Source organism: Ornithodoros turicata, chromosome 3 (genome assembly GCF_037126465.1).
Source record: "Ornithodoros turicata isolate Travis chromosome 3, ASM3712646v1, whole genome shotgun sequence".
Classification (NCBI taxonomy): domain Eukaryota; kingdom Metazoa; phylum Arthropoda; class Arachnida; order Ixodida; family Argasidae; genus Ornithodoros; species Ornithodoros turicata.
Window position 1 is genome coordinate 25,181,067 of NC_088203.1, and position 143,203 is coordinate 25,324,269.

General features: G+C 47.1%; 7 protein-coding genes across 11 annotated transcripts; 3 read left to right on the forward strand and 4 right to left on the reverse strand.

Moving 5' to 3' along the window:
• Positions 1–18,475: 18,475 nt before the first annotated feature.
• Positions 18,476–59,680, reverse strand: LOC135388309 (uncharacterized). Of its 5 annotated transcripts, none has more exons than XM_064617776.1 (15): positions 59,586–59,680; positions 26,965–27,000; positions 26,860–26,904; positions 26,222–26,310; positions 26,096–26,128; positions 25,401–25,671; positions 25,137–25,307; positions 23,442–23,734; positions 22,791–23,007; positions 21,533–21,668; positions 21,371–21,477; positions 20,951–21,074; positions 20,657–20,830; positions 20,494–20,613; positions 18,476–20,441 (listed from the first exon to the last, which is right to left on the reverse strand). In XM_064617776.1, the coding sequence occupies exons 6-15, from the start codon at positions 25,607–25,609 to the stop codon at positions 20,277–20,279; spliced, it is 1,716 nt and encodes a 571-aa protein (XP_064473846.1). In that variant the 5' UTR covers positions 25,610–25,671; positions 26,096–26,128; positions 26,222–26,310; positions 26,860–26,904; positions 26,965–27,000; positions 59,586–59,680; the 3' UTR covers positions 18,476–20,276. The 5 variants fall into 5 exon arrangements, 3 of the variants coding, with proteins under 3 accessions (XP_064473846.1, XP_064473845.1, XP_064473847.1); XM_064617775.1 differs by lacking the exon at positions 59,586–59,680 and adding an exon at positions 28,261–28,295; XR_010421325.1 differs by lacking the exons at positions 18,476–20,441; positions 59,586–59,680 and adding an exon at positions 28,261–28,295 and having other exon boundaries at positions 20,525–20,613; positions 20,896–21,074.
• On the forward strand, positions 28,396–31,642 carry LOC135388311 (uncharacterized). Its single transcript, XM_064617778.1, has 9 exons — positions 28,396–28,598; positions 28,664–28,732; positions 28,827–28,845; positions 28,913–29,040; positions 29,094–29,135; positions 29,429–29,507; positions 29,562–29,615; positions 31,010–31,425; positions 31,500–31,642. The coding sequence occupies exons 2-9, from the start codon at positions 28,687–28,689 to the stop codon at positions 31,586–31,588; spliced, it is 873 nt and encodes a 290-aa protein (XP_064473848.1). The 5' UTR covers positions 28,396–28,598; positions 28,664–28,686; the 3' UTR covers positions 31,589–31,642.
• Positions 49,883–54,687, reverse strand: LOC135388312 (indolethylamine N-methyltransferase-like). Its single transcript, XM_064617779.1, has 3 exons — positions 54,460–54,687; positions 51,027–51,237; positions 49,883–50,407 (listed from the first exon to the last, which is right to left on the reverse strand). Exons 1-3 carry the CDS (start codon positions 54,587–54,589, stop codon positions 49,975–49,977), a joined length of 774 nt encoding a protein of 257 aa, XP_064473849.1. The 5' UTR covers positions 54,590–54,687; the 3' UTR covers positions 49,883–49,974.
• A 149-nt stretch (positions 59,681–59,829) lies between the features above and the next one.
• On the forward strand, positions 59,830–63,040 carry LOC135390069 (nicotinamide N-methyltransferase-like). Its single transcript, XM_064620079.1, has 3 exons — positions 59,830–60,045; positions 61,464–61,674; positions 62,507–63,040. The coding sequence occupies exons 1-3, from the start codon at positions 59,916–59,918 to the stop codon at positions 62,937–62,939; spliced, it is 774 nt and encodes a 257-aa protein (XP_064476149.1). The 5' UTR covers positions 59,830–59,915; the 3' UTR covers positions 62,940–63,040.
• An 8,708-nt stretch (positions 63,041–71,748) lies between these two features.
• On the forward strand, positions 71,749–74,976 carry LOC135390070 (nicotinamide N-methyltransferase-like). Its single transcript, XM_064620080.1, has 3 exons — positions 71,749–71,992; positions 74,020–74,230; positions 74,393–74,976. The coding sequence occupies exons 1-3, from the start codon at positions 71,863–71,865 to the stop codon at positions 74,823–74,825; spliced, it is 774 nt and encodes a 257-aa protein (XP_064476150.1). The 5' UTR covers positions 71,749–71,862; the 3' UTR covers positions 74,826–74,976.
• A 3,701-nt stretch (positions 74,977–78,677) lies between these two features.
• On the reverse strand, positions 78,678–86,869 carry LOC135390071 (nicotinamide N-methyltransferase-like). The gene is made up of 3 exons (XM_064620081.1): positions 86,516–86,869; positions 80,028–80,235; positions 78,678–79,222 (listed from the first exon to the last, which is right to left on the reverse strand). Exons 1-3 carry the CDS (start codon positions 86,643–86,645, stop codon positions 78,793–78,795), a joined length of 768 nt encoding a protein of 255 aa, XP_064476151.1. The 5' UTR covers positions 86,646–86,869; the 3' UTR covers positions 78,678–78,792.
• A 38,019-nt stretch (positions 86,870–124,888) lies between these two features.
• Positions 124,889–126,226, reverse strand: LOC135389224 (uncharacterized). The gene has a single exon (XM_064619290.1). It carries the CDS (start codon positions 126,224–126,226, stop codon positions 124,889–124,891), a length of 1,338 nt encoding a protein of 445 aa, XP_064475360.1.
• Between the last annotated feature and the right edge of the window lie 16,977 nt (positions 126,227–143,203).

Below are 143,203 nucleotides of genomic sequence, written 5' to 3' on the forward strand. Positions count from 1 at the left end.
TTTCGGCTGAAAAGAACGAAGGACTCCTCCTTAAACCAATACTTTAGAAGTTAGCCAATTAGTTTTAATTAACTCATTTTGCATAACGAAACAAATACTGGCGACTGCGGTACATAGCCGCTAATAACGTTCACTTAGTTTGATTCACGTGGAAAGCTTCATATTTTTTTGAAGGGGCACTAAAGTGCAATAATTCCTCCTCGCTGAATCAAATATACCGTTACCTTGACACCAACACAAAAGGAACGGGATTCATCCGTTGCATCGTTCGTGATTTATGACCGAAAGATACCCCAGTTTCCCTCCTTTCCCTCCTCCTTCTCATTCTCAACGATGCGGAGAGGTCTCGGATTGGCCACCTCAAATGATCTCCCGCGATGATTTGCCAAATAGTTTTAGGACACCTAATAGGAGGCTGCTCTGCATTTTCTTGAGAAGAAAATGAAGAGGATTGCGTTTTTATTTCTATTTTTTCTATCGAGGGTACATTTTTGCACTTCAGTGTGCCTTTAAATACCTGATTAAATACCACACACAGTGAACCCTCGTTAATATAACCACCGCCGTCCTCGTTGATTTTGGTCATAAAGCGAATTGTCATACTAACGGGAACTGCACCCTCCGGCCATGCCGCTACGCTGAAGATAATAATCATAATAACGAGAGGATAATACATGTGTTTCACCCTACGCATGACAGAAATATCGGTAATTGTCGGATAAGCTAATTGTCATACTAACGAGGTGGATTTACATGGCGGCGAAACGGTTCCCAAGAAAAACAGCCATAAAGCGAGCGTGGCAGATTACCGGGGGTCATATTAACGAGGGTTCAGTGCGATGTCCATGTTAGTTAGAACTCCCTTCATACTGGTCGTATAGTATCGTATCGTATCGTATGAATATTGGTTTATGAATTTTTATGAAGCTTTTATGAAGTTACTTATGAAGTTTATGGATATAATTGTCCTTTGCAGAAAGGAACTGTGAGCCTCACTAGATACAACACAACGGGCGGTAAGCGCATCCATCTTGACTTTTTCTTTCCGATTCGTGCTTCGCGATGGTGCGCTTGCTTAGCTGTTACTTGTCGCGTTTTCTTCCTTCCTTTTTGTCACATATTTAATCACGTAAGGTCGCCTCAGGTTGGCTTAGGTTAGGTTAGGTAATGTTGGATTAGGTTTCACTCAGAAAGTATTTGCGTCGTCTCCCCTTGTTTCCGTGTCTCTCGGTTTTCTTCGAATGGTAGTAAATCCAGTGAACCGGTACGGGGATGTTAAGGGGAGTGCTTCGAGACGACTTTCTTCTTCGAAAAGCTTGTTTTTTTTTTTTTTTTTTGCTTCTTTGTTGCAACGACTCCTCCTTTTTTGCTTGTTTTTACAATTGCTACGTTGAGTAGACCTGCATTCCGGCTGTCTACATGAAAGGTTATTGAATTGTTTTTTTTTTCTTTTTTGTCCCGTGCAGGAAGTGCGGTACACTCACTACCGTGGTTCCAAACCCCAAAACAAACTTGTCGCACATTACTCTCATGCGTGGCAGGATAACCACCTCTATACAGTGTGTCCCATCTAAATGCGAACATATCTTTTAAAAATGTATATATCATTGATTGATTGATTATTTAAAAGAAGGAGGACGATGAGCAGAGCGGAGCCACGTCAGTCTGGAGCTCGGAGCTGGTGCGAGCGGATGTGCTATCATTATAAAATGTTATTGTGATTGCCGACTGGGTCCTTGAATCTTGACTGGCGCGGTCGACAGGATCCATCATCCCGTGACTGATCGCATCGGACCTTGGTGACTGATACCTCTCCTGGTCGCTACCGGTACCCGCAGCTGCTCCACACCAATCACAGTGCCGCCTCGTGCGTCGAAGATGAGCTTTAAATTGCGAAAACAAAACAAGAACAAATGTATCGGGTGACTCTATCGGATGCCCTTATCTTGGGTCGCATTTTCTGTCTTCTTTTAATCTTTTTCGGACGCAAGAGCCGATAGTGTGCTCTTTCACCCTCTCACATTGGGGGTGAAGTAGGTAAATACGCGTCTCCGAAGATGCGCAATGAACAAAGTAACGAAAAGGATGATGTTCCTTCACGAATTTTTTGCGGACGATCTATGCAACGGATTTTTGTTCTGACAACGGCCCCCGTACCAGGTGACCAAAGGGACCAGATGTTCTCGTTGGGACAACTTCGTAGCTTTTATAATTAAAAAGTTAATTAAGACATTGCCTTAGGAGTTCGCTAATGCCCTCCTAAGGAGTGCCCTTGAGCCTATTCTATAATGCAATTGATTTCATCTCGGAAGAAGTTACATATATATTTTTAAAGAAATATGTTCGCATTTAGCTCGGACATCCTGTATAGTCATGCCGCATTGTACTCACATATTTCCACTTTACCCTGAACGGCCTCCATCCATACCATTCCTGGCTGAGCTGTTCTCGGTGGCCCAGCAAACAAGAATGATCAACTAACGATCTTTCCCTGCACGAGGGATGGAAAGTGCTTCGCCGACAGGATTAACCTCAGATAGATGCAGGGACGTCTACGAACGTTAGGCAGTAGGAAACACATACTCCCAGATGACTGTGGGAAAATGTTCATTACTTCCAGGTGTGTCAGCTTTTTGCAGGAACGCATTTTGACGTCCTTACCGAACAAGTACATCTACAGATAACACGAACAGTCGAGTACATCCAGCACTACCTAGATAGAGAAAGCCTGCTTACTCGTCGACGTGACGTAACAACTAATAGTCGGCCAATCAGAATCGTGCTTTTAACGGCGGTAGCCAATTACGAACGAGCTTTCAGCGGTCGTAGCCATGTAGAAGAACCACCGTCGTCTGCGAGCAGTGATTGAACGTCTCCGCGTACTAAACGAGAAAGCTTTAAAGTAAAGCTCAAAATGGTTCCATATCTTCATCAAGACTGATTTTCTGGAAGGCGCGTTGCAGTTTTGGTCTGCAGATTCAAGTCTGCAGGTTCTAGGTTGGGTGCAATCATTTCCGTGTTCTTGAATTTGCGGAACGGCGAATCGCAGTAGCAGACGAATTCTGACTATATATGTCCACGTAGTGAGGGAGGGAGCCGAAGCAATAAGCAGGCCTTCTTATCTAAGTGGCGTTGGTACATCTTACAGCTCTTTCCTTCTTTTGTGTACATTCTAAAAATAGAACCTCCCCTCACCCAGCATTCCCGATGTGTGTATCCATACGAGCGACATCCTCGCGAAATATTGTAGTGGAAGAAAAAGCGAAAACACTGCTCGCGGAGCCGAAGTTCTGCCCCATGTTATGTTGAGCATTGACACGGTGACGGAATATCGGGAGTGGCGTACGGTGCATTTAGCAGACGACACTTAGCAGACGACACCGTCAGCATCTTTTCCTGTCGTCTACTGCAGAATATATCTTGCGGCTGTGTCGCAGGATATTCCCCGCTGTTAGCAGTGTACGTGAAGACACGACGTTGAGCTCTCGCGAGTTATGACGTCTTTTTTTTTTGTTTTTGTTTTTTCTCGCATCTCCGCTGGCGTATTCCGGGGTATGTCACTCGTGCGAATACACGCTATCCTACACTCTGAGAAAGGAACGTCACCACATCAAACTGTAAAGGCCACTCATTGCGCAGAATGATACGATATTATCACTCCCGGTTTGTGGAAAGCGTGCGGCGCACGCGTTTTTGTGACAATTAACGTATTGCGTAAATGTCACAAAAGGGCGTAATTCGGGACTGTGGTTGGCTATGAGAGCGTCGCGTAGTGGCCAACAACGGCAAGCCTATTTCGACATTACCCCCCACCCCCACTCTGTTTTAAGAGTGCAGATCTAAGGCTTACATGTGCGAAGCTGTACGCTTCAATATTTTGCGTTGAACGACTAGTAAAATAAAAGCTCTAAGTAACAAAAATGAAAAGAAAGCAACGCATTACACTTCGTCGCCATTTTCTTTGCAAAGAACTGCTACAAAAATCCTCCAAAACTGGTTTGATTGCTATACAGCGAATGAAAATAAATAAGGTTTGCACGCCGTAATGGCTCAAGCACGGAACGGCACTCTGGCAGAGAAGAGAGGCGTCTCGTGCTCGCTGCACACGCGCGAACAGCATTACTCCATTTGGAGCCTAAGTTGTTCGAAGTACAATTTCTCACACGTGTTCATGTTTTCCTGGTAGGTTGCTGTGCACCTACAACGCAGGTAACGGAAACATCGCCCAAAAGTGAAGCGTTCGTTCCCTCTAGCACAGCGGAGCCGGGAACACCATATACCACTTAGCGTACGCTTTGGTTTCGAGAGCGCCATTACCGACAAAGCAATGCCGGCATCAGGGAGAGCACCATGTAAAAAAACAAGAAAAGGAAAACAAATACCTAGGCGCCGTGACCCCGTAGTTAACGATGGCGGATCATCTGCAATGTCAGCACTTGTTGTCCTTGGGCCACAAGTGGGGGATATGTTTAACAGAAAGAAAAGAGGAAATGTTAGCCAGGCCGATGCCGGCTTGCTATTCCATATTGGTATGTCGGGTGTCTACCGGGGTAAGATATGTATTATAATAAAGACTATACATCTTTCTTTATTCCATAAATGCGTCCTAAGTATCTGACTAAACGATTCGATCGCTATGTAGTAGGATAACAAATGCGCACAATATCGATAAAACAAAAAAAAATTAACAAAATAATAAAAATGGCTGCGTCCCTTGCCAATCTGCGAAACACTTTTAAATGCGGCTAGCCTACCCGCATTATCTACCGCTCTAAAAAAAATTCATTGGCTCAGGAACAGCACTTATATGCTTGTATGTTTCGACAACGGAGAGAGGGCGCAGACAAGCTGGTTCATGATGACAAGGATGCAGCCCGAGACAGGGAAATAAACAACAGACAACAATTTTCTCAGAAATTTCTGAGAAAATTGTTGTCTGTTGTTTATTTCCCTATCTCGGGTTGCATCCTTGTCATCTTGTATGTTTATTGAAACTTGAGAGGGACAGCTATAAGGCAGGAAAGCTAGGCCCCGTAACGAAGGAAGGATTGGGCAAATGTACCTATATACACAGTTTTTCCCTCCTAAAACATACACACATTCTGTAGCGCTTTGCCTACGTGTAAAGAGCCACGGCTGATGAGCACCTTTCCGTTAGAACGATAACATCGTTTTCTTGAGGGTGGCGGGTCGCACACCTTTTTGTGACAGTTATACGCTCTCCAGAAACGTTTTTTTTTTAATGTTAGCGCCGCGAAGCAACTGTGGCTTAGAGCGGCGTACAGGCGTGGACCGATGGTTAGAGGACAGTATGAGGGAGTGGAGTACAGGGGGGTTAGTACGGGTCTCGGACCGACTTCAGGCGTAACTATGCGGCACACGTCTGGAAAGTCCGCCGGAGAACGGGGAGAAAAACTCAGACAGTACAGCCTGTGCAGGGATTCGAAGCCACGTCATCTCCCAGTCTCGACATGGAAAGCGATCATCCTGACCACTATCCCACGGGAGCTGAACAAATCAAGAGTGAGGACGGTATAATTCTATTCCGCACGTTATGTGGTGAAATTTTCTTTTTAGAGTGCGAGATATCTCTGCACTACTGATATGTATCTGTTTCTACAAACAAGTTATTTGATGAAAGATGGAAGTCACTGAAAATGTTAGTCAGCTGTAGGACTCGAACCCACATCTTCTGGATTAGCGGTCCAGGGCTCTACCAACTGATTTAAGCTGACACACCTCCCCAGCGACTTCCAAGGGCGCGTCATCTGAAGGGACAAACCAACCACTCTCTCACTGACCCCTCTTTCACTAAGACATTTTTCTCACTCATACACACATTCATACGACGGGATCGACGCAAGCGGCATCTGTTGAACATGAGAAATTGATATTCCGAGGCTTGTATGCGTTCCAGCCTCAGAACATCAATTTGTCATCTCAGGTTCTGTGAAACTTCATCTCAGGCAGCACGCCAACACTATCCCAATATATGGCCAATGGGGGCTGCCAGGCTCGCCAATATCGGCCCTATATGGGCAGCGAATATTGGTCCCACATGAAACGTGCAACCAGGCTGGCCATTGGCCCAATATGGGCTGCCTATATTGGCAAGCCCATTTTGCTCGTATTGTGCCAATTCTTCCGTGATAATGCCTATGATGAGTCCGTGTAATAATAGTGCATTATACGGTATAAAATCCCCCACTAAAAGTGATGGTAATCTCTTTTAAGAATCGGCGTTTAAATTAGTCTCTGCGGTGTTTCACAAACAGCACTTCATGGACAGCCAATGGGGCGCAGTTATCCTCAGTGTAAATGCGTAGCAAGAATTACCTGGGTTCCCTACGGTGTTCCAAATGTTCATGCCTAAGCAAAAATCATAGGCAGGAAAATGCAGAGATCGCTGCCGTCATCCGCCAGAGATTTGAGATGGGCTTCAGCATCGCGACTTGTTTATCTAACCACGGCCATCTGAATGCTGCTTGGGTACTGCTTGGGTGCTGTCAATATCCCCAAAGAGTTGTACGTAGGGGGTTAGTTTTTCTGGTAACCAGTTAATTTAGTTAATTAATAACTAGTTAATTAACTAAATAACTTAGTTAATTTGCAAAAGTGTAGTAACGTATTTTGTTACAAAAAATTGATAACTCTAACCCCAAGTTACTCGTTCCTTGATGTTTTTTTTTTTTTTTTGTCCATTCCCTTTTAATATGGACGACATTGTGAAGTCTGTTTACATTCCATGTGCCTGTAACCGGTAGTGACCTGACCCGGATGTCGAGTCCGCGGGATCCTGACATCTCCAGTCGCGTCCTTGTCCACGTAGGCCCTGCCGAATATGTCTCCGAACATAATCATACGTCATGAATACATACATAAACAAAGGTGGCGACATTCAAGTCCATCTCTCGCGCAGTTCTCGCAACATTCACTTCGATTCCATCGCCACCTCGCTGTCGCTGCATTCTGCGGAGCAGCTTGCAAAAGAACACCAGGGTTTTTCCTTACTGTCTCCCTGCTGCTGCGCTTTAAGTAACTTCTGCGGTCCTAACACGATATCGCGACATATGCCGACATTCCATGTGGCGGCCCACTTTCTCACGAGAAAACACACCGAGATAAGTGATACTCATACGCTAAACATTACTTAAAGGCAAATCAACGTAAAATACTATTCAAAACAGAGCACATGATCATTTTACCCTTTCACTCAATGGAATACAAGTGTAACGTAAGAGGAACTAGTTACTTACGGGTAACGGGAACTTCTTTCCCTTCATTTTTTAGTAACGATTAACGTGTTTAGTTATTCTGTTTCGGTGACGTATACGAGTCTGAGCCTCACACACATAAGGCCTAGACAATCCCATACTTGTGCACAGTTTGCAGTACCAGAGTCTTCGTGCATGGTGCCCTGTCCTGATGCGAGGTACTGGGGACCAGGACACACGAACGATGGTCCCTTCCCATAATTTGCTCTTCCTGCTGCTAGGTATTGCTCTGTTCACGTAGTCAGATTTCATGTATCTTCCCATCGTGTTTCAGAATCTCAAGCCTCGGTAGGTGTGAACCAGCGGCATGGCCGAGAGAGTTAAGGCGTCCCGCTCGTTGGTTGTAGCCAAGGTCGTGCTGAAGACTGAGAGGTGGTGGGTTCGAATCCTACCACCGGCTGTGCTGCCTGGGGTTTTCCCTGGGTTTTCCGAAGACTTTCCAGACGAATGTCGCTGCAGGTCCCCATGAAGTCAGCCCAGGACGCATACTAACCCCATGTTCCCCACTCCTTCCTGGTGTCCTCTTTCCATCTGTCCCCATCTGTACGCCGCTCATAGTCACAGTTGCTTCCCGGCGCTAACACGGGATAAACGAAATAGGTATGTGGAATATGGCCGGCTTCGGCATAAACACAGGAGCCAACTGGGCAACCCTTGAAGTGTTGCGCAAGAACGTGCAAGATAATCTATTCCGAAACTTTACACTGCACTGTCTCTCCTATACCTTCGACTCATGTAGTCACGTGTTTGTTCTCGGCTGTAATAAACGGCTTTGTGTGTCCTAACTCCTTAATGTGTGATTAGGCATTTCCACGGCGACAACTCGGCTACATTTCAGAAGTGGGATTGGACTGGTGACCTACCAGTCTACCACTCGCGGTGAGCAGTCTTTACACCCAGCGCTGAATAGTGACCGCAATGCAAAGACACAAAGGACGAAATGACACGTCGAGCCCTGTGGGAGACTGTGGCGCTAGCCAATCTACCAGCGACGGGACCTCGAACACACCAGATACAACACCAGAAAGACGCACAGTAAGCTCCGAACTACAACCTTTCGATTTCGCCGTGATTATGAAGGCCGCTGTAGAGACAGCCGTGGGAGAAGCCATGACGCTTCAGGCTTCCCACACGATGCAACCCGATCCTCGTGCTCCTCACATATCAACGAAGAGCGGAAAACTTGTACCTGCGTTCAACCCCACCGACAACGCCCTGATGTCCGCGACGGAGTGGATAACAAGAATAGATGATTTGGCATCTGCTTACGGGTGGAATGACAAGCAGACTTGTTGCTACGCGTTATTAAAACTGAATGCAGTGGCGAAAACGTGATATGAGGGTGTTTCCACCTCGTACAGAATTTGGATCGAATGGAAAGGAGCTCTGCTAAAGGCTTTTCCCGACACAGTGAGCAGTCATCGCCGATTGCGCGATATGGAATGCAGAAGAAATCAGAAGAACGAATCAATTGAGCAGTATTACTATGATAAGCTAACGAAGTGTAGACGTTGCAAGCTGGAAGATACCGTTGCTGTGGAGTACATCATCGCTGGCATTGGCGATGCAGATTATGCTCGAGCATTGGGCTCGGCTGTGTTCACGTCCACTGAGGTCTTATTGTGCGCGTTGAAACGCACTGATGACCGCATTTCATCAACACAACATACCGCAGCTCGACAGTCTGCAGGGCCTCAGGTGGCAAGAAGTGACAAGAAAGATGACACTTCGAAGAAGGACTGTGGAAATAAGGGACCATGATGCTACAACTGCAATGAGTTTGGTCATATTTCCTCAGATTGTCCACAACCACAGAAACGACTACGATGCACCAACTGTAAGGTCATCAACTGTCTGGTCATGCGGCGTCAGACTGTCCCAACCGTACTCAAGCTAAAAAGTCAGATGCTGTGTGCCTTCTGCAAGAAACAGATCCTGAAATAAATAACATCAAGTATTTTATGGATGCGGAGGTAAATGGTAACGTAATTCAAGCGTACTTGGATTTGGGCAGTCAGTGCGTTACACTCCGACAGTCGGATGCAACATCGATTCAACTGGCGTACCAAAAGCCACGGAAACCATTTTCCATCTGTGGATATGGGTCGGGCAAAGTAGTTCCAGTGGGTCAAGCCAGAGCGACTATCAAGATAGACCAAGCTACTGCGACGTCAAATTGTACATTGCACCAGATGACGCTCAAAAGATTCCGCTTCTTGTGGGACAACCGTTTACTTAGCAAAAGCGCATAACACTGGTGCGCCGGAGAAATACTGTCCGATTGTTCGAGGACCCGATCACGGACGATGATGAGTCGGATGCTTCACTTCTGGACATGAAGGTACCTGAATTACCTCAACGACGAGTGAGCATGTGGGCTTCCAAGGCTACTGTTATTCCTCGAGGCTACGTAGGATTCGTATCTCTTTTGGTACCAGAAGACACCCCACCAGGCAATTTATTCATTGAAGCGCAATTCAGACCGCAACTGGGCCGTGAGCACTGCATTTCCCGATGCGTAGTGAGAGTGGAAGATGATGGCTCAAGATGCATACTCGTTGTAAACGTCTCCTCTCATGACATCAGTTTTCAAGCTGAGGAATGCGTTGTTCGAGGATGTTCTTGCATTGAAGAAGACTCCATCATGTTGTTACATGCGGCGGCCGAAGAAAGAGAAAGCACGTCTATCAACCCATCGTTTCGGAAGAAGATCGAGAGAACCTCCTCAAACTTCTCGACGAGTACAGCGACTTCTTCGCCACTACACTAACCAAACTGGGCTGCACAAAGCCCGCAGAAATGCATATAGATCTAACTACCGATGTTCCAGTGACTTTTCGGCCGTACCGCATGTCATATTCGGAATGAGAAAAGGTCAGGAACTTAGTGGATGATGTCACGTGGTTTGATGAGCCAGGGATTTCCCAACGCGACGACGCAACTGGGGAGAGCTGTGTTGTCACCGACCAATGAGCAGACCAAGTCACAAAATCGTTTTTGGAAACACATTTATAAGCAATTAACCAAGAAACAATCAGCTATAGACAGTTACTTGAACCACTAGTTGAACACGAAAGAGAAGTTTGCCTGACAGTTACAGTTACGCATTACAGAAGGGAAACATACAAAGAATAAGAACAAAGCAAACTTGCGGTCAAAGACTGTCCAATAGCCGGTGAGTGAGGTCCCTCGTAGAGACGAGATGCGCAGTGGAGAAGATGATCTCGAAGAAAAGTCTGATTGTACTTGAGGAGGATGGAGATGGAGCTTGAAGGAGAGAACTCTATTGCACAGATTGATTGAAGAATACACTAGCCCAATACTGGTGGCACAACATCGAGACGCCCGATACGCCACGTGAAAGTGTGCGACTTCTTCGTGAGCTAGCCCGATACCAACTACTTACAACTCATTATTCTGTCCCGCTCCGGGACTGGAACCCCCCTCCATAAATCTGTCGTCAGTGTCAAACACTAGCGAGCGCACAACATTCCCGAGTATCACTGAGTGTCCAGTTACTGAGGCCCGAAGTGTGGACCAGACACCATATAGGGGAATAGTTCTTGGAATCACACGTGTGCGAATGGCTGCTAACAGAGCGCAGGCCATTCGCGCAGTTTCTCTACCGTTTTGTTGTGCCGGACAGATGTTTTTTTTTTTTTTAAGCAACCGGGGAAACAGAACTGCAATATACTCGTGTGGGGTGCTGCCTTTGTTCGAGGACTGTGACAGATGATCTGAAGAATGCTGGAATTGTTGTAGATTCTAACTCTGCCTACTCCAGTCCTGTTTTACTCGTGCGAAAGAAAACTGGAGAATCAAGATTGTGCATTGACTTTCGAGCACTGAACCGTGTAACGAAACCTGACCGTTATCCATTACCACTAATGGATGACCAGCTGGACAGATTGAGAGGTCACTGTTACTTCACTAGTCTTGACTTAGCATCCGGGTACTACCAAATACCGATAGCTAAGGACTCTCAATACAAAACAGCGTTCGTTACTCCTGACGGTCAATACGAATTTGTCCGGATGCCATTCGGGCTCACCAATGCCCCTGCAGTCTTCCAGAGACTGATCAATACCGTCTTGGGTCCACTACGTTACTCAATAGCGATGGCCTACATGGATGACATTCTTACCCCGTCGGTAACAGTCACTGAGGGTCTTGAGTCTCTTGACAAAGTGCTTCGTGCTGTGAAAGACGCTGGGCTGACGCTTCGCCTGTACAGTTGTTACTTCTTTCAAGACCAGGTTGATTATTTGGGCTACGAGGTGTCCGCGCAGGGCATAAGACCTGGCCGTCTAAAGACCAAAAGCATGCGTAACTACCCACGGCTCACCGACGTACATTGTGTACGACAGTTTTTGGGACTTACCGGACTTAAGGAGATTCGTAAAAGGATACGCGAATATCGCGTTGCCTCTGATCAGATTAACAGAAAGAATACTGCTTGGGAGTGCATGAAGTCGCTTTCACTACTCTGAAGGAAAGGCTGGTTGAACGTCCAGTATTTGCTCACTATTCACAGACTGCCGAAACACAGGTTCACACTGACGCAAGCCAAGACGGCCTTGCTGCTATTTTGATGCAAGAAAACATGGGCAAGTTTCATCCCGTCGCCTACGCGAGCCGTAGAACGACCGACGCCGAACGCAAGTACCACCCACATGAGCTAGAAACCCTGGCGATTGTATGGGCACTAGAGAAATTCCGAGCGTGTGTTCTGGGACGTCACTTCACCGTGGTGACTGACTGCGACGCCGTGCGATGTACACAAACGACATTTGCTCCCACGAATCGCACGCTGATGGCTCCGACTGCAGGAGTTCACCTTTGACGTTGAACATAAACTAGGAATTCATATGCCTCACGTCGATGCTTTCAGTAGATCTCCGGTGGGAAACCCAGAAGACACTGAGACAGCAAACAGCTTAGGGCTGTCGACAGGACTCACGGATGATGATTGACTCGCTGCAGCACAAGCGAGAGACTCCGAAATTCGTGACTTCGAGATGCGACTGCAGAAGACGCAAAACTTGTCCAGCGATGATCTTGATGTCAAGAAGAACTACACCATGAGGGGAAACCGTGTGTATAAGAAGGTTTCTGGTGACGACAGCCACATACGCTGGGTAGTTCTGGATTCTGCTCGCTGGAGAGTGATCTCCCTGTGCCATAACCATTTAGGACATTTTGGGCTCGAGAAGACGATGAAGAAACTAGAGGAGACATATTGGGGGTTTCCCCGTATGAGAAGATACGTACGGCGGCACTTAGCGTCCTGCATGGGGTGCCTTTACAATAAGACACCGTCCGGCAGAAGACAAGGTTACCTGCATTCCATTGACAAAGTAGGGGTGCCTTTCCATACCCTCCACCTTGACCACCTTGGACCGTTCCCTCGAAGCAAAAAGGGAAATACCTTCCTCGTAGTGGCAGTCGACGGTTCTACTAAATACGTCATTCTGCGGGCTGTGCGTAGCGCTGCCGCTGGACCCGCCGTGCAGTTCCTTGACGACTTAGTCGCCATCTTCGGTAGTCATTACCGTGTTATCACAGACAGAGGGACCTCCTACACGGCGAAAGCATTTGAGCAGTTTTTCAAGGAGCATAACATTGACCACGTGAAGACTTTTACTGCAACTCCTCGTACTAACGGACAAGTTGAACGTGTCAACCGTATCATCACTCCTGCTCTTGCAAGTTTGTCGTCAGATCCACACGGTAGGGACTGGGACAAGCAACTACTACAAGTGCAGTACGCAATCAACAGCACTGTACACAGAGCAACTAAGAGAACTTCGTTTGGGTTGCTGTTCAACTTTAACCACAGACGTTTTGATGGGAACCGGTTGGATGATGCCCTACGGGAGGACTTCGATGAAGCCTTGATACAGAAGCGCCAAGGGGCAATCTCGTGTATCGAACGCGACCAAAGGAACCAAAGGGAAACGTATAACAAAAGACGTTGGGAGGCCGAACGTTTCGAACCCGGAGATCTCGTGGTCGTCGAGAGAGATCCCTTACCGCACGACCAGCCGACCAAGCTCTCGAAGCGATACAAAGGGTCATACGTCGTGACGGAAGCGTTGCCCTGTGACAGATACAGGATTGAAGACCTACCAGAACAGCAGCGCACCAGACGTTTCTACTCTGGCTGTGCTCCAATTGACAAGCTGAAACGTTGGTTTGTCTATGACCTTGACCCTGGTTCTGACACCGATCATGACGACCGGGACGATCATCACTGAAGGATGGCCGAATGTGGAATATGGCCGGCTTCGGCATAAACACGGGAGCCAACTGGGCAACCCTGGAAGTATTGCGCAAGAACGTGCAAGATATTCTATTCCGAAACTTTACACTGCACTGTCTCTCGTGCCTTCGACTCATGTAGTCACGTGTTTGTTCTGGGTTGTAATAAAGCGCTTTGTGTGTCCTTACTCCTTAATGTGTGATTAGGCATTTCCACGGCGACAACTCGGCTACAGGTACATGTGAATCATATACGTCTAAGAGGTGCCCCTCCGAAATTAAGCATTTGGCTGCTATTCATACTTCGGATATTTCTACAACATGTAGCAACGCTTCATGTGGATGTGAGATATGATGGCGGGTAATTACATCTCCGGTGTAGCCTATACATCCGAGCTATTGTACAAAAAAATCATAGTCCAGCAATTTTAAGCACTCAAATGAAACGGTTGGTAGAACGATGAATTTTGTTTAATCAATTACCTAACATGTATTTGTTAACTGAGAAATAATGGAGAGACAGGGAAACGTCGCGTAAAGTGTTGTTGGAACGCGACTGAACGTCGTGATGTTCCTACCGAAGCTGCCATCGATGAAGGAGAAAAAAAAAACGATGCGGCTTAGACGACATCTGCACGTTTAAAAAAATAACCCAAAGAAAAAGACAAAAACGAGAAAAAGCGAAGGAAAAGAAATGAAGGAAAAAGAAACGTTAGAGGTGGACTTGAAACCTCTCGGGTCTCAAGTCATGCTGGAGCATTTCCTCGAAATCTCATACCGCGGCAGAGCAACACCCTCCCCCGCTTTCTTGTACCGTCCTCTTGCACGCACAGAGAGAACCAAGAACGTGTCCCAAGATTCTCTTCCTCTTCTTAAGACGAAAAGAAAAGAGAAAGAGAGAGAAAAAGTCTGAAACTTCTTACGCTGTCTCTTTTTCTTCCTCTCGAAACAAACAAACAAAAAGGTCAACCGAAAGCCCATCTCTGTGCCCCGGGTCTTTTCCTCTCATCCCCTGTCTCCTCCCCCTTCTCACCCATCCGATAAAGTTTAGAACCTACCAATTCAATCCACGCCCTCGCTTTCCTTCTTCGTTTTCTACGCGCGTGTCGTCTGCCTTTCTTCTTTCTTCTCCTGATCGGTATTTTTGTTGACGCCCGCCGTGTTTGTTGCCGTTGCTGTTCTCGAGCGGCGAACTCGCCAGAGTCTACTTTTCTCGCGTGTGTTTAAGTCTCCTCCATCTATTTTGACGGCGCAAGTTTTGCTTCTCCCGTTATCAATCAAGCCTATGGCTCAAGAGAGTCAGTGAAGTTCAGACCAGCGTGAAGGTGTTGGGATTGTTGTCAGAGGCGTAATGCGATTTTTCAGCCCACTTCACTGGCTCTCTCTCACTCGTTTACTCTCGTGAACAGCTCTGACATCTAGAGCATTGCGTGAAGAGCTTCGTGAAGTGCACAGGGAGTTTAAAGCGGGTGTGGTGGAATTTAATGAAATACGTAATTCCGTTTTTATTTTCATTTTACGTGAGTCTGTTGTTTGCGCAAGGAAGCCCACATAGAGAAGAGTGGTACACTATAGTCAGTGACAACTTAAGTCCTACAATTGGGACCGCCCACTCATCCGCGGAAGGCTCCTCCGTATGGCTACCAGCCTTTGCACGACGTCCCCGCTTCGCGATGTAGTGCCGGCTCTTTCTCTCCCCCAGTCCCCGCTTGGCCGGGCCGCACTACATTCGCGCGCGCGGAGCGATTCTTGTGTGGGGGCGGGGTCCAGTGTATGACTTATGTTGTCACTGGCTATAGAATGGCTGCACTCGAGCCATCGTTAAGGTCGTTATGGAGAGTGCGCTGAACCAGCGTGTGCATAGGAGAGGATAATTTCGTGTGTAGGAGGGTGGGTTGCTGTTGGTCTCGGCGCATTCGTCGCCGTGTACTTATCGTGAATTATTACGAATTTCGTCGACTCAAGGTCGATGATGAAAACAGCAGGCTTATAGACGATGTGGAGCGGAAATACAAACTTCGTTACAACTACTGCTTGCTACAAAGGCCCTTTATTGAAGATTACGTTCGGTCAAACCGTAACAAGCAGACGACAGGCACCACAACGCTGAACCCATCTTCTGTAGAGTTGGAACCGCTGACATAATTATGTGGCGTGTCACAATAAAGGTAATTGCAAATCATTTCTAAGGATTAGATCCTATTTATTAGCTCGAAGTCTGCAATTTTATCTTTCTTTCCTCTCCATTTTTTTTTTTTTCGTTTTCCAGTGTTCGCCGTATATCAGAAGGCCTAGCATTGTGCTACCACATTATTGAAAGGAAGCAGCAGAGTTTTCTCATTTCCAGAGCGCCCATTTGTTACGATAAAGCCCAGTTCGCGAGCTAAAATACATATGCGGCTACAATATTGCTCATACAGCGCACAAAAGCCCGCAAGCCCAGGGAACCATATGAGATCCGCCGCATAGCACACATTAATCCTCGTGCGCTCCGAAAACGCACGCAATATCAAGCAGGTCGACATTAGTGTACAGTGAAGGCAGCGGAAGAAGTCATTTTCTGCGATAAACAAACAGAGAGACCCGTTCCGTCCGTTTCACTTTAAGCTACACAATTTCCAAAGAAACATCACGCGCAAGCAGACGCAAACTATGTTGCTTCAAACAGATGCTCGCGAGCCGGAAAGCCTCGGGGCCCTCTATTTCCACGCGGCTTCTTTCTGGATTCGAGATTATAATGATGTGCAGCTCGTTCTGAAATGCATTAGGAACAAGATCTGCGTTGTAGACAGTACTGCTCCACACGGCTCTTGAACAAAGTTGCTTTGTGTTCCTCGAAGAGTAAAGGACGTAAGCGTCGAGGACCATAGAAATCTTAAGGAGTATGCTAGAAGGAAATCTCCGAAACTCGGGCGTACGCGCGAGCGTAGCGCCATATTGAATCAGCTACCGTTGCACCGGTACATGCAAAAAAATAATAATGTAAGCATACACCAAACATAACGCAAAAAAAAAAAGGTTTTTGGAGCAGTAACACACATCCCTAATCCACGAAACCCTAAGATAAAAAAAAAAAACAGATACGAAGAAACAGACATGACATGGACGCCACATGGGGACGCGGTCTCCGCCGCTACCCCGCTGCCTCGACCAGCCTTGGCTACAAGCCTGAATATGGGCAGACGGTGACAAAATCCGTAGCCAACGGAAGCAGCGGAGCAAGCATTGCCAACTGTTTTCGGAATTGCGCCTCCTTTTACGGGCTAAAAATACTCGACCTTTCCTCGGCTGATTCAATATGGCTACCTCCGAGCGCATACATTGAGAGAGGGAAGAGGCCCGTTCAAGTTATTTGCTCTCCTACGATCCTCCTCCCCGCTTTTCCTTCTAGTCTCCGTAAGATTTCTATGTCGAGGGCGGATCAGGACTGTCACGTTCACATGTCCTCCATGCTTCATTGAAGATGTCACATCTTAGCAACTGTACTTCACCGCACAGTACGCTCAGAATCAGTCAGCACTCGAAAGATATCTCATTCTTCCTCACTCTCCTGATTTGTTGAGGACGGGGAGCGTACGACAACTTTACGCCAAGTATTTCTCAGTAGAACCTGCCAATGTGTAAAACAAATGCAATCCGTCACAAACAACGCAGGGGAAGCAGCTCAGCAGAGTTTACGAAGGACAGCACTTTCACCCTGTTCGAGGAACGCGACGAGAATTTCAACGGAGTTACACGTAGGATAATTTTATTTCCAAGACTTCTTCCCAGCTTTGCCTGCGTTGCATCCTTATTACCAGCGTGGACGGGACGAGCACGCGAGATAATCCCCGAGACGCCCAACTCGCGAAATCGGATTAAACGACTGACATGTCGCTTCAAATCCAGACTGATTAGCTGTCACGCACAGAGAATCTTTGCGCGCGTGACTCGGAAAGGGGTTTCCTCGGATTGAAACGTTCGAGGCGTAGAGTAAGACCTCAAAGGGGCAATGAAATGTCGTTTAGGATTGCTCGAAATCCTGCTTAATTAATCAAGCAGTTTATCGGGAGCGGCCATGCAAAACATTTTCGCTGAAAGTTGTCACGCGTAATTCAATTTAAAAATATGGCCTGAAAATCAGCCTTGTGCGCGTCGTCGTCAAATTAGAGTTTGTTTGAGTGACTTTTTTTTTAAATTCCGTGCTAGCGCCGTGGAGCAACTGTGGCTATGAGCCGCGTACAGATGTGGACAGATGGAGAGGACAGCAGGAAGAAGTGGGGCACAGGGAGGATTTGAGTAACGTATGCAGTAAGGCGGTATGACGTAGGAAATGCGTAACAAGCGACCGTGAGAGAGCCATCCCATCGGCACTCCAATCAGGATCCCCGGCATAATGTGAGTTCAGCGTTATTATTTCTTTCCTGAGATCTCTGAATGAGTTGAGGGGGTTTCTAGAGGGTTCGCGGATCAAAAACCACTCACGCGCTCTGCAGGTCACGTACGTACAAGAACGCTTGCACGTGTCTCCTAAAACCCCGCCACAGCAGGGGGCGTTAAGTAGAGCTCTTGCAACGCGCTCGGTGCCTCGTACTCCGGTGCGTCTACTGAACGGTGTTTCCGAGCCACGAGCGCGATACGCACCCAGGAGATGCTGAGAAGGCCGCTCATTGGTTTTGCGACCTCCCCTTCCTACGTCATGGAACAGGAGCAGCCCTTACGTTTTCGAAACTTTTATCGAGGGGTTGTTCAGTGCTTCCGTAAACGTTTCACATGAAATTTCGGCTTGCACGCTGTGTTGCCACGCACTTGCTAAATGAACATCGTTCAAGGTTCGGTCAAAGAACAAACTAGAAGTGTGTAAACGAGCTGGTGTAGACTAGATAAAGGCGACAGCATTTCCTTGAGCATGAGGAACACACAAACAGCGGACGGCACAAAGCGGATGACACAAGACTCAAACCAGCTTTATTACAAGATCCGCGAAGAATACAAGAACAAGAGTGAGGCGACAGAATAAGATGGAGAGTAACCGTTAAGGTACACTAAGATCGTAAACGAGTGAATTATTCATTCGATTAATTCAATCGTTCAAGAAAGAACAACACCGATCGCCTCGACAGAATTGGATATAAAATCTAAGGGAGATTAACCCTAAAAAGAAGGAAACGGGAATGCCAGAGTTTGTTTGGAATATTTGAAAATATCTTTTTCAAATATACTCCTGTTAATATAATTGTGGAATGCAAGAGAAATACAGGTGCAGTGAGAAAAAATGCAAGGTTTCCGGATAATAACTGGAAGTGCTATCGGTCTTTTACTACATGTTTAACGGAAAAAGTTGTCTAACTTGATGGACGGAATTTGGCTGGTAGTCGATGGCTTGAATTCGCCCTGAGGAGATCGCATTTTTGTTTCGCGAACCAAATACCCGTGTCACACGGCAAATTGAATGGCATTCCCAGCGAAGAACATCCGCGCTGAATGACATTCGTTCCGTGTCACGATGCAATCAAGTGGCAATACATGCGAATGGCATTCGCCCAGCGAATAAATTCGAGGAACTCATTCGCTTTTCCCTCTCGCTCCGACTGGGTACTCTCCTCAGGAGAGAGGTAGCAATTAACGACGACGATAATCCGTTAGGAGAAACACGAATTCACTAATGAAAAGTTGCACTCCAATATTTTATCGCGAATTTATAACTTTTGATATCAAGCGAGGAACAGTGTTTTTCAGAGAACTACCCTCGTTCGCAGTTGCCATGTTGTCAAATACGGTCCAGAAAGGCTTCTTACTTCTCTTCGCTTGTGATACTTAGCAAACCTCCACACCAAACGCTCACCACCACTTGTCACCTCTGTGTCCTGCCACTCTGTCTTAGGTGACTTGCGGGATTCTGGGACCCAACAATTACGGAAAGTTAAGTCTACATGGCATGTTCCTCCCCTTCTGTTAGTAGAACCCGCATTGTGGAAAGAAAAAAAAAGAGGTTTGCGGTTCTTTCCGATTTAGCCTACTTTGGACTGTCGTGCAATTAGTTTGCACGAATCCAAGACACCTTTCGATTGTCATGACATTCCTGCTGTGTTCTACTGGATGTCCTGTACAAGATACGATTTTGACTGTAGTGAATTGCGCAAAAATGAGATCCATTCGGGCCATGCTATCCCTATGAACATCAGCACTATCAGAGCAATGAACGCACCCCTACTGGAAAAAGGGATATGGGTTAGTATGGGTCCTTCTAGGATCCTATACATCGCATTTACATATGTGTGTAGGACTGATGTGTGACCCCATATGTCCTATATCACACCATAAGCGATTGGTATAGGAGCCCATGCATCCCATATGGCATGGTATGGTCCCATGTGCCTTATCTCCCCATAAGAGCATAGGTCTGTTGTCGGTACATTTCGTTACATTGATCGCCAAAGTTCATAAACCTGTGCAGACTACAGTAGTGGATTGTCGTGGCATCCACACAAAGCCATGTCCATTAGATACTGAAAGAATTACTAGGAAGCAAGCGCACTGGTGAGTAGAATAGGCAATGCAAAAAAAAACGTGCATAGGGAGTCGATGAAAAACGGTCACACAAATACGATGGATCAAGGCTTCGTCTGCGTGTGTCCTCTTTTCGTTGTCCCATAGTCTCGGAGTTTTTCATCATGTCCATTATTTTTCACAGTGTATTCACCCCTGTGTATGACATCCGGAGGTATGTATTGCCAACTGCATTTGGCTCAATGAATGCTTTTACTGGGAGAACCAGACAGAATGATGCAGGAATTGACCGACGGCGCGAGTTCTATAAAAGCCAGTGGCACTGTCATTGCAAGCGTTGCTATAGTCATCACCATCAACGTTGAACAGGGCCCAGCCAAGGTTTCGTCTTCGGTACAGTAGCATCGTGTAGTTCATCTGTCAAAACAGAGACGTCACCACCTGGTATCGTCAATCATGTGTACACCACCTTTAGCAGCATCGTGTCCTTGGTGTCATATATGAGTTGATACCGTCCGCTTTTGCTTCCTCGAACCCAAAATAGTTGCTTTGGTTGAAGGCGACCGATGCTCACGTCTGCTGCACATGTCTGCGACACTGTCAGCAGCAACAAAAAGTTGGATCAAACTTACCGTGCTGTAGTCAACCTCACTGTAGGCCAATGGCTTCCAGCGTCCGAAAGTCACAGATTGCGTCCTATTCCAACCAACAGGCATCGCAAATCGAGACACAGCCATTGTGAAGGAAAACATCACAGTGATGTTTCGCGGCACAGCAGCTGCATTCACCAGTGGTATCGTTGAACTCTGCACGAACGAAAGGTTCGTTACAAAGGACAGTCCTGTCGGCCAAGGAGGAGCAGTGTACCCACTTAAGTACACTCCTACAAAACGTGGTAATTCAGCCCCTTTGGAAAGCGACTGTACCAGAGAGGGTTCCCCGATGTCATTGATATTGCGCCACATGGTGGCACCGGAGGTGGAATAATCTTCAGCAGTGTTCCAGGAACTCTGGTGCACCAACACCACCAGAATGTCAATGGGGAGAACACTGTCACAGAAAGGAAAACAGGGCAGTCACTTTGACGTCATCACGTCCATCGAGCCACAGAGAAAAAAAAAACAGACGAGAAAAAAAAACAGACGAAAAAAAGAAAAACAGGTGTGATATCTTCTGTCAAACACACATTTATGCCCATCGGTTGGAGCACTGATTTAGCAGCCGCTTTCCACACGTTATCGACATTCAGTTCCGGTTGGAGTATCCATGAACTGTATTTTATGTATTTATACGACCCAGTAGACTTTTTGGACGCCATATACGCAGCATACTCAAAATGACACCACCTTGTCATTTTCATGAGCGTGGCAGGTCCTTGTTTCTCATTTTTCAATTTGATCCCCAACACGAGAAGGGGGGCTGGGCTCATCTTCATCTGGAAGGTCCTGAGTGCCTTCAATGAGAAAAGAAGAAGAGTCCACATGTGACATGTCTTGCCTTCAACGTACCTTCAACAGTCCCTCAAAGTCGTCAGAGCCGGCAGCATTGAGAATTCCATGGTGCCGAATATTGTCTTTCCATAACGACTGCAAGATTCTCTGTCCAGTCGGTGTCATCAGCTCCTTGTGGGCACTAACTGCGGACCTGTCACAACAACCATTCCGTCAGAAACGCGATTCCCCTCATGCTTCTTTGATAAATTCATCAGATACGATTTATACCCTATGGGCAAGGCATTGGTGTCTGGAAAAAGCGGCGTCAAAAAGTAACAGCTGCGCCGGACGAACGTCACTTCTATAGACCTACTAATTAAAAGTGGTCCCTAGACCTCTGATTCGTTGTCGCCGACGAACTGCACGTCACCGCACAGAATGCTGCGCTCTTCGCTCTGCTCACCAACGTAAATGCCGCAAGTTCACAGAAGAGTTATCTCGGTGATTACATCTTAAGCCATCTTCAAACCTAAAACTAAGGCACCGTGAGAGCTGTTGCGGTATGCGTCCAATTACGAGGAGATATTGTAAAAACAGACGCTGTTGCCTCATTCAGCCCGCAGTATGACATCTGTGACGCACCCCCATGTTTTCCCCGTGTCACGTGGCTAAAAGGCGATCAAAGGTTGCGGGCGATGTCATTTGCACGAGCCTCATTGATGCACAGGACGTTGAGTTGTCCGATGACGATTTCAAGGCGAGGTGCCGACGACGATATTTATTCTAAAGAGTTGTGGCGCCCTCATCGTCATCGACGCTCCTGGTTGCGTCCCCGCGCTCTTCATGCGCCTCACCCATTGCGCGTAATAAACATTCTTGCCGTTCCTCTCGACAATGAAGGTTCTCGCCTCAGTTCCTTCATCTTGGTGACCCGAACTTTCGAACCGGCTTTCGGACCGGCCCGAGCTTTCGAACAGCTCGTCCCTTCCTGCCCATGGCTTCGGACTCTGCACACAGCGCTTCGCCTCCTTCGCAAGCAGCCAGCCAAACTATTCACACGGTCTCTGTCAGGATACCACCTTTTTGGCCTGCCGAACCCACGTTATGGTTCGCGAACATTGAAGCGCGATTCTCCCTCCGTGGTATGCACAACTCACCAAATTCTACCGAACGAGGCGACCAAGCTTCATAGTCGAGGGGAACGACAAGAATGTTTATTACGCGCGCCGGGTGAGCCGTATGTAGAGCGCGGTTGCGCAGTCAGGAGCGTCGATGACGACAAGGCCGCCACAAAGTCTTCAAAATCCATAAATGAGGTAAGGGATGCTCTTACGTGACATTCACTGAAACGCCGTAGCGCGTCCGGTTGGCCTGCCGTGCCTCCTGTTGGAATGTAGTCCAAGTTTCCGACGTCGCTGGAGCGAGGCGACCGTCGGCGATCGAGACGTGCGTGTAGAAGAGGATATCACACGTGCCATCCGGTGGAAACATTTGCGAAGAGTTACCATAACGGCCAACAGTGCACAGCAACAGCTTCTTCCCTCCGTCATCTGCACAAAGGCGTTCTCGCTCCTGAAGCCTCTGCGGGTGTCCAAGCAACGAGTGAAGAAGCTCCGAGAGGGATTATACGAGTATTCAGGAAACTCCTCCAGTACTGGCAGTATATCTATTTATGTCATAGGGCAAGATAAAAAAAAAATCGGATATCACTGGTCCACGCGACTGAATTCATGTAACACCCGACATGGCGCTCTTGACACTACTGCATCTTGAGGTGCCTTTATAAATACGACCGGGAAGGTCAATGCCTTTGAGGTCATGTAGAGGTTGAGTGCAATGTCTACAATGATTGTTGCAAAATATAGGACATTTTTCTCCTACAAAGCGCATGCCAATCCCAATTACATCCCATCCCAATTACACAGGGGCATCAAGAACATCAGGAGCTTTGGTTCCAAACGGGTTTCTCTGCTACTATAGATACCTGTTATAGGCGGTGTGACTCGGGCAGGTGATATTCCAGTCAGCACTCTGGATTTAGTTGACATTTGCGAAGACTGTGATAGCGACATATTTGACCCTGTAAGCGCCGACGATGACGACATTGTGTGAGTTTGGAGTGTCGCTGTCGGTCGTGACGTCGACTTGGTGAACGTCGACGTGCGGCCGGGAACAGTTCCACTTGGACGTCCTGACATTGATATCGACGTCGAGGACTTTAGTGACACTTTCATGGACGATGAGTGTGTGGACGACAAGGAGGTCTGCGGAACTGCACTGCCGAGAAAAGTATTTCATAATTTCTGTGAACACAAAGAAACTGCTTAGATGGGTCAATTATTATTATTGTTTATCAGGGAAGTTCATTTATTTACATTGTTTGTAATCAATATTATTGTATATTATATTGTTTATACGGAAGTAACTCGATAGATAAAACGCGTTACAAGTTACTGGGTGAAAGATGGAAGCGAGTTTAAAACGAAGTTAGAAATTGTGAAAGTTACTTCAGAAAAGTAAAGGGTTACTTTTAAGTCACTCGCCGCGTAATATTCACTATTTAGTTCTCCACCTTTGTATAATTAATTCAGATATTGGGTGATGCAAGACGTTCGAGAATCAAAATTACACCCATCTGGTGAAAGAAGCCGTACCTATCTGTGTTTCTTTGGGTTCGCGTTTGACAAATTCGATGTCAAAATAGACTTCTTCAACGGAGCACAGCGCAAGCATCGTAATTTTAAGTTGGTCGAGTTGCCATCCTCCGCGCATATTTCGAAAGACGGCGACCAGTTTGGCATTTTATCTATCTCCGCAGCATCCTCCGCCATTACAAATCTGCTCGCCGGTATGATGAACGCTTTGTCATCTAGGTTCACGAATACACGGCCAAAAACAGAACTCGTAGTGTTCACCGAACGAAAACGAGGGAGCGGAGACCATAGAACTCTCATAACAGCTAGAAACCAGGTCAGGAAAGAGCAGCCTCTCGACAATTGAGTCGCCATGATAGCTACGGTGTGCCTAACATGTTACGAACGGTGTCTTCTACCAGCTCCGTGCACCCTTTTCTCATGTTGCAGCACAAGGTTTAAACAGTTATATGTACGTTCCTTACGGCATAGGAAGCAATCCAAGATCACACAATGATGCCAGACCAAACAAAGCTCTTCGCACACGAAGCCCAGTGCAAGAAACACGGCTTCGATTGGATGGAATATACAAGGGAGGCTGAAGCGGACTGGAGTTCACGCATTGAAAGACCATGGCCGCATCCACAGTCTCGATCATGGCGGCTGCAAGACTTCGACGCTGGGAGGAAGTATTACTCTGTCTGCCAGCTTTTGTTCTAGCCTCTCTTATTTCTATGGCAGAGACGGATGAGAAGGCGTCATGCACATGCAATCGGTGCGCACGTGGCTCTTACCTCATGAGAGACGAAGAAAAGAGCTCGTCGCCCTCGTTATATGCGGACCAGATCTGAACAAAAGGAACTTCGAACTTGCCTTAACAAAGTTCATTTTAAAAAGGAACGAATTCCTCAAGAAGTTTCTGGAACTCAAAAGCAAGCTAAGCTACAAGAAAGACCAAAGACAAAGAGTAGGAAGAATTACGAAATAAAGTACCTTAGTTTGAGCAATGATGTTTCCAATATGATGTTCATGCACGAACCGCTCACGTTTTCGTTCTGTTCGGAGTTTGTGTCGTCGATTCCCTTGGCAGAGTCCTGTTCTCAGTCGTCACTCTAGGGAGCTCTTCGATCTCCTCTTCTGTGGTGTGTGCCGTGGAAGCTATGGTGGTAGTCGTTTTCGGTACGTCCGTGGATGACGCGGGTGTCTGTGAAGCTCCACTGCAAGGAAAAGTATTTAATTCTTTCTGTGAATATACGACGTTAACGTAAGGTGAGTCAACAGCTATCAATGTGAATGCACGAAAAGCTCACGACTTCGTGCGCTCTGGAGTTTGTGTAGTCGCTTCTGTTGTCAGAGTCGAGTCTGGAGTCAGCGAAGTCGCCTCTCTGGAGAGTTCTTCGGTTTCTTCTTCTGTCGTTTGTGCCGTGGAAGTCACGGTACTCGCCGCTTTCCTCGTGGTGGTAGTTTTCATCGACGCACTCTTTCGTGGCGACATATCGTCGTTCGGAACGAGCACCATGGTCTCGAACTCATTTTCTGAAGAGTCTTCGTAACTTTGCTCAGGATTGTCTTCGCCGATATCTGAGTACAAACGACTTCACTTCATGAGGAGCAACGGATACCCTCCAGTGAGAAAAAAAGACCACCCGGGATTTGCCTGATTCCGATATGGCGCCCTTCTAGGTCTGAGCTGCTCCAAAAGGCACAACAGTCTACAGCCATGTTGTACAACACGTGATTGATTGCCAACAAATCCTACTACGGAACTGTAAACAAAATATTTTCGTGCTTTACGGAAAGCTTCTTGTTACAATACCTCACTGTATGTACCACCCAATTTAATGGATAATTTGTTACGTGGGCAGACCACACCATAGCAATAGTGTTTATGGGTGGCTCTTTTTATCGTATCACGTATCATCGTATCATGTCACCTAGACCATAAGAAAGCTCTTGTGCGCCAACCTCAACTTGAGTGGGACTTTTCAAGATGATGTCACCGTACCTGTAGCTGAGACGTCGTGGCCCCGACGTGTCGCTGGAAAGGGATTCAATTTAATTATTCCCTGACGGTAGCTGTCATAAGCAGACATAAAGCGCTCTCTATGCATCAATTTCTGTGAGATCTTACCCTGGACGAGTCCTGCCACACCGACCACCAGGACTAGCACTACAGCACCCACAGCCACAATGTCAGAACTCCTGGTCTGGGCCTTCTTCCTGAGAGAACGTCAAAAAGATACGTGCTTCTCAAACCCCTTCATAATTCCCATCTGTATAGCGTCTGGAAATGAAGGAAACATCGTTGTGCGGTGGCATAAGAAGCCCTCGAATATCAACAAAAGCAAGAACTCTGGATGAGACCCAGCAGAAGAAACCAGCTGTCACTGCATAAGATGGGGAGGGTAGATAGATTGTTATCCCAGCATGGGCCATACACGGGCTGATTTGTCTCAGGAAATGTCCGCTATGTGACAGCATGCTATACATGCCATGCCTCAGATCAATTGATCAAGAAATCGGTCACCACGGAACTTAAGGTGATGGGCAGTATGTCCTGCCCATCGCCTCAATTTCTGTCGCCCCCCCCCCCAGGATATGTTTCTGGCATGAAGACGTGCGCCCTCGAACCACGAACCAGGTAATTCATTTATATATTGAGTGATTAATCCTATCTGCTTACTTTCCAGCTGCTTGAAATACAAAAGCAAGTTGTTAAACTCGAATATTCAGTGGCGAAATCGAGAAAAAGAGAGGTGAGGAACAGACCTGTGGGACTATCTTCAGACGTTATCCCGGAAGTGTCCGTTGAGGCTGTGAAACAGTCAGTTGTTGGCTGGTATTCCTCGAAAGAATATGGTTTTGAAGACTTACTGTGTGATGCAAAAGTGCTCTCCGACGTGTTGTCCCCTGCAAGCACGAAAACGGACTCAAGACAATGTTTCTTTGGGAAGCACGGAGAAAGCTTCCTTCCTCCATGCTTGGAAGGCTTTCTTCAGGCCAAAATGAGGATGCGAGGAAGCTCGTACATGATTTGCACGGTGATGCAACGCAGTAAAAAGAACGCGAACTAAAGAAGGCGTTGCGTGTTATTATTCCAGCCCGCGTTCCTAACATGAACTGAACTAACTAACGTAGGCTAACGTAACACAATATAGTACAATTAGGGTCGACGTTTCTGGTAAAAGTCACAATTAAGGTCTTAGACTCGATTCCCAGCCATAATTCCTTCCCGAATCAGTTGCGGGTTAAAACAGATTTCTCCAAGGATTCTAATCACATATATAATGTTTTATCACGTGCACTGTTTACTAGTAATTTATACGAATGTGTGATATAGATGTTATTTGAATTCAACAATAAGTATGCGATGTACATTTGATGTCACATGTCGTGCTCTCCCTTATAAATGGCGAGGTATGTATGTTTGACCAATATATGCACTTTAATCGGGTGCCGCTTGCTGGACAGAAAGCAAAACATAATAATCAGATAATAGCCGAATGTATTGGTAGCACCCGATTTCACCCCGAATTATAGATTTAAAAATCGCACATGATTTTTCCTTCCTGAATCCGCTAAACGTATATAACCCGAAAGAGTCGAAATATAATCCAAAGATTAGCTGCCTTACACAAGGTGGCGACCTCCAAATCCTTTTAGGCTTAGCAATGCTGCGTGTGTGCAGCAGCAGTGTTCTTCCGATGGTGTTGCTCAAATGCATGTAAAACGGACTCTATAGACCACACAGTTTTATAATTCCTGTGTTTTTCGATTCAGTATGTGACCCTCTCTCACTTGTATGCAACATTTACCATTTAAACGCTTTCACTGATTTGTAAAACAATGTTCCCCCGATACAGAACTACACCTCGAGAATCTGCCGGGATCTGCCACGGTATAATCATAGCCGGAGGTTTACTGCAGGTTCTCTGACGTGCACAGGACGTGTAGAAATACACGATAATGAATAAAGACCCAAAACGCGTGTCATTTTGTTTTGTGTTTTGTCATGTGTGGATCACTGGCGTTCTAACACATAATGTCGCTGCAGTTGGTCCGGCACACCAACTACATTTCCACGGGAGCATTCTCAAAGTGTGCATTTCACGTTAAGCTTAAGATAGAACGGCTTCAGCATTATTTAAGCTCCAGCTACGGAAGACATACCCATGCTGCCGGCCCGGTGATTTGCCCACTTCGTCTTTCTCTGCTCGTGTTATTAATGGGGCAAATACGGGCAAAAACTGAGGGAGGAAGAAAACAAGGAGATGAAGAGGCGAACAACAAGATAACCTTCCATAACCTTGCTTATTTCATATCATCCGTTTCTCCAATCGTCTCCTAAATATAATCTACTCAACCCTTTTCATGGTCTGCTAAATTCTTGTGAATAACAGTGTTCCGTGGCATTTGACTATTAGCTATGCACCGTTTTTTTTTTTTTTTATGAAGAAGAAGGAGGAGAAACTCAGACGAGATTCTAAAGTCGCATGATCATAGTCTCGGTAAGGACGTCGTTTTTTCTCTCTTTTGAATTGAAATAAGGTAACAGTTACTTGTTCTGTTGCAGACGACAAAGAACATCATTGAACCATGCCAAAAGAAAACTGGTACGAATATTACATCCGCAACAGGACCTGTAAGTCTAAACCACAGTGCTGGGCGGGTTAGCTGTGCGCATAATGTTGCAGTAGAGAAGCTCGGGATAGCCGATAATATTCTTTCCTATACAGCCAGGTCAGAGAAGCTGCGGTAAGTATGCGCTGCAACCTACATATAAATCTCAGTGACCTCGAAGAAATGACTCGTTGTAAAACAGGCGCCGCGAGGAGAAGTTGGAAGGGAAACACAGCACGTTGAAGATGATGATGTTCGCTGTGCCCATCGTTCTTCTAGTGGCTGTCCCAGTCTTCACCCACTATGCCCTCACCACAGATGCCAGATCAAGTAATACTAGAACGATACCCTGGAGAATGAAAATAGAGGATGTCGTGTTGCAGATAGACCCAAGAACCGAGATGTTGAAACCACGCTGACCGTAGGTGAGTTGGACATTTATTGTGCATGGAAACCGAGCTACCGAAGCACATATTTTCGCTCGCCGCCATTATTTACCTCTATATTAAGAGGCACAATAAGCTGTGCCCGAAAATTCCCTCCGAACGGCTTTGGTGCGCTGCTGTTACGGGCAACCCCGTTGGGTGGTCACCCTTCATGGTGTCTTAGGAGGGGGATACTATGAAGTGTGTCTACAGGTGCGTTACAATGGCGACTTTAAGAAGAGAACCAGATCCGAGGAAAGTGTCTGATAACATCCTTCGGTTTTTACCCCAAGATACTGTTACATCAGCAACGGCCAAAGACAATGACACAGAGTACGATCCAGTTACCAGGCCTTTCAACAGCAGCAGGAGGTAGACGCCGAAGCAATTATTTCTCACCCTTTATATCCATCCCTTTACTCCCAGTGGACGGAACTTGCGTATGAAGAAGACGGCGGTCCAGCAGCAACTGAGAATGAGGTTGTGCCTTATCGGTTTCATTCCGATGATCACACGATTAATGTAGGCGCGCATGTATAACGCAGGGGCGGGGAAGATTTCCTCCCCAAAACGCGTCAGAACAAACAACAACTTTATTTTGTAATGATGATTGGGGAGTTTCATCGGCAGGGGCGATGCCCTACCCCAGTGGTACCCAAACAACGCTGCTCTGCGGCCTATAATAATATAGGCGAATCCCCCCGGTACGCTGTGGCCTTCAGTGGGAGTGGATGGACCTCATGACATAGGCTTTCGTGTACAAATCAAACCAGATACCAAACATGATGAACAAACCAAATATGATGTATCCAAAGCGTCGTGTACCCCGCAAGCGCATTTATGAGAAACATCCAGGTCTGCCGCCACGGTTTTCCTGGTAACGCAGAGTAGCGAGCACGGTGTGGCTTTTTTTTTTTTTAGTTTGTGGACTGCTTCGCGACCCCCCTCGGAACCTGTCGTGCCCCCCCTGGTGGTCGGTTTGGGAACCACTGCTCCATTGCTGGTGGTGATGTGGGAAATGAAATAAAGAGTCGACTCAGAGCGAGGATAGTAGGCCCCTCTGGAACTGCAACGACCGTAAGGTAAACATGGCTGCTAAAGTGTTTGCAAAATTTTCAAGGAGCGGGGACGTGACTTTTAACCTGGCTCAAGACCCTGCTTCACTCGTCAAGCTGCCCATCGGGATACCCCAGACAAAATACATTTTCTATGCGGTGTATTGTCACTGCGCTATGAAATGTAAAAAAAAAAAACCTCTGAGAAGGCATCTTCAGACGGCCGGCTCGATGTCCTCGCGTGACGTCAGCGGCCTGTCGTGCCTGCCTTCTTCTTTGTTTCATCCTTTCACTGAGCCAGACTACGTAATGAGTCACGTGGCCCCCATGTCATGTGGGAATTGCCCATATCACGAGGTACACTTCTTCATCCCTTGTTCATTTACAAGATATTTCAAGGATTACAGGATTTTCTAAAGGCCAGCAGAACAGGCCATGCGTGCAATCTGCAGGTCACGTGTCGTAGTACATTTTTCTTTTCAGGAGCTAACATTATTTATTGCAGAACACGCGAGAAATAGTACACGGGAGAGCATCCCACGGGTTCCCCTAAAGGTTTCCCATGTAACTGGAGTGTCCACCGTCTCCGGACACTCCTGGCTTGTACGCAAAAGAAAGTCAATTAAGTCAAGTGCTGGAAGTTCCAGTTGGACACCACTGGTTACTGATAACGAAGAACTAGGAGGGGGGGGGGGGGGTCCCAATGCATGAAAAATCCCTTACGTGCCGATGGTACCCTGCATTAGCCTACATACCGTACCCTCCGTACCGTATAAAGGTGATATCCTGAACATGTAAGAATGGAATTTGATATCGCAGGGACCCGTTGTGCACACCGGATTTTCCAATGAACCAGACAGACAACGCTTCGTTGAGAACGCGGCCCCGAATAGCCAGGCGTCGTTTGTATCCCATCACGGACGGTGCTACCTCTGTAGAAGACGCGAAAGAGAAAACTGGCACTGAGTATACCACGTGGCGTCCGGTTACGAGACGCCGAAATAAAGAGGACGTCCCAGAATCCACAGCAGAGACAGATGAGGTACAATCCACGGCGACAGAGTCTTCCGAATTCGTTACACTCGAGGAGGAATCTACAGTAGTCACAACGACGGAGCTTCCGCAAACGAAGGACAATTTCACAGGAACACGCGACCGGAGACAAGGAACTTCTTCGGATGAATTTGAGGACGAAGAATTCGTCAGAAGAAAACCACAACGTCGCACAACTCGGAGTAAGTACCTGCAAGGATATGTTATTTCAGATATGGAGCACGTCATAAAGGGGAAAATGACATCTTTCTCACAGGAAAAAGGGCTACAACTCCAACTACGGAGGCGAATGTCCATTTTTACGGAGAAGACGACGTCAAACACGACCATTTTCACCACTGGTAGCGACACGAGTACACTGAATGATAAAGGCTGTTAATTAAAGTGCTTTCCAACTAATTGCACACGTGGCCCTGATCAGCAGCAAAATGAGTGCTCCGGTATTCAGCATGCACAAGGCCATCGTGGCTATGTTAAAACATGACGACGGTGCATCTAACCAGTTGGGGTCTCGTACAGACGGGATAAAGTGATTATATTTTTGTCACTTCAACTTGTCAATGTCACTTCACCCATGAATTCCTTCATGAGTTGCACGCGCGTGTTAGCACACCAAGTCGTTAGACGTCTAAGAAATACCTGACGAAATCGGCAGAAGAAAGATCTGCTTTATTAGAGCTTGCAGTGATTATCCTTTTTATGCAGCACATCCCGCAACACCATACGAACCATACTGCTCCGTCGTTACTCCATTTTGTCAGATAGCCTCGTTCCCAATGGTAGCCGAACCGGCCGAACCGCTGAAGCGTTGTTTTCCTAGTGTTCATGCGCGTAGTTATTTCCGCCTATAACTTAATTAACATAATGAATAATTGAGAGATGCATGCTGAATACCACACAGAATCACTATTCTGGAGTGTGACCCTCTTAAATACCGATTTTCTCACCTAAAACCATGCTTAACACTGGACTGCATAGACCCATTCTGATTTATTTTGACAGCGTGAATTTCAAAGGGTTGGATTTTGAAGGGTGGATTTCTTAGCGTGGATTTCAGAAGTTTTATTATTAAGAGTGGGAAACAGGGTACACAAGATCACGAGATCGCCACAGATCGAACACAGAGCGTTGCTTTCCTGTTCCGTGTATGCGGGGCGTGGCTCACTGGGAGGCACCCGAAACAGGACGCTCCCAAAGACACATTTTAGCGCCAGCCTGTAGCAGCCTTGGCTTAGCAGTGCGGCATGTTGGTTAGTTAGTTGGGAGCTTGCAATGTTATTACTGGGTTAGTCACAGTTTGCCGTTGGCAGTTTCCCGCGCGCGACTGTGCATTTTATGGTCAGATCAAGTTTACGCTAGTCATGTGTTGTTTCAGTGCATGGTGATATGTCGGCGGACGCAAACTTAACCGGCGTTGTCGGTCACTATATGATGACAAAACAAAAGGCGCAGAGCACGAATGAACTTGCGTGTCTGCGTCGTCCACGTTTGTAGTCTGCGTCGGTTAATTCTCGTCTAGCTCGATGAGTTGTGGTGGTTTTATGACACTGATTGGATATGAAAGATTAAAGTCACTGAAAAGGTTAGCCAGCTGTAGGACTCGAACCCGCATCTGGTCCCACGGCTGGTTTGTCCCTTCAGATGACGCACCCTGGAAGTCGCTGAGAAGGCGTGTTAGCTTAGCTCAATTGGTAGAGCCCTGGACCGGCAATCTAGAAGATGTGGGTTCGAGTTCTACAGCTGGCTAACCTTTTCAGTGACTTCATAGGCAAATTGAGGCTTTGTATGTATTTGTCCCTTCTATGTTGTTCCAGCCTCAGAACACCAGTTCTTTCATGTTCAGCAGTTCCCGCCTGCGTCGATCCCTTCGTATGAATGTGTGTGTGAGTGAGCAAAAATGTAAGAGTGAAAGGAGGATGAGTGAGAGAGAGCGGCTGGTTTGTCCCTTCAGATGACTCACCCTGGAAGTCGCTGAGGAAGAGTGTTAGCTTAGCTCAATTGGTAGAGCCCTGGACCGGCAATCCAGAAGATGTGGGTTCGAGTCCGACAGCTGGCTAACCTTTCAGTGACTTTCATCTTTCATCGTTAATTTCTTAGGCAAATTGACGCTTTGTATGTATTTGTCCCTTCTATGTTGTTTCAGCCTCATAACATCAGTTCTTTCATGTTCAACTGATTGGCTATATTGGTGTGTAACTCAGCCAATGAACGTTCAACGCCTGAAGATTTTCAAAATCGAATTCTGCGATATGTGTGCACCTGTTGATAGAATTACTTCTATGGTGCGTTTTAATAAGCATGCGAACCGCTTGGTTTTAAAAAATGGTGGTGATTAAAGTGCCTTCCGATCTCCTTGAAGCTGTAACGACGTAACTAGAATAATGATGCCCCTCCCAATTTTTTCCAACACCCCTCGGTGCTAGGGATTCTGGATAAACCACTGCTGATAATAAAAGGAGTAGTGACACTTGTGATTGCGACAGTAGCCGTACACATTTCTGTGTAAGAAATTTGTCATTTTCTCAAGCAAACACGCTATTAGCCGCAATTACAGTGCAAACTAAATGTGGCTGCACAATGGTGGCTGCTGGCTTGCAGAAGATGAATACTTGTTGTCACGCTTGATATGGAGTGCGCAATGAGGAGACTTCTTTGAAGGTAATAGCTAAACCTAAAGAAAGTAGGTGCTTGCTTTCATATGCGTCTAGTGTCCGAACTTTTTGATATCACGGTACTTTCCAGAACAACAGCCGTTCTACCGCCCTTCCTACCGCGAGCTTCCTTCTGACATCTATATATACATCATTTGTGCGCTTTCCTTGCCAGGTGTTAGAGGGGAAGCACGGGTCTTCCATCACAAAGGGCATGTAGAACGAGAATAAATCTGGTGACGTGGTGAGAACTCAAGAACGGAGCACATTTTGGGTCAAGTTTACGATCAATTTCTAGCAAATTAGCATTCTTGATGGAGCCCCAGATTATTTATGCTTGTAAACTGCTGCATGGGGATTAGCTTCATATAAAAATCATCAAGCTAATCTATATTCATTGTTTAACCAAGCGTTTGAGAATATCAAGCACTTGCAAAAAATTACTGTTTTTCAGATAGTATATTCACATATAGGTCGTCTAAAAGAGATCTTCCCTTATTTGTATAACCAGTCCTCTCCTATAGCATATTGAAAATATACAGGCTTATTTTTCTTTAAAAAAACCAAAAATATTGTCACCATAATGTGCTGCAGCTTGTTCGTCACTTGAGGTCATCGACACTCTACTTTTCCATTTTGAGAACCTACAGGTGTATTTGTTCTTACGCAAGAAAAATGTTACGTCAGCTGATTCATATCCCATCTGTATGACGGTACAGCACACTTTGAACAAATTTAGCATTCTCCTGTTCTGCCCAGTTCTACAGATTAGTTGCAGTCGCTGCTTCATAACAGCTTTGTCAACATTTATGATTGTTTTCACATACCTGACGTCATCTGAAAAGTTTAGAAATCTCATCATTTCAAGGACAGACCCTCTCCTATAGCATGTTCAGAATCTGCTGGCATGTGTTTTCTGTAGATCTTATTGCATCAGCTGACCATATTAGCTCAGATCATGCCAGAGTGCGACATAACATCTTTTGGAAACAATTTATTATGATCTCGTGTGCCCTTGAACCACAACAGAAAAAAAGCCCACAGTCTTTCTTTCAGTGGAAATAGGTGTTTTTGCTGCATTAACAGAAGGTGGCTCAAAGTAATAGTACCTCCTTGTGGCCTGGGTGGAGCATGCCTTCGCTGTACTTTATGTCCAGTAATTTCTTCTCCAACCGTATGGACTTGGCAGTGAGCCACAACGTATGCAGTCTTCAAGCTTTCTTTCACCCGGAAGAACAGCTTACAGCTATGTAGGCATCAGAATATCTGCACGCAATAGGGGGCTGTAATCTAGCCCTATAGATGCCAACGTTTTAAACGGTACTGCAAACACAGTCATAGTACCGTTTATCACGGCACAAAGCATTTATGTCAAAGTCATGCTTGTGGAGGCAAAGCCATCCCTTATGAAAATGGCTTATGGAAATTTTATAGAATTCTATTCAAATCAGCTATAGTTTGTATTTGTATACACCTTGGTGTATAGACTTATGCATTTCTTATAGCTATTTTGGACTAATTGTATACACACTCACCCTTATACAAATGTACACACAGTTCTCTATACAAAGTGTATTGAACTCTGACGTTAAGATCTATTGATAGTACATGTCTCTTTTTCTGTCTTCGTGCGTATGTGTATCCAATTTCTGATTCAGATAAGCTGTGACCGTAGAGTTCCCCCACAGGCAGTCGCGTTACAAAAAACAAAATAATAATAATGATGATAACATAAAATAAAGAAAATGCACCACGACCATCGAACACGTAACACTAAATTTTATTGGCGTGCACATACCTTTAATCTGTTCTCTAATCCAGTACATCATTATTTGCTGAATAGAAATCATACACGTTTCACTTAACGCCAACGCACAGATATGGAACATATGGAACACGTTGCACGGACACACAACTCATCCAATGTGCACCAGACAGTCTCTAAAACTTCAAAGAGGCGGTCACCGCAAAGCTCCATCAAGACCATCCTTAGCCGGCGTTCACACGGGGCAACCTTTCCCAGCAACTCGAAGCAACTCAAACCAACGTCTTTCCAGTAATTTCGAGTCCGCGTTCACACGCAGCAACTCGGTAGCTCCACCCACAAGCAACCTTGGTGACCGGAGAATGTGGGTGCGAATCGAACTGGTGGAATCTTTTCTCTAGCTGCTGTTTATCAAATTTCAGTCAGTTTTATTGCCCCAATAGATCATTATTACCTTCCAGAAATGAAAACCGATATGTTTCCGTGAAGTTCGTAAAAAACGAAAAAGTTATTTCTCAGCTGCACCTGCAGGATTTGAACCCATGAATGCACGGACGAAATCCACAACGCCATCGGGAGTCACGTGTCAATGCTCCCCTCGCTGATTGGCCGGAGCACGAGCAACTTCTGAAGTTTTCGGTCGGCGAGCAATTCGCAGCAACTCTGAGCAACTCGAGTTGCTGGAGGTAGCCGGCTGACAGCAACTCCAAAGTTGCTGATAGTTGCTGGAAAAAGTTGCCCCGTGTGAACGCTGCCTTAGTGACGAACACGACAATTCCTCAGACGAAATGGACGTCGAACGATCGTCCAAAGATGTGGCACCAGACACGCTTCGATGTAAGAAGCAGTTGCAATTTTGCACACATGAGTGACCGTTGAGACGGAGGACTATCTGCAAAAAAACGAAGTTAATACCAGCTCGCAGCCGTCTCACATTGTACAAAGCTTGTATCACACAAAGCTTGTTACGGTACACCATTTTGAAACTTACGTCCTTGCAACTGATACAGTCCCACAGTCATCTGGAATGAAAGGATACAACTAGCCTCACTTGTTATGTACGCCGTCCCTTCACCCATGTAACCGATCCTCGCTGCCGCCATTTGCAATGCGCCCACGGATGTCTGCAAATGAACGTACTTCATGCTCAAATACTAGTAAAACGTCGGTGTCGTACGATGTATCACAGCTAGGTTGACCTAACTTTCTTGTATTTAATCAAACATTAAACCCAGTGAAAAGCACGGTTGTCATGCTTGTCAACGACGAGGTGCAACGCAGACAACGGGCGTGAAAGCAAGGAGAGCTCTGCGGAAGAATACGCGGTGCCATGTCACTCCTCACCGGTGGGGCAATGTAGTGCGCTCCAACAAAGGGACACATATTCAGCGGGCACACACACTGCTGAACAAGCACACGAGTACATATTTTATGAGACACACAGATTATTCAAAAGGCACGTGAGGACGACATTGTCAAACTACAGACAGTTTTGTGTATTGTTTTAGTTGCCGTAGTGTTCCTTGCCCATGCGAGAATGTTGTGCTTGTGACAGAGTAGAGCATTCTACCAATATTGAAAATGTATTGTTCAGACGTGAACACATGGGAAGTGTGAGAAAGACACGTCTCCATGTAATCTTATGCCTATATCTTACCTTATCTTATGCATTCTATATACAACTTTGTATTCAACATATATATAGATTTCTGTACGCAATTTTTATACATTTTAGCCGTGTATGTGTATAGACTTCTGTATACAATTTTTATACACTTTTAGCCGTGCTTTTCTATATACAACTTTGTATTCAACACGTGTATAAACTTCTGTATACAGTTTTTATACATTTTTGGCCACAGGCATAGCAAGCATAATGAATGATATAGGAATATATAGGTGCTATGTACTCAGTTTATAGGTTATTTTCATAAGGGATGCTTGCCAAAGCCAAAGAGGCAAAGTGATGCTTATGGAGGGTTTTATTATGCCCTACTGCTCAGTGTATGGCTTCTGCTTTTAGCTGGAACAAACCAATAAAAAAAATTGCGAGGAAAGAAATATGCCACCTTCGGTCGCCATCGACCAAGCAAGATAAGTCAATAAAGGTGGTTGTGTTCATGTTAACTTGTTAAGTCAACTGTTTGGATCTGATAGTACCAGCTAGCTTCCTTGTAGTGTAACATGTATGAGACCGCCTGGAGGACAAAGAGGAGGAATTAGCTTGTCTGGGGTAGGAGCTCTCACACTGGCATAGTTGGTCAAAAAGAAAATGTGGGTCATACATCACATAAAACACAAATACCAGTACATTTTTAGTAACCACTGGATAATTTTTAGTAGGTGCGGTGCATATAGCGTGTCCATGGACTGATATTTTTATTCTTGGAGATATCATATTTTTGCAGTTATAAGGGATGACAACATGTTCTGCATCCGAAGTGGATGTACTAATTACGTCTCGTTTAATTATTGGAAATAGAAGGTCGGTGCAAATGCAACGTCGGTTTCCCTATGTGCCGCTATAGTTTTCAAAAGCACGCTCGTGACCATTTGGTATGAGGACATGTTTCCGAAATAATGGTTGTGTGAGAGTAAGTCTCAGAGCGTTCTTTTTGCCTTTGCACTTGAACGTGAGGGAGAAACAACGCTGCAGAACTGCAAGCAGCACATTTAATGTAGTGTCGCGCAGGATGCAAGTTTTATAGCGATTTCATATTTCAGCCCAATGTTTATACGCTGTAAAAATAAGTGCAAGGGTACCATTGCATACAATGAAGTAGCTGGTACCGTAAATTTTAGACCTCTTCTTGGCGTGGGTGCTCAGCATAAAGAGTGACCTGTTAATAAACGTACTTGGGGATTTCTGAATGCGAATATCATAGGAGAGAAAGGAAGGCAAACAAATACAACAGAGGGTGCCATTCATTTCTCACACTTCTGATTTCAGTTATTTATTGTTCTTGGTTTTCTTCAGCTCCGACATCTGATAACTAGAATTTACACTGTATATCCACGCAAATAAAAAAAGATGCAAAAATTTCTGTGAGAAAATTTCATGGTTTTTAAGACCTTGAAAATGGCATTCTTAGGTTCCAGGGTATTCCAAGACCAGTGAAAACAAGGTACTTGAAGTATTATGTCTAGATACATCTCTTGCAGCTTTTGCATGGCAAATCGTTGTCTAGGAATGTGCGCCAATGAATGTGGATGTTCATGAAATTAGAATCTTATTTCGTTACACCTTGAGATTACCGTATGCTGGTTACAAAAATTAAGGCACCTCCGCTGACTCAAGTTATTCATGCGAGAGTTTTACATAGTTTGTCTATAGTTTTTACTTTCAAACAAACAAACAGTTTCTTCACATTTATATGCAGCTGTGGGAAACCTAAGCTAAATAATCCCAAAACGGTAGCGGAGAAGGCTGTTTATTGTGTGGCCGTCAGAGCCAGCCTGAATAGTCTCATGGCGGCCAAAACCGTCGAAGAATTTTAAAGCTCGCGTCTTGCGATGCGCTGCTAGTGGCGCATCAACTTCGTCTTCTGCTTCATCTTCTGCTGTGCGTCGCTACACAGCTTATTTCCAGAAATGCATTTCGAGGGTCTATCCAGTACCTGTTCCCTGCACATGCCCAGCAATTCGGGACAAAACGTAAAGCAGGCTGATACTGCCTCCATAGAAGCCATGTATTAGGAATAGAAAAGCGCGTGCAGCACATACCGTTCTTACCGCTTTGCATTCGTTCTCTAGAGAGACGTTGTCTGTGTCATAGCGAAATATCATGCAAGTTTCGTTAACGAATATTGGGGTCTTCGATGTTCCATTTTGGTTGCAAATTTCTGACCTGTAAGGTAGGCTTCACGAGATGCACTGAAGCGCTGGTTGAAGCCCTCTACCTGGTGAGTTAGCGCAAATACACCATGTACTTTCGAAGAAACGCCTGGGGAGTTGAATGCTCTGTACGGCATCTCAAACATGCTACAAGACAGATGACTTCGCATTATTTGTTGCGCATGCAAACAAGCAAAAAAATATCTTGCTGTCACAAGGCTCTTGCTTCAATGCACGGAGCTTGTGAGGAGGTCAGGGCCCGCTTGCACGAAACGAACTTAGTGTAAAACTTAACGAGTTCCCCACTTAGTGTAGTGCCGGAGCCGTAAGTGGCTTGCACGAAACTTTTACAACACTAAAGTGGTGGCGCTCGCTCCGCGCAATTTAGGACGCTGGCCAAGGGTCCTAGGAGCACTACCGCACTGAAGCTTAGGACTAACATGTCAGCCGCTATGAACCGTGTATCGAAGATTTATCGTCGGCCCCAACTGTATCTCGCAATACAGTACGCATTTTCATCGCAATACTAACAACGTCTCATTTTTCTTTGCTGTGGGTGCCGTACGTTTTGTGCTTTTCGTTAACAACATCTCTCAAAATGATCGCCGCACGCGAAGTGCCTCTCACCGGCACTGCCGTTGGCGATAAGTTCCCAATCAACGAGCAATTCGAGACATACTTTGGGCCACAGGCTTTATTTTATTTAACAAAAGTACGCAACAAATGACCTAACTCGTTCTTGCAGCTACAATGATAGTACAATACCTTATTTTGGTTCTACAAACTGTTTACGTGCGACGGCACAAGCAGACGACTTCCCAGAATCCAAACATGCTGTGACGCACGACTTCCTGGGATGAACTCCGGAAGTCCTCTTTCTACCAATGAGAGCCTCCGAAAACTGCTACTGCTCGTAGCCACGATCCACTTTAGAATACTCGACTTAGGGCGGTCGTCGAAGTGTTCGTGCAAGCCCCTTCACCGCAACCCTAAACTCAGTGCACTAACGCGTTAGTGCAACACTTGCCAAGTGTTACACTTAGGATTGTTTCGTGCAAGCGGGCCCTGAGGTCAGTGGCGCGCAGGGAATGAATATCGTGGTATGAGCGGTGGTAAACAAGAACAGATGCCGCGTGATGCGCGTATTGAAAATCAAAGAGCGCGTGTAGTACGTTGTTTTTCTTATAGTGAGGCTCGTAAATGCATATTTGCGGGTGAATATTGTCGGGTTCCTTTGGGGTCTCTTCTGCGTCGACTCCTCCTCAATGTGGCTTTCACCCCACAATTCCAGTGCATGATCACAATCCTCTGCTCAACGTGCGGTGTCGTTGTGAACTCTGAGCACATTCTTATGGAACGTGCACTCTACTGCCCGCAAAGGCGGTTTCTGTGTGATGAGCTTGCCCCTATGAGCAAGACACCACTCAATTTAGCTGCACTTATTGTCCCCATGAAGATCCAGTGCTCCATCGTCGGGTTCTTCACCTGTTCATGGACTTCCTGTCGTCCACTGGATTGCTCCAGAGGCTCTAATTCTTTCTCGTATTTTCATTCATCCTCATCATATAATGTTTCACATGCAAAGTGGTAGGGTACCGCACCGCCGCGGTGAAACACCCCTCTCATCGTCATCATTTATTCTTCTTGTTGTCTCTTGAGGTTCCAAACTTTCCAGTTCGGCTTGTTGAGGGAGCCTCACTTGGGAGCCCCATGCAATGTGGGTGTTTCCTCTGCACAATTCCGCATGGACTTCGCGTGCTGAAAATACCGCTAATAATGTTAATGCGCAAATAATGCAAGATATTCAAACGGTAATGGTAACATCCCGGTTACGTACATCGGATTCGAAAGTCTCGAAAGTACAGAATCTGCCATCTTTCTTGTTTATGATTCGTCCTTGAAACAGCTGATTTATGCAGCCATATGTGCGTATAGATAATTTTTTTTGTTTGCGCTACTTGACTACGCGCGTTGCGGATCGTTTTTCCTTTTTCTCTCTTTGGTTGGTAACATGTAGGGTAAGGTGGGGCAAGATGAGATACGGGCCAAGACGCGACATTCTTTACTCGACGCCGCCTGTCTCAGAGACGCGCTGCTGCATGCTCTTGAAACTTTACTCATGGGCGGCTCTACATGTCCGGTTCATTGTACGTGAGAATTGTACGTATTGGTGTATGCGTTTAGGGGAAAAATATAGGTTACATCTGACTGGAATGGAAAGACCCGACAAAAAGGCGCGATTTCCTGTAGTCCGTTTTGTTGCAATCAGCGCAGCAGCGTTTCGCAGGCTTTTCTGTCAATGTAAGTTCACATCCCGTTTTTTCGTTCATTCTTCTACATATACGCAATATATGGGCACTCTTGGTTATTCCCTGTTGAACAGAAAAAATAATGCGTCCGATGACATGCACGAGGCAAGACGCGACAATTTAATGTAAGTTTAATTTAATGCAATTTAAATTTAATGTGATTTAAAAACTGATAGGTCAACTATTAGGTGGCTTTATGCTCGTTCCTCATAGATTTCTTTTTTGCATATTGTGTAGTATTTTCTAGCAAATTTTCCTGTTTCCTAGGATATTTCCAGGAAAGCAGAAGCGCACACAAAAGCGAGTGACCAGCGACACGTCAGATGGGCCGTGCCGTGTTTGTAAAGGACGGTGGAACAAAATAGCACCGGGTTGGGTGCGGTTTTATTGGACATTATATGTGGTTATGGTGGGCTCAGTGGGTTGTGTAGGGGGCTACGGGCTTCAGTTTTTCTGCTTGGATTGCAAAAACTAATTTGTGTAGTTGATTACAACGGCGTGTCTCATCTTGTCCCACGCGATGCCTCGTCTTGCCCAGAGGGTTGGGGCAAGATGAGACAATCTGCTTTTTTAAATTTCTTGTTCTGTAATTATATTAGACTGGCTACATTCGTTCTGCATTTACAGGTCAGAAGTTGTAGAACCCCGAGAATGTGTATATGGCTAGTTTTCTTCAAAAACACGAAAAATAAAAATTTCACGTTCAATTCCAAATTTCTGTCTCATCTTTCCCCACCTTATCATATTACCCAATATATATTTCTGTGCTAGCTACCGCGGCATAGTGGTTAGAATTACTCATTTCAACGCAGAGACTGGGAGGTGACGCGAGTTCGAGTCCTGGCACCGGCTGTGTTGTCTGAGGTTCTTCCTTGCTTTTCGGGCAGACTTTCGAGACGAATGTCATAGTTCTCGCTGAAATCTGCCGAGGACGCATACTAACCCCCCTGTCTTTCCTGCTTCCCTCTCTCCATCTGTCCACGTCTGTACGCCGCTCATAGCTACATTTGCTTCGCGGCATTAACACTGAACTTAAAAAAAAGCAATTGTTTGTGTGTCCTTTGTCGTCCAGTGTTTATCATCGCGTCTCACTTTGTACAAGGCGGGAATTATCCTGCTACCCGCAAAAGAAAAGAAAGAAGCAAAGCATTTCGTACGTAGAATATGCGCAATAGACTACACGCTGTTCGCGAACAGTCTACGTCACACTGCCAAATGTCGCGACCCGTCGTTGGCAAAATACAGCGACGTGGGTTGGCAGCTGCCGACCACATGAGTTGTTTCCGATGGTGGATGCCATTGCACGAAGGAGATACCAAGGAAAACTTCATGTGCGAGGCAGAACTACCCTGACCTCATCTCACCAAAACGCGAAAACCACGACGTTAAACGACGGCGACAGCCACGTGTGCTTGTTTTGCCAAAGATCCACTCTTTCCCAGTTTCGTGATATCTTGATATGACGTGCCGCTATTGGTACAGCTTGGGATAAACGTTTACGGAACACAGCGCTGACGTACTTCTTCATCGGAGCGGCCCTCTGCTAACTATCAGGAAGAGATCGAATAAGAAACGGGTGACCAGCTATTCTCTGAGTGTGTGGGGTGTGTGTGGGGGGTGTGTGTGGGGTGTGTGTGGGGGGTGTGTGTGGGGTGTGTGCGCTAGTGTGTGTGTGTGTGCGCGTGTGTGTGTGTGTGCGCGTGTGTGTGTGTGTGCGTCCGCTCTGGTTTGTTGCTGGGCTGTCGCTCCAGTGGAGAAATGCAACACCACGGTGTACCGTGAACTTGTGCCCCAGGCTGCACATCAAGCGGAAAACCAACTGTCAAGCAGCGGAGCATGATTCGTAAAAATGAACCTCAATTCCCTTTGCTGAGTATACGGTCATCGCACTGCAGCGCACAGTTCCAGCAATTTTCGTTTAAATATTTCCGCAAATAAAGGTAACATCATGACGCTTTTATAGCATCCTGCTGTATGCGATAAAGAAACTCCACGAGTGAATACAACGGGTTGTGATCGAACCACGTCATCTTTACTTCACCAGTAAAATATCGATCAGAAAACATGCAACGCCCTGGTAGAGGTATCGCGTATCGCTACTTCAGAGACACCTAAGAGGGAAGTGACGCTGCCTCTGACGCCCAAAAATCGCACAATATCGTTTTTCTTTTTTTATCTTCAAGTTGATGGAACCACATGACCACATATCCGTATAGGTTCAATGACGCACGCTGAACTGCGCGCGGAGATCGACGCAAATCAGGCGAGGTGTCATAGTGACACCTCGAAGGACATAAGGAAGCTCAGGCAAATGTTGCGATGTGCGTTGAGCAACAGCCCTTGAGCCGTCGCTGCGTTGCTTGTTGAAACTTTTTGTACTTTTCTGTCTTAGTGGCCTTCTGCATACTGAAATTTCTGTGTTTTCCTACCTAATCAAACCAAAGTGCAAACTGAGGAGTCTCAATAATGCAGTGCTAACTGCTTCAGATCACTCGCACGTAAAAAAAGAAACAAAAGCGAAAAGCCATGATCGTACTCTACATCACGCTTCGGCAGGTAAATTGCTGTTCGTGTTATGTGGAAGACATATTTCTTCAGCTGTTTGTGATCGAATTAGCCAACTTCTCCGGGTGTCAAAAGCAGTACTGTATGCTCTTTTTTTCCTTTTGCTGACTTTACTTTTCGTTATTGTTCATTCAAGCGTCAATGTAAAAAGCACCAGGGTCCCCAACAGTGAGTTTTAGTGCAAAGGGATAGCGTGGTGGTTATGCGCACTGCGCGAAGCTCACTTTATTAATGAGTTCATGCTAGTGCATATTCGCTGTAGAAGATACGCAGCTAGAGACTAGGGACGACAGACTTCACGCAAGAAGTGCTTACTAACAGAATTTAATGCAACAGAAAACGAGCGAAACCGAAGTGACAAGAAAAACTGTCTTCTTAGTCATTATCTTCCTCTTCGGTGGTCAATTGACTTATCGCCACAAGAGATTAGCTACCTGTACGACAGGCGCCGTTATACCACCGAAGAGGAAGATAGTGACTAACAAGCCAGTTTTTCCTATCACTTCCGCTTGTGTTTTCCTGGTTTTTTGTTGCATTAAATTATGTTGTTAGGAAGCATGCAGTTGTTGCGGGTCTGTCGTCCCTTGGCTCTGGCTGCGTATCTCCTGTAGCTCGCTTTATGTTTTACGCGTGCACAGAACCAACAACGCTATCACTTCCATACGCAAAGACGATAGGGTACGATGCACTAAAACTATCTGATACTGAGCTTTAGTGCATCGTACGGTATCTCCTTTGCGCACGTAACGAATAGCGTTGTTGGTTCTGCGCACGAGGAAAACAGTGAGATTCGCGCATGGCGCAGGTCCACCACGCTATCCCTTACGTATGCAAAGGCGATAGCGTACGTGTGTTTTAGTACACCGGAAGAATTCTCGCTAAACCTCGCTAATAGCGAGTTTTAGTACATCGGAAGAACTCTACGAAAACGATACGATAAAGGAAGATATCATATCCAAGCTTAGCAGTTTGATGCCACCCGCTTCAAAGAACAGGGCGATTGGCTTATCATGCAATACGCTCGGAAGTTCGAGCCGCTCTTCGTACAGAGCTTAAAGGAGTACAGAGGGCCATCCAAAAAAAATTTCAGATTAAGACATCTGATGAAAGTGTGTGTGTCACTATACCGAATAGCGCGAAAGGTTTTGATATGTGCAAATTTTTTCCCAGAAAAAAAACTCGCATAAACATAGCTCCGCGCCTTCACCCTTAACTCCCCACTCCAGCTATAACGAGGATGAGGAGGTATGATGGCACGTCACCGATGACGGCATAAGGAGACTCGTTCTCGTTTGCCGGTCAGTGGGGGTCAGCGCCTTGTCTCTTTGCCGCCGTAAACCTGTTTTGCCAGTTTCCCCGGAGAATTGGGGATAGAAGGAGCGGCCGAAGCATTACCGAGCGAGGAGAAAGGCTTTATCAGAACCCCGAACAGCCGAGTAGCAGACGACAGCGGAGTAGCAGACAACATTTGTCTAGGCCAATCAGCGAGCGTTCTCCTTATAGCGTCAACGCGAGGTTCCAGGCAGATCACAGGCTGGTACTGCTTTTCACCGCCGTTGCCCACGGTCGCTTTTTGCGGTGTATTTTAAATTCAATTTCTGCGATAATTATGACTCTGTGGCGTAAATTACTTCGCATGGTGCATTTTACTGGCCTACTTAACAGTGTTATAGGAAGAAAACTGGGTGTTAAAAATGACTTCTGTGCTACTTTAAAATAAACCTTTACATGGTATTATCACGATGCTGATAAACAGACCGCAGGCGTTGTACAACAGGTGCTCACATAGCTTCCGTTGCTTGATACCCGTGTGCTTTAACTGTGGTTCGATCAATCTGAAGATAAAAAGAGAAGATATTGTGCGCTTTGGGGGTCCCAGAGGCAGCGTTCCCAAGCAGCACAATCTACTGAAAGTCGAGTGCAATGTGGGTGGACGGGTAGGTGGAAGGCCTTGAACAGACTCATGAAGTTAAAGAGCGCTGATAAAACACATACCGAACACGCCTATTGCACTCGACTTTCAGTGCATTGTGCTGCGTGGGTTGTTTCCCTCTTATACAGGGTGTCCCAGAAAACGGGTCATTGAATTATAATAAAAAAACTGCACCACCTAGAATCATGCGGTCAAAAGCATTTGTTCTTATTAGGTTTTTGCCACCTTCTAATGTGAATGTCATGTACTCCAAGTTTAATTATGGAAATATTTGCGAACTGAACTCGGAAATTTGCCAAGTAAAGGTCACTTTTTTACCCCACCAATATGAAGAGCGTGCCGAATTCACTCAAATTCATGATAATTCACTGTGATATTCACGAGCTATCCAATCGGAAAAAATAGCCGAATATCATGCTTTTCGGAGCACCGGACCATAGCGCGCGATGACCTTTTTAAGCGCAATCGCTCTCAGTCCGACGAAAGGAGGTTCCGAAGGCAGCCCACAGATTGATACTAGAAAAAGTAACAGTTCCTAAAATTGGGAGAGGGAAAGCATTATCCCAGCGAAAGTCGGACGTGATAAGCCGTGCCTGTTTTATCGCTTTCTGCCATGTCGGGGAGGGCTGGGTTTCCAACCTCCTTTCGTCGGACTGACAAAGATTGCGCTGAAAAATTCATCGTGCGCTATTCTGTGCGACCTCCGTAGAGCATGATGTTTGGCTATTTTTTCCGATGGGATAGCTCCTGAATATCCCTGTCAATTATCATTAATTTGACTAAATTAGACACGCTCTTCACATTGGTGGGGTAGAAAAGTGACTTTTACTAGGCAAATTTCCGACTTAAGCTCGCAAAAATTTACATAATTAAACTTACGTTACACGACATTCACATGAGGAGGTAGCAAAAACCCAGTAAGAACAAATGCCACTGACCGCATGACCCTAGGTGGAGTATTTTTTTTTTTTTATTATAATTCAATGACACGTTTTCTGTGACACCCTGTAGACCATAGAAATCTTACGGAGAGAGGCTAGAAGGAAAGCTGGGGAGGAGGATCGGAGGAGAGCAAAGCACTTGAACGGGGCTTTTCCCTCTGTCAATGTATGCGCTCGGAGGCAGCCATATTGAATCAGCCGAGGAAACGTCGTGTATTTCCAGCCCGTGAAAGCAGCCACAGTTCCAAAATCTGTTGCAACACTTGCTCGGTTGCGCCTCTGCTTCCGTCGGCTACATATTTTGTTAGTGTCCGCCCCTGTCCAGGCTTGTAGTCAAGGCTGGTTGAGGCAGCGGCAGTGGCGGAGACGGCGTCCCCTTGTGGCGTCCGTGTCGTGTCTGTTTCTTCGTGTGTGTCTGTGTGCGTGTATGCGTTTGTGTGTGTGTGTTTTCATATATCTTACGGTTTCATGGGTTCTGGCGGTGTGTTACTGTTCCAAAAACATTTTTGGCGTTATGTTTGCTGTGTGCTTACTGGATTCTTTTGTTTGCATGCGCCGCGGCAACAGTAGCTGATTCAATATGGCGCTCCCCTCGCCCGTACGTCCCAGTTTCGGAGGTTTCCTTCTAGCATACTCCTTAAGATTTCTCTCGAGACTCGCAAAAACTGACATAATTAAACTTACGTTACACGACATTCACATGAGGTGGCAAAAACCCAGTAAGAACAAATTCCATTGACCGCATGACTCTAGGTGGTGTAGTTTTTTTTATTATAATTCAATGACACGTTTTCTGTGACACCCTGTAGACCATAGAAATCTTACGGAGAGAGGCTAGAAGGAAAGCTGGGGAGGAGGATCGGAGGAGAGCAAAGCACTTGAACGGGGCTTTTCCCTCTGTCAATGTATGCGCTCGGAGGCAGCCATATTGAATCAGCCGAGGAAACGTCGTGTATTTCCAGCCCGTGAAAGCAGCCACAGTTCCAAAATCTGTTGCAACACTTGCTCGGTTGCGCCTCTGCTTCCGTCGGCTACATATTTTGTTAGTGTCCGCCCCTGTCCAGGCTTGTAGTCAAGGCTGGTTGAGGCAGCGGCAGTGGCGGAGACGGCGTCCCCTTGTGGCGTCCGTGTCGTGTCTGTTTCTTCGTGTGTGTCTGTGTGCGTGTATGCGTTTGTGTGTGTGTGTTTTCATATATCTTACGGTTTCATGGGTTCTGGCGGTGTGTTACTGTTCCAAAAACATTTTTGGCGTTATGTTTGCTGTGTGCTTACTGGATTCTTTTGTTTGCATGCGCCGCGGCAACAGTAGCTGATTCAATATGGCGCTCCCCTCGCCCGTACGTCCCAGTTTCGGAGGTTTCCTTCTAGCATACTCCTTAAGATTTCTCTCGAGACTCGCAAAAACTGACATAATTAAACTTACGTTACACGACATTCACATGAGGTGGCAAAAACCCAGTAAGAACAAATTCCATTGACCGCATGACTCTAGGTGGTGTAGTTTTTTTTATTATAATTCAATGACACGTTTTCTGGGACACCCTGTATGTCTCTGAAGCACCGATAAGCGATAACTGAACGAGGGCGTTGTATGTTTTCTCATTGATATTTTACTGGTGAACTAAAGCTGACACGTTTCTATCGCAACACGTTGTATACGCTCTTGGAGTTCCTTGATCACACACAGCAGGGTGCTGTAAAAGCCTGATGCCTGATGTCTCACCTCTATGTAGATAAATGTTTCGACGAATTGCTAGAAGTGTTTGGAATTGCTTGAACTGTGCGCTGCACTACGATGGCCGCATACTCAACAAAGGGAATTGTGCTTCACTTTTACGGATTCTGATCCGGTGCTGGACAGCTGGTCTTCCGCTTGTACCAATTCCGCTTGCGCATACTATGTCTGCAAAGCTTTGCTTCTTTTTCGTGCAGCAGCAGAATGTCAGATTACTACTAACTGTACTTGCGATTTAGAGAGATTGAAGTTTCTCGTGACGGTTGTAGCGGTTCTTTCCTCGTTGCCAAATCTAGGCATCGACAAAAATAAAAAACAGCATACATGTTCGGTGGTTTCATAGGGCCCTTTTCCGATGTTGCTCTCCGGGGGTGGACGTCATCGAGGAAGCGGATCACGAAAAAATAAAATAAAAACCCTCGTGGAAGTGAAACAAGTTAATTTTTTTTATACAATTGAAGAATGTGACAAAGTTATGTTGTTTGTTGAGCACCAGTGATATTCGTAAGGAAACGGGCAGGGCACTAGAGAGTTTGTGCAGTTACGTTTCTTGGGTTAAGTAGAAACGCAAACCAGTTGAAACCTTCGTACCTGTGGATACCTGTAAAGCAAGTAAGTCTAAGGTGTTCCCTATCCGAACGTTGACATTACGACAGAATTGCGCAGACACAGGCAAGCCGATGGATGAACTATGTCTGTGTTTTTGCCCCGCTCAGGTTTGCCGCTATGACGTTAAGTATGACGCTTTTGTAATAATGGTTTGTGTTGAGTTTAACAAACTCATCCCCTAGTGACCACGCCATTTCCAGTAACGTACTGAAGGCTTCATTGCGACCATCGTTGTAATTACACCAGCTATAGCCCGCGTACCGTGACTATACTCTATGAAGAATCATGCTGCCGAAGAAGGAGACATAAGCGGTTTACTTATATTGTGTTACATCAAGCACATCATAGCAGCTATATACCAAACTTCAATAAAAAAGATACCAAATAGACTATGCCTTCGTAGCCATAACTACAAAAGCGCCCTCGTACTTGTAATCATAACCTTGCACAGTTCTCGGTTCGTCGACCTGCCAACGATTGATTTCGAATCCAACGGTTTTGAGGGCAGTTTTCACAATATCCTCTGTCAGACGCATAGCATCGAACACTGTTTTCCCGACAGTGTAACCATTACAACCAAGGACTCCACACTGAACTATGTCACCTCCTGGTTTGATCAACTCAGCGACATTGGAAACGACCTTGTTGTAACCGTCCAAGTCAACCGCCGCTGATTCGAAGCAAAGACAAGTAAATAAGACGTCATACGGCACTCTGTGTTCTTCGGGCATAGCGCTCATGTCAAATGCGTCGCATGGGATGATGTGCTTAATAGCTTTCCGTGTGCGGTCTTCCACTTCAGAAGCTCCAGCCTTGATGTCACTGACATAAACAAAAGCGGGAAGCCACATTTTACTAATTTACTCTTTTTAAAACCACAGTTTAGACAGACGAAAAACGAAAAAGCTAGTCCAAGATTACTTATGATGCTTACGTTTACCATGCTGTAAAATCGAAATATTGCAGCCAGTGGCTCCATTGTGGTGATCGTTGGTATGGCCTAGTTCTGCACTTCTAGACATTAAATCCCTTAAAACGAGAAGAAGCTTGCCAATTGCACTGTACTAATTCGAGAGACAATTATGGACCACAGTCATTTTGATTAACGAAATATGATACCCATAAGGAGAGCGACGTTACCCTCAGACCGAAAAATGGAATGCGCATATATTTATCGCTGAAACTGCCGGTCTCTATTGAATGGCACTTATCCCTGTTTTTACACTGAATTCAGTCTATACTATTCTTTTACATAAAACCACTCGACTGGTAATCCAGTAGTGGTTCTTTTAACACTCAATGCAGGACAGACTGGTTCATTTCAGAAGACATTCAGCAGATAGCAGGATAAGTGCAAGACTGCGGTACGATGTAAGCACCGTATGATGATTAGCCCGTCACGTCGTTTCGTCCTTACGACACGTCTCTTCGCAGCTCTTACCTGTAGCCCTCAAGCTTCGCTTGAGACTCTGCAAGGAACGACCAATCGAGGGCATCAGCATCTTTGTCTACCCATTTTTGGAGCGCGCGCCGGTTCTGCTCCAGAAATTCGCACATGGCAACCTCGTGAAACTTCTTGGCAACCGTGTACACGCTGAATGGCGTCGGACCACAGCCGAAATCCAAGAACGTCCCTCCGTCCTTCAGGGCGCCTACATAGGAAGGACACAAAGAGTTAGTTGATGTCACTCAAAATTTGAAATTACAGTAACTTACGATATAGCATGTTACGCTCCCCTGCACTGTCCCAATTGAAACAGAACAGAACATGTCATCGGCGAGTCTAAAGGGTGTGCAAACATTGCAGAAGCTGCACTAACTCTAAACAAAAACCGGTTTGAGTAGGGGAAAATTTTCAATTGCGATGCCAGCACCGCGAAATAGCTGTTGCGATAAGTGGCGTACAGACGGGGACAGATGGAGAGAGGATAGCAGGAAGAATTGGGGAACAAGGGGGCTTACTCTGCGTCCCAGGCAGACTTCGTGGGGGAACTGAAAACGTCCGTCTGGAAAGTCTGGTGGAAAACTGAGGGAAACCATGAGACAGCACAGCCGGTGGCATGATTAGTACCCACCACCAACGCGCTGACGCTTTTGCTCGTTCTGCCACGACGCTCGTCCGACAGAAGATCAGTGCATCGCCACAAATAGGATTGTTGCCCAAAGTTCTAAGCGCGAATGGGTGGTTTCCAACTTCTTGTCAAAATAACGTAAGGGAAGCTGCAATATCACGTGGGTTTATGCTTGTGGTTCGACGTTCTTCTGGAATCGTATAGCCTCGGCGTGATTTCAACGTAAAAAAATAAGCGGGACGTTTAGCGTTTAACTGGACTAATTCTGCGGAAGGACATAAAATGTATCGCGTATCCTAAGATCATGCGGCTTTGAAGAAATAGTATCGGCGTAAACGAAAATTCAACTAAGGGGTGTAGGCACTTGTCACGAAATGCCGTGCTATCTACTGACGATATTGAATTGTGCGTGGCAGAGATAACATTATCAACGCGTGATACGAAAAGAATGTCACAAGAGTCACAGCTTCGTCCCAAGCTGAAAAGAAACGATTACATGCGTACTATCACGGTCCCTTGATGGCTTCAAGCTATCAAGGGACCGTGGTAGTATCCTCTGAGTGCAGAAGATTGCTGCGTAAAATACTGCCTGAACATGTTTTTTCCCTGTTTTGTTGCCATATCTGAAATATTGCTTCATCTCTCTTATCTGAAGCGTCCGATTGACCGCATTGTAACAGAACATTTCGCGCAGCCGAAGATCGCGATTTCAAAGCGCACGCCAAACGAAACATGCACGATGTATCACACAATCTTATCTTTGTCATAAGAAAAGTACGTGCGAACCATTCCCAAGCAGCACAATGTACTGAAAGTCGAGTGCAATAGGGGTGGACGGGTAGGTGGAAGACCTTGAACGAACTGGTGAAGCTAAAGAACATTGATAAGACACATACCGTCCACCCCTATTGCACTCGACTTTCGGTACATTGTGCTGCTTGGGTCACTTCTTTGTGCGCGTTCCTAGGCTAATTCGTCTTGGTTTTTGTTTAAGCCAGAGTTTATAAAGTTTTTCAAATGAGCGAAATTCCGAAACGGAAGTTCGAAGACCCAGCATGCGCCGCCGGACTTCTCAACTTGAAAATCATCTGTTCTACTGCAGGAGGTCTGTCACGGACTTGACAGTTACACTGGTCGCTTCAGGGCAACGTGCGTCGCGTTTCATTTTTCCTCCCCTTCGCTCTTTGTTAGTTTTATCACCACTGATTCGAAGAGAGGTGGGCGTACGCCTTTTTGTGGCAATTATTATATATCCAAATTGCAACAAAGTGGCGTACGCCTACTTCTCTCTTCGAATCAGAATCGATAACCCTATCATTCTTGGCAGTGGTTGGCGCACAGCGTGCTATGCGGTGAAGTTCATTTTTAAGAGTGTACACTCAACCTACACGGGTACACTAATGTGCGCTGTACAAAAACGGTCAGCGGAAATCGCCAACCTTGTAGAGATCGCGTTTAGGAAGTAAACACAGAAGATAACAGGCGTATATTATCGGGAAGTACGGGAAACGAAACAGGGCGTGCAGCTGTGCGAGTAAATGCCTATCATAAACAGAGATAAGATATTTACGAGAAAGTGACGGTGAAGAATTTTTGTGGAAAGATCGTGAAAGATCCTGTAATTGTGACTGAAATAGGGTGTTGTGACCATAGGCTTTCTAATTAACGCAAAAAAAGTTGCATTTCCTTGGGAATTTTTTTTAGTTAAAGTACATTTTTTTAATTAGGGGTCACTGTGTGGCACGCGCAACGTAAATAGGGTACTTTAATTAGGGAACTTCCTTAGCGAAAGTGCATCTGCACTGCTCCAGTATGTGCCGCCAAATATAAACAGCATCAGAGTTCTATGATGACATTGTTACGTATTCCAATTACAGTTACCAATTGACGAGGCGGCAGGTAGCTTGTTTTTGAGTTACAGGATCAAAGAAATGCCCCGCAATTATTTGAGACCGACTCTGGAAAGAGCTATCATAACGGCCCGCTAATGATTTCCCATTCAGTGACGATTTTCTTTTCCAGACTGCTTTGGCTTCTTAGGGATTGCTCTAAACATTGCAAAACATGAGGAAAACGGGAGTAAAGTAACTGAAGAAAGTTACCGCATACTCAAAGATTCACCTATCAAAAGTTGTACGTACATTCACTACCATATGCCTGCTGACTGCAATTCTAAAGTGTAGCGAAGAATAACCGAACAGAGACGCGCTTGTGCAGCGCCCAACAAGTATTTCATCTCCCGTGAAATAGGTGTTCATTTAACGTCATGAACTGCAGCACCATTTTAAACAGTATAGTGGATGTCAATAGTCTCATCGAACGGAATTTTATCATAACCGCACCGTTCTGCTCTGAAAGAAATGCTAAGGGTCTCACAAGGTAGTAACTTCGCCTGCAAGGTCATCGTCGCGGTACGTACAGCTCGCATCTGAGTTAACTTGAACGCCATTCCGGCCAGCGGACCCTGGTGGTGCTTAGTAGAAACAACGGCGGGGAGTGTTTTGGTCAGCTGTTTACAGTTAGAGGAAGTGACGCTCGTTATGAAGGAGTTTTCTACTAGGCGCTGCCAGGGTGGTTCCCTTCCCTTCGTCACAGGCTGGAGCGGTGTGCAAGTTAATTTTGACGCAAGCCGTACATGCATAATGCCTGCAAAGCCATCCTACAAGTCCAGTAAGGGGTGAAAATTTTGACATCTAAGGGGATGTCTAGATACCTGGCACGTATGCCTACCCAAACACAAGCCTATACCTAAGAGCGTAAATGCACAGATTGCAATCAATATGGCTCAATATATTTACGTACCGCTACTGACGATTTCATGCAGCTGGCACTGGTAGAAGAGGTAGAGAAAGTCGAGGGTTTTCACCATTTCGGGATAGTCAGCAGGGTCGAACTCGCTTTGGTACTGTTCCTTCAGCTTGTTGTAGTCCATGGCGGCGACGAATACCGTTTGACAAATTTCGCTGCTGTCGCGTTCTTAAGAGCCCCTGTTTAAACGCGATAAAGTAAACCACGTGAACCAGACGGAAAGACCCCGAACGTTAAGGTTACGCAGGAATGTTTTTCTTCCGCTGCACAACGTTTTCCTCGTATGCCATTAGAATTATCACTTCACCGGTGTCATGAGATAAGATATGCTGGTAGATATGTTTTAAAGTAAAGCTTTTTTCAAGGGTAGACTGTGTACGCCTGCGATGAAGTAGAAATATACTAGATCAACATTTGAAGAGCGGTGCTTGCAACGATAGAAACGTCGAAGATATGTGCTTCAAACACCGCAGTGAATCCGCCGTAGCAGATAGGCTTGATCTGGCCCGGCTCAGACAGACTAGACGAGGAAAACGCTGCCTCATGCAAACAAGGAACCAAACGAAAATATGAAGGTAGTGCGGAGCAAGGGTATAGGAACATGAGCCAGACAACAACAACAACAACATAGATGAATGGATCATGATGATGTGGAACATGAGCCAGAACCGAATGTAAAACTGCCATGAACCGCAGATGAAGCGTTATAAATCGCTACTACTGAACCGAATCGAATAAGACCTAAGGCTGTCGCCGTTTCACGAAACGGTTCAGGGGAGAGAGCAACGTCATTACTATTATTATTAGCGGCTGTTTCATTGCTGCTGACAATACTGAACCACACTGCACGCGTCGCAGTTGGTGCTCAGCGTCTCATGCGGTGAAGTTCTCCATTCAGAGTGCACAGTGTCCTGAAAGGAGATGAGCGCTTTTAGGCACTCTAACAAGCCAGTTCTTTAGCGTTTCCACCTCGAGAGCGAATACGAGAGCATACGAGCGAATCTTTCCACTATACGTTCTGAAAATCTTGTTTCCAAATATGGCGACGCTTTAGCAGCCGAAGTAGCGCGTAACAGTCACTCGACTTCAGGTCTGTGTAAGCGGATTTCTCATTGCCAATTCCGGAGACGTTGAAATAGGCTGCTGTCTGAGTTACCCGTGCTGTTGTCTATGGCTGTGTGTGGTGTGTTGTGCCTTTGTTGCTACAAGATTATTGTTCTAAAGTATGTTTGCTCGTTCGGAGAATTGCCCTAAAAATGTGAAAGCACGGAGACTGCTTGATAGGGGGCAAACGTAAGAAATGTTTCTGAACGGACAGCCGAGGTTTTACGTTGGGAAAGCGACCAGTTTTCCCCGCAGAGAATTTAAATGTAGCACCGAACTTATGCTAAGCTGATATCCCTGGCGACGCGCCACGGCGAACGGAGGAAGCCGCGTCGTGTGGGGTGGAAACTTGGCATCTGTCACCGCTGTACAGTGGCGTCGGAACTATTTTTCCAGTGGGGGAGCGAAAAAAAGTGCTACCATAAACATCATCATCATCGTCACTTATTTTCTTTGAGGGCTCATGCTGGCGTTATACAGGGTTGCTACACAAACTGTAAACGTGCTCCAGGCAAACGACATCTGCATATTTGTACTGTAGATCTAAAATAGCATTGCAGAAGTATTGTAATGAAATAGCGCTTGGTGGTGGGCTAGTTGGTATGAGTTCAATGCGTCCGACTTTTTTACTTCTGCGCAGTGCCTAGACCTCTATGTCAAGTAATGTGTAAGGAACTTCGGGGACTTGTCCCCGGGAACCGTCGTCGCGGCATGTACGCGTGCCGCGACTGGAAGCGAATATCGTCCGATCCGCAAGCCTCCTACGAAGAAACCACAATTTCCTGGGGCTGTCTGGAGCTCAGCAAGAATGTGTCCCTGTGACACCCAGCTCTTTGACTGGGTGTCACGCTGTCGTTATCAATCCAGGGCGACTCAATAGGAAAAGCCGGGTAAATGACAACGGCCGGTAGTTTTGGACATCAGTACGGTGGAAAGTGAGGAGCCAGCAATCCGGTTAACAGCTAGAATATTTTACTATGACAAGTGAACATATACATAATATGAAGACCGCAAACAAGCTGCGATACATATCTCTTACCAGAGGTGTGGGCTTCTCCGATGTCTACGGCGTTTGATATTCATGTAACGCTGCTTCAGGCGACAACTTGATGGCGCTCCCTCGACGTTGCCGTTGGAATGCGACACGTGAACTCAACACCGGTGCGACGTTTCGTCTCAGTCAATCGCACTTATTGTCGTACTACAGGTCTCACACGCCAGCTCGAAGTGGGCACCCTGGCCACAACCGACTGAAATCTGTGGCTGCACCTGGCAAACCGCCCCTATAACAACCTTCAACCGGGCGGTATTATTGTATCCTTATTTCCCCCAGATGTCTTGCGCCTTGCGTGTCTTTCGCGATTCCCGTTTGCGCCTCTATCCCCCCCCAACCCCCTCACCCCGTGGATGAGTCTGGTAATGCTCGCGCCTACCGGTACACACTTTCGGACTGATTTATTGCACTTCGAAACCTCGACAGTGCACTTCGTACCACAAACCTTGCCATGGTCAACTCCAGAACCCTGTGAACCTGACACCTTTGGTATGTAGCTCTTCTCAAACGGTCTCCGCACAGTGACAGTGGTAGGCTCTCTGTTTACTGCTCTCTAAATTTATGGCTGCCGAAATAACACATGCACGGGCCTTTCCGTTACACCGTAGAAGAATACGACGCTGGGCTGACACTGGGGGAGCCGTGCTCCCCCATTCGTAAATGTGGGGGAGCCGTCGCTCCCCCTGCTCCCCCTGTTCCGGCGCCCCTGCCGCTGTACACCATTACGTCACCGAGAACGTCACCGCGCACCGAATGGAACGCCAATGATTGACCGATGCTCCATTGTGAAATCCCAACGTGAGGGGGCATAGAGGTGTTCCCTATGCTCCCTCACGTTGGGATTGCGTCTAGTAGCCAAGAAGTGAGAGGATGAACATGATTGGAAGGAGGAACGCGCAGGACAGGTAAGGAGGCGGTTTCAAGTGCGCGTGCTTAAAAAATGGCGCACTTTAGCCGAGAAAAATTCCTGTAGTGAGAGTTCCTCCACAGACACAATCATTTTCAGCAAAAAAAAAAAAAAAAAAAAAAGGTTCACGGAGTATACAGAAAATTTTGTAACCACTTTAGGGACCTTATCTGAACATTACATCCAAAGTTTATCGATGTTGATGTCTTGTGTAGTCTCCTTGTGATCGTGTATATAGTCCCAGGACGTATTGCTGGCGAGCGCACTTGTCTGAAATCAGCACTCCGTGGTTTATCTCAAATCTCCAGGTGTTGGAAGATAATCTATCTCGAGTAATAAACACGTGGAGCGTCTGGTCCACCTTTAAATACAATATTGTCACAACATTTTGGAGAGCAATCAAGGAAATATGGGCTGCGGAAGTACTGACAGGCGATTCAGACAAGCGTGTCGGGAACAGCACACTACGAAGCTGCACTCACCTATTTGTTTTCAGAAGTAGCGAGTGAATGGCGAATGTTCGCGACTGGCAGCACTGGCAGCATAGAGTAATACTGCCAAGTGATCTCCATGAATCTGCAAGCAGTATGTACCTTCATCTACCTATCAAAATACCAACCCAAAGCAAAGCAGTGGCTCATGAGCCCATACCCAACATGTACTGGTCTGCAAATATTTTTAAAAGAAAACAATGAATAAACGCTTCCTTTCAAATCTCATGCACGTACAAAAGATAGAAGCACTCACCTGTGTATTCGCGCTTTTCCTCCTCATAAACGGAGACGCGCCCTGTGCCATCAGCATTCAACATATAACTGATGTTCTTGTTGCGCCCTCCTCTCCTACTATTGTTTTTCTTTCGCCTAATATCACCTTGCCCTTAACATAATGTGTCTGATCAGACAGTCACAAAATTACATATTAAAAGCTAGGACAACAACTGTACTGTTGTCTTCCTTACCTGTGATCACTACGTACCAATCCGCCATTTCACGCAGGATAATTCGTCTCACGTGAACATGCTGTCACTGTCTCTATCGAATTGACATGACTCTGTATTGATATCTTGTAAATCGGTGGTAGCAGTACACGATAGTCAAATCACCTTTAAGTGACAGAAACTGAACTTTTCGTGTGTTGCACGCGGTGAAAATCCCTTTTGCTCTCGGCCGTGGACACAAAGCTCCAATGAACGACTCGAAAAGTTGCATGTCACGTGCCCGACTTCTAAATTGTGTAGACACAAAGTAAGTGAAAGGAGGCACCCGCAAAGCAGTCGGCTCCCTGTACTTGGGAAATTCTCAACGATCGAAATCTCGGAAGATGTCCAACATCTGTGTACCCCCGACCAGAGCAATCTACCAAGCAATGAGCCATCAGACGCGGCATCGAGACGTTCTCTTCTCCCCCGCGTCATTACCAAGCCCGTCCCAACAACTGTTCCACGATGCAAAAAGGTAGCTGTGCTCTATTACAGGTCACTGCTGTGGGAACCTGCGGTTCACGGGAAGGACTCGCTTTGGTTAATGACTGCCCCAAGCTGCATATCGGAGTACATTTCATAAGGCAGTTTTAGCACACTGTTGGTAAAGTTATCGTGCCTATCGGAGCCAATCGCTGTCGTATGTGACTCAGAAGTTTATCCACTGATTGATTCCGGTTGATACGGTTCGCGCAAGCCACATTATCAACGGTTCCCAAAACTCTCTATTGTCGTCATAGTCTTCGGCTTGTCGTACGTTGGAGGCGCCGTACACGAATTGGAAAGAATACCATCCTCGGTCTGTGGCGCGGGCACACCAGGCTTGTACACCTTGTGGACCTTGTGTCGTCACCACATCCTAGTGCTCGCTGTTTATGTGCCAGTAAAACCTAAGTCATCATCATCATCATCATCATCATCATCACATCCTAGTGCACTGCTGAAACGACGAGAACAGTTAAAAATATTAATATGTGTGGCTTAGCCCGTCTTCGCCACCAGCAACGCAGGACTGGGAAGGTCAGCAACTGATGCCATTGTGAATGATGCTGTTGCAAAAAAGGATGTCTTACCTTTAGGTTGCGTACACCGTTTTCCAGCGAGCTTCACACCCAGCGCTTTGGCAGTCAGCACAAGCCAGAGAGGAGGAAACCGCACGGCCTGTGTACTTCCCTCTCTCTGGCTTGTGTGGTCACTGTTTTGAACATGTTTTCTGACGAGACCGCGCTGTCTTATCGGAAAATCCAGGGTGCTCGAGATTATGATGAAGTAGAGGAAAGATGCTCTTGTATAGTGTTATCGTAGAAACTCTTTCTGTAGGCTGAAGTGATTCAGGTTTTTGCGCCGAGCCATATAACTCGTGAGGGACGCAGCAAGGCTCATCCAACAATAGCAACATAGGAATGGACTACGACAAGCTCAAAGAGCAGTATCGAAATGCCTTTGACCCTTCTAGCTATAAAGGTCTGGTGAAGAAATTCGACTTTCTTTATCTGTTCTACCAACGTCAGCTACATCAACTCGTCAACAGTGGTATGTAAAACGTTCATGTAAACTTTTCTCTTACCAGTAACTTGCAGTTCTTGGCGTTTTATACATATATATTTTGATTTGGTCAGTTGGAGGGGATATGTTCATTATAAAAAAAGGAGAGAAAGGTTAGACTGCGCTACTGCGGCTTGCTATTCCCAGTCAGTTGGACCTTGTGTTAAGTGCCGCAAGGTTTCATTTGTCACAGCTTTTACTTATCACTCTCCATACCCCGCAGGGGGCACCGGTTTCGGCTGGTGCTTGGTGAGTGGCGCCACAACGGACCCCAGCCCCCAGTCCCAAGGTGTTATCCGTACCATGCCGAGATTTAAGGTGAAGGGTAGAAACCTTGAACGGTGGCGGTCAGGGTCTTGGTCAGGCCCTGGCCAACGAGTTTTTTCTGAAAACTCAGGGTGATCATTAGGAATGTCTGGTAATCAAACCTGCATGGTAAAACATTTTCTCTCATCTGCGATCGGGGGCGGCAAACGTCCCCGGACCGAAGTCGCGAAATCGAATCCACATTTTTTTCTGTCAAAATACATAGTCCTATCTACTACTTCTCCGGAAGGAGACAAAAGCATAGCATTTCGGAAAATGTCAGCCTTCTTTATTAAGAGAGCAGTGTCTTCCCTCTCTAACCACATCACTGAAATCAAGAACCTGGGCTAAGCGGTCAATTGACAATGAATAAGAGTAAGAAATATAGTGGGTGAAGAAAGGGTGGGACAGTTAAACAGTATTGGTATCGGTAACGATACGGAGATCGCGTTACCATAAATTTGTAACGGAAATACTTTTCCGACACCGATTTAAAAAAGAATCGCGATCCGCAGTCCTATACCGAAGAAGATATCGAGTACTGTAAGGCGTTACTACAACACTGCAATTGAGACGCGTGCATCCATGTGTAACACTGTCTGTTAAACTGCAATGCTTTTTGAAGTCATTTTCTGAGATGTGATAATATCTCCTTATTCCTGACACGTATTCATATACGCATATGGCGATAAGTCCGACTGCATACTGAAAGAACACTACTGGTAGTGCTGATTCGGCCGGGACGCAACACGTGGTGGGCTGGTTGGAGGGGGGAGGGCAGGTATTTATTAGTTCATGCTTGGGGGGGGGGGGCACTTGAATCATGCTAATATAGTTCATGCACAAGGGATTTTCACAAGGACGGCCTAATCAACAAGTCCTCTGCTACGATATGCCCATATGCTTCACGATGCGTACGATATTCCTCCTTTAGTAATATCTCCCGTGGTGTTTCGTTTGTAAAGGCCGCCAGCTGCTGTTATTTCTTCCCAGATCCTTGGTTGCAGTCCATCGCGTAAACCTGTGTAGGGCTAGCACTTCCCCGACGCTGTTCCAAAACATGTTTTGAACTGTGGAGCTCATTCCGACATGTTTTGCAGACGTCCTCAAGGCCGGAGGAACTGTTTTGGACTTTGGTTGCGGTCCTACGCCGTTAAGCATGTTCCCAATGACCAAGAAGTTTCACGAGGTTGTACTGTGCGAATATCTCCAGCAGAACCGACGTGCAGTTGAGAAATGGGTCAACAAAGATGCTGATGCTCTCGACTGGTCTTTCCTAGCAGAATCTGAAGCACTACTTGAAGGTTACACGTAAGAGAGCCTTGAAAAGTCACGTTGTCAGTCGGCCGTACTAAAAGAGTAATACACGTATACAAGTGTTTTTTTTTTAATATACCCAGGTTTTTCCAAAGTGCTGTATTTTCTATGCATGTTCTATGTGGTTCCACCGTGAGGTAATCTCGGTTGGACTGTTGGCAGTCTGAGAGTTCGCCAGGATCCCAGGAATTATCTGTGTTTCTCTAACAACAACAACAATTGGATTACGAATGATGATGTCATGGGGTGTTACCCCGCTTAGGCTACGGGACAGTAACACAGTGCAGTGCCGTAATACGACTACATTAGTACTGACACCCCCGCGAAGGTATCGAGGCAACAGCTTTGAGTTCGCGCACTGGATCTGGGGAGGTTAGAAGAGCCATAAGTGCTCAAAGAGCCCAGCGTTGGTGCGCAGAATTGCGCTAACGTCCACAGGATCGTCGATATACTGAATGGTCTGATGTCGATGTTTGTCGCCGCGCTTGTTAGTTAGTGGCCAATAGGCCATTTGAAAAAGTTCCAGGGAGCAGCGCGTGCCCTGGCAGGGCGCGCCGGGAAATGCTGTGCAAAACGACAGCGATTTGCTATCGTCTCCGATGGTCGTCCAAGTACTGGTGTATGCAGTATGCACCGTCGCTGTCGGTTTGCACAGCATTTCCCGGCATTCCCTCCCAGGGCGCGCGCTGCCCCCTGGAACTTTTGCAAATGGCCTATCGTGTGCGTCACTCCCTCGATAGCAAGTTCACGAAAGGATATCTTCGTACACCCTGACATTTGGGGACCAAACTTGAGAAACCTGATTTCTTACTCTTGTATATTTCAGCGACATCAAGGCTGGATGTTCTGAAATCGAAGAACGCACAAGGAGGGCGATTAAGCACATTGTCCCCTGCGACGCCCACGATATTAGCGTTATGCCGAAGGAGCACAGAGTTCAATACGACGTCCTAACCACTTGTCTTTGCCTCGAAGCAGCAGCGGTGGACTTAGAGGCTTACAACAGAGTTGTTTCCAATGTTGCTCAGTTGGTAAAACCAGGAGGTGTCATTATTCAGTGTGGACTCCTTGGCTGTAATGACTACGGTGTCGGAAACGAAGAGTTCGCCTCCATGTGCTTGACTGGCGATATTGTGAAAGCTGCCTTGAAAGGAGCTGGGTTTCACATCAACCGTTGGGAAAACATTGAAATAAAGGCCGTTGAAGATTATGATCACTCGTACGGCGACGCTTTTGTTGTTGTGGCTACGAAAATATAGTCTGTGTTTGCTGAACTATAAAATTTTCATATTCACGTGTGTCATATAGCTGTACTACGTGCTTCGTGTAACGCAATTTGAATAAAACTGTAATGAATGACTCTGAAGGCATGATTCTTCATAGAGCATGGTAACAGGACGCAGGATATGTGGTGTAATTACGACGAAAGAAGGAAGTCACCGAAAAGGATAGCCAGCTGTAGGACTCAAACCCACATCTTCTGACTTACCAGTCCAGGGCTGTTACCAATTGAGTTAAGCTAATACGCCTCTCCAGTGACTTCCAAGTCTGCGTCATTTGAAGGGACAAACACATCCACTCACTCACTCACTCCACTTTCACTCTTACGTGTTTTTTCACTCGCACACAAATTCACACGACGGGATGATGCTTCAAAACACCAATTCCCATCATGTAATTACGACGATGGAGCTTTCGGCCTTGGCTTGGAACTCCTGTCGCGGAACTTGGCCCGGAATTAATTAAATTACTGGTCGGTCGACCCAAAATACGAAGTTTTTCGTCGTTTATTTTTTACATCCGAATTAATATTTGTAAGTTGGAGGAACAAGCGGCGGTTTTAAATGGCATACTCACAAAACGTCACTATACCCTTTGGCGCACTGCCACACGCGTATGAAATGCCATCCCGTTACAGTAGATGAAGGACGCCGGCTCCATTTCAGATGTGAAAGAAGCGTTTTAGCACATCTCAAGCGCTCCAGCTACGAAAACTATACGATAAAGGAAGCTGTCAAGTCAAAGATTGCCAGCGTGATGCCAGCCACTTCAAAGGAATCAGGGGCTTGGCTTATCATGTTTCCGGAACCGTTATCGTAAACACCTTCCAATCTGCTAAATCTCCCAACTGGGCGAGGGCGCTGGCCGAAAAAATTTTTTTTTTGTTCTGCAAACGCGTGGCATTGAAGAATAAAACAAAGAGTAGAGTGTGCATTGCGAGAGTGATGGGGCCTCACTCCATCTCCAACCAGCACCAGGCAATACACAACATTGGCCCCATATTTGCTGAACATTGGCGACACGGGTTCAATATGGGACCCGTTTATTGCCGACATTTTCACCATATTGGTTCCAACATGGCAATATGGGCCCCATATTGCCACGTTTGAGCTATACTGTGGAGGAACTGTCAGCAATACGGTCCTCATGTCGCCAGTGTGCAGCCCATATTGACTGAAAATGCGGAAAACGGGACAAACCCGTATAGGGTGCTTGTACCAAATGCCCAAGCAGCGCGGCAATATTAGACGTTGAAGCGTGTGAATTGCCCTACTCAGCAAGTCGTTACATCCAACAACTTCCCGCAGAGGATACACATTGTTCGAAACAGCCAACACCTGGCAATCCCACTGTAACATGCACTGTAACTCAGCTCGTACAGCTGATGTAAATAGACGCCATCCTGCTTCGCCATGACAACTGGTCGTAGCTGCCGAATAAAACGAAACGACTCAGAGAGTGTGGCCGTTTCAGCGAAATCGCGCGTCCTAGAACTCGTAAATGCTGATCCGCATGGAGCGATTTTTGCGCGCGAAAACGCGACGCGCGGCAAACTCCATCGCCGAAGCCATCGCCTTGAACTTACTACCAAGGTCACTTGAAACTCTACGTAATGACAGAGCTTGAGGGGGGTCAGGACATCCAGACCCCTTTAAATCCGCCTCTGAAAGTGTTTCGCTGCTTTGTGCTCTAGGAGCGGGTTGGAAGATTTTTTTGTTATATGGGGTAACTTTGGCAATAATCCTGGCGATTACCGTGGTACTTACTTATTTGATGGCAATGCACTCCGTGGTACAGGGAGCATCCCAATGAAGACTAAGAGGTGGTGGTGGTGGTGGTGCTGGTGGTGCTCGCCGTTGTCGGCCTCACGGCGGTGGGCAACGTCACGACTGACGGCCTTGGGAGATGTGCGTCGTGGGCCGACTTCTAAGCGAACTGTGCCAACATATGTCTGAAAGCATCTGAGGAAGACCCAGGAAAAACCCCAGACAGCACAAACTGCACGAATTCGAACCCGGCAGACAACGTAGCTCGTGCAGCGTCGCCCTGCGCAATCGGACGCTTACGGCACGCTGCGCTGGGGGGGGGGGGGGGGGGTTATAGAAAAAAAGAGAAAAGGCTGGCTTTGTTGTGCTGTTTATACTTCATCGTGAACTAGCGTGACGTTTGCTTCTACCCTTTGCTTCTACTCTGCAAGTAAACTTTGCGTCTACTTGCACGTGTTAGACGTGTATCCTAGATTCCGACATTTTTCTTTCCTTCTTCTTCTCTTCGCGAAGCACACATGTGATTGGGGTACAGTGCGTGCTTACGAATGCTGTCACGCAACGTCAGCATGAAATGGCCCATCGCTGCAGGAGCACGGTGATTGACCTGTCACGTTCTCTGCCGCTGGAGTATAAAGCACTAACCGCATACGACAATTTCTCGACGGAAAAACGGCCAACTTCCCCACCGGCACGACAACTCGACGGAAAAACGGCGGGATGAACCGCATGCACAGATTTCCACTGCGGCGGACGGTGGCGCCCTAGCGGGCGCTTCGTGACTCCGTGTTAAATTTTGACTTCAAATTAACTGATAAATATTTTCCTACATATAGAAAAGTTATAGTGGCACACAGAAGAAGTTCTTGCGGTCAAAGCATATTCGCGAAATAGGCGCTACAAAAGCGCCCTCAGACAGCAGCGGACGGGCGACAGCATGCTTCCCATTTCCCAGGTTAGCCATACGGGCATCCGAAATGCCTGCCACTGGTCCGGCACGTCCGCTCGTGGAACAACAGTGCGTGGAGCGGTCCTATCGGCTGCCGTCGAGCGGCCGCTTCCGCTCTTCGCCGAATTTTTCTGTCAACCGTTGTCGCCGAGAAATCGATGAAGTTCCCATTGCTCGCGTCGGCTCACCGGAAAAACGGTGACGGTGGCCGTTTTTCAGTCGAGAATTCGTCGTATGCGGTCGCTCGCTCGTCGACGTTACGTCGGATAAACAGTCCTTGAGACTCTACAGGGTTCGCCCTCACAGTCCTATTGCATCTTGTTTTATTCGCCTGACACTAATAAAAGAAATCTTGAAATCTTGACTATACTCAGGGATGGTCGCATATTTTCTGTGGCGCGTAGTTCTCTTGGGCTACCCAAAAATCCCAGACGAACAGGGATAGCACAGCCCTCCCTCTCCTGTGAGCCACCATCATCCATCCCCTCTCTCTTTCACCCTCATCTCCTCTCCCTCCTCTGTGTGCACCGAGTCGCCACTACAGAGCAGGCTTACCGCGCATGCCCCACCCCACGCACCACCAAGTTTTTGGGTCATATAGTACTGCGATGCCGATGAAGGCTTCTGATGGATGTTTCGCATGGGTGTAGTTCTGTGGGACTACCTGTATCCTGGAGCAAGATGGGCACTGTCCCTGTTCTTCGTTTTTAGGGCGAAGCAGTATTGTTTTTGTAACGCGCTGCAACGTGGATCAGTTAGACCTGTACGAAAAAAGAAAGACGAATGAAGTAATGTAGTGGCGGATATTATGCGCCAACATCAGGGCTCCTGCGGCCGTTCTTGGGCACATTAACCTCATTCATTCATTCATGCCAGATAATGTATGTTACACGTACTCATCATCGGCATTATCACGGAAGAATGGAACAAAATGGGCTTGCCAAAAGAAGCAGCCCATATTGATCCAAGTGGAGCCTGGTTGCATTTTTCATGTGTGACCAATATTGGCAGCCCATATGGGGCCGATATTGGCGAACCAGACAGCCCACATTGGCCCAATGTTGGGTCAGTATTGGTGTGCTGCCTGGGGCGTGACTCGACGCGGCTATACAGCTGGGCCTCTGTAGAGCAACTAACCAGCAGAACAACGAACGGTGCGTGACCTGTGCTAGCCAAAGCAGAACTGGGGTATTCCTCGACTGGGGATCTTATTCCGGGTAGGGCAAAAGGGAGATGACGGATCCAGTGGGTGGGTCCCAGGAGGAACACCAGGGCGGCGAAGAGCACGCTCTGGAACTGCCGACCTCTGTTTGTTGTGATGATTGACGAACACCCAAACCTGGCCACCGAACTGCTTACTATAGTTTCGGCGACTGTCTGGGCAGAGATGTCGGATAAGTGTACCATCTCATGTCACTTAGTGAATCGGTCGGCGCATGTAAGGATGTATTTGAAACGGTTTGACGGAGGCAGCTGTCTGGCAATGGTTGATGTGTGCATGGTCGAACCGAGCCCGTGGAGGGAGGAAGGGCTGGAGGAGAGTCCTCGTATGCCGGATAAGCGTCTCTTTACCCACCCTTGTATATCCTTGTTCATGTTCGTCCACACATACCTCGCGGAGAGGAGCTTTGGGAGGCACTCATGCCAGGGTGGGCCATATTGTGCACACCATCGAACGGACGTTTGCGGAGGGTGAGTGGTACGACAGGACGACTGCCACCGAGTATAACAGAAGAGGATCTTCGGCGTGAATAGGATCGGCACGTCATGCTGTGTCATTCGCAGCTCGAAGTTGGCGTATCTCGGTGTCATTGGCTTGGGCAGAAGCAATGTCGTCTAGGCTGACAGGACGTGGCGCAGTAACGGCTGTGACTCGAGATAGCGTCGGGTGCACTGTTGCCAACGCCGTGCACATGGCGGATATCGGTGTAACATCACAGGACCATTACCATTTGGTGGTGAATTATGAGACGTACATGAGATGTCGGGTTTCGCGCTGAAGATGCTCATCGGTTGGCTCGAAACACAAAGAGGCTTGCGATCCCTCAATACATGAAACCTGTGTCCTTCCAGAAAGTAGCGGAAGTGACGGATAGCTGCGTAGGTAGCCAAAATATCTATACTCCCAAAACGGTGTAGCGGGTTTGTGCATCGTTCAAACGTTGAGGAAAGAACGGGCGCCAGCGCCACATGTCACCGATATACTGCTGGAGCACTGCACCGATGGCGGAACTGGAGACGTCGGCCATGAGGCAAGCAGGAGTATCATGCTGTGTGCAGAAGAGTACGGCATCATCCGTAAGCGCCTGCTTAATGGTGGCGAAAGCAGCTTCAGCAGTTTCGGACCATTGGACGGGTGACGACGACCTTGCATTTGAGCGAAGAAGGTCAGTGAGGGCCTGGATGATGGCCGCACAGTGGCCCATATGACCTGCCGTGAAAGTTCACCAACCCAAGAAATCGCCGGAGCTGTCAGATGGCTGTTGGCTGTGGAAATTCCCTGATTGCTTTGGCTGTGTACTCGATATCGAGAGGGCAGATGCCAACCGAGGACACGTGATGGCCGAGAAACTTGAGCTTAGGCACGCCGAAAAGGCACTTATTCTCGTTAACGACCAGGGCATACTCCTGAAGCCTGTGGAAAAGCTGTCTGAGATGCTTCTCATAACCAAGCTGTTGTCGGTGTGGGCAACAACAAAGCACATGCCTCAGATCACTTTAATGAACCGTTGGAAGGTTTGCGCGGAACTACGTAGCCCAAAGGGCATCCAGACGTACTCAACTAAGCCAAAAGGAGTAATAATGATCGTCTTCGGTATATGCTCCGGGTCTACAGGGATAAGGTGATACGCTTTTATGAGATCAATTTTGAAAATAGTTTTGCAGGCCCCAGATGTTCAGTAAAATCCTGAATATGTGGTAGTGGGTACCGGTCGGAGATTGCCTTGCAATGGGGAAAGCCCAATTACTGGCGGATGATCTGATGATACTCAGGCCTGCATATGATCGAACCCCCGAGTGCTATGGCAAGACATTCACATGACAGTCGCCTGGAAGATGCTGTGCCCGGAGCGCCTGTCGATGGGTGACATGATGCATCGAAGAAGACAGATTGCACGGCCTGATACGGTCAGGAAAAGACGCAAAGACGACTTCGTATGGCGAACTGGGGATCAAGGCGAATATACCGGAAGACTTCACTGCAGAGAGGGTGGAGTTCTTGGCTAGTGGGGTGGTATTGTCCTTCAGACCCCTTTGGCGTACGCTGGCGTCGAGGTTGAAGAACTGGAGGAAATCAGCTCCAAGGATCGGGTGCTCCACATCAGCAACCACATAGGGCCAGCGAAACGTCCTACGCAGGCCGATGTCCAGGGCGAGGGATCAGAGACCATACATGCGAATCGTGGACTTGTTGGCAGCTTGAAAGAGAGGCGTATGGCACCAGCACACTTTCTTGTCTGAAAATTTGGTGGCACAACGCCAACTTGTCTTCTCGCGTCCACTAGGAAACTGTGGTTCCCAACGGGGTCCTGTAAATATAGTAGGAGCGCAGGACATAGGCCTCGGTCGTCTGCCACCATGATCGACCGGGCTGGGAGTGTTCCTCCAGTCGCATGGAGCATCGCAACGCGTGGAGCGATGGCGGAAGCGGCGATGATACCATCAATATCGAGGTGCAGTGGAATCTTGCTGTGATGATGGCGACGGACTTGACGCCCTGACGGTTGCGGGATCTGTGAGACTGACGGTGAAGAGCAGGTCGTAGGTCGGCCATCTGCGTCGACATTTTGCTCACCCCACTCGTCAAGCCAGCAACGGCGGCCTCTAGGTCGGCGTTAGGTTGGGAATCCGGTGGGGCGGAAGGCCGTACAGGAGCAGCACTGGCCAAGCGTAGTCGGTGATGCGACCTGCGAGTTCGGCAGGATGGTTCAGGGTGACGTCAATATTGCCCGCTAGGGTAAGTCGCACATCATGAGGGGGACAATTAGAAAAGTGCTCGCGAAGAATCGCGGAATGGTCTTCGGCACGGGTTCCAAGCAATCGTCTCATGCGGTGCAACAGATGCGACGGGTGACGGTTCCCAAGCTCTTCTGTCTTAAGTAGATGTTATGTTCTTGTTCGCTCCGAGGTCTCGCTACAGGAAAGGATCGCCGGCATGAGGGCATCGTAAGCGTTGTCGGGTTGGAGTGAAGAAATAACGTCTTCAATGTCGTCGGCGAAGTCGGGCTGGAGTAGGGGCAGCACTTCACAGTACTTGCTCATCTGGCTCTGAACCCGTCTGGCGTGGAAAAGTGTTTCGACCTGCCGGAAGCATGTCTTCGGGTTCTTGTTCCAGAACGGGTGCAGGAGAAGCTTTGAAACTGCCGAAACGGACGATGCTTCGCCGGCACCTTGGTCGTGGCTGCCAGATACTGAGCGCGGAGCAGGCGGGGACTCCCGGAGGTTGTCCATAATGTGTCTGGTTCGGGTCACTAAGCTTGTAGAGCAACTGACCAGCAGAACAACTGTCATTGATCTGTGCCAGCCATAGAAGGGACAAATACATACAAAGCCTCGAGGCTTTGTATGTATTTGTCCCTTCTATTTTGTTCCAGCCTCAGAACATCAGTTCTTTCATGTTCAACAGTTGCCGCCTGCGTCGATCCCGTCGTATGAATGTGTGTATGAGTGAGCAAAAAATGTAAGAGTGAAAGGAGGCTGAGTGAGAGAGATTGGCTGGTTTGTCCCTTCAGATGACGCACCCTGGAAGTCGCTGTGAAGGCGTGTTAACTTAGCTCAGTTGGTAGAGCCCTGGAACGACAATCCAGAAGATTGGGTTCGAGTCCTACAGCTAGCTAACCTTTTCAGTGACTTTCATCTTTCATCTGTGAAGTCGTCTGATCAAAGTTACAAGTGCCAGCGGTTTGGTCCTTAGGCTAATCATTGTAAACATTTTACACAAGCTGGATCAGATGAAGCACCCAGAGTTTCCGTGCGAGTGCTCTTGCGGATCATGCAGTGTAGGCGAGCACAAAGTATGACAAACGCGCGCTAACCAAGTAGCGGTCTCTGAACTCTGGCGATTAAGCGGTGCCCGTGACCGGTATTCCTGCATAATCTCAGGATCGAGCAGAGTACCAGAAGGGTTCAGACTGTGCGATTTTCGTTACTGTCAACAACGCTGCCTGCCTCGGTGCGTTCGTCTGTGTGCAAATGTGTGGCGCGGATGGAAGAAAATGAAAGAGATAATGGGTCACAATGAATATGTGACAGTGTCTTCACGAACGAGGCCGTGGTATATGACCTGGCCACGATGTTGGCTTAGTGTAACACACGTGACCGAGGTGTGGGTTAGAGTTCCACCTCCCGCGTACGCTGGCGTTTCGTCAACTGCTGTTTCTCAGGTTCTTGAGGTTAACAGAAAAACATTTCATTAAATTTCGAGTTGGAAATATATTATTGGTTTTACCCCAGTGATATCGTAGAAACAATGTTGTTGAGTACACACACACACATGAACGGACGATGAGAAATATGTGTTTCATATTGCATAAAGTGCCTTTTCTTAGTTGGCAGGAATATTCCTCTCCTGCTTAAAAGACCATTTAACGGTTTCGTCTTCCCCGGGAAATTTACAAAATGCCATGATATACCTGCGACAAGCAACTTCGGTTGGAAATAATTAGCACATCTTTTGCTGGACTCGATCACGAGCAATCCAGTATTGGAAAGCTCAGCAATTGGTCGCAAGCCTGCGAAAAACGTTTTTGTTTTTTTCTTCTTTTTTTTTTTAGTTTACTGATCCACTTGTCAACAATATGCTTCCGCGCCACTCTCAACGGCACATTCTCCCAGGGTGGTCGAATTGATCAAGGCGCTCGACCGGTAATCTAGAGATGCGTGGTTCAAATCTCGCGTCTGTCTGGCTTTTCCGATGAGTGCCATATTTCAACTGTTCTGCCTCTGCTTCTGTCGCTATTTTGAAACGAGTTATCACACAGTCTTATCAACAGCTTGCATGCTTTTAGCGGTGCAATCGGTTGGCGGACTGCCAGGTGTTATACTGAGTGGGGAAAAGAAACTCCTGTCAGCTTCATCTCTTGTAGTGTTCCCGTTTGACTCAAACAGTCACGGTTCTCGCGAAAGGGCACATTTTACAAGCGCTCTTGCAAATTTCGGCGTGAGGCTGGCAACATCCATCCCACGATGGACTACGACAAGCTCAAGCAGCAATACCGAAATGAGTTCGACCCTGGTAGCTATCAAGACATGGTGATGAAGCTCGACTTTCTCTATCTGTTTTACCAACGTGAGGTCAACGAACTCCTCCGCAGAGGTGAGAAAAACATTGTAGCATATCTGTGTGTTTCTGTGTTTTGTTTTGTTTTTGTTGCGTTTTTTATGACAAATCGTTTATGTCCTCACGACATCAATTCTGGGCTTCTCCCTGTAGTCATCATTAGCGTAACGGTAAGGCGTATTAAGGTGTATTATAAGGTGGCGTAGCGGTAAGGTGTAAGCGTAACGGTATTGGCATAAGTAAATTTTAAATCAAAATATGGAGAACCTATTGAAAATTAGAACAACTCTTACCGTTCCTTTCACAGGGTATCCACGTGGACATGACAAAATTGTGCTAAGCAACAAGTTCAGCATGCTTGAAACAGTGTAAAATCGCCCTACAATTTAGAAAGCCCCTTAGGGGGAGGATAGTAAGAAAAATGGGATGGGCCCCTAAAGGGGTTTCGTTGGATGGCGAATGGTTTTCCTGTTTGCCGGTGCAATGCTCGAAGCACTTTGGAGGTATACTATTAGGTGAAGTTTGGAATTATTAATACTTTGGAGTTTAGCATCCACTCGTTGGTAGTGGCAGCCAATCAGATTGTGCTGATGACTGCGGAGTGGGGTGTTCGAATCCTACCACCGATGGTGCTGTCTGAGATTTTCCCTCTTTTTCTTTTTTTTTCTTTTTGCATCAGACTTTCTAGACGAATATCGGCACAGTTCCCCTTGAAGTCAGCTTAGGACGCATACTAACCCCCCTTCCTCCCACTCCTTCCTGTTGTCCTTACTCCATCTCAGACATGTACAAGATACTCAAAAATGTATTTAGGATAAGATAATAAATACTGACGTTAAAATGTAATTAAGATAGAGTATAAATACATGAAAATTAAAGTAATTAAGATAAAGTACGAAATACTTCAAAAGTATTTGAAATAGAATTAAGCAATCCTTGAACGCAAAACGTCACTGGTCAATGCGGCAAGTCGCCGCTATGTGACATGAATCACCTAAAGCCCGTGTACTACGCAAGCCGCCCCTGCGTGATAGGAGTCATCTAAACACAAGTCCCAAAAAGATGACAAAGAGATACCATATAACACCACTAAGCACATGTGACCCAGAACAAAGCAAACTTCTACAGGTCCCTGCCTGGCGAGGTCAGAATTCGGCGTTACCGCGTCAGGGCACACATAATAGAACCCTCACTCGCCGAGGATTAGTACACACGGGGCAAGATCTCTAAATGGGGACTTCCAAGAAGGGCCAATGTCCGAGTCAAGTCCTAGGAAATTGTTACAGAACAAGCAAGATAATGGAAAGACGAGACACAGAAAGTTTGAGAGGGAGATCCAAAATATGTAACTAGAGTATTCAGTAGAAAATACCATAAAATGTATTTTAAATAGAGTACAAATACACAAAACCGAAAGTATTGTGTAGAGTACCAAAATACCGCAAATTGTATTTAAAATACAGTATTTTAAATGCAATACTCCTAATACGTACAAGACTCCTCCATCTGTCCACGTCTGTGCGCTGCTCGTAGCCGCAGTTGCGTCGCGGCGCTAGCACGAAAATTAAAAAAAAAACTTTGTAGTTGGGCATTTAATACGGCCATAACCCTGTCCGGCGACCCTAAAGTAATCGGCGCCCCTGCGCATGCGCAGAAGCAGTTGTGAACAAGGTCCATTTTGCAGCAGGAGAGAAGGAATTCACGCTCCAAGGCCGCGCCCACATTTCCTCAGTTTGACGTCAAGCGGTCGTCTTTTTGTGCGCGAATTTGAAGCATCTATTTCAATGACTTCTAATAATAAATTATTGAGCTCGAGGCGACGAAAAGGGAGGCAGGCAATACACTGCGCGTGGAAAGGAATATCAATTTAAATGCTCGGAGACCGAACTATTCCTCTAGTCTTGCGCGTACCACGCCCTGGTGAACTAGGGTAGACTAGATCACTACTGTAGATCCTTAGAAGAGTGAGGTACTAATCACATTTTGTGACATTGCACGGAGGATTGCGTGATGTCGTTGCTTGTTCTTATTTGATGTGTAGTTAGTTCCGGCTTCTCTTGTAGACGTCTTCAAGAACTCAGCAACTTTGTTGGAATTTGGCTGTGGTCCGACGCCTTTCAGCATGTTCCCGATGACCAAGAAGTTTCACGAGGTTGTACTATGCGAATACCTGGAGCAGAACCGGCGCGCTGTCCAAAAATGGGTGAACAATGAAGCAGATGCCCTCGACTGGTCTTTCCTAGCGGAGTCTCAAGCGCTACTTGAAGGCTACAGGTAAGAGAGCTGCGAAAAGCCATTGAATACCTAGTACACAACTAAGCCGCCCCACTTCTCCGCTGCTTGACTTCACCACTTGTCCGAAAATTTAAAAAAAAATCGTGTTTTTCTTCCAAAACCACTTACTGGAATCCCACTTGCTGCTGTTGTGGCTTCTAGCGACCTGAAGACTGGATGTTCTGAAGTTGAAGAGCGCACAAGGAGAGCCATCAAGCATATTATCCCCTGCGACGTATATGATATGGGGGTTATGCCCAAAGAGCATCGAATCGAATACGACGTCCTGTTCACTTCTCTTTGTTTCGAAGGCGCAGCGGTGGACCTGGAGGCTTACAATTCGGTTGTTTCCAATGTCACTCAGCTGGTCAAACCTGGAGGGGTCATAGTTCAGTGTGGCGTCCTGAAGTGTAAGACTTACACGGTCGGACAGGCAGTGTTCGATGCCATGTACCTGACAGAGGATATTGTGAAAGGTGCCTTGGAGAAAGCTGGATTTGAGATCAAGAATTGGAAAGTTGATGAAGCAAAAACAGCGAAAGATATGGATTACGAGTACGATGGTGCTTTTATAGTCGTGGCTACGAAGTTATAGAGATTTTTGAATAAATGCTAAGAATTCCTAATTCAGGTGTAGCGTGTTGTTATAATCTGTGGCCTCGCGACGTCCTCTTGGTTGGAGTCGCAGAGTTTCATGTGTAGTTTGTGTAACCTATGTGCCAGAATAAACATGGTATACATGTTGATTCCCGGTCGGTTGATTCTTTACGGGCACTAGTGAACTGGTCCGGTACCAGCGGATACCAGCAATTATCGTGCCGATATTTCAAACACTTTTAAATAAAAAGACAAGAAGAACAAAAACTGGTTTAACATAACTAAATTCGGATGCATTTAATATGTGCAAGGTAAAGCTGCATCAAAAGGGACGGTCGCGTCAAGAAACATTACGATGTTATCAGTTCAATAAAAAAAAAAGATCTTTGAAACAGATACTTGTATGTTCGGCATCGTCCGACAACCTACATGGCCAATTTTTTCGTCCGGAAAGTGCTTAAATATTAGGTAAGCAAATTTTCAAGATCAACGCTGCTTCTGCAGCTGAGGAGGCCCCTGTGACAACGAGATCACCGTAACGTCACTGCCTAACATGAGGAGTAAGAGTGTGTCGCTAAAACAGAAAGGGGCCGTCCAGACGCCCGCACTGCCGCAGCATTCCTTTTCTCAAGGCCACTCTCTGATTGGTAGTGTACGGAATGGCGTTTTCGCTTATAGAGGTAATTCCGGCACACTCTCAACATTCGGCATCTGCTCTTGCCGTGTATTTTCCCGAATGGCAGTCAAACTGCGCCACTATTTAGAGTGGGAGTTTCGATATCGGGATCAGTGATCAACGAGGACTAAAATGACATCGGAGTTTCAAATGGAAGAGTTTGGAAGAGAAAGAGAAATCAGAGTTTGGAACTGATACGGTCGTTCCTTTAAAGAACCCTCAGATGGCCAAAATCATTCAGCACCGACCACTGTGGCGTCGCTCATGATCTACCAACGTAGAGCCACGAACTATTGTGAATCATTTCGGAAGAGTGGCACACCCATTCATCTAAGTTTCTGGATCCCTACCTCCACACTAGCTTTAACGGTACCCCTTTCTCTCTCTCTTATCCTGGTCCATCTCATCACTCATACCTGTAGATAGCTTTTAACTACCACACACACTCTCTCTCACATCATCATCTCTCACATACTCACCGTAGTTTTGGCGCTCTATGGCCTTTGTTGCCTTTGTGCCATTAAACCCATAATCTCTCTCCCCTTTCTAGGGTTATACTCGATGGGCCATGCTGCGGATGCCTATTACAAAAAGTTTTTGGCACTTCGACATGACGGAGTGCCTATATAGCCGATAGACTAAATAAGAACAATCCATGATACAAGGGACCGGTGGAATATATGTTGTTTAAAAAAAATTGTGATGTGGGTTACCACCTGCAAATCCTGAACGCCGTAAGAAAGACCCCCCCCCCCCCCCTGCGTATTTGCAGAAGGCGGAGAAGGCAACCTAGCTATATCACGCAGTCTTATCGAACGCCATAGAGGATGATGGCGGACTTCCAGGTGCTATCGGGCGTTATACTGAGTGGACAAATGCACTCTTAGTCTCCTCTACAGCCATATCAATTTCCGTTTGGCTCTCGCGGCTGTGTTTATCAGGTAAAAGCATACTTTAGAAGCGCTTCAGCCAAACTCGTCACAAGGCGTGCGACAATATTCGTCCCGCAATGGACCACGACAAGCGAATGGGGCACGAATGGGGCACAGTGACACAGCGGTCTTCAGCTAACAGTGGAAACGCTCGGCCATTCAGTTTCCGGCAGGGTGGTCCGCTGTGGTCCGCACGTGGTGAACGCCGAGGAGTACTATGAGTCGCTTGAAGAGGGCACTCTGGAACTGCCGACCGTGGTAGGGTTGGCCGTATCGAACGATCCATGCGAAGAGTATGGTGTGCGCCACGGTATTGGCAGTCGCGTCGGGGAGGAAAACCGCTACCGGCCACCGTGTGCAACGGTCCGCGATTGTAAGGAGGTAGGGATGGTCGTGGTACGGGGGTAATGGACCGACTAGGTCCACCTGAAGGTGCTGAAATCGTGCGTCAGGCAAGGCAAAGGGATGAACGGTTGTCCTGGTGCGACGCGTGATCTTGGTCTCCTGCTATGCAAGTATACCTGGGTAGTAGTGTCATTACTGTAATGAAATTACACTAATGAATTACTTTTTTTGGTAATTTGTAATGTAATGCACTACTTTTTGCATTATGAAATTTGTAATGTAATTTAATTACATTTTGTCCATAATTTTAATGACATTACTCATTAGTTTACACAAAATAATCGAGCCTGTGTTCCGTGTTAGCACTTGGCAGAAAGAGAGTTCGCCCCCCCCCCCCCAACTGCCGAGTTAAAAGAATTCCAACTCCTACAACGAATCTGCACGTCCTCAACACAGTTACAGCTGAGCTCACAGTAATGACTTCGTAATGTCATTACTTTTTCGTAGTAATTGTAATGTAATTTCATTTCATTTAAATTGCAGTAATGAGTAATTTAATTTAATTAATTTCTAGCTGGAGTAATGAGTAATGTAATTTAATTACATTTTAGAAGTAATTTACCCAGGTATGGATGCAAGCCCTCGTGCAGCGGCGAACGTCCGTGTTCATTCCCGGCCACACAAAGCGAGATGACAACAGTCGCTGCGTGGCACGGATCCCAGGATGGCTGATGTTGTGGAGTTGTTGAAATACAGTGAAGCGCAGAGAAGACTGTAAGCAGAGACGCGGGACGGGGCCAAAGACGTCGCACATTATGCCAAATTACGAAAAGGGCAGAGGCGGTTTCTGAAGCTGTAGGAAATGCTTTGTAGTGTCCGAGATAAGGTGACGGAGCGTATCATTTCCTGCTTGTGGGCCAGAGTGTCGAAGGTCATGACGGCCAAACACGTGGCACCTTCGAGGCGTGACAGTGCGTCGGCGGCAGCGTTTTGACCACCACGGACGAAGCGTAGAACTGCCGGTCTTCGAGATGCTGAATGTGCGTCACAGAGTGATAGGTGGCGCCAAAGAGATGTCACGAACAAGGTGCTATACTTCTCTTCAGATGGCTTGAGCCAAGGGGGCTCAATCCTCATCGGACGGTTGCGGCGCTGGAGAACGGCGCCAACGGCATGTGAAGAGACTTCTACCATAAGGCGTGTGGGTGCCGAAAACACCGGAGTCTGTTTTCGGCAGATGGACGGACGGAGATTTCCAGCCCTTAAAGTTCGAGAATATCTACTTCTACACAGAATTTATAGAGGATTTTAAGGTCTTGTCTTACCTACATGTGCTTTTACAGTACACGTACAAACCTGTTTTGGGAGTCGCACATACGATTTTCACGTCACTTTGCAGTTATCAATATCTCGCGCCTTATTCATATCTTGGTACTTGAACACCAGACGAATTTATTTATTTCATCCCAAAGGCCCGAAGGAATTACATGGATTCATTGAGATTTTCCATTTTATCGAAAACTTTATCGATACCGTAGAAGAGGCCATATACGTCGCCGGTGACAGAATGACAGTGTGGATAATTGTCGTCGGCTCCGAATACGGCAGAGGCACGAAGAGATTGCCACAAGGGGCGCTGACACCTGAGCGCCACCGCTAGCTCGACGCGTGTATTCCGACAACTGAGTAACTCTGCCTAATTAACACCGCAACTGTAGTTACACTTAGCAAAAGTAACTTGTTTTAAACTGAGTACAGGCCTGTATTTTTTAGCAATATTTTACTGTGAAGGGAGAGACACCGGGCTTCACTTCCGCGATACGTTTTCATGCATGGCTTTGCTTCCAGGGAAAAACTTTTGCCGGTTCTAATGACAAACTCTGCTCTGACAATAACAAACTCTTCTCATAAAATATTTTAATACTGGAGTTCCCCAAGTCAATAAAAACGTCCATAAGATATCGACAGTGCGATAAAAAGTCACCAGACGTAAAAATTCTACATAAACTGGACTAACAACACTTCTCAGCCACAAGCACATACGCGCCGTTGTACACATACCCTTCAACAATTCTTGGTTCATCAACAGTCCAGCGCTTTATCTTAAAACCTGTTGTCTCGATGGCGCTTTTTACCATATCCTCCGCAAGACACATTGCTCGAAAAGCAGTTTTCCCAACTCTGTAAGATGTGGCTCCGAGGACACCGCATTGAACAAGGAATCCTCCAGTTTTGACCAGCTGATAGATGTTGAAAGATGCCTGGTTGTAAGCGGCCAAATCAGGTGCAGCGGCTTCCAGACAAAGGACTGTCAGCACGACGTCATACTCAATGCGGTGTTCTTCAGGCAAAACTGTCGGGTCATACACATCGCATGGTACCACATGCTTGATGGCTTTCCGGGTTCGCTCTTGAATTTCCTCAGCTCCTGCTCTCACGTCTCTGCAAAGATATCAAAAATAAGAACGCAATGGTCATGGTTGCATGCATACACATGCAATGGGGTAGGGTATCGCACCGCCACGGTGAAACACCCCATCTCCTCGTCAGAATCTTTTGTTGTCGTTGTGCATGCATATTCGTATTATTTTTTATTTTATTTATTTTTTTTTCTGAGCAGCATACGGAAGAGTCCGAATCAGTTTTGGAAGGGTATCGATATTATCGAATCGACATTTTCCCCAAAGAAATATCCATGTTTTACTTCCCTCGTGAAAAAGGACACCTCCTTTTGCGTAAGCCGGCAATTCCTTCTCGGATATCGACACTTCTATCCCGAATGCCGATATCGTATCGCCAAAATAGATATTTTTCTCGCTGATATTGATGTACGTTAGTAATCTCCCGGTAATCGATCATAAATATGACCGAAGAAAAATTTGGAGATGGTGGCTACTTCGTGTGTAGAAGGACAACAGTTCCTCGAGAGCCTTCATGAACAAAATTAGAATATCTGTATAGCTCCGTATTCTGTCTCAAATAACAATATCTATCGGTGTTCAATATTCCGATATTTTTACACGTTTAGTCTAGACACAGCAAAGTCTCACAATTGGAAGTCTCTGTACACAAAGAGCCAACAACGTGTCTGGCTATGTTGAGAACGGTACCCTATCTAGATGAGGAATAAAGACCTGATGCACCTGATAATATAATAAAAGTACATGTGGCAAGAACGTTTCAAAGTGTTTTGTTTTCAGTAATAGAGAGAGAACGCCAAAGGTCTGTATTTTCGAAAAGAACTTACTCATATCCCTCCAGTCGCGCTTCACTTTCTGCGAAGAATGACCAGTCCAGCATTTCAGGGTCTTTATTGAGCCACCTTAGAACCGCAGCCCTGTTCTTTTCCAGCAGCTCGCACTGAACAATTCCGCTGAACCTCTTGGTAACCGGGAACAGGCTGTGTGCTGTGGGACCGCAGCCGACATCAATGAGAGTTTCCCCAGCGATAAGATCTGAAACAAATTAAATCCCCAGAATGAGACAATGGTACAATAAAGGTAGCAGAACAACAAAAGTACCGATGAGTTTTCGTCTCTGGATTTCTAACCCTCCTCGCTCTTCGAGACAGCATTTTCTCGCTTTACACTCTAGGAAACAAAGTACAAAGTCGTGGCTTCTGGTACTCGAGATTGCATTTGCTCCGCACGTTGGGGCCCTGACTGAAATTTAACCCCGAACACAGCAAAGAGTCATTGAAGGGACAGTCGCATCCTTGCCTGTCGATTTCAGAACAATGGTGTCATTTTGTTCCTCGTGGACCGCTGGATGGAAAATCCCACGAGAGTTGAGTTGAACAGATATAATAAATGGGAGCAATTGAATTCGTCACCTGCTACTCCCACAAAGAACCCTCAAATGAATGAACCCCACAGAAAATATAAAGCATGAAATATGTGGAGGATGCGTAATAGGAAATATACGTATACAGGAGGAAATATATGGATGAAAAATATGGATGAAAAGGATGAAAATATAAAAAGAGCAAAGCATCACCCCTCCCGGTCACTGAACTGTATTTGCACATGCATGCATGCACGCATGACATGAATCGCAAGAAACTAACAGGAACGAGGAACTCGACGACACACGCCTAGATAGCGGTCCTAATAGTGGCGTACTTTGACTCTTATTCAATGGGATACATGACGAGAGGAGACGACGGATGTTGAGAGTATGTCGGAATAGACGTCTACCAAACAAACGTCACCGTGACGTATTCATGACGTTGGTAGACATAGCGAAACAGCGCGGGCGGAGAACACCCTTGTTTCACAAAGCCATGTTCTCGCAAGCAGGTCGAGGGTCGCTTCTTTGTATTAGAGGTACACACTAATGAGGTCGCGTTTTTAGTCGCCTTGTTGTCTTCATTCGCGTTCCTGAGCCACCTCGGGAAGAAAAGAAGGCTCCACCCAAGGGTTGGTTCCACCTAGAGTCACTAAATAAGCTTCGCTTCAGAGTATCGACACTGAGGTCCAAGGGAGAGCAGGAGGGCCATCTTGTTTCCGCACCACACCGGTAGAATCCCGAGTTGAGGATCAAACACGACTAACATAATGCTCGCGTGAGAGTTGGCAACTGGCGAGTTAAAAGAATTCCAACGCCCACAATGAATTTCCACATCCTCAGCATCGTTACGATTAAGCTCGCAGTAATGACTTTGTAATGTCATTACTTTTTTCGTAGTAATTGTAATGTAATTTCATTACATTTCAACTGCAGTAACGAGTAATATAATTTAATTAAATTCCTGCTGGAGTAATGAGTAATGTGATTTAATTACATTTTAGAAGTAATTTAACCAGGTATGTCCTATAACCACTATGCCACGGGAGCTGGTGCGGACAACCATGTGTGGACAGAGATTTCCGTAATTGCTCGTGACCGACAGTCTTTAATATGTATGTTTTTTCTCTTTTATCCGTGCTAGCGCCACCAAATAACTGTGGCTATGAGCGACGTACAGGGGAGATGCAGGAAGGAGTGGGGGACAGGGGGAAGGGGTTAGTATCCGCTTAATCGCTCGTACGTCTAACGAGCTAACGTGTGTTCCGGAAATTTAAAAAAAAGACGAGCACGTGATTGCTCGTGACACATGCTACGCCCTTCACGTATCGTGCGAAGACCGTCGTGGACGTTTTATCACGTGCCCTTCTCGACGAGTGCCCCGCCCCTCGTTACGGAAAGTCTTCGGAAAACCCAAGGAAAACCTCAGACAGCAGAGCCGGTGGTAGGATTCGAACCCACCACCTCCCAGTCTTCAGCACGACCTTGGAACCGAACTGTTCGCTGTTACAAGACGAGGATAAAGGTCATTGACAGACACATGCGATAAGAGAATGGTGCTTGCCGTCGGAACGAAACAAGGACCACCCCCGTGCGTGAATACGTCCTCCCCTGGAAACGGGGAGCTGTGTGTCCCACAATTCACTATGTTGGTCGAAGACCAAGCTCGCTTGTCGCACATAAGTATTATTTTGTTTATTTGTTTACCTACATCGCCGATGCCTTACAGTAGGGGGCCTGGTTGCATAGACAAGAAGATGGGAAAGAAAAAAACAGGATATCACTCGGACTCTTAGTTACAATGCAACGCATTCAAAGGCAGTCTAAACAGAAAACAACCATGAATGTGGGCAAAGGACCACTTGACTTACACAATGCAACAATTATTCACATCGAACACAAATTAATGTAGAACTCGTTATGATCCGTTGAATTCACAACGTGTTCTGGGAAACTATTCCACTGGGATATCGACCATTGGAAAAAAGGATACTTGAAGACATCGGTTCGACAAACATTCCCTTACTTTCCTACCGTGGTCTAATCTCGCTGAGACATGTGCTACAGGGGTTTAGTAATGACGTGAATGCAATACAGTCCTCTTACCAGGGATTTTCCCAGCACCCCCTACACCCCCCTAAGACACCCCCCTCCGACAAATCTTGCAACACAATAGACGAGTTCAGAAAAGCCCAGTGCTCTTTGCGCACGCATTGCACCCTGGGCGTTTGCTGAGCGGGGGAACAAGAATAATCCTTCACATTTCGCTTTCGCTGACCTTGACACGTCGTGGACAATGGACCGGTATAGGGGAGAAATCGGAACTGTTTGAAGGCCACCCGTTTCTTTGCTATTAGTAAACTCCCACAGTTCAAAGGACGCTAAGCACTCTGGGATTTTTTGAACTCGTCTAATGTCAGCTACAAAGGACAAAAAATCCAGAAAAGCTGCTAATATGGGTGCCACACCCCCGTACGGAACACCAACACCGCTCCGAGACGAAAATCCTGGGAATATCCCAACCTATTCAGATATACAAAAAAACTTGAGCGAATTTTGGCTAGATATAGAAGAGCATGAACCTTTACGAAGGCGCAGCTACAATAAATTCCAAACACATTTCACATTAGACGTACTGTCCTCGCTACTTCAAACTAATCCCCGTTCGTGCCCTCGCTCCGATAAGCGCTCGACCGGCGAACAACGAGGGACGGATTGGAGTCTTCGATTGGAAATCGGGTGTTCGCTCCTATCGTTTGTTGTCTACACGTGTGGAAACAGACACTTACACACACAAAAGAAAATTCCTTATCTGGGACTTTCCTGAACGATATCCAGGTGCCAGCCCTATATAAGTGTTTACCGTATCTTCGAAAACACTACGGAGGCCTGTGACTAATACTCCTGTCACACGGGCTAACTTTGTGTAATTTTCGTGAAATGCACTTCAACCAACTGCATGCTTGCTACACGCCTAAAGTAAGTGTCACTTAAGCAACGATGGCACTTACGATAGATAAGAATAAACGAATTTCTTAATAACGCGTCCTGGAGTAGCCAGTCCCGAGTGGCTCGAGACTAACATCTCCATTTTTTTTTCTTTTAAAATCAATCAATCAAGAATAAACGGCGGCAAAATTTTTAGACGCGGGCCACAATACCTTCCTCGGAATGTTTTTCTTTGATTTATAAACACTTCCTGCAAATACTCTTCTAACAGTAAAGAGATTTGCTTCAAACATGTGCCACAACAAAAACGGCCGCCGCCGGATCGCCGAGACAACGAAGTTCACAGAGGCTGTTCAGGAGAGTAATGCCATCCTTTTTTCGGCAAAATGTCACACTGTACTAAAATCAAATAAACAAACTGTTGAAAATACATGTTTAAAAATATTGTGATGTCTGGGCCCCTCGTTTTTTGCGATACTTCTACCTGTACCACAAAGCTTGCCGTCGAGGCTACACACTCAGTCAGCCGAAGAAAAGTGAAGTGAGTTTGGGGGGACTCACTAAATCGTTACTGCACTTTCTGCCGAGTGTCAGTATAATATGTCGTGTGGCAGCACACGAATGACACTAAGTGCAAGTGTCACTGTTTGAAAGTGATACTGACTTACTCCGTCTGACAGAGGTGCAATAGTTTGCCATTAAATACTTTGCCAAACTTATGATTATAATAATTTGTAATTTTAGGTCACTAGGGAACTTTCATTTCAAAATGTGATTTCAAGGTGAACCTGGCAGGGGGCGGATACTATCAACAAACAATACACGGCGAAATACAAATTAACCGCGAGATATGCACCACAAAGGCCTGCATTGATATCTGTTCTCGACCGCTTGAACAATAGAACCTCCAATCAAATAAAGATGATTGGAGTCTGGCAACCCAAGAAGAAGGAGGCAGCGCTGTCGGCGATTTTATACTTTATAGTCAGTTGGGCTAGCAACACGGTCTACTATAGGCCCGCGTATTAGACATGTGCTTCAGAGTTTCTAGTTCCTGATTTGGCTGTGCGGTGCTGTGCACCAGCATAGAGTGTGTGTGTGTGTGTGGGGGGGGGGGCTCATCATGCGAGTAGAAGAACTCGTCAGGTGACAAAGTTAACTGCTCCTTTTTTTGCTGACTCAAGCAAACTAACCAAACAGCCTATACCTTCTTACCCTTTTAGCCTTTTTTAATCAGTGGAGGGAGGGGCACATGTTTGTTCTAAAAGGACAAGGGAAGAGTTAGCCATACACGAGTAGGGGGCTCGATTCTGTACGGACGAAGCTATCACGTTGCCTAGAAAGCACGAAATAAATCTTAATTGTGCTTTGAAACATTGTTCAGGACTATCACTCTTGGAACGCCCGCAGAAATCAAGCATCGTTGTGGTCAATGGTCAATCCAAAGGGCAAAAAGAGAGGAAGCTGTTTCTCTAGTTTGAATGTACAAAAAAGAAAAGGAGGGGGGGGGGGGGCTTTGCAAAAAGGATTTCGCTGTGCAGTGTTCGTTGACAGCATGTGCTCCTTCCAGGTTCGCTCAACAACACCTTGCAATCTCAGAGCAAAACCAAAGTTCTCAGTGACATGAGGCGACCACTTATTGCAATCGTCCTAGGGCCTGCTCTCACGTACAACACTTTACTTCAGAGCGCTGGATACCAAGCGCTGCTTTCTACCTTCGTATTCTCACTTACAAACCAGAGCGCAGAGAGTCAAGCAGCTCAGGCCCCGCGAAACCTCATTGGCGACGTGACGCAACACCGTTTCGTGCGGTGATTCTTGATTACCGTAAACTATGGTCCTCTGAATGCAACAGTGTACGTAAATATGTGCTCTTTATGAATTTGATGGAGCACTGCTATAGAATTACGCAATTATTTCTTTTTTTTTTCTTTTGTCACAGTAAGAAATAGTGGTTCTTCGTTAGCAAATTGTGTCTTATGCATGTCACAAGACCTTATCTTACCCGATATATCACGGTTTACTTACACGGTTTGTCTCACCCGATATATCACGGACCACCCCCTCAAAGTGACGGTCGACCGGTCCAATGCTGTTTTCACTGTTCCCCCATAGTCGAGCCCTTATCGGGGAGAGGCCACGGAAACGGGAGATTGGTTAACAGTGGCTATGACAGTACAGCTCCCTGCAACCTCAACTTGAACGCCGCTTCGCGTGGCGGAGCAGGAGGAGAGACAGCCTAGTGTGATTCAGCTGAACTATTGGGAGAGCGCGTTTCGGGCTGTTCCACTCGCGTGTAGAGGTGTTTGGTTGTTGTTCAAACGCTTCGAAGGCAGAAGGGGGTTGCTTTCTGAGGACGCCGTTATCGGGATGGCGATTGTTTGTGTTGCTTGTGTGAGATGTACGCTGGGTGATATCGACCGATATCACCCAGCGTACAGCATCATTGCTTGATTGCGTCATTGCGTTGATACAGCATCATTGCTGACCCATTCGGATGCACACAATCATTCTTAGATGTCAACGCGGCCATGCCTCGAATATCGCCGAGATTACCGATATCATCGAGCATATATCACATAAGCAACACAGACAATCGCAGTCCCGATAACAGCGTCTTCGGAAAGCAACGCCCGCCTGCCTTCGAGCCGTTTGAGCGATAACGGACACCCCTACACGCGAGTGGAACAGTCAGAAACGCGCTCTCCCAATAGTTCAGCTGAATCCCACTAGGGTGTCTCTCCTTCTCCGCCACGCGAAGCGGCGTTCAAGTTAAGGTTGCGGGGAGCTGTACATATGAGACTGCTTTCGCCCGCTCGGGTACGAGAATAAACGATACACAGATAATTGGGAACGAAACACCAGTACGTATTCTATCAAGGAAGGAAACGAGTGATATAAATATTCTATTCAGCGAGGAAGCAGTAATTTACCATTTTCTTTTGTTCAAGTTCAGTACACAGAGCGGTACTTTAGAATAAAAAATTGACCGTTACATACCACCATCGAAGATATGATGTAGCTGTTGCTGGTAGAACAGGTGGAGAAAGTCCTTTGATTTCACTGCTGCCTGATACAGAACGGGGTCAAAGTCCCTTCTGTACTGTTCCTTGACTTCCTCGCAGTTCATGGCGAATGCGACCTGATGCGTCGTCTGGAAAGTATAGAGGAGACGAGCTGCGCGCTTTCTAGTTCCGTACCTTCTGTGTGAATAGTTCAGCCATAGCTAGTGGCAGAAAACGTGTCCGCTATGTGGCGCAACATACCCAAGTGGAAAGTGGAACAGGGTGCATTAAAAGCTATAGACGACCTGATACGTCATTGACCCGACGTCATTGATACCTAACGCCACCGCTGAGGGCATGCTGGTGGTAACTATCAGATTTATCAGCTTTATCAGCCGACGCGTTTTTCCGGCTTCTTGCCAACCAGAGCAAAATATAACCTCGAACCGGTTCGAAACGGTCTTCTCGGAACGCCACATGTTTGTAAACAGAAAGCCGTCCACTTTCATTCTCGTGCAACTGAGGCAAATGATCAAATATAACTGATAAGACACCTGTCATCCACCTCCATGATCCATGCTGCTGAACTTTATTGCAGGCAGTATACTGCTTCGGTAGATACGGAAACCGATAGGATGTTTTCTTGTTCGTTTAGGCTAGGAATGTCGTACCTAGGAATGTCGTAACTAGGAAGTCACAGATGCGATACGGGGCACTGCTTGTGCTCGTTGCGAAAGTTCAACCACGTGTTTCGGTGAACACTTATTCTCTTTTACTTTTATTTTTATTTTTTGCGTTGATGTGTCGCTCCTTGTGCCCGACAAGGAAAAGTGACTCTCTGGAAACCTGCTTTCTGAAAGTAAAACAAAAGACCCAGAGGGAGATACCTTTCAGGCATTTTTATCTGTCCGTGTGCATGTGAAATAGCGCTGTTGCTGTGTTTCATGTTTCGGTGCACATCTTGCTGCTACTTCTCTTGATCTGCATTATTTAAATTGTTCGCTACTTGTGTACGGAATAATAATAATAATACTTTAGACCCTGGACGTAGCTGACCGACCACTGTGATGTTACGCATCATTGTCTCGTGACGTAACGCTTCGAAATATCGGAACAGTGTTTATTTACTTATTTATTCCTCTCTACCCCAAGGGACCATCCATGGGGGAGTGGGTACAAGTACATAGAAAAGAGCCAACTGCAAGAGAGCAAGGGACACTGACATAAGACAAGCAATAATGCAAAACATGTAGTAATGTAGTAAGCAATACAAACGTTTCTTCTGTCTTTGTCACATAATGAGAACACTCATATGGTTAAGAAATAGTTTGTGGTCGTTGATAGTCGCAGGAGAAGCAGGAAGACAATTCCAATAGATAACCGTGAACAAAAGAATGACTTCGAAAATAGCTTAATTTTGCAGTGAAAGCGCTGAACTTTATTAGCCTGGTCTAAGCGTGGCAAAATAGCACCAGACCGGTGTTAGCCAACGACTCACCTAATGCACGTACTATTTATTATATAGATTATGTATCTAAAATGTTTATATTTTCCGGAAGCGCCATAAAAATGGTACCTCGCTCTTATTTTTATTTCTATTATTATTATTCCTTTCTTTTTCTTTCTTTTTTTTTTTCAGAAAGCTGCGTGACCGACGCGAGCACTATCTTTAATTGCTGCAGACAATTTATAACCGATTCATTTTTATTAAGAGATAAAAACACTGAAAGTACCGTTTATTAACGTACGAGCTTTTTTGCTGACGAAGTGCAGACTAGCGCAATGAAGCTTGTACGTTAACGAACAGTATAGTTTCAGTGTTTTTATCTTTTTATCACTTGTGTTGACCGCACTTGACAAAGTTTCTACCCAAGCAGCACAATGTACTGAAAGTCGAGTGCAATAGGGGTGGACGGGTAGGTGGAAGGCCTTGAACACACTCGTGCCACTGAAGAACATTGATAAGATACATACCGCCCACCCCTATTGCACTCGACTTTCAGTACATTTTGCTGCTTGGGTACATTTCTCGGTTGATACCATTCTTTGTTGAATGCGATATGATTACGTGACAAGCGCGGCTAAGGGTGTTGACGAATGTAGTTCTAAGTTATTACTCAAGAGATATCAAATTTGGAAAAGAACGCGAAAACGAAATATTCGCATTAACACGTATGTGCTAAGGAGCCAATTGGTATATACAGCAAAGGAATTTCTGAACACTTGGCAGCACCGCGAAGCAACTGTGGCTATGAGTGGCGTGCAGATGTGGACGAATGGAGAGAGGACAGCAGGAAGCAGTGGGAGACGGGGGCATAGAACGCGTCAGGGGCCGACTTCAGGGAGAATTCGTCTTGAAACTCTGCCGGAAAAACCTCAGACGACACACCCGCTGGTTGCTGCTACGTAGGCAGTTGCTATGCGGTGCTAATAAAAAAAAAGTAATGCGTTTGTTAGTGGTGAGCACTGATTACTGTATCACATGCACTGCACATACAGCGCTCCCATCGAGGAGAGAAGTGAAGCAGCTTTGTAGTGAGGAAAGTTTCTTCCAATTGGTTGACAAGAAAGGGACGTCACTTCCTGTTTTGCATATCACCATACCGTCTGCTCTACTTTCGTGGCGGTTGAACCTTGCTAGAATGGGGCTTAGATATTGCAATCTTCAGCAATAGCATCTTCCATGATGAATCGGGGGGAGGGGGGTCAATGGGATTCGTGTCCCAATCTAATCACTGAAAGTAGCGACTGTTATCGGTCTTTCCGATTCTCCGCCGATGAACTGTCGCCTCTCCGCCACTGACTCCACACACATGCGTCGTACAGAAGGAACACATGATAACTACTAGCTGGATGCAACTGTGAGGAGACCGCCATGTCCCGTACGGGGTGCACGGAGAGCAAAGTTTGAGTGGCTGTATGTTTTGTGACGCACACTTTTATTACTGTGGTTTTTCTGTTGATTGTGATCGTTCGTCTGGAAAGCAAGTAAAGCATCACGTGCGCAAATGTGGTTACAGTTTCTCTGCGTACACGATGTAGTATAGGTCACTGGGGATGATACGCTTAGAATGATATAATAAGAGACAGAACGAGCACGGTATTCGTCCTCTCACAAAAATCGCGTATTTGTCCAGTCTATATCGTCACGGCCATAGCGTTCGTGCTACAGATGGATGGATTCTACGAAGCGACGCCGCCGCACGACCGTTAATTAGGTCGGCAACGGGCAGCGGCGCTATGTAGGAGTGTCAGGCTGCCAGTTCTGAGCGGCCAAAGGCGCAAGGATCCGTCGCTGCCCTGGTAACGGATTGCGGGCTCCTTCTCCCCACTATGCGTGGATTAATTATCGCCTCCATTAATTAAGGATGTCGCCCTGGCCAAGCTCGACGACAACGACGAATGGCACTGAGGAAGTGTCAGCCCAGCAGTTAACCTCGTGTACACGGGAGGTGTCATGTAGGAAACGTTGATGGACGGGCTGGGTAAGATATATGCGCTGAAGGGATTTATGTTCCTCTCAGAGCTGGGACGCTTCTTCTTCGGAGAAAGTTGTAGTAAGTTTTAGAAAGCTTCACATGTAAGTGGTGAGAACATGCTTTAATCATAAACTTTTCATTACAGTATTCACTTTCGTTTCATAATAAACTTCAGTGTAACTGGAAAACTGCATTCGAAATCACGTATGCACCCTGAGATATAAGGGGTAAATTTAGTCTCTCTTGGGACTAGATGCACGTTATTTGTGGGAGAAGTTTTCGGGGGTATTTGCACGGCGGCGGCTAAATTTCAGGGTCATGGGACTACAATGGGGAGTTCTTGAAATGTAGGGGAGTTGGAAGCTGCAATTACTCCCCAAATTAGTACGTTTTCCTTAGGCTGTAAATATTGCCTCCGAGATATTTTTTTGTTGTAATAAATGGCGGTTTATTCTAAGTCGACGGAGGGAAGGAGGGGGGCGACCTGATGGCGGCATGTGCAACCTCCAGCTCGCGCAGCGTAGTGGTTAGGACGGGATCCAGGACATTTGCTCACCAAGTTTTATGTCGTGTAAGTTATGTGTCGTGCTTGGTGACACAGTATAACAGAAAATTGTTTGTCGCAGGAGAACATACTTTGTTGTTGGGGGGGGGGGGGGGGGGGATTGCAGGTGGGAAACATCAAAATTCTGCGTCAGGTTTTCAACCACGCGCATGACTGAAGCTCCTTAATAGTAAAATAATTCGTACATGTGCACAAGCATTGAAGCATGATATAGGACTCACGTGGTAGTGGGTTATGTCGGCAAAGGCGGAGCATGAGTTGTAATAATCGAGTGTATTTGCTGGTCGTTCACTTGCTTCAAAAAATATACTTAATAGTTGCGAAGCAGACTGATTTAACTGTTAGCTTCCCCCGCAGACAAAATGGCGGAGACTGGCGATTAGGGATTACTAACTTTAATTAAAGAAATAAACATCATACAGAGACGTCCAGGGCACGTCTACCCCAAACTGAGCTGTCTTCCAGTGCTCTTTGCCGCTGTTGTATCACGGCAACGCTTGTGCGTAAGCAGAACCGGTTTCGGTTTCGTTTTGGTTCGGTTACATAACTAGTGAAAATTTCGCGCGCCTGACAAGTGCAAAAGCGTACAAAAATAATGCGTACCAATGCTGTTTTTACGAAATGCTGTGAGGGTAATATATTGCCTAGTGCTAAGTAAACCAATCCAGCCACAGATTTTAACCCTGACTGCGCGTAATGCAGCGGGCGCGCATATAAACCTTCTGGTAGCTTTCTGAAAATTTTGGGGCGCGGAATTAGTTTTGTTTTGTAATAGCATGCTTCAACAGCTAGTATATGGTGAGACGCTGGGAAGGTTATCCGTATATCCCGTCGGGTGACATAGTGTAATCCCTGGAAGGAATTGATATTTCCTGGGCAGATGAACCTTGGGAGGGTCTTTTTGTACTTCATATTACAGGGAGCGGACCTGCTTTGTGTTTGTGAGGTGGTGTTCTTCCTTCTAGTATTCCTGTACAGATAACGACCACTGGAAGGTTTTTGATCCGCTTTTTACTTCCTCTTTTCTTGGAGAATCACTACCACAGAAATGGCCACTAAAAATTTTGAGTTCAATATCTCCAAAGAAAAAAGAAAAGCCAGCTGCGGCCACGGCTGTAAAGGACGAAATCGACTGACAGCATCTAAGATTGTCATATCTTGTGTTACGGAAGTCATTACCTCCACCAAGCGAAGACCGAAGCTGATTTTACAGCAGCTGTCGGACGATGCATCCGTTTCTGAAAGGCTCGAAAAATAAAACTGTGATATGAAAAATACAACGCCTATTATCATACACTGTTTCACATAGCGGGAAATATGAAAATAAATTATGAAACTGTGAAGCTAGGCTCATGGTAAAATAGAACGGGTGAGCAAATGTGCGATCTCAGCTCTGGATTGGTGAGCAAATGTCTGCTCCCTGTTAGGATGATCGCCTCCCACGCCGATACTGGATACCGGCCGTGCTGTCCGAGGATTTTCCTGGGTTTTTCCGTCAGGCTTTTCAGCCGAATGTCGGCTTAGTTCTCTCTCAAGCCGGCCCAGGAGGCATCGTAGCGTCCCCCACTCCTTAACTCTAAAAACGGTGACACTTTAGTGACACGTGAAATTGGTGTGACATTTTGGGGCGAGCCCAAACTTGGATTTGGAATGCGTCACAGAGCGAACTTAGTCCATATACAGTTACCGGAAACGCGTTTTTGTTGCCACCGAAGTGGCTGAGGTGTGGTAGATGATTACTGAAGCCTGGGAGGGCGTTTGACACTGGAGTTGTGACACTTGCCACAGCTGCGGCCGTTGCCCGTGACACATGGTTTGATATTTTCGCTGTTTGAACGCTTCGGATCTTATGTTTTCTCATTCAGCTAAAAACAATGGGCAAGTCTTTGGTCAGTTCAAGCGAGGACGCGCACGAGGTTTCTCGCGTCCGGTTTTATCTACTATAGTGGCTTATTTAACTCGCTTTCGGGAATGCTATGACGACTCAGACGTTGATGTTACTGGAACATCTCGACGAATCTGTGCGTATGACCTATGCTAGTGCCTGTCATATATAAGGTCACACCGTTCACATCCGTGTGCACGGCATTATGGTGCATCATGTATGGGCATCCTTCAGTCAAGCACGGACGTGTCGGTAAGTTCTTTGGGGTTTGTTTTCTTTTCGGAACGACGAATGCAATGAAGTCATGTGAATACAGGGAGGCTGGAAGATAAATTGGAGGGAAGTGCCGCATTGTGTCTCTGCCCCTCTGTCGAACGCGAGCACACTTTCGGAAGCCACCTTGCTTTCCCTAAAGCATTAGGAAATACTTGACTTTATGCATGTGAAATTGTTACCAAGCAGACAAGAACATCCGCGCGTGTGCACCACGGGCACGGCGCGTATTTGCGTAATGATCGTCCCTCACCAGTGCATCTGTGCGCCATAATTCTTTGACATCCGAAATGCAAGTTACAGCGGTGGAGAGAAATTCAAAGGTTTTTGAGTAGCTCCCGAGAATGGAGGCTTTGCGGCCTGTTTTTCTTCTTACTTCATTGCTCCGTTTCTTCCGATTACGTTGTGCATTTCGTTTGTCTTCACTTATTTTTTTTTAATGTGTGGTGATCTAAACAGACCGCTTATGTTTAGGACCTGCAGAACCCCTATTAGGAAATTTCAGAATAGCGTGTAAGTTGCCAACGCAAGCGCAAATGAAGCTGTTTCGCTAATTATTCAGTTACCATGCTTCCCTTCAGGAAGCCCCTGTATTCCGAGATGCAGTTCGAGCAACGATTGCCATCTTAGCCGGGGTTCTACGGAATCAAGCAACCAGGAGGGTCTTGAACTCCGTGCTTGCCGCGCGATTACCTCGCAGTGTATCGTTTCTGAAATAAAATGTTTCTCTTTTCACGTGACCCCTAGCATGTGAGCGTGCCTTCCACATACGAGTACATCAGGTGTCAGTGTCCGCTGCATGTTTCACCCATCTCTGAAGTCTATAGAGCCACATTCTGTGAGTCTTCTGCGTAAAAGTTAAGTAGCTGTCTCATACTCTGTCTCATGCTGTCTCGGACGCTTTGGCTCCTTCCCCTTTATGCTCGTGTGGGCTCGTGGGAGCGCACTCAATGCACTACCAACATTGTCGAGATTAGGATTGAGACAATACACTCAACTTTCATGCAACTAGGTGATGTTGCTACCACGAGGGCAACGTCACGACTGACGCCGTGGGGGAATGTCCGTCCTGTGCCGACATCATATGGCTCAAAGTGTCTGAGGAAAACCCAGAAAATACCCCAAGCAGCACAGCCGACACCTCTGTGAGGCCAACAACCGAAAGCCCTTTCGCTAGCACCACCAGCACAATCGTGAGCACGACACCACCTGCACTCTAAACACAGAGCTCATCGCATAGCACGCCGACGGCCAACCATTGTACAGATCGATGTCTTTATCACTGTTGATTTGTTGAAAACCGGAGGGTAAGCCATTTCGGGACACTTATCATAACTGCATAAGTGTCCCAAAAAGGCTTGCGCCTCCTGTTTTCAGCTAACCAACAGTGATAAATGCTTCATTCTGTACCATGGTTGGCCTTCGGCGTGCTATGCAGTGAAGCTCTGTTTTTAGAATGTGCGACGTTTTTTGTGACACTTGTTGTGAGAGCTCTCGTGACACATGCTTCAAAAAGCCAAAAAGGAACAAAAAGCGTCCGAAAGTGACACTTGAGCAAAGCGTCACTTTTTTGCAAAAAAGTGACGCTTGCAACGCGTAACAAAAGTGTCACCATTTTTAGAGTGATGGAGAGAGAGGTTGTCCTCTCTCTCCACCTGTCCACGTCTGTATACGCAGCTCATAGCTACAGTTGCTTCGCGGGGCAGGCCTGGGATTTTAAAAAAAATTGCAACCTCCAGGGGCTTTTTTCTAATTAATTTTGAGAAATGGTTTTTCAGATTCCGAAAGATAGAAAACCAGCAGCTCCTGTTCCCCTTCGACTTTAAGGGACGTTTATAAAAGAACACGGCTACCATTTTTCCGACATATCTGCCAGAAATACGTAGAAGGTAGCAGGACCTTGGAGGATCACCAGCGATGAATCACCCCGTGTCAAAGTCAAGATTTATTTGTTGGTGGAGAATCGCTTCCTAACCTTGCCGCGTTGTCTGTACTCAGCAAACTAACATAGAGAGAGAGGAACAGAAAGAACAGATGCAATTCGCACAATGCAAGCGGTGCGCGTGTTTAGCCGCATTTATGTTCCTCCTTCAATGGTTTTACTGTTCATTAATATGAGTATTTCTTTAAAAAATCATATCTCCCAAACTAAACAAATAATCTTGGGCGAATGATACCACTTGATCGGCCATGGTTCGTTTTCTCAGCTGTTCACAACGGCGCTCGTGTAATTTTCGGCGCACGCGACCCCGCGGGACCAACTTTTCCGCCCACGCAAAAAGGGACCATTTTTTCCGGGACTATTTTTTTTCGGAACCCCCCCCCCCCCCACACACACACACACATACATTGGATGGTGATGGCTAGGGCGATTCACCGCCGCTGAGGCGGTACACTGCCCTATTTCGCGTTGGGGGAGGATGAAGGGATGATGATGGGGCTTTCAAAGAGCCGTCGCCAGACCGGTGGAGCACAAGTACTCCGCCAGAAGACGAAGGCCCTGCGTCTGGTGGGCAGGGTTCGACCACGGACCGAGGATCTTCGCTAGGCTGAACGGCCGCTTGTCAATGCGTTGCATAGAGAGTTCCATTAGGGCACGCTCGTGGTGGTATTGCCCGCAAGCCAGGATGGCGTGGCTGAGGTCGCCGTGCACTCCACAAGTGGGGCAGAGGGAAGACGAGGTGGAGCCGAGACGGTGTTGAAAGGCAGGTGTAAAGGCAACGTTGAGCCTCATGCGGTGGAAGAGAGCAGTTAATGGGCGCGGTAGTCGCGGAGGAAGGACGAGAGAAAGCGTGGAGTCTACATCAGAGAGAAGGGAGTGAGCTATGTCGTGTTCCCACTGAGCCTGCATCTTGGGACCGGTGAGAGTCAAAAGGAGGTGTTTTCGGTCGCCCGACGACATCATTATCGGGGAAAAAGCTGCGTGCTGATGGGCGTTCAATGCGGCTCTGTCTGCTTCTTCGTTGCCGCTGATACCGACACGTCCGGGGATCCACTGCAATATTACAGTGTGCCCTACAATGGTCGCCTTCTTATAAGCTTGCAGGATGTCAAAGACAACAGGGCCGAGGAGTCCACGTATCCCCAAGTTGGCCACACACTGGAGCGCGGGTCTTGAGTCTGTAAAGACGACCCAGGACTGAGCTGGACTGGCTGATATTTTTTGCATAGCAAATAGAATGGCGTAAAGCTCGGCACACGTAGACGATGTTCTGTGAGAAAGACGGTGACCACAGGAGACTGACTGGGATGGAATGACAAATGCCGAGGACGATCCACCCCGAGTAGATGACCCGTCAGTGAAAACTGACGTTGACGCCGTGTAGTTGTCGTTCATCATGCCCAGGGTAAGCTGCTTGGTGACACACGGGGCTGTATCTCTTTTCCTTCCATGCAGGCCAGGAACAGTTAGGCAGGTGACTGGGCTTGACAGAGACCATGGAGGGGCACTGGGAGCCACTGTCTTCACTACGAAACGCGGGACGCTAGGCTTCAGCTGAGTCATCACCGAGCGGACCTTGCAGTGCTTGCGCCTCAAGATCTTCGAAACGAGCGGGTGCCGCCGATGATGGGATAAAAGGCGGAGAAAAAGTCGGCAGGTCTCACCGTAGCGAAGAACCTCCAGCGGAGTGTCCCTCGCTTCGGCAATAACTGCTCGGGTCTCTGCTGCTCGGGGGACGCCGAGGCACACACGGAGGCTTCGCGCCAGGAGGCACTGCAGCTTATGATCAGAAGATGTCGGCAGGCCATTAAGCACCGGCAAACTATACGCGAGGGACCCTCGAACCAAAGCCCTGTGGACGGCCAACAGCGAGCTCGTGTCACTGCCCCATCTCATGCCTGTCAAGCGACGGATCACTGCAATCCAACGGTGGATCTTGATCTCCAAGCTTGCAATATGCCTCCGCCAAGAGAGCCTAGCATCAACAGTGAGACCGAGGAACCTATGGTGAGACACGTGCTTCAACGGGATGCCTGCAACGGAAAGCTGGAATGGCCTCATGTTCCGCCTTGTAAAAGGAATTGGGGTTACTACTACTACTGTCTTTTCCGTCGATATGTCTAAGCCCGCCAGGGACAGGTACTGCTGGATAGCATCGAGAGCGAGTTGGAGGCGTCGCTGGAGGGCAGGACGGGATTTACCGGTGGTCCAGATACAAATGTCATCAGCATAGATGGAGATAGCCACTTTCCTACCGACGCAACCTCGAAGGCCAGCCATAACAATGTTGAATAAGATGGGGCTCAGAACACTCCCCTGGGGCACCCCATGGGTCAACTCGACAAAGTCTGTATCCCCCTGGCTTGTGCGGACGAACAGTTCCCGTCCATGAAGGAAATCAGTAAGCCATGAGCTCTGAAAGGCAGGGCGGCATCAACAAGGCCATGGAGGACAGAGCGTGGCTGACAGTATCGTACGCCCGCCTAACATCGAGAAAGGCAGCCAGCACAGTCTTCTTGAGCACCTTTGCGTCTTCCACAGAAGTGATTAAATCGAGTGGCAGCCTCCGAAAATCCGGCCTCTCGAGCGAGCTTCCATTATATGAAATAATTTCTCCGTGTTCATTCCTTCTGTTGGCAATTGACTAGCGCTCAGATTCCTCTCTGGAAACCCCCATTTTGTAATTCCATCAGTGTCTATGTTGCCCTGCAAGAATAGTGATTTGACTAAAATACGTACGCATAAACTTGGCTCACAAGGTGTCCCGTTCTTTGGCTTTTTCCACGACCGAATTACACGTTTTCAGGTTTGGATTGAATTAACTGAGACCTCAGCGTCCAACACAACGAAATCCGGAGAAAAAAAAATTACGCTTCAGGAGCTCTTTAAAAAAAGAAGAAAAGAAGCGTAGATTTTCTTGTTCCACATGAAATATAAGGAATATAAAATGTCATTTTTGCATGAATAATAGAGGTATTACGAGGAAAAATGCGAATAAGCGAGAGCAGGAAAAAAATACTGTTTCGATCACTAGATTTTCCAGACCGGCATTGTAAGCGCGATGTGCAGGCAATGTTTGTAACATGGCAATGTAAGTGCATAATCCTTTGTCTGTTTACGTGCGAAGACAATGTACAGTGTGTTTTCTTTTTTTCTTTTTTTTTACGCTTTAAAGATTTTTCATAACAAAAAATAAAAACCGTGAATGCAGCACCGATAAGCCAGTTTTGCATGCGTCTTATACAGGCAGGTGGACATCCTGTCGAAAATCGTATATATCTAGCTACTGGACGACTAATTACCTAAAATTCATTGGTTATCGTATTCATTAGACATTTTCGGGGAAATGCGAGATATGTAGCTGGTCGTTATTTAAATCCCCGTCTTTTGTTTTCTTTTGCCTTTTGTTTTTCCTTTGTTTCTTTTTCTTCCTGAAACGTACACGTACTTTGACATATGAATCGCAGAATTTTGCTACGCAAATTACTCGATACCAGAATAACCAAGTTCACGAGCGGAGAAACAGCGTGGTCTTCGGTGTCGACGGCCTATATGGGCCAGATCAGTGCCTACTCCAATTACCCCATCACTTGTAGGCACGTGGTCCTTCGGCGTGGCATCAGCTTCGCTCTTTTTTGCACTCGAGACGCGCGGGGATTCGACTTCGGCTCATTTGCAAGCAAAACTTAGCGACTTATATCTCGGAGTACGAAGTCGGGTATCGGGACATATTTCAAAAAGAGGGTGGCTTTAAATAATGGATGGCTACAGATCTGCTTATCTCGCGTTCTTCCGAAAACATGATTTTTGGTGAGCTTGTTAGAATTTCTGGGTAATTGGTCGTCATTGGTCATTAGTTGATACGCTTTCCAACAAGTTGTTCGTATTTGGCGAGCCCTTTCGCCATCGCAAGCACCACCACCACCGTATAGCCGCATAACGCGGCAGTAATAGTGCATCTGGGTTGCTCCCCCACCCCACCGTTTATGGGAATAAGAACGAAAAACATCCTGTATATGCGAAGTAGCGCTTCTTGCGGCCACTATGCTAACTAACCCTTAGCTCGTCAGTATATGAGCAGGGCTACCTCCACGGGTAGGTCTGCTACTTGATGACAATACACGCAATGTGAAGTAGGCTCCCTATAGTTGATGGCAACACACATGCGAAACACCATCCTATCTAATCCTTAACTCAACTCTCCCGTATACGACTGCAACATATGTCCAGGTCCCTATCGATAGCACTCCGTTTGGGAATTTCTCGGCAGGAAGAACCGTCTTCGGTGTGTTCAGAAAATTACCAGTGTGTACAGAGAGATATACGCATTTATACTTCTTTTTCTTTTCGTTATCTCAAGTTGTTCGTTCTAAATGTAAATTAATATGTTCGCAAAAATAGAAAAAGTTTCAAAGTATTTCCATATTGAGCAAAACCGCTGCGAATGCGAAGAAAAACGTTTATCCTCCTTTGGCAGCTGCTTGAAATCAGCTTCATCATACCGAGAACGGGAGGCAGCAGCAGCAGCAGCGGCGGCGCTGAAGGCTAGGTTGGCCTGCCCTGAAATTCAAATTAGCCAAAGCAGAGGAATCAATTTCGGCCAGTAATTCCCAGCTGGCTTATGATAACGAGGTGCCTCTGCTGAGGTTGACAGCTCTAATCGAACTTATAATTAGAGTTTTGTCTCGGCCTGACGAACGAGCGCGATTTCCCAGCCTCTCGAAATCCTCCAGATTTTGCGAGGCGGTACAGAGGGCGCTGAGAGTGGTATACGAAGGGAGCAGAGAGGAAGTGCACTCTCGATGGCAGAATTTTCCACGCTCTTATTTTCTTGTCTCGATATCACGCGTTGGGCACTTGAACGCTGAAAATTGGTCGGGCACGAAAGCGAAGGTAATGAATATAAAGAAAGGATCTGACGATGACATGTCGGCAAGTTGGTTGGTGGCTGTGAATCTGGGGAAGGCAATCGGTGCACGTCCGGGTCACCAAGTGATGGTATCTTCAAGAGAAGTAAAACAGACTACGCATAGTAGACCCCATAAACCAACGGGAGGGGGGAGGGGGGAAGGGGGTATGTCTATTGAAAAAAAAAAGGAGGAAAGGTTAGTCAGGCGGAGGCCGACTTGCTATTCCTTAAAAAAAGAAGAAACAAAAACAAACACAAACACACAAAAGGAGGCCTAAGAGTCTGGCCGAGAGGCCGGAGGCTTCAAGGAAGCTCAAGAGGGCAGACAAACCAACGGAATAATCGGCCCACGAACGTTCGTACGAGAGGGCGTGGCTATATATGTACACCGGAGTTTTTTATTATCGTCATTTTTGTCGTGAGCCAGTGGCGCTACAGGAGGAACAGTGATAACAGATTGCTCACATCAAAAACATTGAGACCAATTAATAGTTGAGGTTGGTGTTGATGTTGATACCATACGTAGTTTGAAATATAGTCAAGAATGTCATTGGTGGGCAGGAAGGATCGGTGTAATATGCCTGGCCGCAAGAGTCTCTTGGATCGAGCTCTGCGCTGGAGGCTGGAACCTTCACACATGGAGCCCAGAGGAAAAACACGACTTGGATTGGATTGGATACCAGGAATGCCGAGGCCGAGTGACGCTCACGTGTCGAAGAGCCGTGTCAACGTGGCCTCGAAACAAAGCGTGACCGGTTAAACGAAATGACGTAACAATTAAGCGCTCGCCAATTACGATCGTGGTTTGATTGCCGTAGCTATAGAGACAGGCTGCCCCTCGAGCAGCATGGAAAGCCATTTGTAGCCACAGAAAAGCTGTGTCTCAAAATCGTTTGCGGTAATTGGCTAAATCCCCACTCTACGTGTTCACCTATCAAGGGAGAAAGGGGGGAGAGGAGGCATTAAGAAAGCTGTTTTTATCTACACTCTTACAAATGAACTTCACCGCAGGTCAAAAAGATCTCAGGTGGTCCAAATTGTCCGCAGCCCTACCCTGCGTCAAGTGCTCACAAGTGTGGAGAGACTCACCTTACATGTAGTTCAACTCCTAAATATTATTTTTATATATTTATTAGAACAAAGAAAAAACGTGAGAAAGGTCAGCCAAACGGGACCCCGGCTGGCTATTCCGCTGTCGTGTTAGGGTTGCATACGAGAGTTGCGCGAACGAGTATGGAATGGTGTCCAGTGGAGCAAATTTTGCCAAAGTGTGCTAAATGTCTGCTAAAATATTGGTAGTACACTCTTAGACATGTGACACTTAATAAGAGGCATTTTTTTGAAAAAATCTGCCGCCTAGAGCAGGCGTCACAGCGTGCCCTCTATACAAAGGTCTACAGTGTAACGTGTGTGCACGTGTTACACGGTGCCGCTTGCACACATTGATAGGGTGTGGCGCATGGGATACCAGTTACATTGTGCTTCCTAGGGTACGCAGCACGAAAAACCGCCTACAGTAAGCGGTCCAACGTGCCTTTGAAATTCATTTGAACACATTTTGGAAATGACAGCCCCCGCCTTGCCGCTTAGTAGTCGATGTCGACTGAGAGACTTCCTGAACGTCAAATTCCGTAAATTCCGTCAGCAATACTACGGTGCATTTGATTTTCCACTCGCAAGCGTAGACAGAAAGTAAACGCCGCGTCCTCGTATTCTGGGATTATGGTCGTTATGGTGGTTATCGCTTATCAACTGCCAGGCGAGAGAGTGAGACGGTTGTCGACGCAGGTAAGAGCGGAAGTAAGCAAACAAAAGAAACAAAAAGCCACAGACGTCTTGGCTTACCCGGCACAAATAGGCGGCACATTGCTTTCGGTGGACAACGCTCCTCTCATAAAGTATTTTCCCCTGATTTGTGCCGCGTACTAGGAGTAAAATGACACACACAGGCTTGTATCGCCTACAAATTGACGGGAATAACGCTTGAAATAGGCGTTTTTCCATCGCAAGCGGCACAGTAAGCGTTTTTGGATTTAGAGTGTACTACACGCTTAGAAATGAACTTCACCGCATAGCACGCTCTCAGCCAACCATCATCTCGAATGATAATCGTTATCTGCCCTGATTTGTTGAAAACGGGAGGCGTACGCAATTTTTGTGACAATGAAAAGCGTAAGTGTCACAAAAAGGCGTACTTCTCCCGTTTTCAACAAATCAGAACAGATAACAATATCATTAGAGATGGTGCTTGGCTAGGAGTGTGCTATGCGGTGAAGTTCATTTTTAAGAGTGTCGGTGGCGTTCGCCGTGGCAGTATTTATCATGGCGGCTCCTGGGACTAGGCTTTGGGAGAGGGCATCGCCTATTTACAAATCATTCATTTCACACTCTCTCACCTTTTTGTGCAGCCTCTCACCCTTGTGATTTCTATGCTTCCCGTGACATTTGAAGAACCAGAGACCGCATGAAGCTAATGAAGGTAATAAACAAGTGAGCGGTAATGTGCATTTATAATTTTTCGTTCTCGTGAATGTTTCTCCTTATGCTATTGCAATACGTGGAGCTGAAACACGACTGCAGAGAAGCAACAATCGGGCGAATGGCATTGAAAAAACGAGAAAAGAGAAAAAGAAACAGGGACATTTCAGCAAGCTGGCTTCGCCTGATAGCGGCGATGCATGTAAGGAAACAAACTTCCTTCTGCTGGACATGTCCTTATCTACTTCATCGCAGCACACCTCAAGGGAAGTAAAGAAAGTACAGAACCAGTAACGTATATATGAAGGCATATACACCGCGTAGCCTGGAAATTAAGCTAAAAAGTTAGAGCGGCTATGCGGCATGCTTTCGATACCTGCTATCGGCAGTTCGTTCATAGCCAGAGGGGTCTATTTCTTCGAAAACTGAAACGGTGGGGAAAAGTGTAAGGTGCACTATACAATTCGCTATGGAAGCGCCAGAAACGATAGAATGTATCCTCCAACTTCTTTTGTTGATGGTGTACTTTACACAGCAAGCGTAGTAATCTTCAATTTAACTTGCATTGAATTCTTCATTTTACAAACGGGAGTTCTCAATCGCTCCGAGATTTTTCTCTGTGGAAAGCCAGGACGCTTACATGCAAAGTCTCCTGTTTCGGTTTTGCTAAAGTGTTCGAGTGTACAGGTTTCTCGATAAAGTAGAATGCGATGCGGGAGAAGGCTACTACCAAACCGACCGTTCAGCAGTCTGCAGATTCGGCTATGTGTTCTGTAAACGACCCCGACGAATATATCAACAGTTTCGTTTCTAACTAGACAGGTAACGCTTATCAAGTTCTGAATAACTAATTCGTTCCCGCCCAGGAAACCAAAAAACTGGAACAAAGAAACTGCTGCAACAGCTTGGGGCTGCCCTACTCCTGTTGCCCACAATTTCTGACGGAGTTCTGGTCGTTGGGCGGATATCGGGTTGTACAGTGCTGGACAAAAGTTTGCGGAACACGCTCCGGCGCATTCCTTCCTCAGAGTGACATGCTAGGAGCGAATGGTACCGTACGAACCTGCAAACAGGTTACCTGGGCACATGTCTGTAAGTCCGTACCGTCCTCAAGCATTTAGATCTCAGGCCGTCGCCTACAACAGTCACGTGCAGTCCATCGACCCCTCGGCTACCTTCGTCATTGCGTGTCGCTGCAGCCGTCAGGAGGAATCATTGCTGCACCGCCTCCGTCTCAACGTTGCACGCACCCCATTGCTTCTGTACAAACTGGGCCAATCCAGCTCCCCCCTGTGTTCCAGCTGTGGCGAGGAGGGCGACATTCCTCATTGTCTTCTGCACTGCCAGCAGCACATTCCACAACGACAAGCCCTCCATCGCCGTCTAATACAACTGGGCTGCAACACATTGTCCATGGCCACCAGTGGCGTATCTAGAGCTACCTGCGCCCATGGCAACCAATGAGTCTGCGCCCCTGTTCAGGCACATATCGATGACACAGTTGGTCACGTTTTGTAAATACTTTAATGAAGTCCACAGAACTACTACACATGCAAATGGCCCACTGTCGTCACATGATAGCCTTTCTGGCTTTTGCTGCTGCAAATTTGTCGATAATGTCACTGAAATCATTTTTTTCTGTTTCTTCTCCTTCAGCACTTAGGACAAACAAGGTCGGAAAGCCTGTCCTGGCCCATTGATGCTCTTAAATACGAAAGTATCAGCTTGCTAAGTATAAGCTTGCTAAGCTTGCTAAATGACCGCTCACAGCTGGCAATTGAAACCGCGATCGTAAGCATTATCTGGACCGCAACCCGAAGGTTCGGGAAGACATTCTCATCTCCATAGTGAACAATAAATTCAAGAAGCTCTTCGGGTCTCGATATTCTGTTTTCTGTGCGCCTCGCGAGCAACATTCTGCAGTCCAAAATTTCTTCGTACAGCTCGTTGCCGTCAACATCGGAAGTGTAAAATTTGCCGAAATCGCCCCTACACCTTTACACCTGCCCCAGCCCGACACACGGGTTCAGATCGACCCTCTTGTTGGTCCGCCCGATACGAACTCCTCTTTTCGTCGGGTCGATTTTCTTGCTCAGATATCTCTCTCAAAGTCCCACTGCTACTGTCACGTCTCAAGTGGGATCTCCCTTTTGTTTAGGCTGCTTTGGTCTCGGTTGTGACAGTCGCTCACTGAGCTGGTTCGGTTTGCTCACGGTGCCCCGTTCTCGTCAAATATGTCACGCGCCCAGTTTAGCTACCTCGTGGTTAACATGATGTCCTTGGGGATGCGTTTTCGTGTGGTCCGCACTACGTTTCACACTACAACCTCTCTAATGGCGGGTGCATACATCATTTCTGAATGTGGCAGGTTGAGTGCCCGACCTGGCACATTCACACCCGACCACATAATGGCGCCCCTGTTCACCTGGCGCCCATGGCACCTGTCCACACCTGCCACACCCTAGATACGCCACTGATGGCCACCCTCCTCGCTCCCGTCCCTCGGCCTCCTCAGTGTGCCATCACCACAGCCCTGCTCCGCTTCTTAAATGACTCTGGCCTTGCGTCTGCCCTCTGACTGGACATTCTTGGAACTTTCCTTCGTGCCTGTACTGCACTGCACTGCGTGCCTGTTTTTCTTTCATCTTTTCCTTTCCTTTATTTCTTTTGTTTATTCTCAGTTCCTTTCTTCATCTCTCTATTTGTTTATTTTTCAGTGCCTTTTGAACCGTTTACTTTTTTTTTTCGCTCTATTAAACATATCCCCCCCCCCCCCGTACCGTCCCATTTGCTGCTAGCGTGTCACTCGTAGGGTGCCGACGGGTCGGAAGAAGCGGAAGAAGAAGAAGCGAAGAAGTTAGTTCGAACTCGGGCAAGGGCCTGGCGGCAAAGCGTCTGACGCTTGCCGAGCGCTAGGGGCTGTTGCACCAATCTTTCAAAATCGTCCATCTTCATATTCACCTTTGCTGTCCCTTTGGAGAAGAGCGCTGCGATGTCGGATTTCGTCCTTTCGTGCTGGAGCAGGGCTCCCAACTCCGGGTATTGGGACAGATCAAACGACCCATTGTCCACCGAGCATTTGGTGACCCCTGGAGACTCTAGAGTTCCTTGGAAGGTGAACTCTACCCACATTTTCCTACGTATCCTGTGCAGGGAACAATGGCAAGCCGGTTTTCGTCATCACCACCACCGAAGGAATGCGCCAGAGCGTGTTCCGTGGACCTTTGTCATCACTGTACCTTTCCCAGCGCCGGTGGAACTGTTTGCTGTTTCGAGGCTATAATCCGTGATATTAATATGCATTTCAATGACCTAGCCAAATCCAGCACACCAACGGTCGGCCCTCAACGCTCTTTTGACCTTTCTCGATACCATAGAACTTCGATCCTTATTGTGAAGGGGTTCATTATTTCATTCCCCGCCTCACCACCAGCAACGGGGTAGAGTATCGCCCCTGGCGATGAATCTCCCCATTCACCATCGCACAATAAAGTTGTTGTTCAATGACCTACGCTATGTGTTCCAATCGTCACGCAATTAGCGCAAACCAGTTGACCTGCACCCGACTACAGTTAACGTTATGACCAGCGGATCTGGCATTCTTTCACACCTACTACCTAGACCTCAACTCGCACATTACACATACGCTTTTACTCGCCCCGCTTATCCATATGTATGACACAATTCGCAGCAGAAGACCCAATTCCGAAGCACTGTAAACAACTGTTCCGGAGCCCCCGTCTCGCCTTGCTGATGTTGCATAAAAGTGTCGAGCTGCAATGTGCACACAGGAGAAAAGAGCATCTTATATTCATGAATTGAAAAAAAAAAAAAAACTACGCCGATCCCAGGAACCCCAGCTGTCTCTGTACGCACACTCTTCGGAAGACGTGTCTGTGAACAAACACAAATTGGAATAATGCAAGCAGCACGCCGCTATAAAGTACAATATTACAATGCGGGTCACGGTCTGATTTTGGAAACGGTTGCGCCTTTTTCGGTAAATATCTCGCGTCATGGCTTTTGCTCAACGTTATGCCCCTCGCCATCACTCTGGAGCGTGCCTTGAAGGAATCTGAGCGTTTTAAACGGTTGACGGTGAGCTTACCAGCCGGGAATAACAAACGTAAATGCGATCCGGGTCTCGCAAATTTACGATTCGTACGTGACTTGTTCGAGCGTTGTTCGACCGTTATTCGCAGTCTAAGACGTATTCGGAAGCAGAACACAAAATTCAACTCGATTTGTCGTGGAAGTGTCCGTCGTTTGTTTGCTTGGCGAAGTCACTTTTACTGCGTGCACAGCGAGTCGTGTTCCCCATGATTGTTGTGGGGCGTGTTCTATTCTTCTGTTGTCGTGTAGGATCTTGGACTTGAGGAGAGGTTGTCGCTAGATTAAATATAGATTAGGAAGAAAGAGAAAAAAAGGAGGTAAAGGTTAGAACCACTGATCTCCTTTCAATAAATATATATAACCCCCCCCCCCCCCACTGATCTCGATTGTAAAAGGCTGGATCGCGGATAGGGAGCACAAGCGTGAAGAAACCGGCCGCCATCTTACTGTACCCACAACAGGCGCCGCAGCGATCCCAGCCGTACTGGCAAGGTTACAGGGCCTAAATTTATACAGGTGAGACAAATACGTTTCATCTACTGTTCCCCGAGAAAATAAGCGTCGTTGAACAAACAACAAACAAAATTTTGGGGCTGGGCTACGCTGCCCGTGCTCGTGCTCCCGCGTCATGGTCAACGTCGGCCTCGTCGTCTTCCGGCCACGTGCACCGGTATATGATTTCCAGCGGCCAGATCGTTGTTGCTTGCGACGACACACTCGATGATAGATGGCAGCACTGCGCTTCCCATTCTGAAGGGACGTACTCAACGGATGACCATACCTGACAAAAACTCGTGTGCCGAGTCAACGGCTTAACATAGATGAAATCTTTTTGTTGGTATTGGTTCTTGATATGTTTCTCTAGTGCGTGATCGAGCCAGATTTTCGATTTTGGGCGGCTCTATTTTGTAAGGGAGCGGAATCTCGAAATATAGCTTTTCCCAAACCTTTCGACGACGATATAAAAATTTCTGAGTCTAAAACGCAAAATCTGCTTCGATCATGCACTAGATCTAAGCATCCTCTTCCATTTAAAAGCAGTTGCATGGAGGTCAACTAAATTTTCGCGGCGCTACGAGAGTCGAAAAATGTATGGAGATTCCCATAGAGCGTCGGTGCTGATGCACCGCCTTAAGTATGATACGAGAAGGCGGTGCATCATAGCCGTCACTTCATCGTCTACAGTCGAGGGATGGCGCAGCGAGCGAAATGGTTTGCGCAGTCACCGCTTCATAACATTTTGGCGCTAGCTTGGAAATGCAGTACCGCTGATGTAACATCTTCTTTTTTGTGTTATTTTTGTTTTCTCTTGGCGCGCGACGGGTCAAGCGAAATTTTGTGCAAACATATGACCGCTCGTACTCACCCATGCCAAGTCCAATACTGTAAACACGCATATTGCGCTCAGCCAGACGGAACAGTGCTAAGTTCTAGTTCACGTGGGAGTCCGAGACCAGAAAGGAAAGACGTAGTGGTATCAGAAGTATCAAAAGAAGAAAGAGGAGGAGGCTGCCCGTTCTCCTCAACGTGTACACTTATTTCATTAACTTTATGTAGCTTTTTCTTCAAGCATGGGAGTACAACGCGCAGCCTTACACTCAGGCTTCATAAACAGTGCGAACAGCATTTCTTCCCGGACGGAACAACTTTACAAAATCTATCTGGTCCAGTTGAAAGGCATCCTGATGCCTAAAATAAAATAAATTCGCAAGTGCAACAGTTTTCTAGTGAGCTTGAACGGAACGTCAGTGAACTGTTTTAATTCCATGTTAGCAGCGTGAAGCAAGAGAATGTTATGAAACTATTCAAGACAATCGACCTCAGAAAATCCACAGAATCCCTTGCTCTTTCTTTCATTACTACACCAACACTATGTCCGCAATGTACTATTAAAGAGAACAATTCGAACACTACTATATGCATCCATTTCACCTTTGTTGTTCATCACAACACCCGTTGCTATCAAGACGGAGTGAAGTACACGGTCACAAGTCCTCACAAACGGTGCGGAAAGCGTTTCTTGGCGGACGGAAGAACTTTACAGAATCTGTCTCGTCCAGCTGAAGGGCATCCTGACGCCATCACGTCCATGGGGCACAGTTAGATGATTGTGTGATCGCCCAAGCGAAGAATCACTCCGCCATCTTTCTTGGACAGCTTCAACGTCAGCGTGTTGTTACGAATAACGAAACGAAGAAACTTATCGACGCACTACTGTGGCACAATCTGTGCTCCTCGTTTAGCTTCTTCGTTGAGGCTATCGTGAATAGCATAAGTGTCACGGAAAAGGCGTACGCCTCCCGTTTTCAACAAATCAGGGCAGATAACAATATCATTCGAGATAATGGTTGGCTAGGAGCGTGCTATGCGGTGAAGTTCATTTTTAAGAGTGTTCTTTTCTAAAACTGCTGAGTGTTCAGGCGGGGAAGAAACGTGGCTAAGAAGTGCATGGGCGGGGTTTTAAAGGTACTGTAAAGCAGCACCGATCAAATGTCATTTGGTGTGGCTATTCGATAGTCCAAGCCACCAGGAAAAAAAACTGTGCAAGTTTCATTCCAATCGACGGTGCAGTTAAATAGAAAATTACAATTAAAGATTACGGGCAACACTGTACTAGGTATTCGAAATGAATCCGTACTTCTGACACATACGGCGGCAACCACAATGCATGCGTATAACACTGGGCCCGACAAAACAATCCACCCCTGATCAATCCCGCCCCTGCAATCCACACAACGATCCACATCTGAGGATAAACGGATAAGCAAACTGAAATGAAATGCTGAGCCGCTGAAACAAATGTGTCAGACGTTCAAGAAGCCAGACAGCGTCGGGAATTGTTTGTTCACAGAGGTTCACAGAGAGAGTTTGTTCGTTCGAAAGAGGCCGCGAACAAAAGGAGCGTGCAGGCGCAGCAGAGAAGTAGGGAGAGCCCCCATCGAACAGCGGCCAGCACTGGGTTACTTCGCAAAAACAGGGGTTAAAAGTTTAAACTGTTAACAGGGGTTTCAGAATGCATAGGTAAGCAGGAAAACTAATAATATGGTTACTAAAATAACGAAGTTCCGATGTCATAGTGTGTAATACCAATTTTCAGTGTTGCCCGCTGTACAGCAGGGGGTTGTTTGACACCAGGCGTCGCACCGCTCCAATACGCCGCATCTTTCATGGCAAATTAAAAATATTTATAGCGCGTTGTCGGTCGTATGGTTCCGCATATGGTATTTAGAAGCAACAAAGTCTCTAGTCACATCACCGGCATATCATGCTTGTCTACTGCTTTACAGTACCTTTAAAAATGTGTCCAAACCTTCTTGCGGCTGAGGGTACGTGTGACGACGATGAGGCGCTTAGCAGGCTAAAAAAAAATAATTGAAGTGAGAGCCTTAGCATCGGGAGCCGCATTTCGAAGACACCGCGCTTCTCCGGAGCACCGTCCATACACATCGTTGGCAATGTATTTAAAGGGCCGGGAATTACAGGTCAGAGTATTGCAGTACATTGTCAGCAAGGTCTCGCGTTGACCGAAACATCCAACCACTGGCCCCTAAACTCTTGACAATGAACTTCACCGCATTGCACGCTCCTAGCCAACCATCATCTCGAATGATATCGTTACCTGCCCTGATTTGTTGAAATCTGGAGGCGTACGCCTTTGTTGTGACACTTATGCTGTTCATAATTGTCACAAAAAAAGGCGTACGCTTCCTGTTTTCAACAAATCAGGGCAGGTAACGACATCATTCGAGATGATGGTTGGCTAGGAGCGTGCTATGCGGTGAAGTTCATTTTTAAGAGTGTACGGTGAGCAACGTTCATCTATGGGGGTGCTTTGCTACACTCTTAGAAATGAACTTCACCGCAAAGCACGCTCCTAACCAACCATCATGTCGAATGATATCGTTATCTGCTCTGATTTGTTGAAAATGGGAGGCGTACGCCTTTTTTGTGACACTTATGCAGTTCATAATTGTCACAAAAAAGGCGTACGCCTCCAGTTTTCAACAAATCAGGACAGATAAGGATATCATTCGAGAGGATGGTTGGCTAGGAGCGTGCTATGCGGTGAAGTTCATTTTTAAGAGTGTAGGGTGAAGTGTTTACAATCCAGCACATCTGGCACTCGAGATCATTCCATCATCGCCCATCAGTATAAATACGTGACAAATAAATTGAAAAGACACGAGAGAAGGTTTTTTTCAGATCGTGTTGAAGCTGGGTGCCATAGGTTCGTCCCCTGGTTTACAGGATATCCTAGCGGCCTCTTAGAAGGTTGTTTGTACAACTTTTGTTTTAGTAATAAACATTGTACTGTATGGAGGTTGTGCAGGATGTCCGCTGTGTCTTCTTGTGAGGGAGATTTTGCAGGATTTGCATCTTCACTTGTGCATGTTTGGTTTTCCGCAAGTAAGGTGATTAACGTGCGGAATCGGGGCGTAGGTACCTACGCGTGCAGCTAAAAGCTGCCCACGACACAGTAATGTTCGTTGTGTCCTTTGTCCTTGTCGTCGAGCTGCTATACCTACATTTATGTAGTTGTGCTTGTTGTGTCGTGTCCTTTACCCGTGCCGTCGAGCTGGTTTTTGTGGCGCAATATTGGCTACGGTGATGCTGGCATTAAGCTCCTCTTCTGTAGAACAACCACGAGGCCTTTTATGTGTTTTGCAGGTAACAAAGCTAAATATTTATGTGAGTCACACAGAGAGGCACTTTTGAACTCATCCTCCAATCTGTACTACGTGTAGCATGCGCCTTCCTGTTGCGTGATTTCTCTGCTCCCCCCCCCCCTCTCCTTGTTGAGGGGCTTTACGGCACTCATGGTATCTGTACACAAGCCAAACAACCTTACTATATTTCTAGCCAGTCGCACGTCGCTGCAACGCAAAACCGTTTTCACGCGTACTACCTCGTGCATGCGTCCCTTCCCCACAGTTCATCACAGCAACTCTTCTATACCTTCAACTCTCTTCCCTCAGAGCTCATCAAAATTTCACGGCACACAAACATGATTACAATACTAACTTCCGGGACGCTGGGGGAAAGCCGCCCAAACGTAAACATAGCCCACTAGGTAGTTCCTTTAGCAGCCTGCATCGTGAAATCAACGCTAACTGTTCAAATTACATCCGTAGCCTCCCAAAGCGTCCGTAACAGACCAGATGGCGCTGATGCAGCAGGCGCGTGCATTATGCATATCAACATAAGCAAACTCATGCATATTTCTAGTGCGCCCGCGCATACGCGGAGCTCAACAAACGCAAACGTCGCTTGTGTAGTTTGGAAACACACGTCATCAGAATGCGAGCGATGCGGGTAGGCTCCCTGTACAGGAAAGCTTTAGCATGGTGTCGTGCTGGCATATTTATACAAGTATCCGGCACGTGGAGGATAATGAGACGGTGTTTGTTGAATGCTCGCCCACAATAAATGTCGCGTTAATTTTCACTGTCACTCGCCTCCCACCAATTACAAACACATTAAATCTGCGTTCGTTATTTAAGTTCGTTATATGCGACGTGCTTTTGGCGGGCAGTAAATTGGAGATAATAATAACAACATAATAATATGTAATTGGGAGCATATTTACACGTAACGTGAGTCCGCCCACAGTTGTGTGGCTAATTAGTTTTATCTATGCTTATACGCTACATCGCCGCAAGGCATTGCAGTAGCGGGGCTACGCGTGATACACATACAGGGTGTCCCAGAAAACGTGTCATTGAATTTTAATAAAAACACTACGCCACCTAGAATCATGCGGTCAACAGCATTTGTTCTTATTAGGTTTTTGCCACCTCCTAATGTGAATGTCATGTACTCCAAGTTTAATTATGTAAATATTTGCGAACTGAACTCGGAAATTTGCCAAGTAAAGGTCACTTTTTTACCCCACCAATATGAAGAGCGCGCCCAATTCACTCAAATTCATGATAATTGACAGTGATATTCACGAGCTATCCCATCGGAAAAAATAGCCGAATATCATGCTTTTCGGGGCACCGGACCATAACGCGCGTGATGACTTTTTGAGGGCAATCGCTCTCAGTGCGACGAAAGGAGGTTCCGATGCCAACCCACAGAGTGATAGTAGAAAAAGTAACAGTTCCTAAAATTGGGAGAGGGAAAGCGTTATCTCAGCGAAAGTCGGACGTGATAAGCCGTGCCTGTTTTATCTCTTTCTGCGATGTCGGGGAGGGCTGTGTTTCCAACCTCCTTTCGTCGGACTGACAAAGATTGCGCTGAAAAATTCATCGTGCGCTATTCTGTGCGACCTCCGTAGAGCATGATGTTCGGCTATTTTTTTCGATGGGATAGCTCCTGAATATCCCTGTCAATTATCATTAATTTGACTAAATTAGACACGCTCTTCACATTGGTGGGGTAAAAAAGTGACCTTTACTAGGCAGGTTTCCGACTTAAGCTCGCAAAAATTTACATAATTAAACTTACGTTACACGACATTCACATGAGGAGGTAGCAAAAACCCAGTAAGAACAAATGCCACTGACCGCATGACCCTAGGCGGTGTATTTTTTTTTATTATAATTCAATGACACGTTTTCTGTGACACCCTGTAGACCATAGAAATCTTACGGAGAGAGGCTAGAAGGAAAGCTGGGGAGGAGGATCGGAGGAGAGCAAAGCACTTGAACGGGGCTTTTCCCTCTGTCAATGTATGCGCTCGGAGGCAGCCATATTGAATCAGCCGAGGAAACGTCGTGTATTTCCAGCCCGTGAAAGCAGCCACAGTTCCAAAATCTGTCGCAACACTTGCTCGGTTGCGCCTCTGCTTCCGACGGCTACATATTTTGTTAGTGTCCGCCCCTGTCCAGGCTTGTAGTCAAGGCTGGTTGAGGCAGCGGCAGTGGCAGAGACGGCGTCCCCTTGTGGCGTTCGTGTCGTGTCTGTTTCTTCGTGTGTGTCTGTGTGCGTGTATGCGTTTGTGTGTGTGTGTTTTCAAATATCTTACGGTTTCATGGGTTCTGGCGGTGTGTTACTGTTCCAAAAACATTTTTGGCGTTATGTTTGCTGTGTGCTTACTGGATTCTTTTGCTTGCATGCGCCGCGGCAACAGTAGCTGATTCAATATGGCGCTCCCCTCGCCCGTACGTCCCAGTTTCGGAGGTCTCCTTCTAGCATACTCCTTAAGATTTCTATGCTGTAGATATATACACTGTGGTCCACCAACCATGATAGAAATTCATAGTAAAAAACGTAGGCCCCGGAGAGACATGCGGTCAAGGGATTTTTTCTGTCAATAACTTTTGCCACATATTGGTAACATTTTTATTTCATTTCAATTGACAGAAAGTTAATTTCTTGAACTGAACTTCGAAATTTTCCAAGGCAACCTAACGTTTGACACCAACTGACCGGCGAACCAGAACGAGTTCTCCTTATAACGTCATCGGTGACGTGGCTCATACCTTCTCTTCCTCGTAATACCCGGAGTAGCCGGAAGCGCCCGTTTACGCAATGGTCCAGGGAAAATGGAGGGCGTCCAAACCACGCGATCTCCAGGAGCCACTCACAGCGGCCCCGAGCAGCAGCGCGGGAAAAAAGCTGGGGCCCAGTGCGCATGCGCAGACCGACCGGCTTCCCCTTCTCTCCTCGGGTTTTTCGTCTCTCCTCCCGTCCCCCTTACCCCCCCCCCCCCCCCCCAGCCTCGTCCGTTTGTCTTCGGCGCTTGCTGTGTTGCTGTAGAGCAACGAACATGCTGTCCCAAAGCAGACAATCAAAAAGCGATGGTGTATGACAAATCAAGTTTATTTGTCCTCGGGAACTGCCTCGAAAAGGCTACAGTACAGTACATATCTTTTTACGTCTTGTAGCAGGCTTCACTGGAGCTTTAGGTGCTTCGACAGCGAAGGGCAGTTCAGAAGCCAATGCTGATCTATGTGCGTCGTTGTTGCCCATGGCTGCGGGAGACCTAAAAAAAAATCTATTGATGATTCGTAACTCTGCACGAAAGTCACTGCTATGATAGGCAATCGATCTTGATTTCGTATTTGAACACCACAGCGCATTTGTCACGAATGTTCGTAGATCACAGTGGATGAACGGCTGCGACGTGCATGAGGGGCAACTATAGCATAACCACACATAATTTGATTAGCGGCATATCAGAAACGTACAAGTTACGGCAATGCACTGTACAATGAAACGCCGCTAACGTACCGAGTGACTCGTAAATGTTGTACGTAATACACTTAACGTGATAAACCTGCATTACTTCCTTCTGTCACAAAAAAGTAATCAAACTTGTCTTACCGTTCGTCTGCAGTACGTCGGAAAGAGTGCAGACTTCCTCTCTGACGATTTCTGCGTCCTTTGGAGGTGCAGGGATTCCATGCCATGTTCGTCTTCCCGCTGTTGTGATGATCAGGTGGATGTGCCATTCCGTTCTCACATTAGCAGTTCGCCACAATCTAAATTCTAAGCATTCAAAACCCTCAAACTACCCCTTGCGTCTGCGTGCACAACGGTTGCAGTCCGAAGTCCGAGAGAACACGCGTGGCTGGTCAGACGCGATGTGCGATGTCCTTCTCTGTCGTTTTTCTTTCTCCTCCGTTCGACCGACCATTTGGATACGCGCGCCTCAATCAAATGGCTCTCGCCTAATCAGCGCGAAGGAAACTGACGCCAGTTCTTGGAGACCAATGAGCATCCAAATATTTATACATATAATGCGCAGCCAATCAGAGATCTTCCGAGCGCGCACGCCAGTGGCGACAATATTTTGGAGGCGGTGCGTTTCGCTTTAGAGCCGGCGGCTGGGTAAGGGTGAAGGTGCGGACTCATGCTTATGTGTTTTTTTTTTTTTTCTGGGAAACAAATTGCACACGTCGAAACCTTTAGCGCCATTCGGTAAAATGACACACATTCATCAGACGTCTTAATCTGAAAAAATTTTGGACGGCCCTCTGTACTCCTTTAAATGCTGTTCTTGAGTACTTATTTCCTTAAATACTTTGTAAGTACATGTACATACATCAAAGGCGCATATATCTAAATTTCACGGCTGCATCTACACTCTTAAAAATAAGTTTCACCGCATAGCACGCTCCTAGCCAACAATCATCTCGAATGATATCGTTATCTGTCCTGATTTGTTGAAAACGGGAGGCGTACGCCTTTTTTGTGACACTTATGCTGTTCATCATATGTTCACACTGTCCGCACAGTGGCTGGTGTATTTCAACACACCCTTTAATAAAGGACATTTTAGAGGAAGCACTCCTACAATGGGTGCGTTAAACAACAACACTTTTATTAGGGGCGTAATCCATTGAAAACACCATTTGGGAAAAGGGTGTTTTGTAGAGAATACCCCCTATCTTATCGTGTATAGTACTATAGCTTCTGCAGCAGCTGAGGGCTCGCATTTTCACTGTTGTAGCAAGCACCACACAAAAAAGAAATGTGGTAATTCATGCACTGTGTTGCCTGCCCGTGTATCATGTATAATACAGTGCAACTATGAACAGTGAGCACCTGTGCACTGATTGGCAAGGTTGTTGAGGTGCTGAAGTTTCGGATCGCAGCATCGTAACGCCGTCCGTGCCCAGGCAATGAGCGCCGTTCCGATGCCGCAATCTCCAGACGATGCCAGCAATGCGCCCGGGCACCCTCGTGTATTGTCCTCAACAGCCTTTATTGGCGTACTGGATAGATCATATACTGAAATACAGTTTGTTGGGGCATGTTCGTTAAGTGTAGTAGAGCGCAAAACACGTCTGTAATGGTGACATGAATCCGTCTTTGCAATTTACACATATGCCTGCAACAAGTCAAAGCTACCATCTAAATTCCCGACATCCTTCCCAGTCAAATACTGTGTTTTTAACTCAAGTTATCGTTTATAATATGAATAATTGCTGAGTGGTAGTGTAAAACCAGTACAATTTTTCTTTCGCGAATTAAAACACCATGTTTAGCACCACATTTCCAGTTCAAATGGGGCGTAAAAAAGGTCTATCGAACCAAAACACCTCTTTCAACTCCTCATTTTACATCGACATGGGATACAATGTGGTGTATGTCGATATTGCACCTTTAGTAATGCTCTTCTTACACCATTTGCTGCAGTTTGTGGGATATAAAGGATGTTTTTACCTGTTTTGAGCGAATAAAGGTGTAAAATGATTTACTGTGTGGGAACGCGCGCGGCGATGTTCAAGTGTCTTTTTTTCTACGAAAAACATCGCGTACAGAGAAAATTTTTGTGTTAGTCACAAGTCAAGTTACCCGCTTCCACAACGCGTTCGGAACGGATTTTTTTATTTTTTTTATGGCTTTGAGAGCTCCTTTAAGCTCCCGTCTAGCTCCAAACTGAACGCAAAACTTTACAATTACGTCAAGGAAAATGCTAATGTATTCTCATCGGAACCAAATCGCTGTTCGGCCCCAAAAACCTACGTGCCTTCATGAATATTAAAGCAGGCAAGAGAAAAGCGAGAGATTCACTTGCGTGCGTATTGCGGATAGAAACTTTCTGAGTGCAAACTTTCGTCAGGTCGCTTTCGCTCGTCTATTAACGACTCGTTAATGAAGATGTAGTCCCCGTTTCCGTGCGTTTGGATTCCCTGGGGCTTCTGATTGCGCGAGCCGTATATATAGTTAGAATTTGCTTGATTGAACGTTCCTGCAACGCCGGGATAAACTCGAAAATTACGGTCTCATGAAGATTCTAAGTGCGACCATTTACCTGGAAGACGTTAATGAAGTCGCGTGACGAATATTCATCGACATATTAATATCTCGGTGTTCTCTCTGTCCGTGCGATAATCGTGTCTGCAGTTCTCCGGTATAATTGTATCGTAAACTGGGGCCACTTTTGAATCTGTAAATGTGCACAGTAAATTCAAAAACACCCTTTCTGGGTAAAAAAAGGTGTTTTTAAGCAAATACACCTTTTTTATTTCCACAAAGATAACCAAAGGCCGCAAAAATGGTGCTAAAAAAAGGTGTATGAGAAAATACACTCTTTATTACACCAAGTGCTGCATCAAAAAGGGTGTTTTTATGCGTTTACACCTGTCATTACACCCTTCAAGTAATACTGGTGTCGAAAAAGGTGTTTACGTTATATACACCCTTTCTACACTGGTGTTGAAAACGGTGTTTTCATTCGTGAGAGAACAATTAAATTGGCTTGACAGCTCCGCTTTCAGACATATGTGTGCACAGTTCCCTTAGAAGTCGGCCCAGGACGCACATTCTCCCAGGGCGTGAGTCGTGACGTTGCCCACATACGTGAGGCCGACAACGGCAAGCCCTATCACCACCACCACCACCACCACCACCAGCTCCGCTCATTAGGTAATCACATTATAGACGATAGCTTGAGTTGAAAACACAATATTAGACAGGGAGGGATGTCAGTAAGCTCGCTAATATCTTGACTCGTTACAGGCGTACGTGTTAATTGCAAAGACACATGTTCGTCACCGTTACAGGCGTGTTTTACCGCACTAAGCTTAGCGAATATACTCCAACGAACTGCATTTCAGTATATGATCAATCTGGTACGCCAATTTAGGCTACCGGGCTCATTACAGGCATCGTCTGAAGATAGCAGCATCTGAAAACCAGCCAAGACTATACAAAGTAGCGAAACAGGCTCTTGTACAGCTTAAAAAGTTGAACAATAATAAGGACTATGGCGATTGCAAGGTCGTGGAAATCTACAGAGACTTGAGGAAAGAATTTGTTGAGGACTCCTCTTCCCAAATAACACGAGAGGGATGGAGAAGACTGAATAGCTTCTGGTTGGATAGTAAAAGGAAATCGCTGTTGTGGAGAATAGGGCATGAAGCACTACCTGTGAAAGACAGATTCTATTTATGGGGTAAGACCAGTAGACGGAACTGCGCGCTTTGTAGTCGCACAGAAACAGTAAAACATGCAATTTTTGAGTGTAAAGTGCCTGCATACCTGTGTAGGTCGCCGCAGAAATTGTCTACCAAGTGTGGCTTAATAGGTGTAGGGTTGTTCATGGAGGTGATTGTTGGAGCAAGGCGAAATTTAGAAATATTGTGAGCTATTATGTCCGCATGTGGCTTGGGAGGGAAAGGTTACGTTTGGGGCAGCGAAATTTCTTCAAACAGTGGCAGTGCAAAGGCTTCAGAGTGGTGGACGGGATCATCAAGTTCCACTTGAGCGAGTAACTATGAATGAAATTATGTTTCCCGAGCATTTGAAAGCTTTCCAGGGGAGGGAATTGGTAAGATATGCGGGGCGGTTTAAATGTGAAGCACAGTGGTGTTGGCACTCCTCGAGAGTATACGATGGGATGCTGCACTTCAGTGCGATAGGAATGTGGCAATGTTTTAGAACTTGTCTCAGTTGTTGACTCAAGGATAGAAATAGGCGAGATACGAATAACAAGTGGGGTAACAAGCGGGATAAATGGTTAGGGAAAGCTTAGGAAGATGAGTACACAATCTTCTGTGGCTCATCTCATAGAGTCAACAATACAAAAAAAAAAAGATAGCAGCATCGTAACGCCGCTCATTTCACGAGCACGGACGGCGTTACGATGTTGCGATCTTCACCTCGCCCCTTACATATGTCCAACTGTTTTGTTTTCATTTTATTTGAATTGTTCTTTTTTTTTTTTGCTCACTCACAGTGTTGCTAGGACAATGAGGGTTGCCAGTGACGCACTGTTTAGGTTCTGCTGTTTAGGCTCCAGTTTAGGTTCTGCTGTGGAACCACGGCTGGAACTGTGCCGTGGCTAGGGTGGTTGTTGCCATACAAGCAAAAACGTCGGACTGCATGGCTCGGCATGCTGCCGCGGGAGCTTACACCCTTTCGAAAGGGTGTAAGCGTGTTAAACACCCTCCTAAAAGGGTGTTTAAACAGGGGGGGGGGATATGTTTATTAAGAAAAAGAAAGGAAAGGTCAGCAAGACGAAGGTCGGCTTGCTATTCCAAACAAAAAAGGCAAAAGAAGGGGAAGGAAAGAAAAGGGGACGAAAAGAAAAATAAGAAAAGAAAGGGGGAAGAAAGAAGGAGAAAAGGGGAAGAAAAGAAAAATAAGAAAAGGGAAGGAAAGAAGAAGAAAAGAAGAATAAGGAAAGGGAAGAAAAGGAAAAGAAGAAAAGAAATGAAAAGGAAAGGAAAAGAAGAAAGAAAAAGAAGGAAAGGAAAGGAAAAAGAGTTAAGAACAAAGGAGATAAGGTAAGGACAGGAAGAACACAAAACTAAAACTGAAAAGTCACACACACAGTCACACAATCACAAGGCGTTGACAAGGTTCGAAGGAGGAGCGCTGCGGTGACTGCCCACAGGGCCGAGAGAGAAACACAGGGCTCACAGGGAGCCCAGGAGACCCGTGTTACGCAGAAAGCGGAGCACCGCTTTAGTGACTCTCCACTGGTTAGCTCGCTGCACAGGACCAAGGAGTGTTGCGAGAGAAACGTCTGTCCGTCCGTCCGTGCACCCAAGCTCTGAGAGATGTTGCCAGAGCACGGCCCGATTATGGTGGTGACGCTGACAGTAGAGGAGCTGATGAGAAATATCGTCTTCTACACCGCAGCAGGGGCAAGTGGGAGATGAGACACGGCCCATTTTGAACAGGAGTGAACGGGTGAGGGCAACGTTCAGCCGGAGACGATGTAGAAGGGTCTCCTCGCGGGTACTGCGGCAGCCGATGACGAACACCAGTGAGGGGTCGAGGGACTGCAGGAACGCATTAGGTCGGATAGCGTCTACAAGAAACTGGCGTGTGCCGTCGCCGCAGAGACGCCGTATAAGCAGGCGGCACGCAGACACCGGGAGCGGTAGTAGGGGCACCGGCGTGGCCTCATCAAGCGCGGCGCGTCTCGCAGCCGCGTCAGCACATGTGTTTCCGTGTAGCCCTGTATGCCCGGGTACCCACTGGAAGCAGATACGGTGGCCGACCGACGAGAGTTGGGCGTACTCCTGAAGTACCATGGTACGCAGATCGCTCACGACACTCGGGTGGTATGTGGACAGGAGCGCCAAAGACGCCTTGCTGTCTGTGAGGACGACCCACGCATCAGGCACAGATTCAGCGATATACCGCAGAGCGGCCAGCAGTCCGAGCAGCTCCGCATCCGTGGAGGACACTGTGTAGGGAAGTCGGAGGGCGAGGTCACGGTTTTCCTGCGAGAAGTAGTAGGCCGCTGCAGATGACTCATTCGCTACCGATCCATAAGTATAGATGGCGCGGCTCAGAGGATAGGCCGAATTGAGATGCTCGAGTGCGAGCTGGCGGGCTACTGTCACAGGCACATCGTTCTTCCTCTGGAGGCCGGGAATAGTGGCACAGGTCAAGGGTCTTACAAGCGTCCACATCGCGTTTAAACAGGTGTTTTTTGCACAATACACCTTTTTGAAAGGGTGTTACAGTTGATGCGGTGTAAAAAAGGGTGCCAGCCATACACTCTTAAAAATGAACTTCACCGCATAGCACGCTCCTAGCCAACCATAATCTCGAATGATACCGTTATCTGCCCTGATTTGTTGAAAACGGGAGGCGTACGCCTTTTCTGTGACAATTATGAACAGCATAAATGTCCCAGAAAAGGCGTACACCTCCCGTTTTCAACAAATCAGGGCAGACAACGATATCATTTGAGATGATGGTTGGCTAGGAACGTGCTATGCGGTGAAGTTCATTTTTAAGAGTGTAGGACAAAACGGTGTAAGGGGTTTATACCCAAGAGGGTGTATTTGAATTTACTGTGTGTGTCTTCGTTCGCACATGCTCGTTAGTACGTTTGTTTTCAAATTTTTGCGATAATTATGATTTTTCTCAGTGATTTATACGTACGCGTTTTTTATATATAAATATGTACGCTCTTAAAAATGAGGGGGGGGGGGTGATGGCAGGATAGGCTCGCCGTTGTTGGCCACACAGAAGTGGGCGTCATCACGACTATAGCCAAAAAAAGAAAAGGAAAACGCATAGCAAAACAAAACACAGAGGAAGGACGGACGGATGGAGGATAGAGGAGGTTGAAGGATGGGGATGCGGTGAGGTGCACGAGTTCATCGGGGAGAGTACAGTATTAGATGGGTCGATCAGCAAGGCCTGTCTTCAGCAGGAAGAGAATGAGGTTTCTTGCTTTGGCGGAACGTTCGGCAGAAGAACCAGCGGGGTAGAGGATGTCTGCTAGCGAGCCCGAGGTGGAGCGAGGGAGATGTGTTTCGCGCGCAGAATGGTATGCTCGGCAGTCTCGCAGGATGTGTTCGATTGTTTCGGGTTGTTGACAGTGGCCACAGCAGGCGTCACCCCTAGAGCCTATCTTGAACAGCTGAGAATTGGTGAACGCGCACCCAGTGCGGAGCCTATGGAGCATGGTCTGGATGCTTCGAGGAAGATTTTTCGTGGGAAGAGGAGGGCGATTATGATGCATGATGTCCCGTATTCCAGGGTGGCGCTGTTCAACAAGGAGCTGAACAGACATCTGCCTGTCGGCGTCGTCCGGAGTTGGCAAAACATTGCTGCAGCCCAGGTGTGCCGAGGACGCCAGCTGGTCCGCCCTTTCGTTGCCGCCGACACCGACGTGGGACGGTATCCATTGGAAGGCGATATCGCCTCCAGCTTGTTTATGTTGGGCGCACGATCTTCTGATGCTTCGCGCTAAGATGTTGTCACACATGGGGTTCATCACGTCCGATAGAGCGCTTCTCGAGTCTGTGAGTAGGACTGCTCTGGCAAACCCTCGTACCTGAACCGCAGCAGCTGCATGCAGGAGAGCCAGGAGCTCAGCAGTCGTGGAGGATATCGGGTAACGCGATGATCTCCCTTGCCAGGTCACGTTCTCTGACGGGATGTGGAAGGCACACGTGGCACTTTTGGTACGATCGTCAATAGAGCCATCAGTGAATACCAGAGTATGTGAGTGGTAGACGTCAGTTATGAGGTTCTCAGCCGCCGTTCTAGCGACCAGGGGGCTACACTCCCTCTTTTTATGAAGGCCCGGAACGCCGAGCGTTACACCCGGTACGAACTCTCGCCATGGCACTGAAGGTAACCCAGCAGGATGTTGAGGCGATCGCTCACTGTGGGCCAGGGCGCTAGTAGCGTATACGCTGGCCAAGCGGCCGAGAGACGTGTGTGACCTTTTTACGAGGGCAGAAAAAAGAGAGTGCTTGCTTCTGGACGTGGCCAAGTTGTCTAAGTGGCGGAGCCCCCTAAGCTCGGAGTGGATACTGACAGGCTTTTCCTTGGCTTCCAGGTAGGTCTGGGTAATTCCAGAAAAGCTCGGTATTCCAAGCGCCGTTCTTATCCCTGCACGATGGAGCCGCTCAAGAGCCTGCCATTGCGAAGGTCCCAGATCCACGTACGGCGACACGTACAGGATACGCGAGAGAATGAGGGCTTTGTGTAGCGTGAGCAGCGAACTTGAACTGCAGCCCCATGATTTGCCACTGATCCTTCGGAGTAAATTAAGAGTCTTCTTGCCTTTACACACCGTTTGGCTTACTAGCCTAGGCCAGCGCAAAGAGCTGTCAATGTGACACCAAGGTAACGACAAACCTCACATCTTGGGATGGGGGTGCTGTTGATGGAGAGATTAGGGAAACCCTTGCCCACGTACTTTCGGCGGGGAATGCAAACCAAGCATTGAGATTTTTCTGGAGATACGACAAGCCCCCTTTCAAGAAGAGCCGCACTGAGGCCGTTCAATGCAATTTCGGCGGTGTCACGAAGCTTCTCCTTGTTGTCTCCCACAACGCGGAGGCAGATATCGTCCGCGTAGATGGTAAGCTGAAGGGTATACGGAGATGGGCGAATCCTGCGGTGGACACCGGCCATGATCAGGTTGAATAGAGTAGGAGAGAGAACACTGCCCTGTGGGACCTCACGTTCGAACTTTTTCTTTGAGCTCATGCGCCCATTGACGCACACATCGAACGTACGGGCAGAGAGAAAGTCCCAGAGGTATCTCAGCAGGCGGCCCTCGATACAAGCACCTTGTATCGCAGCCAAACATGCTGCGTGAGTGACAGAGTCGTAGGCCTGCTTTACATCAAGGAACAGAGCGAGGGCAAATGCATTTGACTCCCTTGCCTCTTTGAGCGATGTAGTCACTTCAGCGATGGCGTCAGATGCAGACCAACCCTTCCGAAAAGCTGTAATGTGTTCGGGGAAGTGATTGTCGCGCTCCAGGACCCAACACAGCCACTTGTGAATTATTCGTTCCAATAGCTTGCCGACACATGGGGTTAGAGCAATAGGACGGTAGGAGGACAACTGCGAGGGGGGTCTACCCTTCTTGAGGACTGGAATCACCCTAGCATGCTTCCAGTCAGACGGTATGGCCCCAGAGGTCCAGACAGAATTGTAGAGATGAAGGAGAGCCTCCAGCTGCTCTTCACCCAGATTCTTCAGTGCCTGATTGGGGATTCCATCTGGGCCAGCCGCGCTCCGTCGTTTGAGGCTACGAATGGCGTATTTCAGTTCCGACATGGTGATATCGTCGTCCACCGGAGAAGGGTCGGTGACTGACTGGCGAAGTGTGGGGCGGCAATCACTGGAACAGGCGGTCTGCGCTAATTCCCTGGCAAAGTCTTCAGCTATGACCTTCGGATCACGTCGAGACGCGACCGATAGCGTGACGAGCGGGTTTACGGGTTCGGGAAGGCCTTCAATAGCTTTCAAGGTGCTCCAGACTCTAGTGGTCGCCGTATGGGCATTGAGGGACCCGCTGAACTGTCGCCACTGAGTCCGCCGTAACTTCAAGCTATATCGTCTGTGGGCAGCCGAGACACGCTTATAGGAGATCCAGTCTGCTTGAAGACCTGTCCCCAGAGCCCTCCTTTGTGCCCGTCTACGTGCCGCGCGGAGGCTTAGATAATGAAGATCAGGTGCAGGTCTACGGGCCGGATACGAAATTGTTTTTGAGATGTTCGCCAGGGAGTTCTGAATACCATCAAGCAAGTTGTCTGTGGTGGCTGCAGTCAGTCCCTGCCTAAATTTTGCCCAGTTTGTGACAATTTTCGTTCTCCTGGCTTCGCTACTCCGATATGGCGGGGAAAGGAGAATAGGAAAATGGTCCGAGCCCCATGTGTCCGCTTCGGCTTCCCACTTTAGGGTGACATCAGGAGAAACCAGGGTGAGATCAAGGGCATTTACGTAGCGCGGAGGTCTCATGTAGGTGGGCGAGCCAGTGTTAAGCACCACAAGGTCGCTGGTAGAAAGGTAATCGGCAAGGGCATTCCCTCTTCTACAGTTTTTCCTACTGCCCCAGAGACTGTGGCTCGCATTGAAGTCCCCGCATATGATGAGAGGGCCAGGGCAGGCAAGACGCAGCGCTTTTAGGGTGTCGACACAGGGTTGGGCTTGACCCCAGTGGTACACTGAAACCACCGACACCGATCTGGATCCAGACTTCAGGGAACACCCAACATATTCTTCGGTTGACGAGCAGAGCCCAGACAAGTTGATCTCTGCCTGGGCAATGGACCGCTTGACGAAAAGAGAAGCCCGCGGAAGGCCGTCGGCCTGGTGGCCCTTGGCGTGGTAGGATACAAATGGTGATATCTTGAACGATGGTCGGGAAAGACTCTCTTGGATCGCCAGCACGTCAAAGTCAGACTTCCGCAGGAGGAGCTTAAGGTCGGCTTGTTTATGGGAGAGACTTCTGGCGTTCCATTGAAGGATGTGGGGGAGGAACACCCTCGTGTTCCTTCTGTCAGGCATAATTGCTATGTAGAACGATTGTTGGGTTGTTGTGACGATGCACTTAGCTCTTGTTGGCAGACGCGAGCAGGGGCGCAATCACGGTTTCCAGTTGTAGGATCGATTGGATTTCAGCTAGAACGGTACATCCGGGGACGGCTGAGACAATGGCCTTCAACGCAGCAAAGAGTAGCTGAATGATGACCAAGGGCAGATCTGTACCCTGTTGCCGGTTTAACGCCTTTTGGTAAGCTGGCGAGGAGATGGCTGGGGGTCGTGGGGAAGTGGGAGGGCCCGTAGTCTTCTGTTTACGTATCTGTGGGGGCAGGCTCTCTTCCGTCACCGAGACCACTGTGGGCTCCAGCGGGGGGAAGTCAGTGTCCGCCCAGATGACTTGCTGAGGAGACGCGTGAGGGCTTTTAGATGGCAGACGGGCACCTGGGTTTCCTGGCTTGGACGGGGACATTCCACGCCTGTATGTCTTTGGCTTACTCGACCGCTTTGCATGGCGGACTTTGGCTTTTGCCTCTCTATAGCTGCTGTTGGAGCGTGAGCGTTCCCTTGCGATGCGCCTTTGCTCCTTAAACAACGGGCAGTCCCTGGACGAGGCAGAATGCTTTCCTCGGCAATTAGCGCAAGTCGGTTCGGATTCTGGACACACTGGGTTCTCGTGGGAGGTACCGCAGTTTGGGCACATTTTTCGACGGCTGCAGCAAGCAGCCACGTGACCGTATCGGAGGCAGTTGTCGCATTGGACTACACGGGGCAGATACTCTCGGACTTGCATCGTGAGTAACTGGAAACTGACGCTTTTAGGGGGTTTCTTCCCAAGGAATGTGAGCCTCACCGTACCAGCGTCCCGTCGAATTCTTCTAGCCACGAGAAGCGGAGGGCCGGACGTTATAGCGTCCTTTATCTGGCTGTCCGAGAGGGACAAGTCAATGCCGACGATGACACCACAGCTCGAGTTCACGGGCCGCGGCTCGTAGGCACGGACTGGTATGGTGCAGATTCGCTCAAGTTGCAGGAGCGCTATCTTGGCAGCTGGGGCAACTACATCGACTGCTATGATGTTCTTTGCGTGGTTCGGTCGGATCTCCTTAATCCTTCCCGGGAGTTCAGATGTAAGGAACTGAGAAAGCTTCAAGTGGTTGAGCTTAGCGAGGTTCGATGTCCGGTCCAGCGGAGCAAATATCACGGTAGTTCCCTCAAGAGAGGTGATCCGCCCGTCATTCCCCAGGTTGGCTTTGCGAGCTCGTTTCACAACGTCCTGAAAAGGTTGATCGTCTTCTGACGAAGCGAGAGTAGACGAGGCATGACTCGAAGTAGAGGCACTCCGCTTACGGTAGAGCACCGTACGCCCACTCTCGGGACTGCTTACTTCTTCAGGGGATAAATCCATGACCGTGAGGTCAGGAGGCCCGTGTGCGGGCGCAGCTCGCCAAAGTCAGGGACACGGCTCCTGCTTGAATGCAAGGCAATAATTTCAGCTAAATCGCAGAAAAACAGAAGGGCAGAAAATCAGGAGCTTCGGAATCGTGCGTCCGCACGAGCTTCTTCTTCTTCTTGGGCTCTTAAAAATGAACTTCACCTCACAGCACGCCCCTAGCCAACCACCATCCCGAATGACATCGTCCTCACCCCCGATTTGTTGAAAACGGGAGGCGCACGCTATTTTTGTACCAATTATGTACTGCATAAGTGGTACAAAAAGGGCGTGCGCTTCCCGTTTCCAACAAATCAGAGCCGCTTAGAACGATGTAATTTGGGATGATGGTTGGCCAGGAGCTATGTAGTTCACCCGAAGGGTGCTATGCAGTTCCCTGCTATGCATCCCTGCATTCCCTGCTGTGCAGTTCTCCCTCCGGGTGAACTGCATAGCAGGGATTCATGGAACTGTGCCTTTGTGTTCGGCTAAACTGCATTCAGGGAACTGTGCCGACATATAATAACGGAGGGGGGGGGGGGGTCGAGGTAGCTTGTCGTTGTTCGCCGCACTCAAGTGGGCATCGTCACGACTATAGCAAAAAAAAAGGAAAGTGGGAGAGGGGAGTTGAGGACTTCAAAGTGATAGGCCGGATGACCGATACTGATGGGACGGAGGCACACTGTATAGGTGAGAGGAGCATTAGAATGGTCTTTCCGCTAGGCCCGTTTCTCGAAGAAAGCGCACGAGGCCGCGAGTTTTTGAAAGTCGTTCCGCACAAGAACCTTCGGGGAAGAGGACGTCCGTCAGTATGCAAGGCGTGGCGTGGGGAAGATGAGTTTTCCGCATAGTAAGGTATGCACTGCATTCTGTCAGGATATACGAGATAGTCTCCGGATAATTACAGTGTCCGCAACTGGAGTCCTCCCTGGAGCCGATCTTGAACAGTTGCGAGTTCGTGAACGCAGATCCCGTGCGTAATCGATGGAGCGTTGTCTGCATACCACGGGGAAGATCTTTCGTGGGAAAACAGGGTCGGTGATTCTGCATGATGTCCTGTATGCCAGGATGACGCACCGCCACTAGCTGTTTGACGACCATGTGCCTGTCAGTGTCGGCCGGGACTGGTAAGGATGGGCTGCAGCTGTGGCGTGCTGAGGAAGCTAGCTGGTGCGCTCGTTCGTTGCCTCTGATGCCGACATGAGGCGGGATCCATTGGAGCGTAAGCTCACCTCCAGTTAGCCTATGCTGGGCACACGACCTCCTTATACATCGGGCTAGGATGCTACCATACATGGGGTTCATCACGTTGTTGAGGGCACTTCTGGAGTCCGTAAACAAAACGGCCTTTGTTATTCCGGTGACTTGAACCGCACGGAACGGAACTTCACCACATAGTACGCTCTTAGCCAATCACCATCTCGGATGACATCGTTTTGCCCCCTGATTTGTTAAAAAGGCGAGGCGTACACTCTTTTGGAACACTTGTGCAGTTCACCGTGCGCACACCGTGGTGTTGTCGTCCACGTTTTGTGTTGGTCCTTCCTTTCTCGTCCCCCATACAGTATCAGCAAGAGGTCGCTCACCTTAGCTGCACTCATTGGCCCCTATGAAGATCCTGTACTGCATCGTCGGGTTCTTCACCCGTTCATGGACTTCCTGTCGTCCACTGGATTGCTCCAGACGCTTTAGTTCTTTCTTGTATTTTCATCCTTCCTTCATCATCTTCACATAATGTTCCACGTGCAATGGGGTGGGGTACCGCACCACCGCTGTGAAACACCCCATCTCATCGTCATCATTTATTGTTGTTGTTGTTGTGTCCCCCGTACACTGAGGGTTTTATCCATGCTAAAGGGGTTGCGACATGTCATTCCAGAGGTTATCCCAGGTAAACGTAGGAAGACAGTTCTTTGCCCCGATGTGAACCTGCATTGAAAGTCTGACAGCGAGGTGGGTAATAGAGGAGGAGAAAATGGGCACCGCGAATACAGAAACTCATACACTCTTAAAAATGAGGGAGGTTGGGTAATGGCAGGGTCGGCTTGCCGTTGTTGGCCACGCAGAAGTGGGCGTCGTCACGACTATAGCCAAAAGAAAAAGAAAAAAGAAAGACGGATGGAGGATGAAGGGCGGAGATGCGCAGAGGGTGCATGAGTTCGTCGGGAAGAGCAAAGTGTTAGATGGGTCGTTGAGCAAGACCTGCCTTCTGCAGAAAGAAAATAAGGTTTCTTGCTGTAGCGGAACGTTCGGCAGAAGAACTACCGGGGGAGAGGAAGCCCGCTGCGTGCCCGAGCTGGAGCGAGTCAGATGGGCTTCGCGCGCAGAATGGTATGCTCGGCAGTCTCGCAGGATGTGTTCGATGGTTTCAGGTGGTTGACAGTGGCCACCGCAGGCGTCATCCCTAGAGCCGATCTTGAATAGCTGAGACTTGATAAGCGCAGACCCAGTGCGGAGCCTACTCTCTTAAAAATGAACTTCACCACATAGCGCGCTCCAAGCCAACCATCACCCCGACTGACAACGCTCTCCCTAGATTTGTTGAAAACGGGAGGGAGGAGCCTATTTTGTGACCATTATGCACGGCACAGAATAGGCTCCGCCTGTCATTGTCATTCGGGATGATGGTGGGCTAGGAGCGTGCTATGTGGTGAAGTCATTTCTGAGAGTGTGGAGCATGCACTGTTAAAACAGAACTTCACCACATAGAACGCTCCTAACCAACCATCATACCGAATGATATCATTCTGTGTCATGATTTGTTCAGAACAGGCGGGAGGCGCCTATCTGGGACAGATTATCTTGTCCCAGATAGGCGCCTCCTCCCTGTTTTGAACAAATCATGACACAGAATGATATCATTCAGTATGATGGTTGGTTAGGAGCGTGCTATGTGGTGAAGTTCTGTTTTAACAGTGTGGTCTGTATTCTTCGAGGAAGGAAATGAACTTCACCACGTAGCACTCTCCTAGCCAACCATCATCCCAAGTGACATCATTATTTCCCCTGATTTCCTGAAAATCGGGGGCGTACGCCATGTTTGTGACATTATGCAGTGCATAATTGCCACAAACATGGCGTACGCCCCCGTTCTCATCAAATCAACGGAGATAACGTTGTCGTTCGGGATTATTGTTGGCTAGGAGCGTGCCATGCGGTGAAGCTCTGTTTTTCGAGTGTGCGGCTCTGACATCACAGCCCTCGCCGGCGCCAGTCAGGTTGCGTACGAGAAGTCTCGTGCTTATAGCTGCCAATGGGAATTGGCGCAGCTCTGAGTTCTGTGACGTCTGCGCTTTGCTCGGGTGTGTGTACGAGGGCTTGTATCTCGCTAAGTACGACCCGTGGAAGAATATCTCTTTCTTTTTTTTTTTTTTTTGATCGGCACTTGTGTGCAATACAGCGCGTCCATGATGTTACAAACCACATCTGTGAAAGTGCTCCAACCCCTGTAAGTATAAGAATTATGGAGATGATCAGTGGGCACCCTACACTCTTCAAACATAACTAACTTCACCACGCGTCACCACTTAAAACGAGGTTGAGGCACTTCCGAACAACAACAACAACAGATAAATTTATGATGATGCATGGGGAAATTCGCCACCACTTCTCAAGTTATTCCGGGTGCCTCTAGTGATGTAACGAGCCAGCCACGGTTCCAGTTCGCAGGGGTTCCAAGAAATCCAGCTTTTTCAAATAGTTCGTCCATAAATTCTAAGTTGTTCGACACGTTTGCGATGCGCCAAACCCCAACCTGCAATTTACAGTTCCGACAAGTTATTGATAAACCGCTCGAATAAACGCTCTAACTTTTTTTTTTTTTTTTTGCAAAACGATACAAATGCTAACATCTTCCCAACATGCATTCCGTACGCATAACAGTATGCAGAAATGCACTCCGACGCCCACCGCCGCGTAACTCAAGGACTGCTCGTATGAATCGAAGCAATCTCGAGAACCGCGGTAGAACAGGGGGCTTTTCCACACTCCAGTCACTCCATTCGATTCAGATTCCCCTTCCAACAAAATAGCCACTCAATTAGTTAGTTCGTTCAATATCCCAGGCCCTTTTGAGACAGGGCGGGCACCTGGGTGGCGCTTCAGGACTAAATTTCGCACGGGACTGTACTTCGAAGACACACTTGTGAATAGGCGGAGAGTTTTCAATCTGTCGGAGGGGCCGGGGCACAACGCCTCCCCCCCCCCCTTACAGAGAGGTCGGGCAAGATATCAGGAAATCCGTGTTGTGACGTTATGATACGAACTTTTGCAGGATGTTCATCATCACTCACGTGCAACACGCGATCGATTCTTAGGATATCCCTCGAAACTTTCATCTTGAGTGTCAGCTGGGTAGACTTCCCGGAGGGGGCCTGGCCCCCCTCTAGGAAAGTTCCGGGGGGGGGGGGGCTCAGGCCCCCATGCCCCCCCGCAGTCGGCGCCTATGCACATGTGGCTCTATTGTCCTCTCCTCTTGGTCTCTGTCATTCTTCGGTCCCACTCCCGTAGATGGCGCTTGGTGGTATTAGCCAATGAGAGCAGACGTGTAGTTTCGGTTTCGTTCTGGTCTGGGAATCCATCTGATGGTTCTGGGCGTTCCGGGTCTAGGAGGCCCAATGCTATGGCCTTGTTTCCGTTGCATTTCTTGAGCTCCGTCCGTGCCCCCCCCCCCCAATTGAGGTCTTCCAGGTTCTCGCATCTGAATAAAATGTGATCTATGTCGTCCTCTTCCTTGCCGCAAAGGCGGCAACCTGGATTTGCTTCTCCAAAGAGTTCATGTGTTCCCTTTTGGGTTAGGAGGGAACCCGTCCTCGCTTGAAACAGCAGCCCGCTCCCCCTGTCATCCTGTGTATGTTGGAACCGGTGTCGGTTCTTGTTTGTATTGGGCATATGTGGGAAGGCTCTTCTGTTTCTTTAGTCCTTCCCTCCAGTGAGTTATTTCCTGTTTAGAGACTTCTTTCTTTACGGTCCGAGCCCATTCTTTTTCAGTTTTCGACTTGTGCCTCGTTGTTCCCGCACTATATATTCTATCTAGTGGGGTTATTCTTTGGACCCATTGTGTCTGCATGCCACGATATCTTATGAATTCATGAATCCTTCTAACGTAGTTTTGTCTTGGAAGGTTTATGTCTATTACTGCTGTTTCGATTATTTGTGAGGGGATGAAGATGTTGCCGCTTCGGCCTCTTCTGAAGTCATCTTGTGCCTCGCTGAATATTCCACCAGTCCCTGGTCCTTTCATTGAGGATCGTCATTAGGAGCTTGTAGACGTGGCTCAGGAGGGCTATAGGTCTATAAGAGTTAAGTCTCCTCCGGTCTTTATTGTTCCTGTGACGACCGCGGCCTCCGGAGAGGTAGTCGCACAAAATCGGGTTCGCTTTTGAATGAGACGAAGAGTCCAGACGAGAGGTACAGGGTTGACAACAATTTATTTCTACAAACACGCGGTCTAGCCTTACGGTACTACCTAACCTTATGTTGGGAACTGCGTGCGTTTGGACTTACATCCAGCGGGCGACGTCCCACGATGGTGATCGTAGAGTGGCTCTTGAACTGTGTCGGGGCCGTTCCGCACGCTGCTTTCACTGAGGTGGATCCGCTGCCGGTTGTACGCTGATTCAGGTACACTGACTGGTCGGGCTCGGGAGGTTCAGGATGCGGGAGCTGCCGGTCGGTCTCCGAGGCTGGGCTGCAGGGTGAGGCTTGGTCACCGCTGTCCGTCTCCCCTGTCGTAGAACCGTCGACTTTCACTCCCCCAGACGCTCTCCCTTAATCCAGGTCACGCTCCGCTTTTAAAGGATGCGTCCCTTTTTCCCTACGTGAGAAAAGACGACAACCCTCCCACGCAGTCCTCTCTATTCACGGTGTCTCCGTTCTACTTTCCAAGGCCAGCTGCCCTCGATTTCAGCCCTTTCGCTTTTCTGTCCAGAGGGGGATTACTTTGGGCTTTGTTTCCCAACTGGACGAAATCCGGTGGCGACCTTCAACGTGCCTCTTTGTGACCGTCGCTCTTACTGGAATTGCTGCTTCGTAGCCGCGGGCCATCGCCGTGCCAGAAAACCACGCACACAGCCCCAACAAAGGCCAAGCAGAACCACAAAGCTATAGATTTTAACGGGGGAATATTACGCACACGTGTCCACATTGAACATGACATTCGCCAACCATTTCTTTTTTTTTTGCTTTAACAAAGAAAAAAACAAAACCTATTCTATCTTACAAGCATGTTCTGTTCAACGAAGTCCGGGTCCAGCGGAGGTTTTGTCGCTGCTAAGTTTCGTTCAGTAGTTCTTTCACAATAACACGTCACTTCGATGAGGTCAGTCGTAATTCTATATACACATCACAAACTTTCAGTCCAAACGCACGTAAGTATGTACAATGCCAAAACGGCCTCAATTTGCTAGCTGTTTGTAGAAACAGGTACCATCCCATAACGAAGTCTATGTACAAAATCAACGCTATAACATCTCTCTTTTTACATCACGTGGAATCCATAATACGCCAGGCCGATTTACCTGGGGGTATTAAATTTTGTCCCATTATCTGGGTACGAGAATTTCCACACGTCGCCGTCAACCTTAATCCCTCTGCTTCTCAGCGGATATCTAGACGAGACACACTCAATCGGTTCTGATGACGAAGATTCAATAACTTCGCATTATTGGCTACTTCCTCAGGTATGTCATTGCTAGCGGTCAGTATAGCCGCTATCTCTGAAGCAGCCGCTGTGCTTGTGCTCGCGCATGCAGCTCATGTGGCATGATCGAAGGCGCTCAGCCTCCTCCCACGCGACAAAGTCTGAAGCTGATCGACTTCTCCGCTGAGAATCAGTAACTACTCGCGACAACGACACTGGTGGATTTGGCATGACGTTGCTCTGGCTGCGGATGTCGGAGCCACTGCAAACAGGATACGGGTCTTCCTGCTGAGCAATTTTTAACCTGTTTGCGTGCACTACTTGCATGCTACCGTTGCAGAGCTGGCGTATTCGGAAGGTGACGGGTGACAAGGCTTCCACAACTCGGTATGGTCCCTTCCAACGAGGTTGTAGCTTTCGCGAAAGGCCGGGTGTTGCACTTGCTACCTGTAGGTAGACACGATCTCCTACTTTGAATGCGCAACTGGAAGCCTTTCTGTCGAACGTTTTCTTTTGTGTCTTAGCGGATTTTGCGAGGGCTTCTTTGGCAATCTCATGAGACTTCTGCATACGAAGCGCTAGCTCAGTCCTATAGTCATCCAGAACTCCATAATGGGAGACTGGGGGAGATGCTAACAATTCGTGGGGTAAATCAGGGTCTCGGCCATACAACAGGAAAAAGGGGGTCTCGTTCGTAGTTTCGTGAACCGCGGTGTTGTACGCAAAAATGGCGTACGGGAGCCATAGATCCCAATCACGTTGGTCATGCGACACCATTTGAGTTAAAAGCCCCTTAATCGTTTGATTGAGACGTTCAACAGCACCGTTCGTTTCTGGATGGTATGCAGTTGTTTGTAGCTTCTCAATTTTAAGTAAACGGTACACCTCATTGAGTAATTTGGACGTGAAATTGGTTCCTTGATCTGTCAAAAGCTGTCGCGGGGTGCCATGCCTCATAACGATATTCTCTACGAATATCCTAGCTACTGTAGGTGCCTTCTGGTCCCTCATTGGGTAAGCCTCTGCGAACCTCGTCAGATGGTCAACGAAAACCAAAATGTACTGGTTCCCTTCAGTGGTCACGGGTAGTGGTCCCACAATATCCATTCCACTTCTTTCAAATGGCTTACTGACCTCCCCAAAGATCTGAAGGGGAGCCTTTTTTCGATCCTTCGGTGTTTTCCTGAGTTGACACTCCTGGCAAGTAGAACAATAATTTCCAATGTCTTTCCTCATACCCACCCACCAATATCTCAGCTCGATTCTTTGGCGCGTTTTCTTTGTTCCAAAGTGCCCTGAATATGGTGCACTGTGAAAAGCCTTTAGTACGTCTGGCACCATAGCGCTGGGGACCACTATCTGGCATTCATCTCTCTTCCGATAGAACGTCCCGTTTTGCCTCCCTTTTCTATGTAGCAAACCGCTGTCATCAATCAAGTAATATTCGGACAGGGAAGGGTCGCGCTCAAGTTCACGAATGATGTCGTTAAGACTGGTATCCTTCCTTTGTTCCTCCTTGACCCTAAATGATTCAATCACAGGTACATAATCGTTCACTAGATTGACATTAGCCGTATGGGCACGACTTAGGGCATCAGCGTTACAGTGCAATTTTCCTGACTTATGTTCTATTTCAAAATCGTACTCCTGCATTTGTAGATTCCACCTTGCCAACCGCGAGTTTGGATCACGAATATTCATTAACCAGTTCAATGGCCGACAATCTGTAACTATTTTGAATTTTCGCCCGTACAGATAACACCTGAAATGTTTCACTCCCCAAATCGCAGCCAAACACTCTTTTTCAGTGGCGCTGTAGTTCTGCTCTGCTTTATTTAGCTGGCGACTCGCGAATGCTACTGGGTGTTCCATATTGCCGTGTCGCTGAGAGAGCACTGCTCCTACCGCATACTGAGAAGCATCTGTTGCAAGAATGAACGGCTTCGTAAAGTCTGGATATTTTAGCAATGGTGCAAGAACGAGTCGTTCCTTTAGGTCCTCAAACGCAGATTGAGCCTCTTTGCTCCACTCGAATTTTGTGTTTTTCGATGTAAGCCGAGTGAGCGGCTTAGCAATTTTAGCAAAGTTTTCAATGTGCCTACGGTAATACCCAATCAGGCCCAAAAATTCTCTCACTTCCCTAATACTCTGGGGCACCGGAAACTCCTTTACTGCCTTCTCTTTCTCGGGATCTGGGCGTACGCCGTCGGCGGAAACGACGTGTCCCAGATATTTAACCTCAGCTTTTAGGAACTGGCACTTCTTTGGCTTCAGTTTTAGACCGGCACCCGATAGCCGTCGCAATACCCGCTCGACGTCTTCTAAGTGCTGTTCGAAAGTAGGACTGTAGATAATAATGTCATCCATGTACACATGGCAAAGTTAGCCAATTAACCCATCCAATACGACATCGGCTGTCCGCTGCCATACGGATGGGCTGTTCACCAGGCCCATAGGCATGCGAGTCCATTGGTAGTGTCCACTCGTGGTATTGAACGCCGTCTTTTCTTTATCGCGTGGATCCATTTCGATTTGCCAGAACCCCGATGCCATATCCACTACCGAGAAATACTTAGCTGCTCCGAGCTGCGATAAGGCTTCCTGTATATTCGGCAGTGGATAGGGATCTATTTTGGTCGCGCTGTTTAACTTACGGTAACCAACAACAAATCGAAATGATCCGTCAGGCTTTTCAACTAAAAGAGCAGGCGCTCCCCATGGCGACTTTGAATTCTCTATGATGCCGTTCTTCAACATCTCGTTCACTTGTTTGTCCATTTCTCCACGCTGGGAATATGGAATTCTATAAGCTCGTTGGTATATTGGGGAGGCGCTACTGGTATCTATCCTATGCTTGATGGTATCGCATTTTCCCAAGTCGAGGTCGTCCTTTGCAAAGGCTGAGCTATGTTTTCGGATCAGTTCACGCAGGCGCACTAGTTCCTGGCCGGAAATGTGGGACATTGAGAACAAGGAATCTATCGTTTCATCTGCCATACACGGTGAACTTTCTCCCACCGTCCTGACCTCCGCAGCTATGTCATCTCGCGCCTTCGTGCAGGTAGCCACGTTCTTGTTCCGAGGTAACGTTAACTCTTGTAACGTGAAGTTTGTAAAGCAGACGGGCACACGGGAATTTGCAGAAACCCTGACGAAAACATCAACTCCGTGGAGGCCGTGCACACCAAGATTTTATGTTTCGATTACACCCATGTCTCCTTCCTTAACTGGCGTTGTTAATTTAGCCCAGCAAACTGCTTGTGACAAGGGCGGAATCTTGCACATCGCATCCAGCCGCACGGTCGCGATAACGGTTTCCTCTCCAGCTTCATTTTGCGACTCAGTGACTTGACGATTACTCCAATTTAGGATCGGGATATCCTCATTGTCTGCCCTGAGAATACCTTTTGTCGTCAAAACATCTATATTCTTGCTTGAAAGGATATCCTGACCTAGAATTCCGTCGACGGGGAGGTACTGATTATCCGCAACGACGTAGAAAGGGTGTCGAAATCTAAATGACCCCAACGAAACAGTCATCACAAAACACCCCCTTACATCTATGTCATGCCCCGTCACGCCAACAAATTTGTGATACTTTGGCTTTCCCGACTGCAGGGTAATGTTGCCCTCAGCATCTTTCATTTGGCCTAGTGCACTTTCTCGCAACAATCTCACTCTAGATCCTGTATCCACAAAAAGTTTAAAGCAGTGTCCCTCAATTTTCGCAGGTACAACAGGGCTACTCTCTGTCGAATAACGGATAATGGCAATACCACTGTCTCCCGGCATGGCCTCTTTTTGGGTCCTCCGCCTACGGCGTCTCTTTCGATGCTTTTTGCCTTCCCGCTTGTTCCTCCCCCTCTCGCAAAGCGCCCGAGGGGGGCTTTACGCGTTTTTTGGAAACACGTTTGCTCCTGTATTCTCGGTTTCTTCACGAACCACACAGTTCCGAGCTATATGGCCGACCCGCCCACACCTGAAGCATCTCCGGCTGTCTGATTCCCGATACCTACGCGGACGATACTGTGTCGGTCGCTCTTGCGCTACCAATAGCCTTTCTAGCTCGACCAGCCTCGCTTTTAGACCTTCTATTTCATTGACCTCGTTTACTCTGCGATCCTCAACGATTCTGACGCGGGCTACGGCCGAGCTCAAAGCCTCGTTGGCTTCTTCTTGCGCGGCGACATCAACCGCTCCGGCAAAGTCTTTAGGGCAGCGGGACAAGACGAATCTGCGAACAGGATCTCTCAAGCCATTTATGAATTTTGAGCACATCTGATCTTGTAGTAGCTCTTTCCTCATTGCCTGTTTTTCTACACTCGTGTCGCCATTAATGTCACTAAGCGTTGCGTGCGCCAACATCTGCACTCTCGTTGCGTATGATCGCACATCTTCATCAGCGTTTTGCCTAGCATTCATGAATTTTTGCATTTTTGAGCTGAACGGCTCAACGTCAAACCGCTTCAGAAGTATTTCCTTCAGTCTCGCAAAGGTGTCGGCTGCCTTCGCCGTCTCATCATGCCACACAAATTCCTGCGCAGCGCCTGCCATTTTAAATTTTGTCATGCACAGTACTTCTGTGTCTTTCCAACCCCCCATTTTGGAGACCTGTTCTATCATTTCTAGAACATCACCGATCTTAGGGCCCTGTCCATCACCGGAGAACTGCGGGATTAGGTTGCTCAGTGCCAAAATACTGTGGCTCGCTCCCTGAGGGGGAGGCCCGCTAGACTCTGCCATGTCTGGTACACTGTTTCGCACAGTCGCTAAGCTCGTCACCGAGGGCCGCACGCCTTACTCCCGTCTCTCGCAGTAGAGGGAAATAGTTGTCTCTACCACTACTCAAAAGCGAGGATCCCACCGCTGCCACCAATGTGACGACCGCGGCCTCCGGAGAGGTAGTCGCACAAAATCGGGTTCGCTTTTGAGTGAGACGAAGAGTCCAGACGAGAGGTACAGGGTTGACAACAATTTATTTCTACAAACACTGTCTAGCCTTACGGTACTACCTAACCTTATGTTGGGAACTGCGTGCGTTTGGACTTACATCCAGCGGGCGACGTCCCACGATGGTGATCGTAGAGTGGCTCTTGAACTGTGTCGGGGCCGTTCCGCACGCTGCTTTCACTGAGGTGGGTCCGCTGCCGGTTGTACGCTGATTCAGGTACACTGTCTGGTCGGGATCGGGAGGTTCAGGATGCGGGAGCTGCAGGTTGGTCTCCGAGGCTGGGCTGCAGGGTGAGGCTTGGTCACCGCTGTCCGTCTCCCCTGTCGTAGAACCGTCGAATTTCACTCCTCCAGACGCTCTCCCTTAATCCAGGTCACGCTCCGCTTTTAAAGGATGCGTCCCTTTTTCCCTACGTGAGAAACGACGACGCTCCCACGCAGTCCTCTCTATTCACGGTGTCTCCGTTCTACTTTCCAAGGCCAGCTGCCCTCGATTTCAGCCCTTTCGCTTTTCTGTCCAGAGGGGGATTACTTTGGGCTTTGTTTCCCAACTGGACAAAATCCGGTGGCGACCTTCAACGTGCCTCTTTGTGACCGTCGCTCTTCCTGGAATTGCTGCTTCGTAGCCGCGGGCCATCGCCGTGCCAGAAAGCCACGCACACAGCCCCAACAAAGGCCAAGCAGAACCACAAAGCTATAGATTTTAACGGGGGAATATTACGCACACGTGTCCACATTGAACATGACATTCCCTTTGGATATCGGTTTTATTCTTGTTTTCCTCCACTCATCAGGGATCTGGCTTGTGTCCAGGATTTTGTTTAGATGTTGTCTTAGAGCGTCTAGTGCAGCTGGCTTCAAGACCTTCAGAAGCTCATTGGGAATATCATCTGTGCCTATATGGCTTTACCCTTTTGGGAGCCTTGCGATGTGTCGCCTCAACTCTCCGTCCGTTATTGGGGCTATTAGAAGCAACGTCTGGGTCAACTTGCTCCTTGCGCCTCGAGGTATAGGCAGCACATTAACGCCTCCTCTTTTTGTTGGCGGTTATATCTGGACATGAACAATTCTATTTGTGGCTTGTTATCTATTTCAGTGTTGTCAAGATTGACTGGGAGCATATGGTCCTCCTCCTCTTGCATGGAACGTATATAGTCCCAGAACTTACTTCCCGACTTCTTTCCTGCTGCCATTCTTCTAGTTCTTGTCTTCTATGTGTTTCTTGGATTTTGCGGTTGACCATTTCTTGAACCTTCTCTTTTTGTTTCTTGTAGAGACCCAAAGCTCCTCAACCGTTGTGGCGTCCGCGTTTCGTCTTTTGGCGGCCCTGTGGTCTCTATTGAGGATCCTCCGGATATTGATTTCTTCTTTTAACTCCTTGTCAACCCCCACCCCACCCCCCACCCCAAAAGCATCTTCTCCTTCAAACTTGCACTGGGAATGTGGTGTTAAAAAAGGTGTTTTAATTCGTGAAAGCAAACTTCTGCTGGTCTCACAGCTCCGCTCAGCAAGTAATCGCACTATAGACTATAACCTGAGTGAAAAACACAGTACTTGACAGGGAAGGATGTTAGGAATTTAGGTGGCATCTTGGACTAGCTGGGTCCTTATGAAAATGGTTGTTGAGCTTTTGTTTCCAGTCAACAGACCAAAGTCAACAGAAACAACAGATTTTCTTAGGACTTCTTGTTAACTTTGTGCTGACATCATTTCTTTACTACCTATTGACTTATGGCCGTTTACTTTCTGTAGGCCACGCCCAACAGAAACGCAATATATTTGTCTATTGAATTTACACAGACTCTTTGCGTAATACACTGAACAGAAACAACTGATTTTCTTCGGACTTTTTGTTAGTTTTGTGTTGACATCATATGCTTACTTTCTATCGACTATGGCCTTTAACTTTCTGTAGACCACTCACAACAGAAAGGCAATGTTTTTTGTATTGAATTTACACATACTTTTTGCACAAGTCAAGCGGGTCCAGTGCGGGGTCCAGCGGGTCATTTTCTGAAGCACTTCTGTTGACTTACTACTGACGTTGCAGGCATTCTTCGTTGACACTGCTATGTTAGCTGCTTGAAGCATTACATGGGACTTGGAAACAAACGAGAGCAGCATGGGAGGAAGTAACAAATTCAGGAACAAATCCTTGGCATTCTGACTATCATTCACACACGTGTAGGATCATCGAGGACAATCCAAAGTGTCACTCGCAATAGCTTAATTTGCCAGTGCTTTCCGGATGTCCACCTCTGAACACGTAGCATGTGGAGCTAGAAAGGCATATGCAGCACTGGCATTTCCTTCCCAAGCGATACAAATACTATATGCTATACTGCTTGTCTTGCGAACTTCCGCAAATTCGGGAGTCCTGCTTGTCACGGAGCCAGAATGAAGGGTGAGGTGTCTCAGATTGTTTGGATTACCCATACAACCAACACTGAAGTTAGGAATTGCTTGGAGAATTAACTTGCCTTAACTTGCCATCAAGATAACATCTGTGTTTCTAACACAATCATCATTATCAAACAAAGTTGTTGTTGTCGTTGTCGTTGTTTATTTTTGTTGTTGTTGTAAAGTTGTTGCTGTTGTTGCACTGTGAGATGGCCATTCGCATCAATGTCAACCTGGATTGGAACAAGAGATAAACTGATGTTCTGAGGCTGGAACAACATAGAAGGGACAGATACAAACAAAGCCTCAAGTTGCCTTCATCATCTGGATTGGAAATTACGCGTTAATGCGCAAGTTTGGAGTTGGTGAGTTGATACTTCAAGGAATTACCCACTTCAGTGTTGTATGCATGCGTAACTGTATTAAGCTGATAAACCTTTCCCTTCGTTCTGACTCGAATGCAAGCGGGACTCTCGAATTTGCGGAAGCTCGCAAGACAAGCAGCATAACGTATAGTATTTGTATCCCTTAGGAAGGAAATGCCAGTGCTGCATATGCCTTTCTATAGCTCCACATGTTACGTGTTCCATCAAGAGTTCTGATGCGTGAAGTAGACCCTGACTTTGGCTTCACCATGCTTCACCATGCTTCACCATCGTGTGCCTCGCCATTTTGCGTCACTGATACACAGGCTTCGTCTTGGGGTTGCATTCACCCCAGCATCTGATCGGCCGCTCTGACTCGATGCTCTGCTCTCGCTGTGCTGTTTTGGCGGATACCAAGCATGTGCTCCTCGACTGACATCTGTACACCTCCCAAACAGCAGCTCTACAATGTCGCCTGCAATCGATCACGGCCGCACCATTCACATTGGCATCCATTCTTGGCCCTTGGTCTAACCAGATTGACCATCGCAAAGTTCTTGAGTATTTCAAGATTTTTCTCCGGGACACTGGTCTCCTCTCTACCCTATGATCTGCCTGCGTACCTGTGTGCTGTGTGTGTGTGTTTGTGTGCTGTGGTTTTGCCTACCGTTCTGATGTCTTACTGACTCCACTGACTATCGACCCTATTTAGCATCGTTCGTCACCTCATCATCAGGACACATCTCATCCTGCCCCATTGTGCCTTGGGGTAATGGGCCGCACCTTACGTGGCGAATTTCCCCATTCATTATCATTAACTTATTTGTTGTTGTTGTTGTGTTCAGAGGTGGAAGAGGTGGACGTCCCGAAAGCAGTGGCAAATTAAGTTACTGCGAATGACACTAAGGACTGTCCTAAATGGTCCCACACGTGTGTGAATGATAGCCAGAATTGGTCATACATTTCGCCAAGTATTGCATTATGCCAAGTATTTGTTCCTTAATTTGTTGCTCTCTCCCATACTGCTGCTCTCATTTGTTTCCAAATTCCGCATAATGACCTAAACAGCTAATATAGCAATGTCCATAAAACATGCCTGCAACGTTAATAGTAAGTCGACAGAAGGGCTTCAGAAAATCTGGAGTTGGAGTTGGACGGACTAAATCTGTATACTGGGAACCGCTTGATTTATGGAAAAAGTGTATGTAAATTCAATACAGAACATTGCCTTTCTGTTGTTAGTGGTTTACAGAAAGTTAAAGGCCATAAGTCCATAAAAAGTAAGCATATGATGTCAACACAATATTAACGCAAACTCTGTTGAGCGTATTATGCAATGAGTCTGCGTAAATTCAATAGTAAAATATATTGCATTTCTGTTGGGAGTGGTCTACAGAAAGTAAACGGCCATAAGTCAACAGGAAGTAAAGATATGGTGTCAGCATCAAGTTAACAAGAAATCCTAAGAAAAGCTGTTGTTTCTGTTGACTTTGGTCTGTTGACTGGAAACAAAAGCTCAACAACCATTTTCATAAGGGTATACAGCCGTTTTGTTTTACAATAACCTACAGGAAATCAAAGTGGGAACAAATGAAAAACAGGCCAAAGGATATAAAAAAAAAATTCAGTAAACCGGCAAAATTCATTTTCATAAGGGACGTGTGCAGCTAGGATCTCGCTTTTTGCTCGCTTGAGAATAAACTATACTTATGCAACAGTGAATCAAACAGGTTAAACTTCCTTATTCGTTTCATGTTCTTCCCTATGCAGAAAGTGTGCGAAGTTCAAAAGAAAAACATGTTTCCTTTCTGTTGTGAGTGTTTTACAGAAAGTTAAACGCTGTAAGTCAACACATGATGCCGACACAAAGTTCACAAAAAGTCTCAAGAAAATCTGCTGTTTCTGTTGGCTCTGGTCTGTTGACTGTAAACAAAAGACCCACAATTATTTTTGTAAGGGAGTTTGTCCCGCATTGTAAATACTTCGGCATCATCATCGACAGAGGGTTGACATGGTCGAAACACCTCAAGCAAATTTTGACCAAAATCAACAACTATGCCAACGTGCTACGACGCGTCGCTGGAGCATCCTGGGGGTTGACGAGTGCTGACCTGCGTCAACTATACTGCTCCCTCATAATAGGAACCTTAAGGTACAGCTTGCCGGCCCTACACGGCCTCAGTAGAAACGGAGAGATGGAACTCCTACGGATCCAAGCACGTAGTCTCCGAGTATGCCTAGAAGTTCCTAGGACCACTGTGACATACTCCGTCTTAGCTGAGGCGAAGGAACCACCGGCGCATGTCCTGCGAGACAGAGGGACACTCTGTACCTACACGCGATTTCTCACCCGACACCAATCACATTACCTCCAGTCTATCGAGCCGAACTGCCCCTCGTGTACGTTCGGAGCTGCAGTCTCCCGTCTAAAAAGCTGGGTACCATCGTCCACTGCACATTTCTCATATGCTCGACCTATGTGGACCCTTTGTACCCCTACAGTCCACACGGACATCCCTGGCCTAGCAAAGAAGAGTAACGTGCCCCCTATCACCGCCGCCAACTTGCGCTGGAACATTAAGACACTGCGCACCACCA

Coding starts and splice junctions, on each gene's coding strand:
- LOC135388309 (XM_064617776.1), bottom strand. CDS start 25,609: ATGGTGCTCGTTCCGAACGACGATATGTCGCCACGAAAGAGTGCGTCG. Junction 21,669..22,790: donor GGCGTTTCAGTGAATGTCAC/GTAAGAGCATCC, acceptor TTGTTGTGACAG/GTCCGCAGTTAGTGCCCACA. Junction 20,831..20,950: donor ACATCGGGGAACCCTCTCTG/GTACAGTCGCTT, acceptor TCGTTCGTGCAG/AGTTCAACGATACCACTGGT.
- LOC135388311 (XM_064617778.1), top strand. CDS start 28,687: ATGCCAAAAGAAAACTGGTACGAATATTACATCCGCAACAGGACCT. Junction 29,041..29,093: donor CACCACAGATGCCAGATCAA/GTAATACTAGAA, acceptor GTCGTGTTGCAG/ATAGACCCAAGAACCGAGAT. Junction 31,426..31,499: donor ACAACGTCGCACAACTCGGA/GTAAGTACCTGC, acceptor TCTTTCTCACAG/GAAAAAGGGCTACAACTCCA.
- LOC135388312 (XM_064617779.1), bottom strand. CDS start 54,589: ATGGACTACAACAAGCTGAAGGAACAGTACCAAAGCGAGTTCGACCCT. Junction 51,238..54,459: donor GCATGAAATCGTCAGTAGCG/GTACGTAAATAT, acceptor CTTCCTATGTAG/GCGCCCTGAAGGACGGAGGG. Junction 50,408..51,026: donor GCGAAGCTTGAGGGCTACAG/GTAAGAGCTGCG, acceptor TGTTTATGTCAG/TGACATCAAGGCTGGAGCTT.
- LOC135390069 (XM_064620079.1), top strand. CDS start 59,916: ATGGACTACGACAAGCTCAAAGAGCAGTATCGAAATGCCTTTGACCCT. Junction 60,046..61,463: donor ACATCAACTCGTCAACAGTG/GTATGTAAAACG, acceptor CATGTTTTGCAG/ACGTCCTCAAGGCCGGAGGA. Junction 61,675..62,506: donor GCACTACTTGAAGGTTACAC/GTAAGAGAGCCT, acceptor TGTATATTTCAG/CGACATCAAGGCTGGATGTT.
- LOC135390070 (XM_064620080.1), top strand. CDS start 71,863: ATGGACTACGACAAGCTCAAGCAGCAATACCGAAATGAGTTCGACCCT. Junction 71,993..74,019: donor CAACGAACTCCTCCGCAGAG/GTGAGAAAAACA, acceptor CTTCTCTTGTAG/ACGTCTTCAAGAACTCAGCA. Junction 74,231..74,392: donor GCGCTACTTGAAGGCTACAG/GTAAGAGAGCTG, acceptor TGTGGCTTCTAG/CGACCTGAAGACTGGATGTT.
- LOC135390071 (XM_064620081.1), bottom strand. CDS start 86,645: ATGAACTGCGAGGAAGTCAAGGAACAGTACAGAAGGGACTTTGACCCC. Junction 80,236..86,515: donor ACATCATATCTTCGATGGTG/GTATGTAACGGT, acceptor AATTTGTTTCAG/ATCTTATCGCTGGGGAAACT. Junction 79,223..80,027: donor GCGCGACTGGAGGGATATGA/GTAAGTTCTTTT, acceptor ATATCTTTGCAG/AGACGTGAGAGCAGGAGCTG.
- LOC135389224 (XM_064619290.1), bottom strand. CDS start 126,226: ATGGATTTATCCCCTGAAGAAGTAAGCAGTCCCGAGAGTGGGCGTACG.